The sequence below is a fragment of the Scomber japonicus genome, chromosome 17, assembly GCF_027409825.1.
Source record: "Scomber japonicus isolate fScoJap1 chromosome 17, fScoJap1.pri, whole genome shotgun sequence".
Taxonomy (NCBI): Eukaryota; Metazoa; Chordata; class Actinopteri; order Scombriformes; family Scombridae; genus Scomber; species Scomber japonicus.
In genome coordinates, this window is record NC_070594.1 from 16,769,380 (window position 1) to 16,882,920 (window position 113,541).

The window sequence follows — 113,541 nt, forward strand, 5'->3', positions numbered from 1 at the left end:
ATTTTCCAAAGCGGGCAAAAATTGAAAAAAATGACAGGGTCGGTAGTGTCGAAAAAGTCAAAAATGGGAAGGGTGGGGGATTGTCCCAAAACTTGCTACAAGGGGCCAGAGGGTCGGCCTGAATGAAAAATGTGTAAAATCAAGCACCGTGAAGGCATTGTGTGAAAATTGTCAAGGATTTTCCTAAGCGGGCAAAAATTGAAAAAAATGACAGTGCCGGTAGTGTCGAAAAAGTCAAAAATGGGAAGGGTGGGGGATTGTCCCAAAACTTGCTACAAGGGGCCAGAGGGGCGGCCTGAATGAAAAATGTGTAAAATCAAGCACCGTGAAGGCATTGTGTGAAAATTGTGAAGGATTTTCCATAGGGGGCAAAAATTGAAAAAAATGACAGGGTCGGTAGTGTCGAAAAAGTCAAAAATGGGAAGGGTGGGGGATTGTCCCAAAACTTGCTACAAGGGGCCACAGGGGCGGCCTGAATGAAAAATGTGTAAAATCAAGCACCGTGAAGGCATTGTGTGAAAATTGTCAAGGATTTTCCTAAGCGGGCAAAAATTGAAAAAAATGACAGGGCCGGTAGTGTCGAAAAAGTCAAAAATGGGAAGGGTGGGGGATTGTCCCAAAACTTGCTACAAGGGGCCAGAGGGCCGACCTGAATGAAAAATGTGTAAAATCAAGCACTGTGAAGGCATTGTGTGAAAATTGTCAAGGATTTTCCAAAGCGGCCAAAAATTGAAAAAAATGACAGGGCCGGTAGTGTTGAAAAAGTCAAAAATGGGAAGGGTGGGGGATTGTCCCAAAACTTGCTACAAGGGGCCAGAGGGGCGGCCTGAATGAAAAATGTGTAAAATCAAGCACCGTGAGGGCATTGTGTGAAAATTGTGAAGGATTTTCCAAAGCGGGCAAAAATTGAAAAAAATGACAGGGTCGGTAGTGTAGAAAAAGTCAAAAATGGGAAGGGTGGGGGATTGTCCCAAAACTTGCTACAAGGGGCCAGAGGGGCGGCCTGAATTAAAGATGTGTAAAATCAAGCACTGTGAAGGCATTGTGTGAAAATTGTCAAGGATTTTCCAAAGCGGGCAAAAATTGAAAAAAATGACAGTGTCGAAAAAGTCAAAAATGGGAAGGGTGGGGGATTGTCCCAAAACTTGCTACAAGGGGCCAGAGGGGCGGCCTGAATGAAAAATGTGTAAAATCAAGCACCGTGAAGGCATTGTGTGAAAATTGTCAAGGATTTTCCTAAGCGGGCAAAAATTGAAAAAAATGACAAGACCGGTAGTGTCGAAAAAGTCAAAAATGGGAAGGGTGGGGGATTGTCCCAAAACTTGCTACAAGGGGCCAGAGGGGCGGCCTGAATGAAAAATGTGTAAAATCAAGCACCGTGAAGGCATTGTGTGAAAATTGTCAAGGATTTTCCTAAGCGGGCAAAAATTGAAAAAAATGATAGGGCCGGTAGTGTCGAAAAAGTCAAAAATGGGAAGGGTGGGGGATTGTCCCAAAACTTGCTACAAGGGGCCAGAGGGGCGGCCTGAATGAAAAATGTGTAAAATCAAGCACCGTGAAGGCATTGTGTGAAAATTGTCAAGGATTTTCCTAAGCGGGCAAAAATTGAAAAAAATGATAGGGCCGGTAGTTTTGAAAAAGTAAAAAATGGGAAGGGTGGGGGATTGTCCCAAAACTTGCTACAAGGGGCCAGAGGGGCGGCCTGAATGAAAAATGTGTAAAATCACGCACCATGAGGGCATTCTGTGAAAATTGTGAAGGATTTTCCAAAGCGGGCAAAAATTGAAAAAAATGACAGGGCCGGTAGTGTCGAAAAAGTCAAAAATGGGAAGGGTGGGGGATTGTCCCAAAACTTGCTACAAGGGGCCAGAGGGGCGGCCTGAATGAAAAATGTGTAAAATCAAGCACTGTGAAGGCATTGTGTGAAAATTGTCAAGGATTTTCCAAAGCGGCCAAAAATTGAAAAAAATGACAGGGCCGGTAGTGTCGAAAAAGTCAAAAATGGGAAGGGTGGGGGATTGTCCCAAAACTTGCTACAAGGGGCCAGAGGGGCGGCCTGAATGAAAAATGTGTAAAATCAAGCACCGTGAGGGCATTGTGTGAAAATTGTGAAGGATTTTCCAAAGCGGGCAAAAATTGAGAAAAATGACAGGGTCGGTAGTGTCGAAAAAGTCAAAAATGGGAAGGGTGGGGGATTGTCCCAAAACTTGCTACAAGGGGCCAGAGGGGCGGCCTGAATTAAAGATGTGTAAAATCAAGCACTGTGAAGGCATTGTGTGAAAATTGTCAAGGATTTTCCAAAGCGGGCAAAAATTGAAAAAAATGACAGTGTCGAAAAAGTCAAAAATGGGAAGGGTGGGGGATTGTCCCAAAACTTGCTACAAGGGGCCAGAGGGGCGGCCTGAATGAAAAATGTGTAAAATCAAGCACCGTGAAGGCATTGTGTGAAAATTGTCAAGGATTTTCCTAAGCGGGCAAAAATTGAAAAAAATGACAGGACCGGTAGTGTCGAAAAAGTAAAAAATGGGAAGGGTGGCTTCCGGTTTAGCGCATGGAGTAACCAGACGCACGGTGAGATCGCTCTCCCGGACAATCCGCAATTTACCCCCTAACTAACTTAAAACTCAGTATTGGTTGATAAAACAGATAAATGGATTGGGGAAGAACACTTAGAAGCCAAAAAGCCGACGAAAGAGAGCCTACAAAACAGAAAAACACGACGACAACCAGAGACAGCAGCGGCGGCGGCAAAGTGGACCAGGCCGCCATGGCGCCTGCAGACATAATTAAGGCGATTAATGACCTCAAAACTGATCTGAAAGGCGATAACACCATTCTGCGACAAGAAATCACCCATCTTGGACAAGAAATCAACGGTAAACTGGATACGCTCGGGGCAGAAGTACGCAACTTATCTGACCGGGTGGAAGAAGCAGAGTCCAGGGTGGAGACAGTCGAGAGATGGGCGGCTGAAACGACCGAGGCCTTGAGCTCCTGTTTGAAACAGCAAAAAGCCCTGCAACATAAACTAAACGACCTAGAGTCACGCTCCAGACGCAATAACATTCGCATCTTTGGAGTAGCAGAAGGAGAGGAGGGAGAAGACTCGGTGCTAGAGTTTGTCGAGGCGCTAATTCGGAGCAAGCTACCAATTCCGGACGCCATGGAGTTAAACATACAACGCGCACACAGAACCGGCGCACACAGACCCGCTCCAGACAAACCTCCGAGAGCGTTCATAATCAACTTTCAGGAGTTTTCAACCAAGGAACGGGTTCTAAAAGAGGCATGGAGAAAAACTAATAAGGAAAGGATCCAGCTGAATAACAAAACCCTCTACTTTGACCATGACTACAGTGCAGAGGTGGTCAAGAAACGTAAAGAATACAACGGGATCAAAAAGGCTCTGAAAGTGAAAGGAGTCCGCTTCCAAACACCGTATGTGAACATACGCATCCACTGGGAGACGGGAGCCCGACTCTATACCAGCGCGGAGGACGCGAGAGTGGAGCTGAGGAGACGTGGAATCATGGTGGAAGACGGGACGCCAGCCGAGCGGGAGGCTGACTGGGGAGCGCGCCTGGGAGAGCTGCTGGGGTCATGGCAAAAGGTAGCGGGTCCCCGCGAGGCAGAGGACGGCGTCACCCGGAGAGCGCGGTTCAAACTGCAGAGTTTCCAGAGCGATCACACTGCTCAGAAATGATCCCCAGCGCAACGGAGGTAAAATGAGGATTTAAAAATCATCACAGGCTGGTAAGATAACTGCCACTACGAGACTGAAATGCAAGAATTGAACTGGACTATATAGGCTTCATTGACAATAAATGTCTGGGAGAGACGATCTAGTTTTCATTTTTGTTGGACTTTAGGATGGCAGGGTTAGTTTTCCTAAATGGCCTAGCCACCCTATGCATAGGGCCCTATCTTAGCTATAGGATTTACCCTAGACCCACCAACAGGGTCTCAGTGAGGAGTTTTCTCCTCCCGGTTTGGAGGTCAGTTCTTTATTATGTTCAGTTGACTTTGTTCTTTCTCTGTTCTCGTTTTACTATTTTTGTTTGGGGGAAAACACTACTACAAAGCAATTTACCTTTTTCTGTGTTTGAGTAGTAATGTCGCATAATCTGAAAATAGCTTCTCTGAATGTCAACGGTTTAAGTAACCTGGTTAAGAGGAGCAGGGTGCTAGCGAAAATGAGGAAAGATAAGTCCCAAATAATATTTTTACAAGAGACGCACATGTCAAACTCTGAACATGAGAAACTAAAAAAGTTTGGTCACTCCAATACTTATTATAGTTCATGTAAAAATAACAGAAAAAGAGGGGTTGCAATAATGATTTCTAATTCATTGAACTTTGATCTGATTAAAGAAAAAAGAGATGATGAAGGTAGATATGTAATAATCAAGGGCAGGATAGACAATGTCCTGGTCTCATTTGTGAATGTTTATGCTCCTCCAGAGAGTGACAGATCTTTCTTAAAAAAATTATTCGAACTGATTGTATCTGAGAGTGAAGGAATACTGGTCTGCTCTGGAGATTGGAATACAATTTTGAACCACCGACTAGACACAACAAGCTCGAGTAGACATGGATCCCTGAAATCAAAAGACCTAAATGTTCTGATGAAAGAAGCTGGCCTATTTGATGTATGGAGAAGTACCCATACAAGAGATAGGGAATTCACCCACTACTCAGCTACACACAAGGTACACTCTAGGTTGGACTTTTTTCTGATGAATATTACAGATAGACATAGGGTTCATGAGTGTACAATCGGAACAGCAGATATATCTGATCACAACATTGTTTATCTAAAAATTAATTTAAATAACAGACCAAGGAACACACTATGGAGGCTGAATATTGGAATCTTAAACAACAAACTTATGGCGGAAGAAATTAAAAAAGAAATTGGTGAATGTATAAATGACAATAAGGATGATCAGGTCGACCCAACTATTATTTGAGATACGGTTAAAGCAGTTATGAGAGGGAAGCTAATCTCAAGAACAGCTCATTTAAGGAAAATCCAGAGATTAAAATACGACCAATTAGAGAAGGAATTGGAAAAACTTGAAAAACAACGACCCAAAAATGACAATAAAGATACAACTGGGAATCAGATTAAAGATATAAAGAAACAAATAGAAATCTTAATGAAAGACGAAATTGAAAAGAAACTGAGATTCACAAAGCAAACCTTCTATGAATCAGGCCCAAGGGCAACACGAATTTTAGCAAGGCGTCTTCGAAAGCAACAAATAACAAACTCAATTCATAAAATCAGGGACCCTTTAACGAATTCACTAAATTATGACCCAGAAGAAATCCATAAAAGCTTTAAAAACTACTATGAGACGTTATACTCACAGCCTGAGAAGGTTGACGAAGAGAAAATAAAACAATTTCTGACCTCGCTGGACCTCCCCTCTATAGGCTTAGAACAAAATAAATATTTGACCTCCCCTATTACAAAAGACGAATTGGATAAAGCCATAGGTAGACTGGCGACTAATAAAAGTCCTGGGAGCGACGGCTACCCAAATGAATGGTACAAAAAATTCAAAGAAGTCCTTGCCCCGATACTATTGGAATCATTTAACTGGACACTTGAGAAGGCTATAGCTCCACCATCTTGGAGGGATGCTGTGATATCTGTTATCCCCAAAGAGGGGAAAAATAAAGAGTTCTGCGAGTCATATCGCCCAATTTCGATACTAAATGTAGATTATAAATTGTTCACGTCCATTATTACTAAAAGATTAGAGCGTTTCCTGCCTGACCTGATACACGAAGATCAGACAGGTTTCGTAAAGGGACGCCAAACACAGGATAACATCAGGCGCACCCTTCATATTATAGACCATGTTAATAAACACCACACAAGCGCTGCCCTGATCAGCTTAGATGCTGAAAAAGCGTTTGACAGGGTCAGCTGGGACTTTCTGTATAGAGTACTAGAGCGGATGGGCTTCAACGATAAATTCATTAATTGTATAAAGGCATTGTATACAAACCCATCAGCCAGAGTTAAAATTAATGGCCACCTGTCAGACACCTTTAAACTGTATAGAGGGACGCGACAAGGTTGCTGTGCTAGTCCTGCCCTTTTTGCGATTTTCATAGAGCCACTGGCTCAAATGATTAGACAAGAGGATGGGCTGATAGGAATAACAATTGCAAGTGATGAACACAGGATAGGTCTATTTGCTGACGATTAGGGATGTCCCGATATGACTTTTTCACTTCCGATACAATACCGATATTGTAGCCTTGAGTATTGGCCGATACCGATATCAATACGATACGATATAGGCACGAATCATACATATATTTATTCCTTATTTTGTTGTGTGGAATGTTAGAAAAGGCTTGATAAAGTGATGTTACTGTTACTGTTACTGATGTTGTAGTGATATAACAGAAAACAATAGTCAGCAACAGTAGGTATAGGAAAAACTGACCCATTTATTATTAACCAATTGGTTACATAAATTTTAACCTTCAACATAAATAAAAGAGTATTACCTCAACAAATCCAATAAAAACAAAATGTTATATTTAAAGTGCAAAATAAACACTGGTTACCAACATCATTATACAATTGAATAGAATAAATTAAATTTTAAAGTGCAAACAATTCAAGTTCACTCCAGTTATTTTTTTTACTGTCAGCATATGTTGGAAACAACTGTGGGCAGGGACAAAAACAACAACAACAACACAATATTGTCCACTGTCCAACTGCTCTAAGTTAAGAGTTCACACAGCTCCAGTTTCACTGACTGACTGTGCCCAAAACAATGTAGTAATTACTCTTAGTCTTCACTGAAGAATAGAGAGTAAACATAATAAACATATCACTCTAATAACAAGAGCATAAAACAAATAATAATCAGTCAGTGCTGACTACCCTTACTCCTCCTCCTCCTCCTCCTCCACTTTCTGCAGTCCGAGCATAATGTGGAGATTTTTTTTTTAGAAGATAAGCATTTCAGCATGCTGTGCTGTCAGCCTGCTCCTGTGCTCCTCAATGATAATTGACGCTGTGCTGAAGAGTCTTTCACTCTCCACACTCGTGCAGGGAGCATATACATGTATTGAACCTTCCCGGTTCTGTCCCTCCACGGGACACTTGCGCCTGACAAATGTTGCATTTAGCTGCAACGTCTTTGTCCGAGTTTACAGTAAAATACTTCCACACAGCCGACATCACTACACCTTGCTGCAGGCACACACGTTGTCGTTGTGATCACGTGAGCTGTGCATGCTGGATCAGAGACGCTCTTCTTCCGCGGCCGGCACCAACGTTAATTAAGGGGCATTACCGCTACCTACTGTGTTGGAGTGTGATCAAACCAGAGTCACCTATTATTATAGAAGTGCTGGAGCGGTAAATGGACAGCTTATATCGGAGCGTTTATATCGGAGTTTTTAGATTCAGTCCGATAAAATCCGATATTCACTTTTTTGGCTGATATCGGACTGATTTCCGATATCAATATCGGATCGGGACATCCCTACTGACGATATAATCACCTTCCTTCAAAACCCAAATATAACGTTCATTAAATTAGTAAAAATAATGGAAGAATTTGGATTACTGTCAGGTTACAAATTAAATATGTCTAAAACTCAGGTTTTAACCTTTAACTACAAGCCAAACAAAGAAATCAGGAAGAGATATAAATTAAATTGGAATGCTAAGTCGATAAAATATCTAGGAGTGATAATAACTCAGGAATTCGACAGAATTTACAAAACAAACTACGAACTAATGAACGATAAAATTCAAAAAGATGTGGCACAGTGGTCGACTTTAATAATGGATTTCAGCTCAAGAATAGAGGTAGTCAAGATGAATCTCTTGCCTAGGTTGCTATATCTGTTTTTATCGCTACCAATTAGAGTACCAGTTTCACAATTCTCAGCATGGGACAAGCTAATATCCAGGTTCATCTGGGCAGGGGCCAGGCCTAGGATAAGACTCAAGACCCTTCAGCTAGACAAAGAAAATGGAGGATTGGCTTTGCCAAACTTGAGAGAATACTACTATGCTGCACAGTTAAGATACATAGTATATTGGTGCTCTCCAAACTATCAAGCCAGATGGAAGGACATTGAGATGCGCCTGGGCCAGGCCCCTCCACAATCAAGGTTGAGTGGAAAAGAGTACACGGATCCTAAGGGTGAAAACTCGATCATGAGAGAAACGTTTGAAATATGGTATGATGTGGTTAAAAAATATAAGTTAACAGGAGACTGTAAACTGTTGATATGGCCTGCTCACACTTCTAGGTTCAGACCAGGAATTTTAGACAAGACCTTTGAAAAGTGGAGAGACAAAGGAATAACAGCTACCTGTACGCTGGTGGATAAGCAACATTTCAAATCATTTGGACAACTTAAAAATGAGTTTGGTCTGGAAAATGGAGACTTGTACAGATATCTCCAATTAAGACACTTTTATGAGACAGAAATTAAGAACGAGATCTCACTAGAAGGGAATGATGTGATTGAGGTGTTGACGGGTGCATTTAAGAAAACTCCCTCAAAAATTGTCTCTAAACTATATAAAGGTTTATTGAAACAACAGGGAAGAAATACAGTATATATAAAAGTGAAATGGGAAAGAGAATTCAATGTGGAGTTATCTGAGAGTGATTGGCAGTCCATGTTTAAGACCCAACACACATCAACAAGCTCTAGAACATGGAGAGAGTTTGGTTGGAAAAATTTAACACGTTTTTTTATTACACCTAAAATCAAAAATAAACAATTAGGCCAACAACAATATTGCTGGAGAAATTGTGGGCAACTGAACGCCAACCATTCTCACATATTTTGGTCATGTGTGCAAATACAGTCATTTTGGGAGGGGGTTTTAAGAACCATGGGTGAAATCTTTGGATATAATATTCCCAATGATCCTCGGTATGTATATTTAGGACTAATACCTGAAGATGTAGTAGGTAAAGAAGACAAATATCTGTTCAAGATCCTATTACTTGCAGCTAAGAAATCCATTACAAGGAGTTGGTTGAGAACTGACCCACCTGGACTGAGCCACTGGCTGGACATCGTAGGAGAAATTCGAACAATGGAACAATTGACCTACAGCCTCAGACTCAATACAGAGCTGTGTGCTCTAAGATGGACAAAATGGCATCTTTATGTGACTAAGTAGTGCTCATTCCCCCTTGTCTTTTTGTTTTTGTATTTCTGTATTGATTGGAAAAAAATAAAGTTTAAAAAAAAAAAAAAAAAAAAAATGGGAAGGGTGGGGGATTGTCCCAAAACTTGCTACAAGGGGCCAGAGGGGCGGCCTGAATTAAAGATGTGTAAAATCAAGCACTGTGAAGGCATTGTGTGAAAATTGTCAAGGATTTTCCAAAGCGGGCAAAAATTGAAAAAAATGACAGGGCCAGTAGTGTCGAAAAAGTCAAAAATGGGAAGGGTGGGGGATTGTCCCAAAACTTGCTACAAGGGGCCAGAGGGGCGGCCTGAATGAAAAATGTGTAAAATCAAGTACCGTGAGGGCATTGTGTGAAAATTGTCAAGGATTTTCCAAAGCGGCCAAAAATTGAAAAAAATGACAGGACCGGTAGTGTCGAAAAAGTAAAAAATGGGAAGGGTGGGGGATTGTCCCAAAACTTGCTACAAGGGGCCAGAGGGGCGGCCTGAATGAAAAATGTGTAAAATCAAGCACCGTGAAGGCATTGTGTGAAAATTGTCAAGGATTTTCCAAAGCGGGCAAAAATTGAAAAAAATGACAGGGTCGGTAGTGGCAAAAAAGTAAAAAATGGGAAGGGTGGGGGATTGTCCCAAAACTTGCTACAAGGGGCCAGAGGGGCGGCCTGAATGAAAAATGTGTAAAATCAAGTACCGTGAGGGCATTGTGTGAAAATTGTCAAGGATTTTCCAAAGCGGCCAAAACTTGAAAAAAATGACAGGACCGGTAGTGTCGAAAAAGTAAAAAATGGGAAGGGTGGGGGATTGTCCCAAAACTTGCTACAAGGGGCCAGAGGGGCGGCCTGAATGAAAAATGTGTAAAATCAAGCACCGTGAAGGCATTGTGTGAAAATTGTCAAGGATTTTCCAAAGCGGCCAAAAATTGAAAAAAATGACAGGACCGGTAGTGTCGAAAAAGTAAAAAATGGGAAGGGTGGGGGATTGTCCCAAAACTTGCTACAAGGGGCCAGAGGGGCGGCCTGAATGAAAAATGTGTAAAATCAAGCACTGTGAAGGCATTGTGTGAAAATTGTCAAGGATTTTCCAAAGCGGGCAAAAATTGAAAAAAATGACAGGGTCGGTAGTGGCGAAAAAGTAAAAAATGGGAAGGGTGGGGGATTGTCCCAAAACTTGCTACAAGGGGCCAGAGGGGCGGCCTGAATGAAAAATGTGTAAAATCAAGTACCGTGAGGGCATTGTGTGAAAATTGTCAAGGATTTTCCAAAGCGGCCAAAAATTGAAAAAAATGACAGGACCGGTAGTGTCGAAAAAGTAAAAAATGGGAAGGGTGGGGGATTGTCCCAAAACTTGTTACAAGGGGCCAGAGGGGCGGCCTGAATGAAAAATGTGTAAAATCAAGCACCGTGAAGGCATTGTGTGAAAATTGTCAAGGATTTTCCAAAGCGGCCAAAAATTGAAAAAAATGACAGGGCCGGTAGTGTCGAAAAAGTCAAAAATGGGAAGGGTGGGGGATTGTCCCAAAACTTGCTACAAGGGGCCAGAGGGGCGGCCTGAATGAAAAATGTGTAAAATCAAGCACCGTGAGGGCATTGTGTGAAAATTGTGAAGGATTTTCCAAAGCGGGCAAAAATTGAAAAAAATGACAGGGTCGGTAGTGTCGAAAAAGTCAAAAATGGGAAGGGTGGGGGATTGTCCCAAAACTTGCTACAAGGGGCCAGAGGGGCGGCCTGAATTAAAGATGTGTAAAATCAAGCACTGTGAAGGCATTGTGTGAAAATTGTCAAGGATTTTCCAAAGCGGGCAAAAATTGAAAAAAATGACAGGGCCAGTAGTGTCGAAAAAGTAAAAAATGGGAAGGGTGGGGGATTGTCCCAAAACTTGCTACAAGGGGCCAGAGGGGCGGCCTGAATGAAAAATGTGTAAAATCAAGTACCGTGAGGGCATTGTGTGAAAATTGTCAAGGATTTTCCAAAGCGGCCAAAAATTGAAAAAAATGACAGGACCGGTAGTGTCGAAAAAGTAAAAAATGGGAAGGGTGGGGGATTGTCCCAAAACTTGCTACAAGGGGCCAGAGGGGCGGCCTGAATGAAAAATGTGTAAAATCAAGCACCGTGAAGGCATTGTGTGAAAATTGTCAAGGATTTTCCAAAGCGGGCAAAAATTGAAAAAAATGACAGGGTCGGTAGTGGCGAAAAAGTAAAAAATGGGAAGGGTGGGGGATTGTCCCAAAACTTGCTACAAGGGGGGGCCAGAGGGGCGGGCTGAATGAAAAATGTGTAAAATCAAGCACCGTGAAGGCATTGTGTGAAAATTGTGAAGGATTTTCCAAAGCGGGCAAAAATTGAAAAAAATGACAGGACCGGTAGTGTCGAAAAAGTCAAAAATGGGAAGGGTGGGGGATTGTCCCAAATCTTGCTACAAGGAGCCAGAGGGTCAGCCTGAATGAAAAATGTGTAAAATCAAGCACCGTGAAGGCATTGTGTGAAAATTGTCAAGGATTTTCCAAAGCGGCCAAAAATTGAAAAAAATGACAGGGCCGGTAGTGTCGAAAAAGTCAAAAATGGGAAGGGTGGGGGATTGTCCCAAAACTTGCTACAAGGGGCCACAGGGGCGGCCTGAATGAAAAATGTGTAAAATCAGGCACCGTGAGGGCATTGTGTGAAAATTGTGAAGGATTTTCCAAAGCGGGCAAAAATTGAAAAAAATGACAGGGCGGGTAGTGTTGAAAAAGTAAAAAATGGGAAGGGTGGGGGATTGTCCCAAAACTTGCTACAAGGGGCCAGAGGGGCGGCCTGAATGAAAAATGTGTAAAATCACGCACCGTGAGGGCATTCTGTGAAAATTGTGAAGGATTTTCCAAAGCGGGCAAAAATTGAAAAAAATGACAGGGCCGGTAGTGTCGAAAAAGTCAAAAATGCGAAGGGTGGGGGATTGTCCCAAAACTTGCTACAAGGGGCCAGAGGGGCGGCCTGAATGAAAAATGTGTAAAATCAAGCACCGTGAAGGCATTGTGTGAAAATTGTCAAGGATTTTCCAAAGCGGGCAAAAATTGAAAAAAATGACAGGGCCGGTAGTGTCGAAAAAGTCAAAAATGGGAAGGGTGGGGGATTGTCCCAAAACTTGCTACAAGGGGCCAGAGGGGCGGCCTGAATGAAAAATGTGTAAAATATAGTACCGTGAGGGCATTGTGTGAAAATTGTGAAGGATTTTCCAAAGCGGGCAAAAATTGAAAAAAATGACAGGGTCGGTAGTGTCGAAAAAGTCAAAAATGGGAAGGGTGGGGGATTGTCCCAAAACTTGCTACAAGGGGCCAGAGGGGCGGCCTGAATTAAAGATGTGTAAAATCAAGCACTGTGAAGGCATTGTGTGAAAATTGTCAAGGATTTTCCAAAGCGGGCAAAAATTGAAAAAAATGACAGGGTCGGTAGTGGCGAAAAAGTAAAAAATGGGAAGAGTGGGGGATTGTCCCAAAACTTGCTACAAGGGGCCAGAGGGGCGGCCTGAATGAAAAATGTGTAAAATCAAGTACCGTGAGGGCATTGTGTGAAAATTGTCAAGGATTTTCCAAAGCGGCCAAAAATTGAAAAAAATGACAGGACCGGTAGTGTCGAAAAAGTAAAAAATGGGAAGGGTGGGGGATTGTCCCAAAACTTGTTACAAGGGGCCAGAGGGGCGGCCTGAATGAAAAATGTGTAAAATCAAGCACCGTGAAGGCATTGTGTGAAAATTGTCAAGGATTTTCCAAAGCGGCCAAAAATTGAAAAAAATGACAGGGCCGGTAGTGTCGAAAAAGTCAAAAATGGGAAGGGCGGGGGATTGTCCCAAAACTTGCTACAAGGGGCCAGAGGGGCGGCCTGAATGAAAAATGTGTAAATCAAGTACCGTGAGGGCATTGTGTGAAAATTGTCAAGGATTTTCCAAAGCGGCCAAAAATTGAAAAAAATGACAGGACCGGTAGTGTCGAAAAAGTAAAAAATGGGAAGGGTGGGGGATTGTCCCAAAACTTGCTACAAGGGGCCAGAGGGGCGGCCTGAATGAAAAATGTGTAAAATCAAGCACCGTGAAGGCATTGTGTGAAAATTGTCAAGGATTTTCCAAAGCGGGCAAAAATTGAAAAAAATGACAGGGTCGGTAGTGGCGAAAAAGTAAAAAATGGGAAGGGTGGGGGATTGTCCCAAAACTTGCTACAAGGGGCCAGAGGGGCGGCCTGAATGAAAAATGTGTAAAATCAAGTACCGTGAGGGCATTGTGTGAAAATTGTCAAGGATTTTCCAAAGCGGCCAAAAATTGAAAAAAATGACAGGGCCGGTAGTGTCGAAAAAGTCAAAAATGGGAAGGGTGGGGGATTGTCCCAAAACTTGCTACAAGGGGCCAGAGGGGCGGCCTGAATGAAAAATGTGTAAAATCAAGCACCGTGAAGGCATTGTGTGAAAATTGTCAAGGATTTTCCAAAGCGGCCAAAAATTGAAAAAAAATGACAGGGCCGGTAGTGTCGAAAAAGTCAAAAATGGGAAGGGTGGGGGATTGTCCCAAAACTTGCTACAAGGGGCCACAGGGGCGGCCTGAATGAAAAATGTGTAAAATCAGGCACCGTGAGGGCATTGTGTGAAAATTGTGAAGGATTTTCCAAAGCGGGCAAAAATTGAAAAAAATGACAGGGCGGGTAGTGTTGAAAAAGTAAAAAATGGGAAGGGTGGGGGATTGTCCCAAAACTTGCTACAAGGGGCCAGAGGGGCGGCCTGAATGAAAAATGTGTAAAATCACGCACCGTGAGGGCATTCTGTGAAAATTGTGAAGGATTTTCCAAAGCGGGCAAAATTGAAAAAAATGACAGGGCCGGTAGTGTCGAAAAAGTCAAAAATGCGAAGGGTGGGGGATTGTCCCAAACTTGCTACAAGGGGCCAGAGGGGCGGCCTGAATGAAAAATGTGTAAAATCAAGCACCGTGAAGGCATTGTGTGAAAATTGTCAAGGATTTTCCAAAGCGGGCAAAAATTGAAAAAAATGACAGGGCCGGTAGTGTCGAAAAAGTCAAAAATGGGAAGGGTGGGGGATTGTCCCAAAACTTGCTACAAGGGGCCAGAGGGGCGGCCTGAATGAAAAATGTGTAAAATATAGTACCGTGAGGGCATTGTGTGAAAATTGTGAAGGATTTTCCAAAGCGGGCAAAAATTGAAAAAAATGACAGGGTCGGTAGTGTCGAAAAAGTCAAAAATGGGAAGGGTGGGGGATTGTCCCAAAACTTGCTACAAGGGGCCAGAGGGGCGGCCTGAATTAAAGATGTGTAAAATCAAGCACTGTGAAGGCATTGTGTGAAAATTGTCAAGGATTTTCCAAAGCGGGCAAAAATTGAAAAAAATGACAGGGTCGGTAGTGGCGAAAAAGTAAAAAATGGGAAGAGTGGGGGATTGTCCCAAAACTTGCTACAAGGGGCCAGAGGGGCGGCCTGAATGAAAAATGTGTAAAATCAAGTACCGTGAGGGCATTGTGTGAAAATTGTCAAGGATTTTCCAAAGCGGCCAAAAATTGAAAAAAATGACAGGACCGGTAGTGTCGAAAAAGTAAAAAATGGGAAGGGTGGGGGATTGTCCCAAAACTTGTTACAAGGGGCCAGAGGGGCGGCCTGAATGAAAAATGTGTAAAATCAAGCACCGTGAAGGCATTGTGTGAAAATTGTCAAGGATTTTCCAAAGCGGCCAAAAATTGAAAAAAATGACAGGGCCGGTAGTGTCGAAAAAGTCAAAAATGGGAAGGGTGGGGGATTGTCCCAAAACTTGCTACAAGGGGCCAGAGGGGCGGCCTGAATGAAAAATGTGTAAAATCAAGTACCGTGAGGGCATTGTGTGAAAATTGTCAAGGATTTTCCAAAGCGGCCAAAAATTGAAAAAAATGACAGGACCGGTAGTGTCGAAAAAGTAAAAAATGGGAAGGGTGGGGGATTGTCCCAAAACTTGCTACAAGGGGCCAGAGGGGCGGCCTGAATGAAAAATGTGTAAAATCAAGCACCGTGAAGGCATTGTGTGAAAATTGTCAAGGATTTTCCAAAGCGGGCAAAAATTGAAAAAAATGACAGGGTCGGTAGTGGCGAAAAAGTAAAAAATGGGAAGGGTGGGGGATTGTCCCAAAACTTGCTACAAGGGGCCAGAGGGGCGGCCTGAATGAAAAATGTGTAAAATCAAGTACCGTGAGGGCATTGTGTGAAAATTGTCAAGGATTTTCCAAAGCGGCCAAAAATTGAAAAAAATGACAGGGCCGGTAGTGTCGAAAAAGTCAAAAATGGGAAGGGTGGGGGATTGTCCCAAAACTTGCTACAAGGGGCCAGAGGGGCGGCCTGAATGAAAAATGTGTAAAATCAAGCACCGTGAAGGCATTGTGTGAAAATTGTCAAGGATTTTCCAAAGCGGCCAAAAATTGAAAAAAAATGACAGGGCCGGTAGTGTCGAAAAAGTCAAAAATGGGAAGGGTGGGGGATTGTCCCAAAACTTGCTACAAGGGGCCACAGGGGCGGCCTGAATGAAAAATGTGTAAAATCAGGCACCGTGAGGGCATTGTGTGAAAATTGTGAAGGATTTTCCAAAGCGGGCAAAAATTGAAAAAAATGACAGGGCGGGTAGTGTTGAAAAAGTAAAAAATGGGAAGGGTGGGGGATTGTCCCAAAACTTGCTACAAGGGGCCAGAGGGGCGGCCTGAATGAAAAATGTGTAAAATCACGCACCGTGAGGGCATTCTGTGAAAATTGTGAAGGATTTTCCAAAGCGGGCAAAAATTGAAAAAAATGACAGGGCCGGTAGTGTCGAAAAAGTCAAAAATGCGAAGGGTGGGGGATTGTCCCAAAACTTGCTACAAGGGGCCAGAGGGGCGGCCTGAATGAAAAATGTGTAAAATCAAGCACCGTGAAGGCATTGTGTGAAAATTGTCAAGGATTTTCCAAAGCGGGCAAAAATTGAAAAAAATGACAGGGCCGGTAGTGTCGAAAAAGTCAAAAATGGGAAGGGTGGGGGATTGTCCCAAAACTTGCTACAAGGGGCCAGAGGGGCGGCCTGAATGAAAAATGTGTAAAATATAGTACCGTGAGGGCATTGTGTGAAAATTGTGAAGGATTTTCCAAAGCGGGCAAAAATTGAAAAAAATGACAGGGTCGGTAGTGTCGAAAAAGTCAAAAATGGGAAGGGTGGGGGATTGTCCCAAAACTTGCTACAAGGGGCCAGAGGGGCGGCCTGAATTAAAGATGTGTAAAATCAAGCACTGTGAAGGCATTGTGTGAAAATTGTCAAGGATTTTCCAAAGCGGGCAAAAATTGAAAAAAATGACAGTGTCGAAAAAGTCAAAAATGGGAAGGGTGGGGGATTGTCCCAAAACTTGCTACAAGGGGCCAGAGGGGCGGCCTGAATGAAAAATGTGTAAAATATAGTACCGTGAGGGCATTGTGTGAAAATTGTGAAGGATTTTCCAAAGCGGGCAAAAATTGAAAAAAATGACAGGGTCGGTAGTGTCGAAAAAGTCAAAAATGGGAAGGGTGGGGGATTGTCCCAAAACTTGCTACAAGGGGCCAGAGGGGCGGCCTGAATTAAAGATGTGTAAAATCAAGCACCGTGAAGGCATTGTGTGAAAATTGTCAAGGATTTTCCAAAGCGGCCAAAAATTGAAAAAAATGACAGGACCGGTAGTGTCGAAAAAGTCAAAAATGGGAAGGGTGGGGGATTGTCCCAAAACTTGCTACAAGGGGCCAGAGGGGCGGCCTGAATGAAAAATGTGTAAAATCAAGCACCGTGAAGGCATTGTGTGAAAATTGTCAAGGATTTTCCAAAGCGGGCAAAAATTGAAAAAAATGACAGGGTCGGTAGTGTCGAAAAAGTCAAAAATGGGAAGGGTGGGGGATTGTCCCAAAACTTGCTACAAGGGGCCAGAGGGCCGACCTGAATGAAAAATGTGTAAAATCAAGCACTGTGAAGGCATTGTGTGAAAATTGTCAAGGATTTTCCAAAGCGGCCAAAAATTGAAAAAAATGACAGGGCCGGTAGTGTCGAAAAAGTCAAAAATGGGAAGGGTGGGGGATTGTCCCAAAACTTGCTACAAGGGGCCAGAGGGGCGGCCTGAATTAAAGATGTGTAAAATCAAACACTGTGAAGGCATTGTGTGAAAATTGTCAAGGATTTTCCAAAGCGGGCAAAAATTGAAAAAAATGACAGGGTCGGTAGTGTCGAAAAAGTCAAAAATGGGAAGGGTGGGGGATTGTCCCAAAACTTGCTACAAGGGGCCAGAGGGGCGGCCTGAATGAAAAATGTGTAAAATCAAGCACCGTGAGGGCATTGTGTGAAAATTGTGAAGGATTTTCCAAAGCGGGCAAAAATTGAAAAAAATGACAGGGTCGGTAGTGTCGAAAAAGTAAAAAATGGGAAGGGTGGGGGATTGTCCCAAAACTTGCTACAAGGGGCCAGAGGGGCGGCCTGAATTAAAGATGTGTAAAATCAAGCACTGTGAAGGCATTGTGTGAAAATTGTCAAGGATTTTCCAAAGCGGGCAAAAATTGAAAAAAATGACAGGGCCGGTAGTGTCGAAAAAGTCAAAAATGGGAAGGGTGGGGGATTGTCCCAAAACTTGCTACAAGGGGCCAGAGGGGCGGCCTGAATGAAAAATGTGTAAAATCAAGCACCGTGAAGGCATTGTGTGAAAATTGTCAAGGATTTCCCAAAGCGGGCAAAAATTGAAAAAAATGACAGGGCCGGTAGTGTTGAAAAAGTAAAAAATGGGAAGGGTGGGGGATTGTCCCAAAACTTGCTACAAGGGGCCAGAGTGGCGGCCTGAATGAAAAATGTGTAAAATCAAGCTCCGTGAGGGCATTGTGTGAAAATTGTGAAGGATTTTCCTAAGCGGGCAAAAATTGAAAAAAATGACAGGGCCGGTAGTGTCGAAAAAGTCAAAAATGGGAAGGGTGGGGGATTGTCCCAAAACTTGCTACAAGGGGCCAGAGGGGCGGCCTGAATGAAAAATGTGTAAAATCAAGCACCGTGAGGGCATTGTGTGAAAATTGTGAAGGATTTTCCAAAGCGGGCAAAAATTGAAAAAAATGACAGGGTCGGTAGTGTCGAAAAAGTCAAAAATGGGAAGGGTGGGGGATTGTCCCAAAACTTGCTACAAGGGGCCAGAGGGGCGGCCTGAATTAAAGATGTGTAAAATCAAGCACTGTGAAGGCATTGTGTGAAAATTGTCAAGGATTTTCCAAAGCGGGCAAAAATTGAAAAAAATGACAGGGCCAGTAGTGTCGAAAAAGTCAAAAATGGGAAGGGTGGGGGATTGTCCCAAAACTTGCTACAAGGGGCCAGAGGGGCGGCCTGAATGAAAAATGTGTAAAATCAAGTACCGTGAGGGCATTGTGTGAAAATTGTCAAGGATTTTCCAAAGCGGCCAAAAATTGAAAAAAATGACAGGACCGGTAGTGTCGAAAAAGTAAAAAATGGGAAGGGTGGGGGATTGTCCCAAAACTTGCTACAAGGGGCCAGAGGGGCGGCCTGAATGAAAAATGTGTAAAATCAAGCACCGTGAAGGCATTGTGTGAAAATTGTCAAGGATTTTCCAAAGCGGGCAAAAATTGAAAAAAATGACAGGGTCGGTAGTGGCAAAAAAGTAAAAAATGGGAAGGGTGGGGGATTGTCCCAAAACTTGCTACAAGGGGCCAGAGGGGCGGCCTGAATGAAAAATGTGTAAAATCAAGTACCGTGAGGGCATTGTGTGAAAATTGTCAAGGATTTTCCAAAGCGGCCAAAAATTGAAAAAAATGACAGGACCGGTAGTGTCGAAAAAGTAAAAAATGGGAAGGGTGGGGGATTGTCCCAAAACTTGCTACAAGGGGCCAGAGGGGCGGCCTGAATGAAAAATGTGTAAAATCAAGCACCGTGAAGGCATTGTGTGAAAATTGTCAAGGATTTTCCAAAGCGGCCAAAAATTGAAAAAAATGACAGGACCGGTAGTGTCGAAAAAGTAAAAAATGGGAAGGGTGGGGGATTGTCCCAAAACTTGCTACAAGGGGCCAGAGGGGCGGCCTGAATGAAAAATGTGTAAAATCAAGCACTGTGAAGGCATTGTGTGAAAATTGTCAAGGATTTTCCAAAGCGGGCAAAAATTGAAAAAAATGACAGGGTCGGTAGTGGCGAAAAAGTAAAAAATGGGAAGGGTGGGGGATTGTCCCAAAACTTGCTACAAGGGGCCAGAGGGGCGGCCTGAATGAAAAATGTGTAAAATCAAGTACCGTGAGGGCATTGTGTGAAAATTGTCAAGGATTTTCCAAAGCGGCCAAAAATTGAAAAAAATGACAGGACCGGTAGTGTCGAAAAAGTAAAAAATGGGAAGGGTGGGGGATTGTCCCAAAACTTGTTACAAGGGGCCAGAGGGGCGGCCTGAATGAAAAATGTGTAAAATCAAGCACCGTGAAGGCATTGTGTGAAAATTGTCAAGGATTTTCCAAAGCGGCCAAAAATTGAAAAAAATGACAGGGCCGGTAGTGTCGAAAAAGTCAAAAATGGGAAGGGTGGGGGATTGTCCCAAAACTTGCTACAAGGGGCCAGAGGGGCGGCCTGAATGAAAAATGTGTAAAATCAAGCACCGTGAGGGCATTGTGTGAAAATTGTGAAGGATTTTCCAAAGCGGGCAAAAATTGAAAAAAATGACAGGGTCGGTAGTGTCGAAAAAGTCAAAAATGGGAAGGGTGGGGGATTGTCCCAAAACTTGCTACAAGGGGCCAGAGGGGCGGCCTGAATTAAAGATGTGTAAAATCAAGCACTGTGAAGGCATTGTGTGAAAATTGTCAAGGATTTTCCAAAGCGGGCAAAAATTGAAAAAAATGACAGGGCCAGTAGTGTCGAAAAAGTCAAAAATGGGAAGGGTGGGGGATTGTCCCAAAACTTGCTACAAGGGGCCAGAGGGGCGGCCTGAATGAAAAATGTGTAAAATCAAGTACCGTGAGGGCATTGTGTGAAAATTGTCAAGGATTTTCCAAAGCGGCCAAAAATTGAAAAAAATGACAGGACCGGTAGTGTCGAAAAAGTAAAAAATGGGAAGGGTGGGGGATTGTCCCAAAACTTGCTACAAGGGGCCAGAGGGGCGGCCTGAATGAAAAATGTGTAAAATCAAGCACCGTGAAGGCATTGTGTGAAAATTGTCAAGGATTTTCCAAAGCGGGCAAAAATTGAAAAAAATGACAGGGTCGGTAGTGGCGAAAAAGTAAAAAATGGGAAGGGTGGGGGATTGTCCCAAAACTTGCTACAAGGGGCCAGAGGGGCGGCCTGAATGAAAAATGTGTAAAATCAAGTACCGTGAGGGCATTGTGTGAAAATTGTCAAGGATTTTCCAAAGCGGCCAAAAATTGAAAAAAATGACAGGGCCGGTAGTGTCGAAAAAGTCAAAAATGGGAAGGGTGGGGGATTGTCCCAAAACTTGCTACAAGGGGCCACAGGGGCGGCCTGAATGAAAAATGTGTAAAATCAGGCACCGTGAGGGCATTGTGTGAAAATTGTGAAGGATTTTCCAAAGCGGGCAAAAATTGAAAAAAATGACAGGGCGGGTAGTGTTGAAAAAGTAAAAAATGGGAAGGGTGGGGGATTGTCCCAAAACTTGCTACAAGGGGCCAGAGGGGCGGCCTGAATGAAAAATGTGTAAAATCACGCACCGTGAGGGCATTCTGTGAAAATTGTGAAGGATTTTCCAAAGCGGGCAAAAATTGAAAAAAATGACAGGGCCGGTAGTGTCGAAAAAGTCAAAAATGCGAAGGGTGGGGGATTGTCCCAAAACTTGCTACAAGGGGCCAGAGGGGCGGCCTGAATGAAAAATGTGTAAAATCAAGCACCGTGAAGGCATTGTGTGAAAATTGTCAAGGATTTTCCAAAGCGGGCAAAAATTGAAAAAAATGACAGGGCCGGTAGTGTCGAAAAAGTCAAAAATGGGAAGGGTGGGGGATTGTCCCAAAACTTGCTACAAGGGGCCAGAGGGGCGGCCTGAATGAAAAATGTGTAAAATATAGTACCGTGAGGGCATTGTGTGAAAATTGTGAAGGATTTTCCAAAGCGGGCAAAAATTGAAAAAAATGACAGGGTCGGTAGTGTCGAAAAAGTCAAAAATGGGAAGGGTGGGGGATTGTCCCAAAACTTGCTACAAGGGGCCAGAGGGGCGGCCTGAATTAAAGATGTGTAAAATCAAGCACTGTGAAGGCATTGTGTGAAAATTGTCAAGGATTTTCCAAAGCGGGCAAAAATTGAAAAAAATGACAGTGTCGAAAAAGTCAAAAATGGGAAGGGTGGGGGATTGTCCCAAAACTTGCTACAAGGGGCCAGAGGGGCGGCCTGAATGAAAAATGTGTAAAATATAGTACCGTGAGGGCATTGTGTGAAAATTGTGAAGGATTTTCCAAAGCGGGCAAAAATTGAAAAAAATGACAGGGTCGGTAGTGTCGAAAAAGTCAAAAATGGGAAGGGTGGGGGATTGTCCCAAAACTTGCTACAAGGGGCCAGAGGGGCGGCCTGAATTAAAGATGTGTAAAATCAAGCACCGTGAAGGCATTGTGTGAAAATTGTCAAGGATTTTCCAAAGCGGCCAAAAATTGAAAAAAATGACAGGACCGGTAGTGTCGAAAAAGTCAAAAATGGGAAGGGTGGGGGATTGTCCCAAAACTTGCTACAAGGGGCCAGAGGGGCGGCCTGAATGAAAAATGTGTAAAATCAAGCACCGTGAAGGCATTGTGTGAAAATTGTCAAGGATTTTCCAAAGCGGGCAAAAATTGAAAAAAATGACAGGGTCGGTAGTGTCGAAAAAGTCAAAAATGGGAAGGGTGGGGGATTGTCCCAAAACTTGCTACAAGGGGCCAGAGGGCCGACCTGAATGAAAAATGTGTAAAATCAAGCACTGTGAAGGCATTGTGTGAAAATTGTCAAGGATTTTCCAAAGCGGCCAAAAATTGAAAAAAATGACAGGGCCGGTAGTGTCGAAAAAGTCAAAAATGGGAAGGGTGGGGGATTGTCCCAAAACTTGCTACAAGGGGCCAGAGGGGCGGCCTGAATTAAAGATGTGTAAAATCAAACACTGTGAAGGCATTGTGTGAAAATTGTCAAGGATTTTCCAAAGCGGGCAAAAATTGAAAAAAATGACAGGGTCGGTAGTGTCGAAAAAGTCAAAAATGGGAAGGGTGGGGGATTGTCCCAAAACTTGCTACAAGGGGCCAGAGGGGCGGCCTGAATGAAAAATGTGTAAAATCAAGCACCGTGAGGGCATTGTGTGAAAATTGTGAAGGATTTTCCAAAGCGGGCAAAAATTGAAAAAAATGACAGGGTCGGTAGTGTCGAAAAAGTAAAAAATGGGAATGGTGGGGGATTGTCCCAAAACTTGCTACAAGGGGCCAGAGGGGCGGCCTGAATTAAAGATGTGTAAAATCAAGCACTGTGAAGGCATTGTGTGAAAATTGTCAAGGATTTTCCAAAGCGGGCAAAAATTGAAAAAAATGACAGGGCCGGTAGTGTCGAAAAAGTCAAAAATGGGAAGGGTGGGGGATTGTCCCAAAACTTGCTACAAGGGGCCAGAGGGGCGGCCTGAATGAAAAATGTGTAAAATCAAGCACCGTGAAGGCATTGTGTGAAAATTGTCAAGGATTTTCCAAAGCGGGCAAAAATTGAAAAAAATGACAGGGCGGGTAGTGTTGAAAAAGTCAAAAATGGGAAGGGTGGGGGATTGTCCCAAAACTTGCTACAAGGGGCCAGAGGGGCGGCCTGAATGAAAAATGTGTAAAATCACGCACCGTGAGGGCATTCTGTGAAAATTGTGAAGGATTTTCCAAAGCGGGCAAAAATTGAAAAAAATGACAGGGTCGGTAGTGTCGAAAAAGTCAAAAATGGGAAGGGTGGGGGATTGTCCCAAAACTTGCTACAAGGGGCCAGAGGGGCGGCCTGAATGAAAAATGTGTAAAATCAAGCACCGTGAAGACATTGTGTGAAAATTGTGAAGGATTTTCCATAGGGGGCAAAAATTGAAAAAAATGACAGGGTCGGTAGTGTCGAAAAAGTCAAAAATGGGAAGGGTGGGGGATTGTCCCAAAACTTGCTACAAGGGGCCAGAGGGGCGGCCTGAATGAAAAATGTGTAAAATCAAGCACCGTGAGGGCATTGTGTGAAAATTGTGAAGGATTTTCCAAAGCGGGCAAAAATTGAAAAAAATGACAGGGTCGGTAGTGTCGAAAAAGTCAAAAATGGGAAGGGTGGGGGATTGTCCCAAAACTTGCTACAAGGGGCCAGAGGAGCGGCCTGAATGAAAAATGTGTAAAATCACGCACCGTGAGGGCATTCTGTGAAAATTGTGAAGGATTTTCCAAAGCGGCCAAAATTGAAAAAAATGACAGGGCCGGTAGTGTCGAAAAAGTCAAAAATGGGAAGGGTGGGGGATTGTCCCAAAACTTGCTACAAGGGGCCAGAGGGGCGGCCTGAATGAAAAATGTGTAAAATCAAGCACCGTGAAGGCATTGTGTGAAAATTGTCAAGGATTTTCCAAAGCGGGCAAAAATTGAAAAAAATGACAGGGCGGGTAGTGTTGAAAAAGTAAAAAATGGGAAGGGTGGGGGATTGTCCCAAAACTTGCTACAAGGGGCCAGAGGGGCGGCCTGAATGAAAAATGTGTAAAATCACGCACCGTGAGGGCATTCTGTGAAAATTGTCAAGGATTTTCCAAAGCGGGCAAAAATTGAAAAAAATGACAGGGCCGGTAGTGTCGAAAAAGTCAAAAATGGGAAGGGTGGGGGATTGTCCCAAAACTTGCTACAAGGGGCCAGAGGGGCGGCCTGAATGAAAAATGTGTAAAATCAAGCACCGTGAAGACATTGTGTGAAAATTGTGAAGGATTTTCCATAGGGGGCAAAAATTGAAAAAAATGACAGGGTCGGTAGTGTCGAAAAAGTCAAAAATGGGAAGGGTGGGGGATTGTCCCAAAACTTGCTACAAGGGGCCAGAGGGGCGGCCTGAATGAAAAATGTGTAAAATCAAGTACCGTGAGGGTATTGTGTGAAAATTGTCAAGGATTTTCCAAAGCGGCCAAAAATTGAAAAAAATGACAGGACCGGTAGTGTCGAAAAAGTAAAAAATGGGAAGGGTGGGGGATTGTCCCAAAACTTGCTACAAGGGGCCAGAGGGGCGGCCTGAATGAAAAATGTGTAAAATCAAGCACCGTGAAGGCATTGTGTGAAAATTGTCAAGGATTTTCCTAAGCGGGCAAAGATTGAAAAAAATGACAGGGCCGGTAGTGTTGAAAAAGTAAAAAATGGGAAGGGTGGGGGATTGTCCCAAAACTTGCTACAAGGGGCCAGAGGGGCGGCCTGAATTAAAAATGTGTAAAATCAAGCACCGTGAAGGCATTGTGTGAAAATTGTCAAGGATTTTCCAAAGCGGGCAAAAATTGAAAAAAATGACAGGGCCGGTAGTGTCGAAAAAGTCAAAAATGGGAAGGGTGGGGGATTGTCCCAAAACTTGCTACAAGGGGCCAGAGGGGCGGCCTGAATGAAAAATGTGTAAAATCAAGCACCGTGAAGGCATTGTGTGAAACTTGTCAAGGATTTTCCAAAGCGGGCAAAAATTGAAAAAAATGACAGGGCCGGTAGTGTTGAAAAAGTCAAAAATGGGAAGGGTGGGGGATTGTCCCAAAAATTGCTACAAGGGGCCAGAGGGGCGGCCTGAATGAAAAATGTGTAAAATCACGCACCGTGAGGGCATTCTGTGAAAATTGTGAAGGATTTTCCAAAGCGGGCAAAAATTGAAAAAAATGACAGGGTCGGTAGTGTCGAAAAAGTCAAAAATGGGAAGGGTGGGGGATTGTCCCAAAACTTGCTACAAGGGGCCAGAGGGGCGGCCTGAATGAAAAATGTGTAAAATCAAGCACCTTGAAGGCATTGTGTGAAAATTGTCAAGGATTTTCCAAAGCGGGCAAAAATTGAAAAAAATGACAGGGCCGGTAGTGTCGAAAAAGTCAAAAATGGGAAGGGTGGGGGATTGTCCCAAAACTTGCTACAAGGGGCCAGAGGGGCGGCCTGAATGAAAAATGTGTAAAATCAAGCTCCGTGAGGGCATTGTGTGAAAATTGTGAAGGATTTTCCAAAGCGGGCAAAAATTGAAAAAAATGACAGGGCCGGTAGTGTCGAAAAAGTCAAAAATGGGAAGGGTGGGGGATTGTCCCAAAACTTGCTACAAGGGGCCAGAGGGGCGGCCTGAATGAAAAATGTGTAAAATCAAGCACCGTGAAGACATTGTGTGAAAATTGTCAAGGATTTTCCATAGGGGGCAAAAATTGAAAAAAATGACAGGGTCGGTAGTGTCGAAAAAGTCAAAAATGGGAAGGGTGGGGGATTGTCCCAAAACTTGCTACAAGGGGCCAGAGGGGCGGCCTGAATGAAAAATGTGTAAAATCAAGCACCGTGAAGGCATTGTGTTCCGCCTACGGAACGGGTCGGAGGTTGGGAGGTAGCGACAAGTTCTTCTGAATTGTTTAAACACCAACCCTTAAACATATATATTGTTGTATACATTGTTAGAAAGCTTAGATTGCCCTGATTCATTCAAGACCACTCACGACTTATATGGTTGCTCACAGCCGTAATAGTATTAGCGATTAGCTCGGCTAGCCACTCAGCTAAAGTAAGAAAAGCTATAATGCTACATACCTTCAATGTCTTCCCTTTATCCACAACGATCATCTTATGACTCAGGACTTTCTGTACAGCTCGCCAAGTATCCATTCTGGTGAAATATGAAATCCGTTTCCGTTTCCGTTTCTTTTTCTTTTTCTCCTTGTCACTACCCGATGTGAGTCGCCTACCCGATGTGAGTCTGACATGCGCAGTAGCGTTTTCGATCGTCCGCCATCTTGAACGGTCATGTACGGCAACTCCGCTTGGAAAAAACGCCCCCAGACTCAAAACGCGATACGCGAAATAAATCAGTTGTATAAACATACAAATATAAATAAAATAAATCAATCGTATGAATGTATAAATATGAATAAATATAAATAGTTTGGTTGTAAATAGTTGTCAGAGGTTAAGAGTAAGTATACATATCATGGAAATATCTGGAAATCAGACATGTATAAATATAAATAAAATAAATCAATAGTATAAATACATAAATATGAATGAATATAAATAGTTTGTTTATAAATAGTTGTCAGAGGTTAAGAGTAAGTATACATATCATGGAACTATCTGGAAATCAGACATGGAAATAAAATAATACAAAGTAATAGTAATAATAATTATATCTATCTATCCACTATCTTATCTATATTTTTATTGATATATTTATATTGTATTATTATTTTATTATATACATATATAAAATAGATAGATAAGATAGTATATATATACATATATAATTATATATAGATATATACACACTATCTTATGTATCTTTCTTTTTATTTATATAATATTATTTTATTATATATATGTACATATAGATGTATTGTACTATAAACATTATATATTTTATATTTTTTCAATTGAGAATGGTATAAACTAACTGAAGTTTTTAACATTACATTACATCCATTTTACATTCATAGAGCTTTGATTTTGGAACAGTTTTGTTAACAAAAAAGAGGCCAAGATTTATCTGATGTGTGATGTGCACTCTTTTATACTTTGTTATAGACACAGGTACCACCCTCTCTAGTTCTGTCACAGCTCCTCCACTCACCTGATGGACTTCCGCAGCTGTTGTTTTGATGCAGACAGATATTTAAACTGTGGTATGCATGCCTCTGTTTGACACACTATTAGAAGACCATTTCAAATGAATGAATGCTCAAGCCAATACTGAAAGTTTGTTAACTTTTAGTTTATAACTTTGAAGGACCAAAGGATTCCATTTTGAACATGAACCAAACATTTTAATCTAAAGATACAAAAATGTGTTTCCATCAAATTGATGTCAGAGATGGAAAAACAAAAGACAGAGCTTAAACAGTATTGTCAAAGAATTTAAATCTTGAATTTTAACCACATGCTTTAAAAATTTAATATAAACAATGGAAGAAACAAAAGACACATGTATGTACATAGCTATATGAAAGATTGTGCATATATTCAAGTAAAGACAATTTTATGTAATCACATAAGAAGTTCCAGATGAGGTGGTTCGGGCATCTAATCAGGATGCCTCCCGGACGCCTCCCTGGTGAGGCGTTCAGGGCATGTCCCACCGGTAGGAGACCCCGGGGAAGACCCAGGACACGCTGGAGAGACTATGTCTCTCGGCTGGCGTGGGAACACCTCGGGATCCCCCGGGAAGAGCTGGACGAAGTGGCTGGGGAGAGGGAAGTCTGGGCTTCCCTGCTTAGGCTGCTGCCCCCGCGACCCGACCCCGGATAAGCGGAAGAAGATGGATGGATGGACATAAGTTATGACTGTACTCTTTAATTTAAAGAGACCCAACATTCCCCCCATGAGCAAGCACTTGGCGACTCCGTAACGGGAAGAAACCTCAGGCAGAACCAGGCTCTAGGTGGGCGGCCATCTGCCTTGACCGGTTGGGGTTGATAGAGAAAGAGAGAGAGAAAGACTGAAGCAATCTGAATCTGGAGCATACAGGTATGTAGGTGCTTAAGGCAGAAGGATGATTGTCAACAGTGCAGTCTCCCGATCATCTTCATCTTTTCCTGAAATTGCACAAAAATAAAGATATTAGTACAACAGATATTATAGTAAACTTGAAACTATATGGCACTGTCTTTTAAACATGTGTCCACACACTCAGTAGATATTACAGTTAATAAAACAAATTAAGCAGCAGTTCTACCTCATACTAGTTAACTTTACCTCAGTGTCTTGTGTTGGGATGCTGCACTCTCCTCTCAAGAGCTTCCTTCCCTGGAACTGCACCTCTTGTCATTGATGCCGTCAGTGTTGAAAGAAAAGAAATGTTAGAAAAATGGTTGTTGAATACAAGGTGAAATGTTACTTCAAGCTTTGTGTTCAAATGTTAATTCTTGTATCATTCTCACTTGGGTAGTTGTTATTTGTTGGAAGTAGTAGAAGTTTTTTGAAGAAATTGAAGTTAGGCATTGATCCCACAGACAAAGTACAAACTACCAAATCAGCTTCTTACCGAGAGTGGAGACTGGAACGATGTCATTTAAACACAATTGACGTAGATGTCCAGCTCAGATTTGATCACTCTCTCCTACACAGTCCTTTAGACTGTTAATCTGAAATAAGACAACAAGAAATTGAAAATAAGATAAGTTAGGCATTGATCCCACAGAGAAAGTACAAACTACCTAATCAGCTTCTTACCGAGAACAGGTGTCATTTAAACACAATTGGCTTTATTGTGTTTGCCATAGATGTCCAGCTCAGACTTGATCACTCTCTCCTAGTCTTTTAGACTGTCAATCTGAATTAAGACAACAAGAAGATGGAAATAAGTGAAGTATTGTGTTGATCCTACAGACAAAGTACAAACTACTGACATCAGGCTCTTACCGAGAGTGGAGACTGAAAGGGTGTCGTAGATGGGGAGGCAGGTACTTGAGGAGGATGATGAGGATGACTTTACTGTATTTGGCGTAGATGTCCAGCTCAGATTTGATCACTCTCTCCTAGACAGTCCTCTAGACTGTCAATCTGAAGTAAGACAAGAAATTGAAGTTGGGCATTGATCCCATAGACAAAGTACAAACTACCAAATCAGGTTGTTACCAAGAGTGGAGAATGGAACAATGGCCACACCAACAGTTTAGCAGTATACTGAAAACACTTACGTTTCTGTCTGTAGTACGGCCTCAGGCGATTGATATTCACCTTCTGCAAGGACCCAGTGTTCTTTTGGATGGTGGCCACGCCATTTTCTGACATATCAAGGACTTTGTAGGGGCCTTGATGCATATGTTTCAGGCCATGCCTGAAAAGGAGAATGTCATCACCTGTGTTAATTTCTACTGTTTTGCAGCGCTTCCTTTTGCGTGCTACGTAACAGCTCTTTTGCTTCTCCTGGGCCTTTTCTATGTTGGCAAGAAGCTATTGGCCAAAGCCACAAATAAAGTAAATAACATGAAACACAAAAATACAACAACTTCAATACATGAGCTTTGTGCCTCACTACCTTTTCATTGAGGTCTGTGATTGTCCTCATCCTCGCTTCCAGGTCGTTCCAGCCGAGAGACATAGTCTCTCCAGCGTGTCCGGGGTCTTCCTCGGGGTCTCCTACCGGTGGACGTCCGGGAGGCATCCTGATTAGATGCCCGAGCCTCCTCATCTGGCTCCTCTCAACACAGAGGAGCAGCGGGTCTACTCCGAGCTCCCTCCGGATAACTGAGCTTCTCACCCTATCTCTAAGGGAGAGCCCAGCCAGCCTACGGAGGAAGCTCATTTCAGCCGCTTGTACCTGCGATCTTGTTCTTTCAGTCACTACCCAAAGCTCATGACCAGAGGTGAGGGTAGGAACCAAGACCGACTGGTAAATCCAGAGCTTTGCCTTTCGACTCAGCTCTCTCTTCACCACGACGGATCTGTGCAGAGTCCACATTACTGCAGACGCCGCACCGATCCGCCTGTCGATCTCACGCTCCATCCTTCCCTCACTGTGAACAAGACCCCGAGGTACTTGAACTCCTCCACTTGGGGCAGGATCTCATCCCTGACCCGGAGAGTGCACTCCACCCTTTTCTGGTTGAGGACCATGGACTCAGATTTGGAGGTGCTGATTCCCATCCCGGCCGCTTCACACTTGGCTGCGAACCGAGGAGGTCACGGTCTGATGAAGCCAACAGGACCACATCATCATGTTTAGCAGTGTGAAGATCTCTTTGTTGAGCTGTAAATATGTATACAAGAGCAATACAACAAAGTCTGTAAGCATCGACTGAATAGAAAAACAATACATGAATGATCTGCAGCTATGAAGATGATCACGGTTTATCTAATATTGTATTTATCATACCTCATTCACAAACTCCCTCCCCTGGTCAGTTATGATTTTGCTGACCATGCCAAACATGTAAAACTTGGCAGTTACTGCAGCGGAAATCTCCACAGCTGACTTTGACTGTAGCGGTTCAGCAACAACAAACTTGCTGAATAAATCAGTCATTGTCAGAATGTATTTGTTCTTGCGTGCAGTCTCCTTTAATGGGCCAATTAGATCCATTCCAAGCACACTCCAATTTTCTTTCACCTGCAAATATAAATGTCGATAGTTTATCACAGAGTCATCTGACACATGTTGAAAAGAACATTATATATTGGTGTTCAACACTACCTTGATGGAGTGTAGCACTGGTGCCACTGTTTTTATTGGATCATTTAACTGGCATTGGTGACAGCGCGTGACCTGAAACAGAGGTCAATGTACTTGAATAGATATCTCATGTTAGTTAGTTTTTCTTGAAATAAAAATATAGTTGGAAGTTCTATCGTCCAGATAACAAACTTTGCCTTACCCAGTCAGTAACATCCTCCGTGATGGTGGGCCAGTAGTATCCTGCCACCAAACGGTTTCTGGTGCCTCTGACACCATTGTGGTTGCCTGTGCCTTGCTGGTTGTGGCACTCTTTGAGAGCAGCGCTCTTTTCCTCCTCAGACATAACCACCAGCCGCATGTACAGTTTGTTTGGGCCAGTGTAGAACAGTCTGCCATCTGTGTAGAAAACAATTCTTTAATTACAATTGTGTGTGTGTCTGTCTCTGTGTGTGTCTGTCTGTCTCTCTCTGTGTGTGTCTGTCTGTCTCTCTGTCTGTCTGTCTCTCTCTGCGTGTGCCTGTCTGTGTGTGTGTCTCTGTGTGTGTCTGTGTCTATCTGTGTGTGTCTGTCTGTATGTCTCTCTGTGTGTCTGTCTGTCTCTCTGTGTGTGTGTCTGTCTCTGTGTGTGTGTGTGTGTGTCTGTCTGTCTCTCTCTCTGTGTCTGTCTCTGTGTGTGTGTGTGTGTGTCTGTCTCTCTCTGTGTGTGTCTGTCTGTGTCTTCTATCTGTCTTGCAATATATATTCATGTTTTTCATTAAAATGTTGATTACAAAATGTATTGATTTATGACAACCTCTTGAAACAGACATATTTTGTCACTAATGAGCCATGTGTAACACTTTTTAAAACATTTTTTCGTGAAGAGATTAAAAATAAAATTTATGATTAATATGAAAAAAAAATATTGGAAAATAGGAAATGTTGTGCTAAAATATTTTCATTATTTTATTATTATAATTCAAATGATTACCATGATTATCATTATCAAATTACCATGCTAGCTAGCCAAATTACCTTTCAAGATGTAATTACTCTGAGAACGAGTAATCTTCCACTTCACAGCTTTTCCACAACTGGGATTAAACTGTCCCGATTGCAGGTAAGCATGGAGTTGACTGAAATATTCAAAATCGCTCATTTTAATCAATCCGCTGAAATTGACGGTGCAAGATTGAAAAGTGGCGCATGCGCGACTCACATCGGGTAACAGCGCGGATAGATACAAAGCGCATGCGCTACAGACTCACATCGGGTAACCAGACTCACATCGGGTAACACAACGCGCATGCGCGGTAGACTGACGTCAGGTAGCGTCATGGCGCATGCGCGAGAAACGCAACGCACAAAAAAACAGTCTTACCTATGGTAGCAGTAGTTTGTCCAAGCGGTGTTGCCGTAGATATCCGTCCAAGATGGCGGACGATCGAGAACGCTACTGCGCATGTCAGACTCACATCGTTAGCATTAGCGTAGCTCGCTAAGATAGCTTATCTTTTTAACTGTATGAGGACAATGTTATCTAGGATCAGCGATCGAGGATACATACAGTCCATATTATCGCTCAATTTAAAAGCAATATGACCAATTTGCAGCCATTTTGTTAATTACAGAGATATTAGAAAAGATAAGTTCACTTTTCTTCTGAAGTTAGCATATACACTGTGTGTTTCCATGGTCACAAAAACACTTGCTGTAGAGTTATCAGGACTGTGGTTGGTTGTTAATGTTAAATTGCTGTTTACTTAACCTTTTTTGTCCTTTTTACAGATCATTGATCCACATCATTTATCAAGTAAGCAAGTCTTTAAAGTACTTTATGCCTTATTTTTGTTTCTTTTTAATATCTGAATCTGCACACCGCTTGCACAATGGCATGTACCATAATAGCTATTTAACTGACAGTTTGTGTTTTGCTTGTGTTTTCTGTTTTAGATGCCCTGACACTACAAATGGGGACTGCAAACGAATTAACCTTTTCTCAGGCAGATCAGAAGAGGCTGCATTACACCCCAGACCAGTCAGGAGGGATTGGACGCCCTTAGAAGCTGTGAAATTTATTGATTAAATAAATGACTGTTTAAAAAAAAATGTGTGGATTGTCATTTGCTATTAGAGAAAAACCTGTTTAATAAGGCCCATCATATTTAGGCCTATGTCCATAACACCCTGACTGTAGATAAAGCAGGATTTGTATTATTAGCCTATTTTTATAAAGGCATATTTAGTAATTATTATAGTTTAATATTATTATATTAAATATTGAAATATCATTGAAAGCACGTTGATCTATAGTTAGGTTGAAATTTCAACGTTTCAACGTTTGTGTTGGTTGAAATACCATTGAAATTCTGTTGATCTTCAGTTAGAAAATCAACGTTGTTTCAATATTAATTGAGGGTGCAAAAATGATGAATCAACATCAGAGTTCAACGTTGTTTCAGTGACTTAACATTGACAAAACAATGTTGATTTAACATTGTTTCAATGACTCTGCTATCTGGGACTAATTCAATGATGATAGCAATATAATTATAATGATAATGAAAATATGATAATAGCAATATAATTATAATAGTGATGATAATAATAATAATAATATAATGATAATAGCAACACAATTATAATAATAGTGATGATAATAGTAATAATAATAATATAATGATAATAGCAACATAATAATAAAAATAATAATCAAATGAAATATAACCCTACAAGCACTTCTGTAAATAAAGACTTGAACACACCTAAACGTTTTCTGGGTTCCTTTTGTTCTACTTATGTCTTTATCTGTCTGTCTGTCTGTCTTGACAATTGAGCAATTTTATTTATTTATTTTTATTACCATTCAGCGATGTATGAGCACTTTTTAATAGTGCAAACCATGGTGCAAACAGTCATTCCTCTATAGACGTAATGCGCTGCAGGAGCGAGTGGCCCCGTACCAAGATGGCCGCCGTGTAGGCACGTCACTCCAATCGGCAGCAGCAGTGAATGCGGCGTCTACGTATATATGTCTATGGGCGACTCACATCGGGTAGTGACAAGGCCCGCTATTCGTCCCCTTCTCCTTCAGTTCCTGTCTTTCTTCTACTGTTTCCTCCTTATCCAATGTTAACAAGTACCGCCCCCTGCTGGATACATGATTATACGCAGTTGTCTCTCTTCAAACCAACAATCCCAGCAGCCTTGATAATCTCTTTGCCAGCTTTATTGATGTTAAATGTTGGCTGTCCCCAAAACTTTAAAAAATTCAACGACAACAAGTCCGAGGTCACAGTCTTTGGTCCCACAAATTCTACCAGCCGGCTTCACTGTAGGCTCGGTCCCTAGTCTAATGTTTTTGGTCTAGGATCCCTAGAACAAAAACATTAAGCAATCTGCTTGAAATTATTGAGTAATTTTTGTGCTGGTGCTCAAGTGAAAAGTTCAGTCCAACTAAAAGACCTTAATTATCAGATCAGGTCATTCATACAGATTTACATAAGGTCCTACATGCATTTATTTTCTTCTGTCTTTACTGTAATGCACAGCATCAGTCAGAGCTCCTTCACTGACTCCACCTAGCACAGAGTGTTGCTGGAACTAATATATTACTCCAGTACTTGCCAACTTACACTGTGGCATCCACATTGATTTTAAACGTACATATCACTTTTAGACCATTAAATGGTCTTGCTTACATTACATAAATTACATCAAGGACTTATTGACCCCCTGTGTGCCGGGGCGTTTACGTTGGTAAGGCTCTGCTGATTATTCCTATGTCTTGACTAGTGACCAAAAGTGACCGGACATTTGCTGTTAGGGCATCTAAACTGTGGAGCAGTCTGCTTATCGAGATCAGACAGACAACATCTTTAGCTTTTTAAAAATCTCTTCCTAAAACAATATTTTATTGGAAAGATTTTCTGAATGTTGGATATGTAGCTGGGTTTTTTAAAATCCCACTTTGGACACTTCTTAATATTTTTGTGTGACTTAATTTTATTCCCCTCTCTGTTTTGTTTTTCTTTTGTTATTCATTACAGTTTTTTTAATTTGAACTTTTTTAGAAGAAAAGTGCTATATAAATAGAGTCCATTATTATATCATTATTTATCTCTTTTTATGCTGAGGACAGCATAGATATGTGGAATAGAATATTAATTAAAATGTTAAATTTGGGAAGATTGATACATGTTCTGTATATTAACTAATTAATGTAGGCTACATCTTAAAACAGTTGTGCCACACTGGACATAGTTATTAGTTTTGCATAGTGGAGAAACAACAGGGCATTTATAGTCCTGGATAATATTTATAAATACATTTCCATTTATGTCTTATCATAAACTGTATAACGGGTATATCAAATAAATGCAGACAGATTCATGAAGCCAGAGACAATAATACCAAAAACACAGAAGGCTTTCCTTCAGAGTAAAACTAACCAGTTTAATATCTTCTGAGCCTTACCTAATATATGTGTGTATGTATATATATATATATATATATGTGTATACCAGCTACATCAGTGAAAAGAGATTGTCATTAAAGTAAGCAAAGATTATCCCAAGTTATCTGTTACATATATTTTGACTAAAATGATCCTGTTTAAAGCTCAGGCTTAGACTTCTTGTGTTGGTCAATGTGGCTGAAAATGTAGTATATACTGTGAAAGCTGCAGTTAATTAAAGTATCTATCATTCACTTCATAATTCACATTAAATGGTTCAATTCATACACTCAAAAGAGAACAATAAGCCACCTTCCACCATGAGTCCTTTATTTGTGAAACCATAAAGCGGATATAAGCGCATTTATTCTGCTTAACTTGACACTGGTGGTTCATTCATTCCTGTCTGGCAGACCATCGAGGGGGGTAGACAGCATCAGCACGAGCACCGAGCAGCACTGAATCTCTGTCCTGAATCCTCCATAATGCATGGGGGCAAGAGAGGACTGGTAGCTCCGCAAAACACTTTTTTGGAAAATATTGTTCGGCGCTCCAGCGGTGAGTTTTATTTTAAAAAGGGGGAAACAAGAATGAATGGATGTTGATTTGTCATGTAAGTCAAGTAACTCAACAGGAATAGGATGCTTAAATAAACCTGCAATTGTATTTCTATTTTATTTAATGGGAAGCTTAATCATTTAACTTTTTGTATTTAAATTTCAACAACAATGCAATATAAAATCACATTAATAATGCAATAAGTAAGTATCAAACTCCCTCACTTGATACATTTTGTGTAATGTCCTATTCTTGTAATAATCCTAAAGGAGTGACAGATTTTTTCAGTTATATGATATTTTATCAAAAGTGCTTAAATGCCTCTTCACTGCATTTTCCTGATAGATTGTTTGAGATTTGAATAAATAATGATGTCAATAATAATAATAACAACAATAATAATAATGACAATGAAAATAATAATAACAATAAAATAACACCAATAATGAGACATTGTGAAAAAAATGCGTTTTCATTCTTATAGATTAGATTTGCATTTTCAGGGAGGTAATCTGCAAAATGGTCAATAGTTGGAACACTTATTCAAAATGTGTGAAAAGTCTCTGTGGCATTCGGATAGTTAAAGTGAGATTTAAGTGCATTTGAGATTACAAATGTAGTATATGTCAGAGAATTGCAGTAGGCAAGGAAAGTGTGTTTGTATGGCACATTTCAACAACAAGGTAATTCAAAGTGCTGTACATAAAACATTTAAAGCATTAAGAAACACATAGAAGAATATTTAAATACAATTTAAGAGTTATAGAGAGTGAAATAGAAAAGAAATACAAGAATAAAAGTTACAGTGCAGCACAAGAATTGAATCAAATGTCTTAAATTTGATTTAATAAAAGGCAGCAGCAAACACAAAGATCTTCAGCCGTCATTTAAAAGAGATGAAGTTGCAGCAGATCTGTAGTTTTCTGTGAGTTTGTTCAGATAACTGGAGCATAAAAACTGAATTCTGCCACTCCATGTTTAGTTTAGACTCTGGGAACAGAAATCAGACCTGTCCCAGACGATCTCAGAGGTCTGGATGGTACATAATGTCTTGGTCTTAGTGAGGACTCAAGCAGCAGAGTTCTGAATAAGCTCCAGCTGTCTGATTGATTTTTTAGTGAGACCTGTAAAGACACTGTCACAGTAGTCGAGCCTGCTGAAGATAAATGCATGGATAAGATTTTCCAAACCCTGCTGAGACATAAGTCCTTTAATCCCTGATATATTCTTAAGGTGATCGTAGGCTGACTGTAGAAACAAAAACAACATGGATCAAGTGCTTGTAAAGATATTGTTCACCTTACCCGAGTCAATATTATCTGAATTTTTCCAGACTGGTGTACAACAAAAAGTGCACAGAATGGATTCATAAACCCATTCAACACTCAAGTATTTAATTTGATGATAAACATGATAATTCTTTAAAGTTTGACAGCTTTAATTGCAGCTGTGCAGTGTAAATTAGAGAAGATTTCCTTTCACTTTGTCCCTCGTGACTACAGCTCCTCCAAACTGCTGAACAGCTGCAGAACTTTGCAGCTCCCCATCAATTTTTAATTCACATTAAGGTTAGAACATCAACATTTTATCAAATATTTCTGCCCAGTGACTTGCCTTATTACCCCTGTTTACTTTTGCTTTAAATATTAATGTTTTTTTCTTTTTGTTTAGTTATATATGTTTATTATTGGGATGATAATAGTGGTAGCATTTGTATAATTGCATTGAATATGTGAAGTAAAGATTTGGCTAATTTACAACACTAGACACTAGCCATGAAATATCAGATTTGACTTAATATTTGCAAAAATGCTTCAATTGCGCACTGCAGCATTAAAAAAAAAAAGCATAACACCAGCTGCGATGACAATTAGGATCCTTCCGCTTTCACAGACAAAACTCCCAAAGGTTGAATAACAGGTGTATTATTTCTCTGGGTTGCAGGTTTGTTGTTAGTGATGACAGTTTTTTTTCACACTGTTTTGTCTCAGAAACCAGTTTCCTGTTGGGCAATGCACAGATAGTGGAGTGGCCGGTTGTATACAGCAATGATGGATTCTGCAAGCTGTCTGGCTACCACAGAGCTGAGGTCATGCACAGGAGTAGCACGTGCAAGTAAGATGTTTTTTGTCGTATAATGTGAATGTGAAGGTACAATGTGTGGTTTATATTTTAAGAAATATATGTTGGTTGGTTTTGGCATGATCCAATGTATCAGGAATCGGGAAGTCATTGTCAGTATCTGTATTCTTTCTCAGTCACTTCATTAATGTTGATGCATGGAGAAGGTCTCTGACAGGAAGCTTGTCTCCGTAAATTAATATAGCACATGCCAGAGTGTGCAAATTCTTTTCCTAATTTGTTTATATTGAATCTCAGCTACAGCACCTCCAATAACTTTATTTGGTAAGCAGTGTAAGAAATTCACTTATATATTTGAAATGTGAAGGGTGAGGTAATTCAGAAAACTGACAAATGAAAGTCCAGAAATAAAATAGAAACTTGATCTGAACTCTTCTGTTGTTGTTTCTAGAAAATATGACCGCCGATTTGCAACAACTACAAGTATGCAGAATATGTCTGTCTTTAATCATCTGTCTTTGTTTCTCCATGACCATCCAACAATGACAAGCTCCCTCTCACTTTCTTTCTTTCTCTTTATGAAGTTTCATGTATGGTGACCTGACTGACAAGAAGACAATAGACAATATCAGACAAACCTTTGACAACTATGAGTCCAATTTCTATGAGGTGCTGCTCTATGCAAAGAATAGTAAGTGTCACTATTGAGTGCTATGTTTTTACTAAAATAGATTCTCCAATGCGTAATTAATAGTGACATAGTTAATCATTTTTATTTAGCAATCACTCAGTTCCTCTTTGGTAACAACATTATCTGTTTGTGCTCTCTCACAACGTTCATGCTGATTGTTTCCTGCAGGAACACCGATATGGCTTTACATGCAGGTCGCACCGATCAGGAACGAAAATGACAAGGTGGTGCTTTTCCTCTGTACCTTCAGAGACATTACACTTTTCAAACAACCGATTGAAGATGAAACAGCTCGAGGTGAGAGAGTTCATATTCTAAACCAAATGGTTTCAACTTGAATGTATTCAGTATTTCATTGTAGACAAGATTCTAGGTAGTGCTGGGCAATATATCGATATTATGTCGATATCGTGATATGAGACTAGATATTGTCTTAGATGTTGGATATCATAATATGGCATACTTTTTGACTTTTCTTAGTTTTAAACACTGCTTTACAGTACAGAGATGTAAAGTGATCTTCCAGCTGTTCTATTATTCGCCTTTACCCACTTAGTCATTATATCCACATTGCTGATGATTATTTATCAAAAATCTCATTGTGCAAATATTTTGTGAAAGCACTAATAGTCACATTACAATAATTAACATTGAGGTGAATGTAAAAATAGTGTGTGTGTGTGCATGAATAGACGAAACTTGTATTCTTTTATGTATGGCAGTTTTATTTCTTCTTCCACTTACTGAAGAGTATGTGGTCCTAATATCAAATTCATGATTTTTGATCGTGTGCATGTCTTTATTGAAATGCAACCCTTGTTTCTGCTGCTCAGTTTTACTTGAAAAAGCATGGTGGTTACAGTGTAGCCGAAAGCAGCGGCTGTGACTTAACACACATTTGTTTCCTGGTATGTAACACATAAATGTCCAGGTGTTCTGTGTGCGGGTCAGTAAGCACGAGTCTCTGTGGGTCTACACGGTGCTGTGTCCCTGGGTACCACTGAGACTTTTTACATATGTAAAGCAGAAACACAGAACACACATGAGGATTGTGACTGTTTGAAAATACTGCTGATTTGCACACACAAGCATTTGTCAACTGACAGTGAAACTGTAGGTGACAAAATGTGACTGGTTTTACTGCAAAAATGGAAAAAACAGTCTTGTTAACATTCTAAGCGCCATGTACACTGATCTTTATCTTTGGGTTGTTGAATCATTTTTACTTTTAGAGACACATACTTCAGTATTAACTGTACACAGAATTTATTGTGGTGATCTACTACAGTACCATTAAGGAAAATTATAAGTGCACAAAGATCTGGATTCATGGGAAGCTGTGCCACAGTGATGCATTCATGTACATTCTTATCAAATTGGATTACTTTCCTAAAGTAGTTTTTTCAATGTAATGTTGTTGAAGCCTCCCATCAGCACCCCACCTGCCTCCTTCCTCCATCGGTCAACAACTACAAATAAATTGTTAACTGTTTTTAAGATTAGTAATATGGTAAGAGATTAAAAGGCTAAAAGCTGTATATTTCCTTTGCAATATTAGTAAAAATCCTTGGAAATTTTGTCATGCCATGTTGTATATCTTTGTAGAATGATTAATTGTCTTTTTGTCTATGGTCAGGATGGACAAAATTTGCCAAACTAACGCGGGCACTGACCAACAATCGCAACGTGGTGCCGCAGTTAGCACCACTGAGCAAGACTGAGGTCACCCATAAACCCTCCAGACTGGCTGAGGTGAGCAGCTCCATGGTTGAAATGAAGAAGTAGTTTTCAGATGATCTGTATCTATCAAGTTCAACCAAGAAGAACGTAAAACAGTCAATGTGGAGTTTATAAAGAGAATAGTAGCTGGTAAGAGCTTTACCAATTTAAAAGACTAATCCATCTGAAAATCCAGTAGGATGGTGAGAAAACACAGAAACAGTTACATGTGCAAGCAAAAAAGAGAAGATCATTTCTACTAGTTGTAATAGACCAGAGAGCAGATTGTGTTATTAGGTGTATAGATGTGATCAGAGACATGCCCCAGTGTTTGTAAACTAGTTAGTTTTTTCATAGTGATACGCCCAAATGTAGTTTTGAATAAAGGGCCCCTGTTTTATAACCATCGTCCCATGATGTCAAATGGAGAATGTGCGATGTGTATTTGGGAAATGTAAGACATTAATAATTAAAGTAGAAGTGGAAAAAGCAGGTTGAGTGAATACAATTATTCTAGAACATGTATTTCTACACTTTCTTACACTGTCAGTTTGCCAGTGACATCAGGAAAGCACTGAAGTGAAGTGATGATACTGTAGATACTACTGCAAACATTTCCACAGGTCCATCTGTTCTTTAACTGTATTTAGAATTGTTATCATGTTTTTTAATGGAAATGGTGTTATTGCAGCTTTGAACAATAAGACAATTCAAATATACTTTAGAAATGTTCTCTTGATAACCCTAACCCAACTGACATCCTGAAATATTAAATGCCAAAACTGGAGGAATTACTGGTCTTACTTTACATGATCACATGATAATGTTCTCATTATGTTTACTTTCAATGAAAAGGCTCTCCAGCTGGGATCAGACATCCTCCCTCAGTACAAGCAAGAAGCCCCTAAGACCCCTCCACACATCATCCTCCACTACTGCACTTTCAAGACCACCTGGGACTGGGTCATCCTCATCCTCACCTTCTACACTGCTATCATGGTGCCCTATAATGTCTCATTTAAGACCAAGCAAAACAACTTGGCGTGGTTGGTGCTGGACAGCATTGTGGATGTCGTCTTTCTGATTGACATTGTGCTCAACTTCCACACTACCTTCGTGGGTCCCGCAGGAGAGGTCATTTCAGACGCAAAGCTGATACGAATGAATTACATGAAAACGTGGTTTGTCATTGATCTGCTGTCCTGTCTGCCCTACGACATAATTAATGCCTTTGAAAATGTGGATGAGGTAAGTCAATTTCATAACTTCTTCCTTAAATGGAGATTTTTTGACAATTCTTTTGATTTGTGATTGATTTATTGCTAAAACAGCTCAGGCATTAGTACGTCTAACATTCTGCTTGGCTGTTTCTATGAAGGATGTCATCGTATCTGCCTCTCCAGTGAGTCATCTCCGGGATGTCTCCCATTTCCATAGGAACAGCACAAGGATGGAGGACTCTGTACTCCCAGTAAGAAAAGTCATGTTTTTCTTTTTAAGCTGCCATTAGCATTGTTTTGTTCAATGAATGAACAATACATCTAAAGTGTATGTGGAAGGTATCGCTGGTTGTGACACACTCAGAGTGTTAATCCCAGCACCAGACAGCAGACAATCTCAGTCATATTTACTGAATCCATGGAAGTAAGAAAGAAAACCTTCTGAAATATCAATTCAGCAAAGCTGCAACTAATTGTCATTTTCAATACATAATAATCTGTTGATTGTTTCCTTGATTGATTGATTAATAATTTATCCCCATAATCTCCCAAATCGAAGTTGTCTGTTTCTCCAACACAGCCTAAAATACGAAGATTCTCATAGAAGACAAATAACACTGGCAAATATTCATGTTTGAAAAGCTGGAACAAGTTCCTCTTTTGGCATTTTTGTTGCTTATATCTTTTTTTTTTTATTGTTGCAGATTAATCTTCAAGTAACTGTTTCACCTCTCCAATACAGTATGTCTTATTCACCTCCTTCACCTTTCTTGCTCTATAGGGTCTCAGCAGCCTCTTCAGCTCTTTAAAAGTCATCCGCCTGCTCCGTTTAGGACGAGTGGCCCGGAAGTTGGACCACTATCTGGAGTATGGAGCAGCCGTCCTGGTTCTGCTAGTATGTGTCTTTGGCCTGGTGGCCCATTGGCTGGCCTGCATCTGGTACAGCATCGGGGACTACGAGGTCATCGACGAGACCACGAACACCATCAAGACAGACAGTTGGCTCTATCAGCTGGCCATGAGTATCGGTACTCCCTACCGTTACAACACCAGTGGTACCGGCCAGTGGGAGGGCGGCCCCAACAAGGACACACTGTACATTTCCTCTCTTTACTTCACCATGACGAGTCTCACCACCATCGGATTTGGCAACATTGCTCCAACCACAGACGGTGAAAAGATTTTCTCCGTTGCTATGATGATGGTGGGCTGTAAGTATACAATTATTTTCAACAATTATCTTGATTATATTAATTACTCCAAAGGTTTGATAAGATCTACAAAAAGTATTTAAAATGTAATTTTGCTTTCTTTTTTGTGAAGTGAAACAATCTAACCGGTCTGATATTACACAACAAATACTATCATTACCTTACTTGATATGAGTGATGGTCAAGGGACACACTAATCCAATGCAGGTACACACAAGCTCTCTTTATCACACATAACATATTGCAATAAGCACAAGTCCTCAAATCTCTCCTACATTCTCCTGAGCCTCTGAAAAAACATCTAAATTCTATATTTATCAGCTAGCAGAGGACAGTTTGTCAAGTGAAATTCAAGTGAAATTATTTTCAAGCTTTTCAAGACAGCTTAAATCAATGTGACCGCTGTTTTTCTTCCTCAGTGGACACGCAGAACAACCTTGACAGTGCAAACCAATTGGATTAGAGGACAAAGGCACATCAGCTCCACTGCGTTTCAGGAGCATATGAAAGGATTATCTAGGTTCCAAAATGCTGATTTATACAATTAACAAAGAAACGATTGCATCAGAATGATCCTCCAATGTCACAATAGATGTTCGTTTTCCCTCACAGATACTGCTTCCCACACATTTGGATACAGGTATCTTTATGGCTATTGGCATTCATTTTAAACCATGGATGTATTATAAGAACTGGATACCGGACTCAAGGATGGCGCACATTCATTCAAATGAAAATTGCTCGCCGGGCACAAAGGTTTAGAAAAATCGAGCTTCCACATTTGCTTCTGCATTGTGCAGCCCACTGCAGTAGTGTTCGACTTTACACTGTGAAGTCACAAACTTTATAATACAGTTTGTAGATGTGCCTTTTATAATGCTGGTCTATAGTTTACGGTTAGTGCCATCTTTTCCGTTTGGAGCCAGCACCTTCCAAATAAGGACAGAGGGTCTTTCCTTTCACGCTCTAGAAACACCCCCGCTACCTCAGACCAAAGCTACAGCTAGCTTACCAGGAACATTGAGCAGTGCTAACATTAGCTAACTAACACAGCAAGGTATCATTATCAAGTAACATTAAACTTACCAAAATATTGCAACAATAATAGTTTGGACTGTCAATCAACACAGACACATCAGACATCAAAGCTACTATTCATCTTAATAACAAGGCAATCGTTTCCAAAATGACCACCAGAACACTTAAAGAGGCCCAAATTCAGAGATTGAGACTATAATGGCTTGTTGAAAGAGAGAGAATTTGATGCTTTTTGAATGGAACTAGTCAATTACTAGTCACCAGAGTTCATTCAAAATAATTCAATATTCACATAAAGTAGAATTTAATTGTTTATTGGTTTTATCACTCAAGCTTTGTGTGAGTTGTACAGTATGTCATGCAACTGCTACAGACTGATAGTGTAGCAGTGACAGTTGACTGCCAGGAGTGGTTATTATCTGCCAGTAAATGAGATAAACTACCAGTTTCAGACAGCAGTTGCAAGTGGACAGTGAAATCTGTCAGTGAGTAGTAACATGCCATTGATAAGTGGAATATTCCAGTCCTCTACCAATAGCTGTCACTCCAAAATAAATCCACTGCACACCAAACGAAGCATATTATCATTTTATTCACGCATTAATTCATTCTTGCCAGCAGTTCTTTGCAGGAGCCGAAACAATCTGGACACATTTACTTGCATGCTAGACATGATTATATGCTCCATGACCCTGCTGGCTCTGTAACAGCTGCATATGGTGTAATTGTTGTACAGGTCCAGGAGGATCCTCACAGATATGAAGTCAAATTCAAATATGATCAACAAATAGCTGTTTTTTACCATAGACGGTATAAAACAAATAAGTTAAGTAAGATAAGCGTTGAGTGTAGCAAAGATCAACATAATTGTATGATTGTATATTAATTTAGATAATTTAGTTCAATTCAATTCAATTCAAAACACTGTATTTGTCCCAGAGGAGCAGTTTGCAGAGGTATGAAGAATAACACAGTCAACAATCCACATAAAGGAACATTTTAAAAAACATGTAAAAAACAAAAATAAACGGTGCACATTATGATAATGATAATGATAATGATATGAATTTTACTTGACGCAATGTTACTCATTTTTAATCAATAAAGCACACAAACACACAAAGCAGTACAAACACTAAACACTAAAAAAGTAATCATGTTAAATTAAAAACAAAACCACAATGAAGCAGTGACAACCCTTTATTTCTCTCAGCACTTCGAGCTCCTGTGTAGTTCTTTGAGCTGCAGATCCTGCATGACAGATGAAGTAATAGTATGTTTCACTCGGCACGGACAAGAAAAATTGGAGGCTCAGCATGTTTTCTGTGCTTTGTTTTCTCCTCCTTTTGTTGCAGCATGCAGGAAATTGCCAGAGACAATCCTCCCTTGTTTTAGATTTATGTCAGTTTGGAAACATCAGGTTTAGGTTATGAAGTAGTCAGGGCTGACATATAATCCATGTACTGTATCTTCCATATTACAACCTGGATGAAGATTTTTACTTTTCATCAGGAACTATGCATACATTTTTTCCATTATGATACAAATGTGCAATTCAGTGTAGTTGTTTAAATTCCTAAATCTCAGAATTTTTTTTTTTATACATACATATTTCTTTACTCTTGGCAGTAGCTATTAGGTAACCTAGAGATAACATTTTGTACTCTTGACTCTGGTCATGTACTAATTCACATTTAGCTGCAGTCACGGTGCTTGAGTTAAGGCTCGGCTTTGTCGATAATAAAAAGTGACATGTTCAGCGCCCATCACAGCCTGCTCTATGAGGCTCTGACTGGAGGTGGGTCATCACTACCCACTAACAAAAGAGAATTGCTTTTGTGTTCATTCATAAGCCCCTTCTCATTTTAAAATACTTTCATTTCCAGAACTACAGCATTAAATATCTTTGCATTTCATAATTTACATTATCATATTGCTCATTGCCTTGACACTTTATACAAAACGTTAAGGACATAGCTGTTTAAATGGAGACAACTGAACAAACTAAGAGAATCCAGGTAAAAGCTAGTAACTATTTTTGATTCCTCTTTCAGATGTAAGACAACTGCAGTGTTTTTTTCGCATTACTTTCAGACCATGACGCAAAACTGTATATTAGATTAAACTTGTTATGTAGATTCTTCTAACTTAACTCAGCAGTGATGCACTTTTGTAGACCTCAGCATGTTGTGTAACACTACTGTCTTACAAACACTGTATACACTGCCTTAACAGTTCTTTTAGATCATATATCTAACTTAACAGTGTTATGAACATCAAATTAACCCAAGCACAACTCATGCAAATATTTAATTCACAAAAATGAGTTCATCCACTTGATAGATGACTGCTTTTGTGATGTGAAGTTATTACCTAAACTGATAAATCGCATTAACTTCATTTGAATTATTTCAACCTCTTCACAGAAATAGAAATTTCTATTTTTACACCGCTGTCTATATTATTCCCATCATGCACTGCAGTTACAGTAATAGCTTCACCTTTAGTGTCACTGCTTCCACTGTCAGCCTTGGCTTACAGTTCCTCTGTCACGACTTGGCCTCGTGTACTAACCTTTGGCCCACTCCTCTAAAACAGCATGTAACGTGATGCAATAAAAACTGTGAGGAAAACACAAACTGACTGACTGCGCTTTAAGGTTTGTACTTCCAAAAGTAAATACCCATTATTCTGGTGGCGTTTTGATCACGAAGATCACTCAGTCACACTGAGGAGTCAGATTCAATTACGGCCAATAAATCTCCTGCTATGGATACACTAATTATGTGAGTGAAGAGAGGAGTAGAAGGAAGGGAGAGTTTGCCCAAAGGCTTCAGTGTAGTAAACGGACAATGAGCCATCACGTTATGTATCCCAACATTCTCTGTGATCCTGCTGTGGAGACTGAAGGCGACTCTTTCCCCTTGAGTGGGTAAAACCTCACGATAAGAGATACTGACTGACTCTTTGAGGTCACGGCAGCACTGCAGCACAGCATTCTTCGAGGAAATGTGCATTAGCTATGAATTACATTATAGAGGCTCAATCCACCACTCGTTGTGTGCACACATGTATTAACTTTTTAATCATAACCATTTTTTCAACCTCAGTGAATTATTCTGCATATTATAGAATACATGTACAGTAGAGATGCTGATACACTGATGTAAGATACCAGTTAGTAAAGCAATGGTAATATCAAATCTGATGTTGCCTTACACATAAAAAAAATGATCACAGTCTCTTCCACACAGTGAGGCATGCAAGGAAAGTGGAACTTGTAATGTTATTTGTGTGATGGACTCATGGGTTTAGGACTGTGTTTTTGGTGTTCTGGGTCCCTGTGTTCACTCTGTTTATTCTGTTTAATCCCAGTTCATCTTTATGATTATTGAGATTATTATTCTGTCACAGACTGGCTCCGTGTTGCTTGGTTCCTTTTCTTCTTGTTATGTTAAGACTGGAAAGTGTTGACAACTGATTTTAGTTGTTTCTCTAAAAGGCTATCATGATATTAAGTTGCCTTTGTTAGTTTTATTATAAATTATTCAGAGGATAGTGCTTTCAGTTTGCTCTGTGTTCCCTTTTATGTTTCTACACGCCTTCCTGACCGCCACACCTGTCCTGTATCAGTCCCATCGGCCCTGCACTGCTCTCACTGTTTCCCCCAGCCAATCAGCTCCCTGTCTGTTGTCCTGTTTCGTCACCTCACTCCCCTCGCCTGAGCTTCTCCGCCCATCTCCTCAACTGCACCTCATCTCCTTGTTCGTTCAGTTAGCGTTTCATTTTCAGTTCAGTTTGCTCAGTTTGTCTTGTGCCTGTGTCACAGTTTCTTTAGATTTCCTTCAATAAATGTTTTGCTTTACCCTTTGCCTGCTGTCTGTTGCATTTGGGTCCAACTGTTCTCCTTTTATTGTGATAATTTCTTAAATTTTAAGGGGTTTTTACTCAAATGTGAGGTGTACATACCTGAATACTGCTTAGAAAATAGATACCCTAAGTATAATTTATTTTCACCTAAAAGTGGTTCAGACCTTCACGTAAACTAAAATCCTAATAATCCCAATTATTTCCTAATATGAAATGTCATATCATCTGATGTTGAATAAATCAGCCCTGCATATCAGCATGTTTGTAAGGTAGCCTTTTGTTTCTCAGTGGGAGACTTTGCTCTACATTTTTGGTTTCAGCACTGCTCTATGCGACCATCTTTGGAAATGTCACCACCATCTTCCAGCAGATGTACACCAACACAAACCGCTACCATGAGATGCTCAACAATGTGCGTGACTTCCTCAAACTTTATCAGGTCCCCAAAGGTCTTAGTGAGAGGGTCATGGACTTCATCGTCTCCACCTGGGCCATGTCTAAGGGCATCGACACAGATAAGGTATTAGTCTGATCAAAATGTTTCAGTCTTGGTGATACACTAACATGTTCATGATCCAAATGTATTTAATGATATACTAGGAGCAATCCACTTAATATATCCTCTTCAATATATTAGGTGGAAACTGTAGGTAGTTCACTGCTGTTATATAATTTTGATTATATATATACATACACACACATACATATACATATATACATATGTGTATATAGTTACATACAGAGGTTTGTAGTGTTGTAGTGCACATATGTGTTTCATGTGTAATAGTCCAAAGTTGAACTAATTGAGGTTAGGACCAACAGCAGTGTCGCTGACTGTCAAAAAAGTAAGAATGCTATCATTTTTAACCCTGTCATAAAAATATATGTTCACGTCTGACTGGGGTACGTGGCAAGTTGAACAGTAACGAGCCTCAAAGGTCACAACAGAAGACTGAATACACTCAATGACTTTTAAGGGTTCATTGAAACTTTGCTGATATTTCATGAAATACTGCCTGTGCAGTAGGAACTTAAATGGAAAATTCTTACTTTCAATGTCAAAGTTCTATAGTAAAGTATACTTGTGGCGCAGTTAATCAATCAATTCAACTCACAAGAGACAGATGAATAAATCTTTTTTTTTTAATGGTCAGAATCAAAGCAGCAGAAGTCGAGACATCCTTACTGTAATAGTAGGAGTTAAGCTCAAAAACTACAATTCCCATAATTCAACTCAGTAGTGTCTTTTGTTCAATCTTCCCTGTTAACTATAAATGCCCATGCCCACATTTCAATGTTTTTTTTATAAATTTGTCTCAATCATCAGGGTAAGTTAAGACATTATATGCATGTTTCCACAGACTGAGTTAAACTCTTGATGTAAACTGTGTAAAAATGAGTGCTAGTTTAATACTGTAAAATCTCATCTCAATCTCATCTCTCTCACTCTCTCTCTCTCTCAGGTTCTCTCAATTTGTCCTAAAGACATGCGAGCAGACATTTGCGTCCACCTGAACAGACAGGTGTTCAACGACCACCCAGCGTTTCGTCTGGCCAGTGACGGCTGCTTGCGCTCTCTAGCTGTGGAGTTTCAGACCACACACTGTGCACCTGGAGACTTAATCTTCCATATCGGTGAAAGTGTTGACACCCTCTGCTTTGTAGTCTCTGGTTCACTTGAAGTAATCCAGGATGATGAGGTCATTGCAATACTAGGTAATCCTATGCAATACTATGAAACAGACTGTGCCAAGTTTTATCTATAGGCCTGCTGGCACAGATAAAAGTGGAGCAAAGGTTGTGTTGGTGCAGAGTTGCATTCATGATCAATATTTTCACCAGCCATTTTAAAAAGTCTTAAAATATATAGTTTATAGCTTAGAAATGATTAAAGGACAAGTTCACAATTTTTCAAGTTTGTCTTGAAAACCAAACTACAGTCAGGTGCCCAAATGAACACTAAAATATTTTTTTCTTGACATAATCATTCCTAATGTTCATACTGGCCATTAGAGGATCCTTTCAATTTAATTGATGGGGTCTAAAATCCACAAGCCTCGTTCTCAGCAAAAATGTGTTTAAAAGTTTATCTGAAGCTAATATGAGGCTTCAGTGGTCCAAATCAAGTAGTTATCTTTGAGTGTTAATCTTTTTGGTTCCAAGGTCCCTCTTTTTCTTACTTACTTCCACTGCAGAACAAGGAGACATTATCTGAGGAAGCACAAACAGGGAATGTATTGTAAAAAGACTGTAAATGTGTGAGATATCCACTTTATATGATTATCTCAGACTGCTGATGCCTCATATTAGTTTTAGATAAACTTCAGATAAAACTTTAACATGTATCTATTCTGCATTAAAATGTGTAAAAACAAAAGAAACAAAAAAAGCAAAACTAGACCTATTTTGTTGAGCTGTGTAGTTACATTATCCCAACTGTTTTCAAAAATTTTCAAACCTCAGCTGGAAGCCCCTCTTTGCGTCCTTTGCCAAACAGCATGGCGAAACACAGATTTTTATTTTTTTTTTACGTGAAACTGCTTTATTCAGTGTTTTTACCGGTTTTAAACCCCATGTACGTTTGTCTTGGAGAGGAGGAGACCTCTGCAGATAATTCAGCTCCTGGTAAATCTTCCTGAACAATGAACACTGAAGGAATCCTAACCGGGAAAAGCTGACTGGAAAAGTGGTTGATTAACAATGAAGAAAACAACTCCAATGATCCCACGCTAATTCACAACGTCATCAAACTAGTCTTTTGTTATTGTTTTGATTGAGAGACGCCTAGTGGCAGGAAATACCAACTATGCATTTAAATGCTGAGGATTTTGACCACTATCACTTACATTGTACACACATTGGAGGAGACCCTTTCATAGCCAGTATAAACAGGAGGAATAATAACTTGTTTTAAATCAGACTTGAAAAACTGTGAACCTATCCTTAACTGTAACATGATGATACTCACTACCAGAATATAGCCACTTCTATTCCTGTTATTGATTTGTCTTTTTCACAGAAACATCTTTGTACAGCTTGCTAGTTTTTCACATGTTGTGATCTCCCCTTAAAAACAAAATTGTACTTTTATCTCAGATGTGTATGTCTAAGATACTTAGATCAATGTCTTGCACCATACAGGTAAAGGTGATGTGTTTGGAGACGTGTTCTGGAAAGAGACCACGCAGGCCCGTGCTTGTGCAAACGTCCGAGCTCTGACTTACTGCGATCTGCACGTCATCAGGAGAGAGGCTCTAATGAGGGTGCTGGACTTTTACACAGCATTTGCCAACTCATTTTCTCGCAACCTCATCCTCACCTGCAATCTACGAAAAAGGGTAAAAATGACTCACTCTCTTAAAAGTGCACCTGTTTTTTTTTCTGTCTCTCATTTTTATATCTGATCCCAGTTAGACATTAGCGTGAAATGGGGTTAAGCAAGGCAACTAAACAGTGTGGTTATTTCAGTCAGTGTGGAATAACTTGAGTTTAACAATCTTAAAGCTATTTAACAAAGGGGAACAACTGAATGTTGAGGATTTTTATCTCAATTATATCACCTATCACATATTTTTCACTCAAACATTACATATAATTTGAAAATTGCTGAAAATAATTGCACATGCACACTGTTTACAAAATTTCAAAATCAGAAGTTATTATTGAAACAAAGACTAATTAATATTTGATAGAGCTTCTCGAGGTTATAAATATTAATCCCATTAATGCACTGTATTGCTTTCCAGCCTTGAGATTAAGGTGCTCATATACAGTATCGACGTAATTTTATCCTATGGGATCAGCGTTACATACATAAGTAAATCTTAATGGATATTCCCTTTAAAGCCCCTCTGGTGGGTTTGTTGAGCTTTTTGTTCTGTAGTGGCCTATGTGAAATAATTCAGATGTGGATTTCAAACATGAAATATGATACATGATTAAATATGCACTTACATGAAGTAAGTATAAACAGACTTACATTTACTTAATATGATTTCTTCATCAATTCTTTACAAGTTAAAAACACGGCATCCTACAAAACAGTGTTTAGCAAAAGATGCTAATTCATAATAATGTTTTATTACATCTCTGACTTTTCTAGGTTGTGGTATTGCTTCATTATAAGAGGTCTTATGCAATCGTATTCACTGTATTCACACAGCAAAGCAGCGCTAAACCAGAACAGTTTCAAAGCAAATTGTGTCTATGTGTTGAAAAATTCATGGCTTTCACTAAAATGTATTCAATGAAAAATAAAGCCATCTATTATTAATATGAACAGCATTTAGAAATTCCTCATGCCTGCATCTCCACCTACTTTACCGTGAAGCAGGTTTCAACCTCACATGACCACTGACAAAAGGTTGCTGCAATATGCACGGTTATATTGGATGTTGTGTTTTCCTTTATGTTTTGCCTATTGGTCTATGATAACATATATATTCATAGGAGAATCTTTTGTTTTCATAGAGCAGAGTTTTGATTATTTTCTTCCTGGTTTCAGCATGTGTTTGCTTTGTGCAGCTTATGTGATTACATGCATTTCCTCTTGACCATAAAAGTGCCCTAAAGCTTGAGGTGGTGTCCGAGAACAAGGTAAGACAAGATGATAAAAGCCATTCAGTTAGAGATAAGTAAAGCCTTGAAAAAACTTTGGCTGAAACTTAAATCTCCACTGGTTTTTAAAGGGGGATTTATTCATTACAAGAAGTAACATGTAAATGCTTTGTAGTTTTGAGAAGAAAATCCTCACAGTTGCGATGAAGGTTCACCATAAATTTGGGGTGTGTATGCTTTAATATGTGATAGTACTTTGGTGAAAAATGTAATATTTGGAGTGGCTCCCACCGCAGGTTATTTCATTGATAGATACTGCCAGAATTTCTTCAACAACATAGAATGTACAACCCAGTGAAATATGTAATTGGAGATGCTCAGAACTTTTTCCCTTCTTTGTCCTCAGAGGGGGTTCAGAAACTCTCAGGGCCTAGATATTGCTCCATTATTGCATTACTGCTCAATTAACGGTTTCCCTTGTGCATTGCTGCTCTCAAGTCTTTAATATTTTAGCATTCATAGCAGCTCCAGATGGCTATCCTTGCTTTAAAGCTGCGTTATATATTTACATTCTATTTCATTGAAGTGGAGCACAATGTGGAGTATGTGTTGCCCTGCTATTGTAATTTAAATGTTGCTTGAGTGAGTATGTCTCCCACATTGCTGTCCTCATGCGCAGATCATCCCTCTTGCAGATAGTCTTCAGAAAGATTGCTGACATCAAGAAGGAGCAGGAGCACCAGAGGAACGAGGTGACTCTCTCCATTCCTGATGACCACCCAGTTCGCAAGCTGTTCCAAAGGTTCAGGCAGCAGAGAGACGGTCCAACACCAGAAGAGTCTCAGGTTTATTTTGATCAAAACTTTGTGCAGGTGGAGCCGCAGCACCACAAACACACAGACTCAAAGTCTTACACACAGTGTCAGCCTGTATCTCCTCAGCAGCAGGAATACATCTCCACAGTGCAGAATAGTGCACCGTGCTCAGGAGGAGGAGGTGCAGCCAGTAAAGGTAGCATAGCCGCTCCTCCACAGGGTTTACAAGCTTTGGTCCACACTAAGAAGTCGGAGCAAGAGGTTGGGGAGTCTAGATCAAGGCCTTGTGGAGAGAATCAGTTGTGTCTGACAGTCAACAGCACTGTACAGAGAAGTGGTGCAGGTGGAGAGGGAGCTGGAGGTGGTGCTACCAGTCGAGGAGGTGCTCGAGGTTGGGGAAAGTTTAAAAAAGCCACTTGTGCTGCACCACCACCTCCTGTTGTTGAGCATGAGAAGCAGCCACAGAAGCCAGAGGACTGGCCTAAAGGATCCCAGTCCTCAGAACAGTTAGTAGCTGTCAACAAGAACCAGGACTCAGAAGAGAGTGGAGAGGTGGGGAGCTCAGAAGGCAGCAAGAGTGCAGGAGAAGCAAGTGAAGAAACAAGCCTGCACAAAACAGACTCCTGCGACAGTGGAATTACAAAGAGTGATCTGCGTATCGACCGAGCCGGAGATTCAAGAAGCTCCTTTGAGCGAAGTCCGATGGAAAAAAGCCCTATGGAGAGAAATCCATTCGAGCACAGTCTTGGGGTTGACAGCCTCAAACACACCCTTGTGCAGCCGGTGTCGGAGCAAGCTCTCCTTCAAGCAACGCTGCATGAAGCCAAACTAGAGCTGAAGGCGGACATTCAGATGATGAGCGGTCGACTGTCGGTCCTTGAATCTCATGTGAGTGAGATCCTCAGGTTGCTGTCATTAAAAAGAAGACTCTCACTGCCGCCAACTTCGTCCCCAAAGGCAAGAGTCAAAAGTCACGACTCAGTCACTGCCTCAGCCGCCTCACCAAAACCAGATGATGGTCCATTTTGATTTCATTCACTGATTTAAAAAAACAGTTTGCATGTCCTGCTGGACTCTGGCCTGCCAAAGAAATGTCTTGCATTAAAGGGCAGTGTGTAGAATTTAGTGGCATCTAGCAGAACAGACTTGGTTAAAATTTAATATAATATTCATAAGTAAATTTAATTGGTAATCACCTGAAAAAGAGAACCATTGTGTTTTCGTTACCCAAGAAGGAGCCCTGCCTTGGGAGCGGGTCTTTTTCCTCAGAGGTCACCATGTTGTACCTCAATGTTTCTACAGTAGCCCAGAATGGACAAACCAAACACGGGCTCTAGAGAGGGACATTTTTTCGCAAGCTTTGCAGCCTGCATGCTTAGATGGGGAGGGTGAGGGGTACTCAATTTGTTTCAATCTGCAGCTTCACCAGTAAATCCTACACACTGGTCCTTTATCAACTTGGTTGCATGTTGAAATCCCTTTCATTATAGCACTACAAAAACCCAGGGATTTTTCTGATAGTCTTAAATTTAACAGGCACTTTTACATTTAAGAATGCCAAGAAAGAACGGTAACTGTTACTGAACCATTAAAGTAATTATTGTAAGGAAATTTTATGTATGTGATGTTTGATACTCTGATGAAGGCTTTTGTTGACACATGTTAGCCTGATGGGACTCTCAGTGAAAATACAAGAAGAGCTGAGGTCCATTTTTGTACACTTTTTGAGCTCAAGTCTTTTTGGACAATCTGTCTTTATTCCAGTTTACAGTTTTAATGGTTAAGCATGTAGGTCACCTGCAATAACTATATTCTCATCCATTTATCCTCGACGAAGCAGGAGCAGTTCAGACTATTTTGGACACATTGTAGCTATGGGATATTTCTATATGCACTCTTTGTATTTTAAACTATCTCTCTGTATAATTTAAGACTCTGCATTTTCTCATTTATTGTCCCCCTCACTGAAGTAATAAACCTTCAGGTAATTAAATGTGTGCCTTACATTATAAAAGCCTCATTCTGAATTGTTTTGATGAGGTGGCATCAACTCTTTATGCTTGTTAAACTGATGTTTTATAATGTAAATCTTAAACCTGTTGGTGTTTTACACCCCTTTCCAAATCACTTATTCACTGTGAAAATAACAGGAGCTGGTGATTATAAAAATATCATCCCTGCACTTCACTATGCATCCCCTTTCTCAGCTGGTGAAACTGTTTGTTCCTATGTAAAATAGGAATATGAATGCAATAATGGCAGTTTAATTATATTTATTATGTTATTCATTAGCACCATTCTTTATTTCATCATATCGGCATTTCCCTTTAACAATATGTGACTATGTTAACCTCAGCTTTTTACTACTGGACACTATTTCAATGCAGGCAACTTTATTTTTGTGACTTCTTGCTCAGGTATATTTTGTTCTAATATTGAATTCCAACACATGTGATTCTATATTTGTCTACTGTGAGATTAAAAAGTAATATATCACATATCAGGTTCATATCAGGATCATAATAGATACTGCACATTGCTATGCAAATCTGAACAAACTTGCACTCTGTGATACAAAGATTTCTCTTTTATTATATTGTGTGGTTGAAGATGATGAACACACAGCATCGGGACAGTTTTAGTTGATTGTGTTGTTTCTCAGTTTTTCTGTATGGCTGCGAATCACTTCTGTATGAACTGTAAGGACGTAAGCATGTGACTCTTAGCTGATTCAATGCATCTATTTTATACAGGTGTATAAATGAACTTGCATGCAACCAGGGAACCTGTCAACAGTGAGATAAATAATGAAAAATTATGCCTGCTCAAATCTGTTATTCGGTCTCCTCTGTTATGCAACACAAAGTCAGTTTTTATGTAAATCAGCAGGAAGATTTTATGTTCTCAAGACTAAAAAGACTTGAAAACTGAGGAATGCAGACATGGTTTAATCTTCCACGTGTTTATTTTTCTTGGTCCAGGTGAGTCAAAATAATATGAACATGGAGTGGCTTTGTTGGGATCAGGTAAAATTGTGGAGCTGCCTCAGTGAAGGGAAGGCGTCTAATGTACCAAAATTGGATTTAAAGCAAATAAAGTAGAATTACCGATACAAATAAGTAAAGTCAGAAGCCATCGTTTTCATAACAAAATTCACGATGTATGCATTATGGTATAAAGATATTAGAGAGAGGGAAGGTCACTGAGAAAAAGAAGGAAAGGATTAGCAGGATTAGACTGGGACACACTAAATTATCTCTACACCTCATTGGGCAGCATTCAAGCAGAAAATGTGATGCAATCAAATGGAGACTGTGGTTCATGTTTTTCTCCTCTGTCCTAAATATGCAAATAAAAGACAGTTATTAATGCATACAGTGGGACTTAAAAGGATTAAAGACATTGTCCTAAAAAAATAGTATTGGCAAATAGCTCTGGAAATGTGGTTTTAAAAGCATATTTTAATTAATCTACGAAACACATGACTGATAAAAAGGGATTTAAAAACAACTGAACATAGACACACGGTGGCGCTAATGCTCTTCAGGTTGCAATTCAGCATTAAAGAAGAAGACGAGGAAGCAGCAGAAGAAGAGTCCAAAGTTTAAACTCTGCATTTTCAGGTAATTCAGCACCTTTTCGAGTTGTTTTCGAGCTTTTTTAAAAAGAAGGAGAGTGAATGAAGACAGTTAAAGAGATGTCGGGTCCGTTTTTCATGAATATTCATTGATTCATTTAACCGCAGCTGATATGTGAGCCTGAATCTAACAGACAGCCATGAAACTGATTTTTCTCTCAGTGAATGGGAGAAGAAAAATAGATAAATGGAAGATTTACTTAGAAGCATCGGTAAAATATAATCTAGATACAACTAGAGCATGTTCCTCACTTGTTTAAACTAGATTTAAATGTGTTTTCTTTGGAGGAGGAGCTTCCACATGATAAATAATCACCTCACCTTTTTTCTTTTTTTCATAATATTAAATGAGCTGGAATTGATTCAACTCACAGTAATTTGTCTTGAAGTTGATAAAACACATCTGTGTGATGACCTGCTTCAAGCAGCATGAAGTCTGTACAATGACAACTAGAATCTATAGGCCTAAGTCTCCAAAAACATTTACCATCATTTACAAATAATAAACCCAGTTCACTCCTGCAGTGCCTTGTTCAATTTAAGAAAACCCCTCATGTCAAGGTACCAAAGTGCACAGACACCAACATCTTAGAACGGCTTTAAAATCAGTATAAAACCTTTCATAGCGTATTGCGTGAAGATTTGTACACATTTACAAGCCTTCCAAAGATTGATTGTAATGTTTGGCCTATTTTTGTGTCACTCTTAACAGGGAGACAGTCCCTCAGACCAATATTATTTAGGGTTGGGTAACTCGAAATAGTTGTAATAATAGTGCAGAATAGCATGGGCCGGTATGAGATTCTGGCGGTATGATAACCATAAGCAAAAATATCAAGGTTTCACGGTATTGCGATTTAACCTGAATCTGTAATGACAGTGGTAGGGGTCGTGATACTCTACGCTGCAGCTGCACCACCTGAGGGATTTCTGACCAGCACTTTCTGTCTTTGACCAGACAAAAAACGGCTCATACCTTAGGAACGGTATGACAGAAAATTTGGCGGTTTCGGTTATCGTGACTTTTCAAATCGCGGTATACCTTGAACATGGTTATCGTCCCATGCCTAGTGCAGATACAAAGTTCAAAGTCTAGGAACCAAAACCAGCATTTCTTTCTGAATGAAAACCAGATTTTCTACAGTTCTCTTTATAGTGTTGTAAATGAAGCAGCATTTCTCAAAGGTTAAATGCAGCTGTGCAAAAACTTCAATACATCAATAAAACTGTCTAAAATGTTAAATAAGAGCTATCTGATCAAAGATTTCGTAAATAAGATGACAGATCTGACCAGACATTTAATGCCACCTTTCTGTATTATGGACACATCTCTGAAGGTACCAGAAAACTATTGAGGTTCACTGCTAGTTAATGTGTTTAATCTCCATTTGTTTTTCAATTAGCACAAAAATGGAAATGCAGCTTCCCCCCCATGAAGGAGATGAGCTCTCTGTGGTTGACATGCACACAGGTGGAGAGCCTTTACGGATCATCGTCAGCGGATACCCAGAGGTCAAAGGTGACAGTGTGTTATCCAGGCGGCGTTATGTCCGGGAACATCTGGATCACCTCAGGAGGGTGCTGATGTTCGAGCCACGGGGACACTATGACATGTATGGCGCCCTCATCGTGGATAGCGAGATACCTGAGGCTGATCTGGGGGTCCTCTTCATGCACAATGAGGGGTACAGCACCATGTGTGGACACGCCGTCATCGCACTCGGGCGCTTCGCCGTGGACTACAAACTGGTGAAGGAACCACAGTCACCAGAGACACAGGTGAACATCCACTGTCCTTGTGGTCTGGTGAAGGCTTTTGTTGAGTATTCAAACGGTAAAACAGGAGGAGTGAGGTTTCTCAGTGTACCAGCGTTCGCATTTGCTACAGGTGAGCTGCTCATCTTGATTCTCTTCTGCTTTCAGATGTTGAATTTATTTCACCAAACTAACATGACTAATAATTTGCTCCAGATGTGACGGTGACAGTGGAAGGATTTGGTGACGTTATGGTTGACATCAGCTACGGAGGAGCCTTCTATGCCTTTGTAGACGCACAGAGGTTTGGTCTGGATGTGACCAAGTCCAGGACTCGAGATCTGGTAGATGCAGCCACAGCAGTGACTAAAGCTGTCAAATCTCAGGTAAGGAAGCCCTTATTATCCCAACTGACAGGTGATAAGAAGAAACTGAATGACTTCACCCAGTATTCACAGCACAGATATAGAACAACTGTGACGCAGTCATCTTAGGACTTTATGGCTGTAGCTGTGAACAAAACCAAATATGTTCGTTTGATATTCTTGCCTTTTTTTTCCCTTTTTGCATTAATCTCTCCCAGGTGAAGTTGCACCATCCAACCAGTGATGATCTGGCCTTCCTCTATGGCACCATCCTCACAGACGGCAAAGATGATTATTCCTCTGAACCCACCGCCAACATCTGTGTGTTTGCAGAAGCTCAGGTATTTTACGGACTGTGCTCCATGTTTAAAAAGAGTTATCTGAAGGAGTAGGGAAGTATTTGTCAATTTCTATTTAACCATTTTTTCCAAGATCTTACAATAGTGTCACTGATACTACTATTAATTGACCAGTGGAATGACTTAGTGTTACCTCGTTTGAGTTAAAATATTCAGCAAAAAGCAGCAGCAGCACCACATGTTGCCTGGTTTATCTCAGGTTTAATTAGTAAAAGAGTGTCAAACATGTTGACAATGTTTAAACATTTTGTTGTCAGGTGGACCGAAGCCCCACTGGGTCTGGTGTTACAGCCCGGGTGGCTCTTCAGTATCACAAAGGTCTCATCCAGCTGGACCAGGTCAGGACGTTTCAAAGCGGAGCCACTGGATCTCAGTTCACGGGGAAAGCTGTGGAGGTATCAGCACTTTATTTTTCCTTCAGTGTCATCAAGGATGCCGCTCAGATGTACTGTTAAAACATCCACATTCAGACCATAATTTGGACCTCTCGTACTGATAAGATGGCAGCAGTCCTCTTCTTTCTGGCTTGACTGTTATAGTGAAAAACGTGTCATTAACCAAAGGTCAGGAGCAGTTATAGATAACTTTACTCTGTCCATGTCCTGCTGAGTTCAACAGATAAGATCCTGTGAAGAATTTGTTCTGAAGCACAGCAGAAAAACTGTATTATCAAGATCACTGAACAGATTTTTTTTTTAATTTACTGAATACTAATGTTTGGAAGATGTTGGATGGAAATTCCCTATCCCCTTTGTGCTATTCCAGTTTTTTGGAAGGAATTTATAACTGTGAATACTTTCAAATCATGCTGTCTTAAATCAGATCATTTAGATGGGTCCATTGACATTGAATCATACAATATATTTTTTATATTTAATCTAAAGGAGCTCTCAGGGTGAAGTAGTTGTAATTTCTAATTTAAGTGAACATTTCCTTCATCTAAGCAATCTTTATATTTTGATAGCGCTGATTTTGCAAAACCAGAAGCCTCATTCAAAAGAAGAGAAGCTCACACTGGGAATGAATGATTCTTGCATTTCTTTTGTACATGGACCCCCCTTTTTTAATTTGACCCTTCCCATCCTCCTAGTTGTATTTGCTGTGTAGATTTATCTCATTGCACTTAATTTTGTGTACGTTGCTAAACTTTATATTTGTGAACCAACTTCATACACTTCTGTTCACTGAGGATTGTTTTTGTGTCTATATTCAGGAGACAAAGTGTGGAGACTTCAAGGCGGTGGTGGTGGAGGTCGCTGGCAGAGCGTTTTACACCGGAGTCTCAGGCTTCGTTCAGGAGCCGGAGGATAAACTGACACACGGGTTTCTACTGAAGTGAGCCTCAGTTATACATGATCAAAGATACTTTACAGTTATAGAATGATTTCATAGCTTAACAAGACTAGGAGTCTTCAGTCTTGTGAATGGCACAGATGCTCACAATGGCAATACTAAAATGGTTTAGCAGATATGTGTACTGCATTAGCTTACATTTACCTATTAGCACTAAACCACTGAGCGTGATGGGAATATCATCATTTTGGTCATTAATCAAAGTATTGGACAAAAGAATAGTGTACCTGGTGGTGGCGCTAGAGGACATTCATCATCCGCACAGTGAATATCTACAACATTTAAAGTCAATACATCGAGATATTTCTGTCTAGACTGACTGACTGACATCGCCTCCCTAAAGCTGCGCTGCCACAAGAAATTGAAATTTTAAACTATGTAAAAATCTCTGTTCTCTAAGAAGAACATTGATCAGCTCTATAGTGGTATTTAATTTTGTTCTGAATGACCCAAGCAGTAGAATAAGAGATAATGCAAAAAAGCAAATAGATTATTTTATGCATCACATGTTGCTTAAATGACTACAAAACACTATAATTAAAAACAATGAAACAATCCAGATGAATAAAAATATCATGTATACTGTATTGTGACAATAAATAAATAAGTTTTTTACCTTTTGGAGCAGTGTATGACTAAATATAGTTACTCATCAGGTTAGCTTTTATCTAGAATTTCAAATACATTTATTCAATCACATTTGAGGATTTGCTGACGTGTTTTGTTTCTGTCTCGTCCTCTAATAACGGGGGTTTGATCCTCTCTGTGGTACCTGTATGAGTAGCTGTGGGTGAGCTCGGCTGATTGTATAATTGAATGACTGTGACTGTGTATGTGTGTGTTGGTGGTTCCAAGGAGTTGATTGGTTCAAGCCTCTGAGCTTATGGTTTAAAGGCCTGCTTCCCTCAGGTCTCCTCTCTCCACTTCCAACATGTTTCTATGTGAAATGTTGTATAAAGATTTGCCAAATTGATATAATAACCCAGGGTTAGGAGGGGTAGTTAACATTTTTTTTAAAAATCCTTTTGTTCTCCTGTTTTTGTAGAGTTTTAGATTGTACTGGTTTCGTTTGTTTTACTGTTAACCCACCCTGAAGATGAAAGATTTTAAAATAAACCTCTAAAAGGGCTGGAAATCCTCTGTTGCTGGTGTTGGGAGCTGGGAAGAGGGGAGACTCTTCCTTCATGTTGTGCCAGGGTTTCCTCTAGACCCAGTTGTAACAGCAGGATTTGGTTGATTGAGACCACACACTGGAGTCCTCTTCAGTAGCACTTACTCACCACTAGGAGGAGCTATGACTCTAATTTCTATCAAAGCCTGTAATTTTTTTTTTACTTGACTCTTTTCTTCTTTCTCTGTGGTAATCATTGTATGTATTTTATTATTATTAAGAGTAATAACTAAATACAACAAAACAAAACGTTTTCTCCCATTTATTATCCTCAGGTCATCATACAATGGAAGGCAATATTTAAATTATAAAAGTCCAATGGAGGTACAGTATCAGACACTGGATGGATTTACACAGCTGAGTGGGAAAATTAAAATCAAAGGTGTCTCATCCACATCTGATGTTTTCTACAAGAATGAAAATATCACATGTGGATCAAAAAGAGTTAAAATCAGAGTTTTTGTTTTGTGTTTTTTTTTTCTTTGCAGTGTAAATCCAGCCAGCATGCAGGAAACATTGAATCTATTCAGTAAAAACTTAAAGCAGGGCACTCCCATCAGAGAGGGAACAAGTGTATTGCATTGATCGGGTATTTGGGGTTTTAATGGCATTTAGCATAGTAATTATGACTTTATATGTGCATGTGTAACAAGCACGCAACCTTATATATAGATATATGTAATCTATGACACGAGTGTCCACACTTGTTGAGAAATTGCAGATTAGGCCCAGGCCTGGAGAGTACCCACTCAACAATTAAAATCAACAGAGTTAAGGCCAGCTCTTAACAGGAAAATAAAACATACAGTGATCAGATATATAAATGCTGCACGTCAATAATGTTGAATAGAAAAAACAAAATGCTTTCTCAGCTGTGTCGCTCACAGTTAAAACCACTTTTATCTGGTAATGCAGTGTCTCAGTCCTGGGATAGTTCTGACTGTGAGTGAACAGCAGCATAATGATGAAGTTCAGATTCAGTCTTTCTCTCAAAAATGATCACTTGGACAATTCAGGCATGTGAAAGCAGCCCCTCTCAATCTATGAAATCAGTCCGTACAAAATGGCCCCTTGTGTTTTTCTAATGGAATCATCTCCCTGTTTAGATCGAGCATCAAGCCCGGAAGAAGTCTACTAGCTGCACATTTCACTCTGTGCATAGATTCTGACATACAAAAAAATGCACAGAAGGGATCCTAGCAAACAGTGAGCATCTCTTACACCTGGAAGGGAGCTCCTTTCAGCGGGAAAAACATCCTCCTCCTGCACGACGACGTCTTTAAAACTATCTGATTTGGCTCTTAACATCTTTTGGCTTCTGCTCCGTTTAACATCAAAAACTCAGAGGATGGAAAGTCTTAACATGTTGTGCTGTGTGTGTGTGGCTCCATGGTGATGTTGCGAGGCCATGGTTTATCAAGCCGTGCTGGGTGGGAATGGAGGAGGGTGCTGAGGAATGTGAGTGTCAGTTCAACCCAGAAAAAAACTAATGAGCAGGAGGGGCGAGGGCAGCTGAACTGGAGAAACAAAGATGATGACCTCAACCACCGCCTAGAAGTTGAGCTTTGTGACCGGTCGCTCTCTGCTGGAATCCGTCGTCTGACTGTTGATGCGCTTGCGGTTGCGCTTCATCTTGGACAAGTCCTTGTCGAAGACCTCGCCTGATCGCAGCGCTGACACTAAGTCGTCAAACTCACCGCCATCATCTTCCCCGTTTGCCTTTGCTTTCCGAGCCTTACGCTCTTTCTCCCTCTGTTCTTTAAGCTGGTGACACAGGAATAAAGATTGTTGTAAGAACAGAAACAGTAACTTTGAATTTATTAACCTTTACAGTAAAGCAAGACTATGTAATAACGACCACGGAGTGGATATTACACTATTACATTTCACCACATTCTCCAGAGTCAGTTGGTTTAAAGACAACCACAGTGGAGGGCTAGAGTGTCAGCTATGAACCATAATGTCCCTGGCATACTGTTGTAAAATGGATCTCAATATGCACATTGGTGCGATGGACTTGTCAACAAACATGGAACCACCCAGACCTTTTTTTATGTGCAGCTTAAGATAGAAGGAAGAGGTGGAGTTAGGTGACCTTTTAACTTGCTGGATGGATATTTCCATTAGTCAGTTAACATCCATCTGAAATCTAATCACATAATCCTAACCTTTTAGGATATTTAGACACAGATCACATGTTAACACCAGGCGTAAATCAGGTGATACATTTAGCAAGAGCAATATTGATCTAAAGTTTGCTGACTAAAACTAGCTAGCATTAGCTAACATATATCATACAGAACAACTACAGGCCAAATAAGGCTGGAACAGCTAAATGCCACTTTATTGAATGATCCAAGGTAGGTTGTACTTGTATTGGTTATGAATTAAACTTTAAACTTGTTCAAAAGTCATACAGTCTCCCGTGTGACTCCAGTTTCCAGAGGTCAAATAAGTCTTTTATAATGATTGTTTTTTTCTGCCAACAATCATGTGAAAACGACAACATACCTGAGCTTCCATTTTGGCCCTGCGCTCCTCCTCTTCTTTGCGTTTCCGCATGTTCTCGTTCTCCTGCTGAGCCTCGGTGAACGACTGCAGGAACTGATCAAAGATGCCAAAGAACTCATCTGGCTGCATCTTGCTGGCATCCTCACCGAAGAGTTTTACTGCCCTCAGGAACTGTGGGACAAGAGAGAAGGGGGCACACAGGATTAGATTTACAGCAGGACACAGTAGAAGAGTGTTTTATCCGTCTTTGACTGTTTTACAGGGGACTCATTAGGTCTCAGCTCTTTGAAATCAGAGCAGGGTACCAGAAGTCGGGCTTTGAAGGCCATGTTAACCTGGATTTGACCGACTACTGATTACAGCTGAGGCCGGAGACTGGAGCCAGGGTCCAAATTAAGGCAACGTGTTTGTTGGGTTAAAAGAAGAACATCCAGATGTGAGATCAAGTTGAGAACATATAGCTTCAAAGATGTGTATGTTACAAGCAGCTCCATCTGTGGCATGCAAACTATCAAGAGGTAAAAAATATTTATCAGTTAAACGAATGCTTCATTTATGTTTTGCTGCATGTGTATGGAATTGTTTGTGATGATATTGGAGATCTTTTCCTGCCTCGCATCTCTTCAAGTGACAATATGATTTCTGCATGTGACAAAAATGCAAAACCCACTTTTATGTGAATTTTTTCCAGAAGCAAAGAGCTGTTTTAAAGGGTCAGCAGGTTCTCTGGTTCCCAATCTTGAGTACAGAGGACCACTGTAAACATTCAAATATTTAACTGTGGGACACCGTAAATGATTCACAGAAACTAATGGTTGCCATGTGACAAGTTGAGCACTCAGGTCAATGTAACACACACTGAGACACTGAGTGGGGCGGGGGGGCATGCTCAAGATAAAAACTCTTCCTGCCTTGCACCATTAAATGTGGACACACACATAAATCTAACATCAGGGTGTCGAGCACTCTCCTAAAGAGGTGAACACGCTCAGGTTTCTAGTTGTAACGGTTTAATGGAGCTCATTTCTTATAAAATGACAATCTGCAGAATCCACGTTTGTTTCTTCTTGTGCATCACAATTGTGTTAAAACAATAACCGACCTTCGGGCTCTGTTCTTGGTTTCACTCTTGTTGCACACATAACCCCGAGCAGGCTGACCCATAAAGTGCCAGTGGTGCTGTAGCAGGAAGCTGAAACACTTCACTCCTGCTGTGAGCTTTCCTAGAAAGGTGACTTATGAGGTCAGTACGGCATGTAGAAACAGCTGCGCTTGGAGGAAATGGGATGCAAGCTTTCAGCGTCTGTATCTACACGTGTCAGTGGTTTTGTCCGGTCTGCAAAAACAAATAGTACAGTCACACAGGGACTTACCAGTTCTTTGGCCTCAGTCAAAGAGTCCTCCACATCGGAGAAGCTGAAGCTGGCCACAGTGATGAACTGACTCACAACAGACACAAACTTGTCGCCCAGCTCTTGCGGTCGCTTTTTCTGGTATTCGAACTCCTGAGAGTAAAGAGGACACAGGAAGAGAAACACACAGTCATGTAATGAACATTTTATAACTACATGACCAATACTAAAACATTATATCATAACTGTGACTCACATTCTCAACACTTTTCAGGCCGCTTCGTAGGTTGCCGATATCTTTTTCCAGCTCAGTCATGCTGTGAGAAAATCCAGAAAGCTGATGGTTAATAACAGAATGGAAGGATAATGTGTTTATCTGTTTCGAGCAGTTCAACTGAGATTTTCTTCTCAGATTGTGTAATTTGAATAGTTTTTAGAGGCATGAAGAGGTACAGCGATCCTCTGGTCTATTTAGAAGTGAAGATTAGATAAACGTCTGAAAGAGTAAACATAATTGAAGGAGCCGAATGTTTATTTTCTTATTTCCAATCTTGTTTATCATCTTGCATCCCCTCAATTTAATCCTGGTGCTGACCACCAGATTGTAAACCACTTCTCTAAAAGGCTCCACCTACTTGACTTTGGCTGCCTCTGGGATACTCTGCAGGTCTCCCTGGAACATCAGGACTTTGGGGTATTTCTTTTCCAGGATGGTGATCAGGTAGTGCAGGAGAGTGATGTTTCTGCAAACACACAGACGAACAACCAACCATCAACGCAATTAATATGTCAAATGTGAAATATATTGCTTTTATGATGGAGGTTGAGATATGAATAACAATGTGGAGCTTCGCTGATATCACATTCCCAGATCCACATGTGAAGTTTATATATTTCATGCAATTTTAGCAAAAGTTTGGATGGATGAATTGATATAGTGCTCTCACTTGTCGATACTGGATTTGGTGTCAGCGATCTTGTTGAGTGAAGACACTTTGAAGCCGTAAGCATTCCCCCTCTGACCCTTGTTCATGTAGTTTCCCAAGGCTAGCACCACCTCCAACAGCTGCTTCAGGTTTCTGCTGTGTAAAACCTCCTTAGACGCCTTTGTCAGAGCTGAGAAAACAAAGAGATGTCAAGTTTGTAGTGGATCCAAGGTACCTGAGTGATTTATGTTTAGTCTTTCAAAACATCTGCCTGAGCAGCTGCCACATTTCTTCTTCAGTAAATATCAAAAGCATAAAAACATGAAACATAAGGATTTTAGAGGATATCATTATGGCTGTACAGATGATTTAAAAGAAATAGTTTCCACACTTAAAATATATAGATAGATATATAGATAGATATTTTTCCTGTCACTTTTATCAAAAATGTATTGAATTGTAAAATGTATTGTAAAATGTATTTAGGTTACTATCACTAGGTGTATGACACTTTTCCCACCTTCAACTTTGGGTTTGAGCTCCGCTATCCTCTCTGCAAACTTCTTTTTGAAGTATAAAGACTGCAGCCTCTGCTGGTAGTGGTTTATTCTGGACAGGGAATGGAAAACGCATGTCAGAGAACAAACAGAAATAGACAAAAATATTAAATTATAAACCGGGAAATCCACAAATATAGACATAAATGCCACAAACACGGACATTGTGCTTGAACAACATAAAGCAAGCCGCCTGTGTGCTCGGTAAATGGCATGTACAGTACAACACTTTAGTTGTGGTAACAAAGCTTACTTTTGGCTTTTTCTTTCTTTTTTTTTTTAATTTCAGCTTATAAACCACCAACTCTGCAGCTAATGAATACCACAGTGCCATCTGTCCTCCAGCCCAATCTCTATTTGGAGTACATTTTTCATCTAAAATGAGAAAAATTGTCAAACTGCAGTCAATTATTAACGGATTTCTATCTTTCTGTTCTTTGCTTTGTTGGTTTTGCTGTGTTTCAGCATTAAAGCAGTTAGTGGCAGAGTTGTGACATGTTTCCTTTGTTCCTTTTTATCCTACATGATTTTCTTTACAAAACTGCAACATAAATACTATTATTACATTACTGACTCCATTTATTCACCAACACAATTCAGAAATAGTGATTCACAGAGACCCATTGTTCGCCGAAGTAGAAACCCACAAGTCATTTCACTTATCAGCACTGAGGAAGAAGAAACAATGGCTATTGTTTGTCACAGGCCTCATCTGCAGAGTGCTGCTCTGTCATATCTGAGATTAGTAGCTGTTGAACAGTGAATTACAAAGAAAACACTAAATGATTGAAGTACCTGCTCATCTCATAGAGGAAGCGGTCGGGTTTCGCCATTCGGTCGAGCTCATGTTTGTGCTCCTCCAGCAGGTCAACATCACTCTTTTCTGGAACAAACTTCAGCAACTGATAGAGAAGAAACACGGAGTCATTCAGCTGTATTTGTTAGTGTCCACTGGTGGGTGAAAATGCTACTGCATCTCACTGACACGTATCACTTTGAAGAAACCAGGAATTTGACATGAGAGAATGGAGTTTTGTTAATATGTTAAAAAGTTGGTTGTAATCTGCAACCTCACCACTAGATGCCACTCAATCCTACAGACTGGTCCTTTAATTTGCAACTTTTCTACAAGCTAAATGCAATTTTCCTCCAAAATAATTCACCCTGAATCCATTAAGTGTAAGAGGGGAATCAGATCACTTCCAATTAAAACACTTTTTAAAGAGAAAAAAAAAATTACATACCTGCTCCAGCATATCTTTGGGAAGGTCCTCTTGTTCGTCCATGGTTAGAATGGCTCTCTTCATCTCCTCATTTGAAAGCTTCAGGCTGCAGCACACAACAGATAAGTTGGTCATAAGTTGTCTAGTTTTAGTATTTTTATTTTCAAATTGCTGTAAAATGCTGTAAAAAAGCATACCGCGACAGAAGGATGTTGCAGTTCTGTGCTCGGCGACCGTCGATAACTGACAGCTCCTTGACTTTTTTGGAGCTCAGTGTGTCGTCCTCGGCCTCTTTCTGTGAGAGGCAGCATGGAAAAAAGACATATGTTAGGAGTGCAATGGGTGATTTGTTTTAACACTTCTGTTGCAAATGGTCACCCACAAATACACAACAGTGAAGACTGACGTATACGTTATATCCCAAACAAGAGCTGAAAATACAGTTGAAAGGCTCAGATCGGGGTCACACAGCAGGGTCGACACATGAAACGAACAAAGACAAGTAGAAAAGTCTCAAAGGTTGTTAATATTATGTTGTACACAAATGAACTAAGAACACGTAGCTGAAGGTACAACAAGACATAGAGTGTAACATTCACAAAGAAGGGAAAAAGTTAAAACTACTGTACGGTAAGTGCACTCACCTGTTTGCTGTTATTGATCATAAAGAAGTCCTAAAATGCAGGCAAGAAGCAGGGAAGATGTAAGCATTCATTAGAATAAGTAAAGCAGTTATGTGATTTGCAGCCCATAAAACAAACAGTGAATGAATCAAAGCTCAGTCGGGACTCAGACACCAATCATCAGTGATGAAGTGAGCAGCAGTGAGACATGAGTGCTTGTTGATTGTTGCGTGCGTATAGATAACATGCTGCATACTTAACAAACTGGTCTGTTGTCTGTGTCTACTTTTAAATTTGTCTTTTTTTTTTTTAAAGGAAGTAATCAGGACTACAGACTACAAACAATTATCACAGATTTTTTTTTAAATATGTATGACATGATAAAAGTAAAAAACTCATTTCAAACCCTTTCAAGTATCATCATATGTGTAGCATGTGCTAAAGCTTGGGTTTGAGAACTGACAACAATTATTTCAGGCTGGACTAGAAAAACAGACACATCAGCCTGTTGACATGTTGAACTTTTTTACCTACAGTGTGAGAAGACGTGCTCTTTCCGTGCTGTATGACTAATAAACAGACGATACTACTGATTAGGATTTTCTAGAGCTTAACTAATTGCACACTGAAGCCACAAGAAGGAAATAGCTGATTCTCAGCAGCTCATTCATGCATTTTCAATCACATATGGCAAAATGATCAAAACCACAACAGAAAAACTGCATTCCATTCAAAACGTGAGAAAAATCAAGCACAAATGTTTTGATTCAAATTAAATCAACCCCAAAATCGATCTATAGCAATTTCTCCCTTCTGCTTTATTTTTCTTACTTCACGATGACTTTTACAACATTTTTTGTAAAAAATCATCTGACCTCTCCCTTCCCCTTTCACCAGCTGTGCTTGAGAAATCAAAAGTTGCAAAATGGGAACATTTATCAAGAAAATCTAAACACAAGCCAAGTCTGAATCCAAAAAATGCAAGCCAGCTGACCCCTCTGTCACCCACCCCATCAAATCTACCCTCCAGCCCTCTCCGGCACTAGACAGTTAGTGAGATGAAGAGGAGAACAGTAACAAACGCAGTACCTGCTGCCTCTGATAGGCTGAGAAGGTCTTTTCTATGTCCTCCAGATCCAGGATTTTGAAAACTTTGGCATCATCCACCTCCATCCAAACGGTGCCCTCTAGTTTATTCTGAGCAGAAGAGAATAAATCATTTTATACAAATGTCAAGTCTCAGAAAATAAATTTAAGTTTCTACAGTTCTTGTCTATGTTTTCACCTCTGCCAACTTGGACCAGTTGAAGGACTTGAGTGCATTGGCTGGCTGGGGAATGGTCTTCTTCTTCAAAGATGGTCCCAGGGGTGCTCCTGGCGGTGGAGGAATTCCTCCGACTGGTGGGCGTCCAGGAGGAGGCGGGGGCCCACCTGGAGGAGGGGGTGGGGGCGGTGGAGGAGGCATCATGCCCCCAGGAGGCGGTGGGGGAGGTGGGCACAGACCTGCGAATGCTGGCATGGGTGGAGGAGGCACAGGTCCTCCAGGAGGACCGGGGGCGAGGGGTGGGCCGCCTGGAACAACAGCAGCAGCCTGTCTCTGCGGGGAGCAAATATAACACCAGTGAGGTTTAAAACCTTCCGCAGTTTAATAACACAGGACAGTGGTTTCCAAGGCGACGCAGTAAATGTAAAAGAAAACGTACAGTGCTGAGTTCATGCAGTCGGACAGTGAGCTCAGAAACTTGTTGTTTGACATTCTTGTGCTCAGTGCTTTCTTTCTCCAGCTTCTCTTTCATCTTGTTGAGTGTCTGCATCATGTCCTCTTTCTCCTGGGTCTTGGCGTCACATTCGCGCTCCTTCTTCTCAAACTTCTGCTGCAGCTCATGGTGCTCTGAGACAAGAAGTCAAATCAGTGAGTTGCTGCAGTTTATTCATCTTGTGTGAATTTTTCATTGCTTCATTACACTTTAAGCATTTTATAATCATACACACCTTTTCTCATTTTCTCTGCCTGCTCTTTCCACTGTTTGACTTCATTTTCATTCACCAGCCTGCATAGAAGATGATATAATAAACTCCACGCTGAATAGCAACAATTGTTTTTCTGCTCTTCAAAAAGGAAAACTATTTTTGAGCCAACAATGTTGAGCACGTCTTGTAACTTCTCATCAAACACAGCACTGTTCTACATTCCCCAATCTGTTTCATGCCCCCATTCATGTGTCGGCCTGTTCGTGTCAGTTGGAGCACTCACATCCGGACAACGTTCTTCACGTTAAAATTCTCCAGTGGTGTGACATCGGGGTCGTGACCTTTGTCATTCTGCAAGACCATCTGCTGGACGATGCGGTCCAGCAGCAGCCAGTACTGCACTGTGTTCCCACTTCTCTTGTCTGGAGAGAGAGAGAGAGAGAGAGAGAAAGTTGTTATTGTTTTCACCTCTAAGATATTGATTAACATCTCCATTAATATCTCAGACGTTGGATGCAAAGTGGTTGTTATGATATAACAGAAATAAACTATGGGTCAACACATTTTCTAAAATTACACTGATGAGCCCACAAGAGACTCCAACAGGGTGACACATGCATTTATCACAGATTGGTAACAGAACATCCGTCATGAGGGACAACATGTTTACTGTCGCTTTGCTATCTCTCCTGAAAACGCTGAAAACATACGCAAACATCGTGTTACTGGTATATTTAGAGCATCATTATATTATTTTCATACCCATTTCTAAAATCACAAACTGACAAGTTTATTAACTCTAGTGTACAATCACATGATGACTACTGGAGTTGAAGCAAGAGTTAATTACACTCCTTTTAAAAAAAGGTGAGGATTTTAACAGGGAGTCTCTTAAAAGGACATTTTTTAAAAGGGAAGGTGAGTTTTAAAGGAAATGGCTCCTGCAGCTGCTTGGTGGCTCTTTGTCAAGTGAGTTGATGTGGGAAAGCTGGCTGACAGTAATCAGGATTTATGCTAATTGTGCTTAAAAATAGTGACAAGAATAAATAAAAGCCAACAACATTCCCTGACTCTGAATATTAGGCCAGTGCAGTGTTCGGTTTGGCTGGGAATGTGCTTATACAAATTCTGCACTGACTAATCTGCACAAAGTCAATATACTTATCTTTTTGGCCACAAACCAGAAGCTTCAGTGTTTATTTTGTGGGAGCAACACCACAACTTTGTTTGGAAGCCTCATTATATTTCACTATATTTACTGTATGTCTGTGTGAACCATGTTTCAGTCAAGAATAATTCAAAGTAAGACTTACGTGGCATGAGGAGACAGTGATGCAGGACAGACATAAAGTGCGGGTATGCATCAGTGTGGTTCATCTTCTTACGGATGAGATCAAAAACTTGGGTGGCACTTTTGGTGTCTATGTGTACCTGCGGCAGAAGTAAAACATCAAACTCATCAGTACCTCCTATAAATAATGCAAGAGGAAGGGGATTGTTGTTGTTATTGTTTGTTGGTTTTTTGCTTACCGACTCGAAACGTTTTGACAAAGCCAGCTCATCCTCGTTCCGCAGCATCTCGAAGTAGTCTAAATGCCTAACAGCGTGAGAGGGAGACACTTGATTAGGGAGGCTGCACTTCTTTACTTACGCTTCAAAAATACTGATGAAATACAGTCAAATACATTCTTATACGTTATTTTGCCATATGATCTGATAGATCGTTTAAATCAGTTTCATTTGTAAATATCGAATATCACAAATTTGCCACAGGGGATTTATAATCTGTGCCCCATACATCTTTAGACCCTTTATTTCAACAAGGAAAAACTCCCCAAAAAAGCCATTTAGATTCATTCATAAGTAAAAGAATATGTGGAAAGACTGTAATACCTGAGATATTGGTGTATTTATAATAATCAACTGTTTCTGTGCATGACTTTAAGGTTTGTGTTCTTTTTCACTAAATCGATCCCAGACTGTACAAAGTATCACTTCATTGATTCCATGTTTGTTCTTCAACAAACAAACTCTGATTGGCACCACGCTGAAGCAGGAAAAGTACTCCAAAGTAGAAAGTATGCTTTGAGGTTGTTTTTTTGGTTCCATCTCACCTGTCTAATGTGGAGTTTTCATGAGAACGTAGCTTATCGATCACAGGTTGGATCCCCAGCATAAGAAACTCATATCGGAGGTGGATACGGAATTCCAAACTTGTCTAATTTTGAAAAGAAGAAAAATCACATTTAAAAAATGCCATGTGAAATGAGGACCTTCTTGTGTGAAAGTTAAAACTATATATATATACTGCAGGTCACCTCTCCAGCTCCTTGACTCAGCACTGCGTTTATAAAGGACATGATGGCTGTTTTCAGGTTGACCTCGTCTCTGTATCGCCCCGTACTCCTGTCCAGATCATTTATAAGTGTCTGTAGGAGGAACAAGTCATTACAAGCATTAAATATCTTTTCAATTTTGCTATTAAATTGCTTCATCTATCACTGTGACTTGCTGCCACCCACCTGAAAGCGAGTTCTCTCACAGGCAAAGCGTTGGTAGTGAAGCATGGACTGCAGGATTTTTTTGTGTCCTCCAGGAACCAGACAGACGGCTCCCATGATCTCCAGCACCGCCACTTTTGTCTTGATGTTTTCTGTGGCCAAGCTCTGGGCAATGATGTTGATGCTCTCAGAGTGAGAGAGCACATGTGCGCGGCCCTGCGAGTTGTTCATCAGAGCCTTGATGCAGCCGATCAGCGACGTGTGGATCTGTGACTCTGTGGTCTCATAGTCCATGTTCTTCAGAAAGTTCAGGATGCATGTGAGGCCGTCCAGGTCGATGAAGCGAGTCACAAACCTGACAGAAGAGCAGACACATGGAATTAATGACAATTTTATCTCAGTGTTTTTAATTTGAAATGTAATCATAATGCACAAATGTCCTGATATGATGCTGCAGTTTCACTGATATGATGCTGCTAAACTAAATACATTTGCTTTTCTACTGTAGCTTTAATGTAAATTCACATCAATGAAAAATCTTTAACCAGTGCTGCAGTGACCTTTGTGGGTGTGCACTTCTTAAAAGACTCATTTACATATTGTACATAGAGTGACAGACAAGGTGAGAGGAGGTTAAATGAGGAGATGTGATGACTGTTGATGTTATATAGAAAGGATGGGAGGAGATGGGGGAAAAAAGAGGATAAAGGAGGATGTTTTCATCTCTGTCCACCTCATAGGCTGCGTCCTCAGAGCCGTCTTCAAACTCTCTATGGTTTTGTTCCTCTCCTCCTCATCTTCCTTCTCCAGAGCAAGAAGTGTCTTTCTCTGTTCAACAAAAGATTGAACATCATAAAGATCCAAGTCATACAAGCAAAATAAAGCTAATTTTTACATACATGGAAATAAAAACAGAGTTCCAGAGTGCACGCCACTGGATTTAGCAAGAAAAGCAAAGAAAGCTGCTCCTTGGTTTTATTATGAGAGGATCATGTGATAATAAAAATAATAAAAACCAAACTGCCAAATGAGAAAATACGAGGTTTGCGGGTGAAATTGAACGTGACAGAAAACATGTGTGCAATTATGTTATTATTTAAGGACATTTTTGTGTCATGTTGCTATTGGAAAAGAATCTAAATATTTTTTAAAAATATCCTATTTGCTATGGTGGCTAACTTTTTTTCAATATTTTGTTGTATTTAGTTAATAGCCCAGAATCAAAGATTTGTTTGGCTTTATAATTTAAAACCTTAAACCCTAAATTTGGATGAGGAAAAACTCTGGAACAAGTAAAAAAATAAAAAAGAGAGAGAGAGCGAAACCTCAGGAAGGAATATTTCCAGGAATATTTTATAACCATTATTATTTTCTAAAAACAAAAAAAAGGTCATGTTATTACTTACAGCTGCCATTGAATTGAGCTGATCAATGTAGTACTCCGGCCAACTAGTCGCACTTTTGTTCTCTTCTTGTTCCTGAAAAACAGAGAATGACAGAGAGTGAGCAATGATGTGAAGTGACACAGGTAGGGTTTCTTTTTTAAGAATATAAAGAAAAAATATTTATTCACTTTATGGCCGGCTTGTGAATATTAACTGGCTTAATCTGGATTGGAAAATGTTACACAAGAACTTGATGCTTCAAGGAAATATTTCAGAAAGTCACATGAGGGGACAAGTTGTTATTTGGTTCATGTCACATGTCTGAAGACATCAAAGTGTAACTACAAAGCAGACGGAGATCTTCATACCATCATTTTTCACTTCATTAGCTCTGACAGACATAACATACAAACACTGACAAACACACAAGCAACAGAAGGTCCGGCTCATAAATAGCCAAAAGCCAAAAGTGGATCAAGAGCTCAAAGTAGGACGACACAGATATCAGGCCCATTTTTATCCTCCAGCATTCAAGTTTCAGTGAGAAGTGGGAAAAGAGAGCACAGCTGCTTGAGAAAATCTCAAGATTAGCAAATGAATGTTCAACTGTAGATTGAGGACAGGCCTTGACTTATGCTGAGATTAATCTCCTGACAGACTCTTTTCTTATTAACAGTAAAGAAAAATAACTGCAACAAATGTCTAAGATGATTTAATTTTCTAACTTGAGGGAAACACTGAGGAGAAAATGACTTGACCCTGAACTTGGCTTGTACATAAAAGGCCTCCCGGCCTTCGTTTTAACTCTTGCTCCATTAAGCACAAGCGAGCTGTGACCATCAGAAACTAATTGGGCGTCAGTTAATAAAGCGGCCTGCAGAGACTTGGCTGCTCTGACAGAAAATGCAGGCTTTGGCTGGTCCACGGGGATCTTACAGCGACAGGAAGGTCAGATCTTGCCAACTTGACCCGCCGGGTGCTGGAAGAAGTTCAGTCCATTAGTGGAATAGATGCAGAGGTGGGACTTCTTCCTTTTTGCATCTTAAGAAGTCTTTCAACTTTCAGCCCAGCGCTCTCTTCAAACGCTGACATGTCTACAGTTTATTTAGGGTAATGATGAGAGAGGAAAATGGGAAGTGTATTTAAGGGGGATTTATTTTTTCCACAATTGAGAAAGTGAAGATCAAAGAAGCATTAGGAAATAAAGACACAGGGGTGCAGGAATCAATCTTAGATATTTAGGGGTACGAGGACAGTTACAGCTCTGTCCTCTCAGAAGTTAAACACTTTTTTTTGTGTGTGATGATATTTGAAACTTAACTGCAAAATCTCTCCTAACAACCAGATCAGTAAATCTGCCTCTTGGCAAATGTAGAGGAGAGCTGACAAGAAGAAGATTGATTCTCTGCAGCATGATTTCATCAGCTTAGCTACCCGGCCAAACCAAACAGCTAAAGCTTTGCTGCTTTGAGTGACTTATCTCCTCCCAGTCTAGCCCAACTTCTGAGGGGCGTGTAAGCCAAAAGGCGACTGGCGAAAAAGAGGGTCCACCTCATAGTGACCCCACCTTCCTCCTTATCCTCACATACAAAAGCTGCACCAGTGGAAGTGACGTCTTCCTGTTTGCTTTGGACAAGTGAGCACTTCCTTTCCCTATTTGCTCCACACACCCAGCCTTCCTCTCTGAGCTCAGATGCTTGGTTTGTATCTGTCTGGGTCGGGGCCAGAGCATGCTGCCGAGTCAGCAGTATTGATGTGATCTGCCTCTCCTCCCTCCTGCAGGTTGATGGTGCTTGTAAAGATCTGGTCCGTATAAACCCTCCTCCACCTTCACACTAACACTGAAACATGTACCTTATGAGGCTACGCAAGGCCCGGAGACTGATCCTAATGAGGCCACTAATTAGGACACGGCAGAAACAGAAAAACAAACCGGGCTGTCTCCATATCCATCATTTTCTCACCATCGTTCGCCTTGTTGCTGCTGGCGAGTGGATGCTGTGTTCAGCCAAAGTAAGCTGCGCAGTAAGTGCATCAGTACTTAAACAAAGTGAGAGTTTTTGGTTGAAATGAGAAATACAGATATATTATAACCTGAGAGGCCATGACACAAGCCAGTATCATGGCTGGTGGTCTCTTATCATATTCAACCACTCAAAAGTAATTTATAGTTTCTTCATAAATCAAGCTGAGCTGTAGGCAACACACACACACAAGGACACACATACACACAACTTTAAAGTGGACAATTTCAGACTGAAGCCCCATATAAAGTTATACTCATGATTAGTACAACACCTACAAAAACACATGTCTACTGTCTTCTGCAGCCCTGGAGGAGCTTTTATAAAGTGAGGAAATAACCCTCATGATGTCATAATGAGGTCACGAGGCTCGGCTTGGGCCTGGAGACAACAAATTTATAACAGGAACCCTGTGTTACAAACTGGGGGCATAAAGTTTGAAAGACATGAGCATTTAATGAAAGGCTCTTTTGAGTTGCATTATGGGAAACGTAGGATCAAGTGTTTTTACAGCTTGACTCATACGAGGAATAAAAGTCAGGATAACTCAGCATCTGCTGCTTCAATTCTGACCATTGTGGGGTTTTTTGTCTGTCATGAGTCCCATAATCGCTAAAGTACTACTTTGTGCCACTCAGTCTGGTGGTCTGACGTATATAGGGACATAAAACACTGAGTCAACAAGTCTCAGAACATATGTCAAATGTCTGTAAGGCCCAGCGATTGTCATCAATGACAAGAGGAGACATGTTTTAATTTCTGCACCTAATTTGAACAATATAAAAGTCAAACAGGGACAAAACACACAGCAGATCCCATTTAAAGTTTGACTCTTTCAACTACATAAAAAACATATTACATATTATACATATATACATATTTTAACTGATTTGCCTAATCTTACCCTGTGTAATACTCACATTAAAATCAGTTTTTGTGCTGACTTTAATGCGCTGTACACCGACATGCCAACTATCCCTCCATCAGACTAAATCTCAATAAACCTTGACTTTGCAGCCGGATTTAGGAAAAGATTAACAAATCTGCATCTGCCCTGTCTGTATAATAGTCGGGGCAGGATATCCTACACACTCATACCTACGGCCTTGAGAAACACTGCAGTAAAAAAATGTGCGGACACATTCAGCGGTAGCTGGGAAGCAACTCCGGTTGATCTAAACTAGAACAGGCATCTGTGTTTTCCTGCATGCAGAGGGTGAAATAATACACAGGGAGAAGAGGAAAAGCTGACAGTGCATTTATCATGAAGACCAGACATAATGTAACATGACACTGTCACACAGCGGTCCAGTGTATTATGGCTACATGAATGCTTTAATGAGATAGGCGTATTATCTAAAACAAGCTTTTTTCTGTGTTTTAATGAGAGAAGACAACACAATGAGAAAATAATCTTATAATCTGAGTCAAAAGCATGTGTTAAATTCTCTCTTCTTTCAATATATTAATGCTTTATCATTCCTGAAACTGCTTGCCCTGTTAGTGGATTATTTAATGGAACAGGCTTTCTTTAGCCATCATCTTTCTCCCTCTACACATCATTATGTTCACATACAGCATGTGTAATACCCTCTTAAGTGAGTTAGGTATTCATGGTGCAGCTTTAATCAGCCAGAAGAGTCTTGTTACTGTGTGTAGTGAAGGTGCAGGTGACTGAGAACAGACTAGGACACAAATGTAATAAACAAACCTCTTAGTGGTACAACAGACGTATATTTATGTGTAAATGAACTAACCTGAAACAAAACAATAATTTGCATTTGCTGCATAAAGTAAATACTGTTGGTACTAAAATGTTTCTTTCTGACCTAATAAGCGGGCTGTGTGTTGTTGACACCAATAATAGCAGGTGAGAAAGGTGCAGTGCAGAAGTCTCAACATTATCATTTAAACAGTTAAAAGCACTGTCGGCAAGCACAATTCTATTTAGACAAACCTTACATATTGTAGGAATTAAATAGGAGGGGCACATTTTTATTTATCAATTTATCTGCAGATTATTTTCACAGTTAATCAATAAATGCTTTTGAAAATGAAACCTATTATGTTTTAAAGCTCAAAGCGACATCTTCAAATGTGTTATTTTGTCATATTAAACAGTCTAAAATCCAACTAATCCAAGGGTATTCACTTTACTATCATGTATGTATGACGCAGAAAAGCTGGAACCAGGGTCCGAAACGAAACACCTAGCCAACTGCCAAATGGTGGTAGAGTTTAATATCTTGGAAGGCTATCCGCCACACCGGAGGGTAAACGTTTGAACCAGAAGAATCAGGTAATAAAATATCTGGCATGATGGCTCGGAGCAAATTACAAATGTTATTCTTTATACTGTGTCTACACAGTGTCACAAAACTGTAGTACTGAGATGGTCTGAGTTGAAGGAGCAGCAGCCACAGACCGTCTCAAGGACTTCTAGTTTTACTGCACTGTTTACTCTACAGACTTCCTCTACTCAACACTGCCTGTGTGACACAGGGCCGTTCATTATTTTGGCCTGTAAAAAACATGCTTGGCTGGTGGATTTTTACATCTTCCAGCCCCTTTAGCACGCGAGTCAAAACGTTAATTTCGGATTGAATATCTAGCATTAAAGACCAAAACAATCATTCAGTTGTTGAAGTGGTTGCCAATACATTTTCGTCGATCAATTAACTAATTGCCGGTAGGTGGGCAGGTACTTTATAAATCTCCAGGAGGACATTTCTTTGTTACAGCAGCACTAGTATTAACACAGAATAAAATGACATAACAGGAATAAAAATAAGGATAACTGGGACCAAATTAAGGCAGGGATAAGAATAACTTGAAATATATAAATATGGGACTATACAAATGTTAATAAAGAGCTGTGTGTGCAAAAAAGTTGCCGTTAGTAAACAATTGTTACTGACAATAAAAAAAAATTCACAGGACTGCGATTGGCTCCTGCCTAACACTCCACTATCTTCAGCTTGGGCACCATTTAAGGTTTTACTCAACCTCTATTACAGCATAAAAAATAATTACTGCAGGTCACACCCTGTGAACCAGTTTAACTGAAAATCTGACCTCACTTTTTGGGAAAAAGTTGCTTAGAACATTACTTGCTGCGAACAAAAGCATTAACGTGTAGTATTTACTGAATTCAAACGTGTTTGTTTATTTCATTTATATACACTTAACATCACAGATGAAAAAAATGTATCATCTTCATTCCACAGATATGCAGACAACATACTCGTGCTGGGGCATGTTTGTTAGCACGAGGACGCTGACAGAGGTTTTTGTGGTGTGTGATTTAGAACACACTTCAGGTATCGAAAAATCAAACCTGGCAGCTGGGATATTTGCAGATATTAAACAAGAAAGGCGACCACGGCAGCAAGATTGTGGAGGCTGATATGGAGTTCGACACTGTGCACTGTGTGGTTGACAGACAGGAGAGACTTTTACCTTTTTTTTGCTGCAATAGATTTGCCATTTCTTCTCTGCAGGCAGGGCGAACATAGCTTCCCTGTGTTTCTCTGTGAGGTCAAGCTCATCCTGCAGAGTGGGGGGAAAAATAGAAGAAAAGGGTTAAGAACTGTTATGAAGAGGGTTAGAGAAGAAGCTCCAAATATTATGTCTTCAAAATGCTTTATTGATGACTGGACAAGATAGTATTCACTGCAGATGATCTATGCTGTATATTTAGAAATATCGACATAAATCAATTTTGTTTTTCCCACAAAACAAAATCATGTGCCAGGAATAGATGCACCAGAGCTGTTTCCAGTTCAGGATCAGTTTGCGCTAAAACCTCTTCAAGATCAGTGAGACGTTACCGGGTGCTCTCGTCATAAATTTAATGATTTGTGAATTTTTTAAAAATCAGATGTCTTCCAGGCTTTAGACGTGTGAGTAATGGGGAAAAGATAAGGCGTGGTCTGTGTGCTCGACATGTGGTAACAAACATCTGGAAACAACATGTGTCAAATCTAGAACAGATATTTCACAGAGGCACATAAAGGGTGCTGCAGGGAAGCGTTTGGCTAAATACCAAAGAGAATTTGGACATTTTGTTATACAACAGTTTTATTCTGAGCCTTCACTGCTCAATCTGGTAATTAATCAAATCAAGGAGTTTTTGACCTTCGACATATTTCTGTTTTAGTCCAATCTTGAAACAACTACACCTAAATGAGCTTCAGGAGAACAGTGGAAGAAGATTCATGAGAAGACTTTTAGGTCATTTACTTCACGCATATGATACAGTAGGAAGAACGGGCAGGTTTATTCTGTTTTAGCTGCTACTCTGGCAAAAAATGGAGGTTAAGTTAATGAGCATTACCCAACACATTGATTGTTAAATGTTTTATAGCTGCTTTTCATCCAGAGAATTTGCTTTGGTGATGCCCTTTCCTAAAGCCATCAAGCCTGGAAATCAATATGTGCAATGATCAAATGTCCTAAAATGATTGTGTGGACTATTGATTAAGCTCCTGAATTAGGTCCACATGCACAGTTACAATCGCTAAATGCAACTAAGTCAACTGTATGTTTATTGATCCGTTAGCTTATAGAGCATCAACGTGTTTTACGCAATTGACTGCAGCTCTCTGAAGAAGCTTCACTTTCCACGAACCTGTTCCAGTAAATCTCAAAAGTTCAAAGGTCAGGTTTAATTCATCTTAACGTAGCAGATGGCCCCAACTTATTCCACAACATGACTCTTTTTTTCGGAGTAAAGTGGTCCCGATTATACACGCACATGAGGCTCATACTGGGAGAAAAGAAAAAGCACGTGGCTGTTTTCTTGTGGTAAACAGAGCAACTGAAAGCCTCCTTGTCGTCACACTCAACTTACTCAATTATGTCTTCATAAAGGGTGGTAGACAAAAACAAGCAATTAGCAGATGGGGGAGGCCAAGACATCGAGAGTTCCTGAATGAGATCTATTGATGTGCAAAAATGTCATGCTTAGATTACTGTGGTAACCACAGGAGAGGAAAATGGGACAGTGGAGAGGGGAGAGCACGACAAATTAGAAGTGACAATAAGACAGAGAGAGAATGGCAGGCCCTGTTACTCACAAGTTAGTGTAAACTGGGAGGAAGTGCCAGTTCATTTATCTTTAAATGTAACACTCATGGCAAACAATGAGGTAGGGTTAAAACTTTATAATATATTTTGGGTTGTTAATAAAATGTTAAAATGTATAGATGTTGAACATACAATGTATAAACACTAATATTTGAAGATAATCAGTTACAAAATGTAAATGTTAGATGTAAAGCAGCGTTTTAGATTTCATTGGATGTTCCTGGTCAAAGACATCCACATTGTAGTCTACTATACACTGTGAGAAAAACTTTAGAGAGCTGATCAACAGAGGGATGCTAATCAACTGATTACAATTGATGTTCTAAAAATGAAATTATCTCAAATAAACATCTTTTCAAAAAACTGGACACAACTACATTAAATTGTAATTGTAATTATGTGCATAACTTTGCTTTTGAACTGTTATCTTTTCCATCACAGTTCATGGGCAGGTGAATATGGAAAACAGAAAACTCTCTCCCAAAGGATAAACGTGCGTTATTATTGTGTTATTTTATGAATGGTCAAAAAAGTTCAAAACCAGTAATGAGTTAGTCCATATCCTGGATGTGGTACTTCGAGCCCTTGATGAAGATGTAATCTTTTCAAAAAGGGTTACAAATATAGTACAAAATAAACTTTGAGTTTTTAAAAGGCAAAGTAATTTCCTTAGATAGTTTGACACTGTTTTGTTTTAACAGGAGAAAATTGTGCAGCTGTTGGGACTATTTTCAGTGGCGGATTAATACACATCTTGTACTCTAGTGAGTATTTACAGCAGTAGGTCGGTTGGATTAACTCAAACATGGCTCAGTTCATCACAAAGAGAAAACATGCCCATTTCAACAGTGTGGTTCATTCATGTGTTTCTAATAGTTTATATCAGATTTTGGCAACAAAGGGAATACTTGATATTAAAAATCTGGTTTTGGTGTATTGATTGGATTTATTTTCATATTTCAATAAGAAGAAAAGTCTGAGTTTCCTTAACGAGAAAAAGCAGCATCATTTCTTACCACCAGCTCGGAGAACATGCCATCCAGTTCATCGTATCCAGGCATCGGCAGTGACGGCTCCATGGCCTGCAGTGCGAAGTCCTCCCGCAGCCTGTAGGTGATCTCCGGGTGATCGCTGCTGTTAAAACAGCAGAAGATGAAGGAGAGGCCACCACGGCTGCCGCCACCGCGCTTGCGAGGTGCCATGGCTGTCTGATGGGTGTGGCTGGTCAGGTAGGGAGGGTGGGAGGCTCCTTCAGGGCCTCTTTACAGCCTCCTCCACCTCAGAGTTTGGCCTCCGTCAGAGAGTACTGTGGAAGGAAAAGAGACACAATAAGTCTGAGGTCAAGTTTTCACCCTCTTACTCTCTGCTTTTACAGTTTTCTTCAACTGTTTATACAATAACACCGTTACTTGAGACAGTATGACCAAAACCTGTAATTCATGTACAAACCCGTGAACCAATTCTGCCAGCATACAAGCCCATTTTTACACCACACTTATTTCAAAACACTACACACGATTCTCTACATTTGGCACAATCATACCAAATACTAGACTTTAATTTCCTACTATCCACTCCAACTCCTCACATGGGCACACACAGGTTGCACCAATGTTCAATTAACAATCAAAGCTTCAGCAATGGATGCCAAGATAGCAAGAGGAATGAGAGTACAAGGAGGAGGAGGAGGAGGAGGGTGGGGAGGAAGCCCAAGACCAATGAGAGCAATAACCTCTGATGAGATTGGGGCCACTTTGGTTGAGCATGTGGTCAACCATTATCAACCAACCATAATCAAATTACAGTACTTAATCGTAACTGTTGTACAGTATTACAGGTAGACTGCAGTAGAGTCAACAGAAGGAAGGTTTCATGTATGTCATATATGGGAACTACACAGTTTTTGACTTTCATCTTTACGTCTTCTCTCTCCTGAACAGAACACTGAAAGCATCAACATGGTTCTAGACACCTACACCATGAAGTAAATATAGGAAACTATGACATATTCTAAATATTCGCAGAGTGAGTTCATCAACACTGGACCGTGTCATTCACTGAAACCAGATGAGGATTGAACAGGTCTAAAGCCTTTTGAAAGGAACACAGTGAGAGTCAAAGATCTGCGCTATGACTGTTTGAAAATAAGTTCTATTTATTCCCATAATAGATGTACATAAAAATATTGTAATGCTCCACACCTTATAATATTGACCACTCTATTCCTATTTCTGATATTGTTGCCTAAGTTCTTGATCCAGCTGCAGCTGCAGTGGAACATGAATTAATCTTCACCGATGAGGTCGGTTTCATCCTGGAGACGGGAGGAAGGAATGTCATCGGCCAACGTGTCATTGTCCAAGTGTCTGGCCAGCGAGGACGGAACATCACAATGTGTGCAGCCTTTAACCACTACTGCGTCATCCATCACTATCCCACCCTTGGCCCCTACAACACTGCCTGTCTCATCACATTCCTGGATATACTACACAACATCCTCGTTACCCCAGACCACATAGATGGCCCAGAGAGAGCTCAGGTATGTTGTCATATGGGACAAAGCGAGTTTCCACTGGGCTGCTCTGGTCCGCAACTGGGTCACTGACCACCCATGCTTTATCTCCCACTATATTCTCCATTTCTTAATCCAACTGAGGAGTTTTTTCCTGACTGGAGGTGGAAGGTGTACAACTGGGATCCCCATACTGGTCTTCCTTTACTGCTTTGGAAGACACACGTGCAGATATACTGTAGCTGTAGAGGCTTTTCAGGGCTGGACTCCTCATGCTAGATGATACTTCCCTTGCTGCCTGGCCAGGGAGAACAGTGCCATTGATGCTGATGCGGTGCAAATTTTATTCTTACATAAACATTATATGTATCTATTATTTGTTCTTTATACATAGGTTTTCGTGTTTGTTGGGATGCATTGTGTTTTATAATTGAGTGTGAAGCATAAGTGTCCTGATGAGGCTTTTATACTGGTGTTTTCCATTCACAGTAGAGGTTTAAATTGAGCATATCAGTGTTTAATTGGTACTTAGAAATGTCTATTCGTATGATGTATGTGAGTGTTTTTTTTGTGTGTTTTTGGATGTGTGTGTCGAGCTCTGAGAACATGAGGTATGCTTTCAGAAAACGTGTGTAAGCAATTGAGAAAAATTGTAAACAGGAATTCACAAAAATGTTTTTGTTTTTTCAGAGATACACACAGATGAACAGTAGATTCAGGCCTTTAAAAATGAAATTTAATTACAGTAAGGTCTATAAATACTCATGTTTCTTAGATGAGATCCACTCAAACCCTCCAGGGACAAACTGGCTTGGTCATGCCATCATTAGTAGAACTGTTACTTATTAGCAGCCGTGAGTTTTTCATCCTCATCTTCCTTCCCCTCAGCCCCCTGCAATTGGTTAATGATGCAGTCTCATCATTTTGGGAAGAAAAGTACAACGCAGCGTATCTCGGAGGGCAACCACTGAAAGATTTAATTATATCGTTTACACAATAAGGTCCCCATGAGAGCGAGTTGTTTGAAATGGAGACCATAATTTGCCCAGATTAGTGCATTCAGACCTTGTCATCTCCCCTTCCTTCCTATTCAGCTTCAGTTTCCCTCTAAAGACCTAACAAGTAATGATTAAAGGGGTGTGTTAGTTTACAATGGCCGTGGTGAGAGTTGTGCAAAGGCCTTTTCGTTGTTTAGGAGCCCGGTTTGGTCACTGTGGGTAAAAAACAAAACAAAAACAGGATTTCCTGTAAACTCTCAGACTAGTCATCGAAAGGTGTGTAACCCGGCCTGGATGCAGCTCGAATGACAGGCAAAGGGATTTCAACTAATTAGCTGAACGCACTACTTCAATCAGCCTGATTGTCTTCATCACCATAGTTTCACTTACAAACTTAGTAGCTTGGTAGACAAGATTATACATTTGAACTGGTTTCTAGCAACTGCAATTTTGCCAGTTATGTGGGAAATGTAAATAATTCAACTCATCTTCTGTTTGGCTGTTGGCCCAACTGCCCTGCCTCAATATTGTGGATAGAAATACAGAGAGATCAGCTGTCATAAATGAACAGCATTGCTGAAGAGGGTTAAGCACATTACAGAAAGTTTTGTACTGCCAGGTGAAGGTCCAGCGGGGGCCCTAGTATGGCTGAGGGGATTTGAATTTTACAGCCCTTTTGTCATCTCCTTTAGCGTGACCTGGTATCAGATTAAACTTTATGTCCAGTGTTTGATTCTCCAGTTACAGCTATTCAAACATTAACAGTGACACTTTGTTGCAAAAGCTACAACAACATGGAATAGTTTCTTTAAAAAAATGGCAGAAAAAAGGTGAGACATTGAGACAAGACAGACCTTGAATCTCACTAAAATATCAAAAACAGGTTTGATAAGTCAGAAACTATTTATTCATGCAAGTACACATGTACAAACACAATGTGAGAGAGAAGACGGCTGCAGACCTGCTGGCTCCACTCCAAGCAGGAATAATGGAATAAAGTGCACAAGACCTCATTCGCTGGCAAATAAAGACGCGGTGTCCAGATACCCACAAGGACACTGTCTTCAGCATGTCACAAAAACAGCTCTACAGACTCTCTCCCTGCTGTGCCTAGTGTTGTGACGCCAAGTATCATAACCACAGTGGCAGCGCCGACCTGCAGGAATTTCTGGACGTCTTTTCTTGGTGACCGGCAGACCGCTGAACATAACCACAATTACTTGACCTTTCCCAGTGATTTCCTATAAGTCCGAGGCTTCGCCCGGACAGAATGCATTATAAGCGATTGGTCGCATCTCTAAATTTAACCCAGTCAGGTCACGTCCTTAGCTGTAATCAAAGATTGTGGGTCAGTATGTTTAGTGGGCTGAGGCAACAGACAGCTAAAGTCGTCTCTTCCAAACGGGAAAGAGAGGATGTTTCCTATGGCAATTTTGTCTACGTACAGTGAAATTATAAAAAGACAGTTTTGAGGTCTACTTAAATAAAGTCTGATGCCATCACTGTCCCATTTTTAGTCACTTTTTTGGTTCATCTGTTTCCTCTGTCCAACAGCTGTACTTTTCAAGTTTGGAGCCCTCTCTGGATTTTTACCAGCCGGCAGGAAATCTAAAAATCAGTCATTAAATTTTCCCTTTTCACCCTTAAAGTTTTTTTAAAATAATTGTCTTATATACCTCATGTAATGTTATGAAACAAAAGAAGCAAATCCCATAACACAAATACAATCGAAACGATATCATTAAACAATTTAATGTTCTGTCCCAAAGTAAACTGTGGAGTATACATTGTTGCAATGAACATTTAATCAGACTCTCTTGGTTTACAACAAACTTGCTCAAACTGTCAAACAATGCTAAAAATTGCCTCATATATTCCATTAGTACAATAATCCCTCTATTCTAAATAAAGACACAAAATGTACCTTTATATACAAGGCACAGTGAATGAAAAAGCTTACAGCGTACCATACAGACAAGGTGCCCGAGGCCAAAAGGCCACACGTGGGATAAAGTACACAGCAGCTCACTCTTACTAACACACTGAATAGTGTATTTATTTTGACACATCCTTGACTTTTCAAATAGACTACCAGAGGCCTCTGCAGCAGCTGCTTGGCTTCATGCTCACAATCTATTCTAGCATGAAGGGAAGAAGCGTTTCAAAGCCCTCTTTGACCATATTAGTCCACAAAACTGCCCATCTTTTCCATTAGCTAAAGCGAGCTGTAAAGTTTGTGTAAACTTTAGAGCCAGAGTGGGACAGTGTTGGTCCCCATCCAGCTGCAGGAACCGATAGATGTGCCATGGCTCGGCCAAGTGGGGAGGGTACAAAGACAAAGAACACGAAGGGGGAAAGAGAGAGGCAACACAAGGTTTGAACATGCAGACTGTGTGTTTGTGCTGTAATTGTTAACCTGTGAGACCTGAGCGCTCTGACATTAGCCCCCCGGAGGTTGTCTGTCAGGCGGTCAAGGTTCCCAAACATAACAGAGGCCTGTTTGAACAAGAGGACATTCCTCTCATAGCCAGGTGAGCTTTGTGACCCTGAACAACACCTTCCACTATCACCTGCTCTATGAAAGCTTCAATCACAATGTACAACCTAACCAGCTAAAATGACCCAAATAAGCCAGAATAAGGGCTGTCACAATAACCATAAGATTGCAGTACCGCGATATAGACAAGCCAACCACCTGCCACAACCACGCTATGTTTATGTTTTTTCTTCTTCTCAGGAATCTACGCCTGTCTCATTTTTTACACTTTAATGCATGTGCTCCTGAAGAGCACATGCATTCTGGTGGCTCCAGAAGATCCCGCCTACTAACCTGATGCCCAGTCCCCATAACAGAGCTGGACTAGGGGTGAGCTGAGCAGGGGTCACTGATGCTGATGCTCATTCGTTAAAAACACGTCTGTATGAGTATTTGGTCTCATTTTTAAATGTTTAAACTCTGCCAGGTCACCACAAGGCCGAGCAGGCTGCCATTTAAAATGTGAAGTAAAGTAGTTTTCCATGAATCATACAATCTAAAAAGGCATGTCCAGCCAAACTTCATTCATAAATCCCACGTTTAAAACCAACATGGCTGAAGGGCAACGTTATCTCCTGCCACAACAATAGGATTTAAAGCATTTCCCTTGTTCATCAGGTAGTGCAGCTCCATTCAGCCGACACGTATCGATCTAACATACTTTGATTTTCACACAAAAATGGCACAAATATAGCATAGATCACATACCATGCTGTTGAGCCAAACTGAATCACCACAGAGCAAATTCCTTCACTGTGACAGCTCTATGTCCAAAGAGAGAAAGATAGTAGAATTAATGCTTATTTCCAAGGAATAATCTTTGAAATGTTCACAGTCTGCAAAATGATGATAATGCCATGTAACAGCTGCACTTTCCATGTATCTATTCCATATCAACAAGTGTGGTGTTTATACGGACATAAATAGACTCTTGGCCTGCACTGAAGAAACATCATGCCTCTTGTAGGCTTCTGCTTACAGTACAACAGATTCTTTTAGTGCTCCTTCATTCATACACATCCAATAATTAAACCCGCCCACCCATATTCAAACAAACACTTCACTCTTTGTCTGTAGGAGATTTTTATCCTTGGATAGCCTTGTTGTTGACGTGACCATGTGGTTCGGCGGGTGACCTGGCGTGGGTCCAAACTGTAAAAAGAATCCCAGTGTTTGTAAAGAGAAGTTTGAGCGCTGTGTGCCTGCTGAAGATCTCTCTGCTAAACCTGCTGAACTGTCAGGTCCTCTGGAGAAAAGACAGAAGTAGAGAGGAGCGTCGTAAGCTAAACACGCTCACGTTACTAAACATGTGCGAAGAGGAATGGAAGAACAACGAGCAAGAATTCAAATTTGACCCGACACTTTTCATCCAGCTGTCATCCTTGTAGCTTCGCCAAAATCCTCTTTTCCCTTTTCCTTGCCTTTGATTTTGATCTGTCTCTTTCACTCATCTCCTCGAGCTCCTCGGCAATCGAGCCGCGGCGGTTAGCAAGAGCAATAAGCAGAAGAAGCCAAGTCTGACGGTTGCAGGTTCTTAAATGTGGGAATTTCCATGGTTTTAATGGTTTTGGATTATAGTTAATTGATTTTTGGGTTGTTTTTTTATGACTTATAATAAGACAAGAGATATAATGACATCATCTTGTGCTCCAGCAAATTGTGATGCCGCTTTTCTGAGGGTTTCTAGACCACAATTAAACAATGAATCATTCAATCCAAAAAACAATCAGCTGATGAACTGATAATTGAAAAAAATCAATAGTTGCAACCCTCAACAGCACACTGTGTATCAGATTTCTATTTACGGCCCTTATACAAAAGCCAATCAAACTGTGTTATTTCCTTGCCACATTGCTCCTAATAATAAGCGGTCTTATTGCATGAAATTAGAGGTGTTGGGATCCAAAGACTTCAAAATGGATAATAAGGGCAAATATAGTGCTAAACACTGCCAGACTTGAAGGAAATTGTGCAATAAATATGCTCATTTAAACCATTTTTCCCCCTACCTAAACCAAATCCACAAAAACCATCCATAGAATAAAGTAATTATGTTGTCTGTTATAAAGTAATTACCATCATAAATATATAGTTTTGTGTTATATTTTAAATGCTAACAGGTCAACTTGGAGCTGATGCTAATAGGCGAACGTGTGCTGTTGAGATAAGAATTCAACCTTGGAGAAAGAACACAGTGGACAGTAGTGTATTGAAAACATATGTGTGAAATACCTTCTTCGGCACCAGCTGCTATCTCTCTGCGGTTTCTGGCTCCAAGATGTGCTCTTAATTTCTGATATGTGCTACTACGACTGCCTAATTCATCAGCAGCATTAATGTTGTTTGGGACAAGCCACAGATGAACAGCTTCCCACCCCAGCTCAACAGCCAAAGTGAAAAGATTTGTGTATTATTATAGCAGTAATGGCAATCAATTCAAGAAACTCATGTTCGGCAGCAGGGTTGCTTCACCCCGAGTTAAGATATGCAAGGTCAACAGTACAATCTGCTTATTTATTCTCTTTTGAGCTAAAGCACTATAATTATCAATTATCTACTTTTCTGAAATGTCCTTGAGGAAGACATTGACGCCCTCCCTGCTCCAGGCACATTGCTCTGTCTGGCCATGACCTCTGACCTCTGTGTGGAGGGCAATAATGAGATAACATTTCTCACAAAAAAAATGGAGTAAATTGTTCTATTATTTTTGCCATTTCTAGCAGTAGCTCACATTTATTGATGTTTTTAATCAACCTGTCGCTCCAACAGCTAGATACAACTCAAATTATTTCATGTGTTGTTTTGCATTCAACTGCAATGAAGAAATAACAAAACCTATATTTCACTGCTGAGTACTGGGGTATCCAAAGTATGGCTGCAGCTGCTTCATGGGCGGACCAGAAAGGCATTTGGCGCACAGAAGTTTAATCTTCTTTTCTGATTTAGGATTTGGGATGGATCAGACTTGCAATTTGATGATCATCTCACCAAAGTATTTCCAATGCAAAGCAATTTGAAAATGTAGGTACATTTTATACACTGACTGCCACATTGACCCTCTCACTCACACTGATCCAAAACTGAAAACCATCTCCTATAAATGTGTATATTGAAACAAAGTTCACACTGCACTGAACTATCAGCAACAAGCTACACTTATTTTCAACACAAGAGGCTTACTGACTTTTTGGAAACCCCCTGGATTGTTGTGCGCCACATTTGGCAATTTATTCTGGATCAATTTGGACAGCTGCAAACAAAAGGCTGTGGAGTCACACAGTGAAGGCTAGTGGTAGTCCTTTCATGAAAATACACAGCCTGAGCCTGGAGCTACCCAGCAGCACAGTGTTTGGACACAGAGTGCTTGCTTAACCTGCAAAACTCAAAACAGTATGACTGGACAGCAGCAGCATTGGGTTTCAACCACAAAACGTTCAATAATGAACAACAATCAAAAGTAATTTTCAAAAAAGTCAATTTTCCAATGCAGCTATAGTACAATTACTGTTCAACTTTTCCCAGGGAAGAAAAACCCAAATCATGTTTCTGGTCAAAGTGAACAAACTGAAAGTGAACTGATTTATTGAAAGCTTGAGTAATTTCTGAACATACTGTAGGTAGTAATTTGTTGATTATTTTCATGATAAAAGTGGCGTTTTAGCGATTCAGCATCAGTAAACACAGCACAGGTGCCCGATTGTCTTGCACAGCTGGAGTTCACAGCCCTCGCTTTGCCAATTACTTAATGGCGCCCTGAGTACACAATGAGTAAACACGCGCAGACTTGGACACACATCAGAAAATAACTGGGCCATGACAGAAATGCTGACTGGCAGGTTAAGAGGAGATTAAAATCAATCACGTCTCAGTGATAACCAGTCGGACGATGGAGAGCCATCAAAACTGTTGTCAGAAAGTCTTCCAGTAGCAGATCTGCCCTGCTCTGATGAGTGTGATCGTGTGCCTTTACCTTACAGGGCTGTGTGTTGAGAAATGAACAAATGGAGCGTTAATGTCACATGGCTGGGGGAATAGTGCTGAAGTGGCTCTCAGATTACAAGATTAACATACAGAGACATAGAGAGGGCACAGAGACACACAAAGGAAGCATTTCTCCAACCAGCACACACATTTTACTGTTCCTGTAGTAACCATGACCTGTGTTGGTAGAGGCTGAAATGTAGTAGTATGCTTTTTTCCATTTGTCCTAATTTGACATATGACTGTGCACATGTTGATATACTGCATAGTTCATTTGAAATAACAGTGCTTCATCATTTTGGCTAAACCACAATGTCCAGGAAGTGCAATTAAACAATCAGTAAATAACAAACAAAAATATCTCAGGTAAATGACCTACTTTAACCTCATCAACTCTCAATTACTGGTAGTAATTAGGTGGGTATTATATGGTCAGTTCAGTGTTTTAGTAGATTTGTTAGTTAACTGGCAGAAAATTAAAATCCAACATGTCAAATGCAAGTGAATATCTTTGGGGTTTTTTACATGATGATCGACATATATAAGACATCAGTTCACTATTTTCTGACATTTTATGGATTCATATATTATTCAAAAAGTACTCAACAAACAGCCACAGGCCTAAAAGGTGCTATTGAAGGTACAATTCAACAGCAGCAGATGGTAAATGCAATTAAATACTAGTATTACTGTTGTGTACACAGAGCACACAGACGCTGCTGTATCTGCTGTAAACAAAAGCAGGGAACTCTGTTCCCCATGTTGCATGAAGGTAATCTAATAGATTACTACATCTTTTCTCATTATGGAGACCTGTGGGCTTTACAAGTTTTATCTGGAGACATTATCAGTTCATAATCAGACTCTGCATCTCAACCCACACCTGCTTTTCAAAGTTAATAATCTGATCAAAAAGAATCACCAAACAGGAAATGAAGAAAGATAAATGCTGTGTTCAAAGCAACTCAAGCAGCTTTTCGTGTTCCTTCTTCACACTATAACTGAATGCTCATTCGACCAAGAGATTATAATCTGAAGTGTTGAAATGTTTTGTCTAGGGTGAGGCACGGCATTATTTCAGGGACAAAGGGTTGTGCAAATCCAGCACAGATAGACAGATGTTCGTCAGTAAAGTTGCTTTATTGCTTTGGAAAGATTTAATCAATGGCGGATTTAAGTTGTGGTACTTCCTATCCTTTTATAAGTTTTTATTCCCTTAGAGATGCCACAATGAACTGACAGCCTGGAGATGGTCCGATTAATGACACCTACCATATGTCTGCTTTAACTTTGACAATTTAATGTGTAACAGTAGCATGTTTGGCACAGAACTATAAATTATACCACTGATAATGATCCACAGGATTCTTCTTAAATGTTTCTTGATCCTCTAATTGCCACACATGTTCACAGATTAAACAGCATTTTTAGTAAAAGATAAGACTGAATGTTATCTTCAACCACGCCTTAAAAATAAGCCTGTGGAATTCCACTTTTTACATCGATGAAAAATGGCACAGAGCAAAAATGTGCATTTTGGATTGGGGAGTGTGCGGCTGAAATGTAGGGAGGACAGAGATTAAAAAGCAGGTTAAAAGTCTGCTGCTCCTTCCACAGGCAAAGTTGTCAAACTTGTTCTGCAGACAGACTCTTCAACCCCCCACCCTGAAAATGTTAGCATTCTTCCGCAGGTCAACCCCTCAAGTGGAGGTTAGACCCGGGGCAAAGAAGGAAACCACTCAAACACACGACAATAATCTTGTCAGGGCTTCATCTTAGTCATCTGGCTTCGTTTTATTGGCTGTGCTCCAGAAAAAAAAAAAAGCTAAAAAAAGAACAGTTTCGTTTAAAAATAGCACATAAGGCAAACGCAGCCCTTCATCATGCTGCTTCCTAATTGTGAAAAAACTGGACAGAATGGGGAGTGTTTAAATGTATAGCATAGATACTGACATATGAAAAAAACTACTTTAATGGTCTGTTATTAGTCTTGCAGGTTCAAATTTGACTTACAAATTATGAGGTTGTTTTCTCTGCTATATTCACTGACAATATTTGTACCCAACATGTTTAAGTCGTGTGTCATCTTGGATCTGTTGAACCACAGCACAGTCAGTGAGCAAATGAGAAAATGCTACCTACTGTCATGAAGACTGGAGAGTGAGGAAACATCAATTGATAATGAGAGAAGGCTCTTAATTAGTAACATCCACATCACTTTCTTACCAGGAAATCACATTTTGGAAAGAGATAGTGCGTATATGTAATAAAAGCAGCAATTCCCGACCAGGCCAATGTGTGCTTTTCCACTTACCAGGAGTTTTGGGGAAAGATTGCGGAGTAGTGGAATAGAAATTATTATATATTTTTTTTTAATCGACATATTGAGTCAGCTGTTACATCTGAACACCAGATGTTGCAACGAAGAGTGTGTAAAAACTAGCTAGCGAGCAAGCGGAGAAGTTGAAACAATAGACACATGTTTGGACGGTCCAGCTTGTAGTGGTATGAATGCAAACTTCCCAAAGTGACTTAAACTATAAAAATACTAAAGCAACATTTTTACAATATTCTTAAAAGAGCTGTGTTTGTACAACTGATAAAAAAGGTCTGGGAATTAAACCATCAAACTACAAGATTGATCATCCATTGACTATCAGGAGAGAATCAGTAACATTTAGGTAACATCAATGCTTCTAACATTAAAGATTCAGCTATTAGAAGATCAGCATCAGTGTAAATCAGTGATGAATGTCAGAAAACTGGGAGAGAAATTATAGAAGAAAACCAGAAAAGACACAAACCTTCACTTCACTTATGATCTGTGGACTTTGAGCGACTGAGAAAGACATAAAGCACCAGTAGTCGTCATGATGTCCCTCTGTGCGGCAGAAGGGACCGTAAACATCATCATGCGTACTCCAGCTGGACGCAGAGCAATATTAGTCACAAATGCATCTCGGAGCAGTAAAACATGCTCAGAGAGTCAATAATGGGGGGCTGGAGAGCTTAGTAATCTCTTCTAGAGGATACCATGAGCTGCAGCCCATCTTTAAAAAAAAAAAAAAAAAAAAATCCCTACCTCTTCCTCAGTTGCTATGGCTACCAGAGCAGTGGGTGACTGGTGCAAACTGGGTGGGTGATTTAATGTAAGCCCCTTTCCACCGCACGTTATCCTCCTTTTTAATCTGCTCTGGATGTTTATAGGGAAGAAAATAGGATTGCCTCTCTAATTCAGCGGACAAAAAACAAATAACAAAACCATTAAGGATTACAGGCTGCAATCTAGATTGCCGTCACTCAGCAGTACCATGAAATCCAGATGAATTACATAGACCAGCTTTTAGTCCTTTGTAGTATGACAGCCGGCATTGTATTTACATGCTATGTGGAATATACGCGGGCTGTGGAGGGGTGATGACAGAGAGTGAGAGTGGAACCAGAGAAGGATGGGCAGTGGCAGGAAATCAGTAAGGATACCCCTCTCAGCTCAAGGTGACTTTCCTTTTCATTGACCTGATTATTTGCACTCCGCCCCCATCATGGAAAAAAGTATGCCATCCTCTCTCTCTCTGTCTCACTCACTTGACACTGATAACGGGGCTACATTTGCCAAAACCACAGAAAGGAGCTGGTGGGAGGTAGCAGCCTGTGTGAACACATATTTCTACCACCACCTCACTCCAATCTACACGCCAGCCTTGTCATTATGGGGCATTCCCCACATACAGAGGACAACTCTCTCACCGTCAAATCAGCCCCGGGGCCCGGTCGGAGCACCCTTGTCATCCTCCTACCTCCCCTCCCCCGGTTACTACGGCAACACCATTTTTTTCCGCACCGACACCTCCTAATTAGACAGACATGACACAATCACCTACGCCTTGGTGAGAGGAATCCAGTCTGTATTCTTGGGGGGGTGATGAAGGAGACCAGCAGCACCCAACTCCCCTCACATGCACACACGAACAACGCAGACAGATAGCCTCCGACTATCTGCCGGTCACATGCAGCCCACACACACAAACACACACATTCCAATCAGGAGATAGCCGGCTTCAGTCTTTCCCTTGTGCTCATTTGATTACAGGGTAGAATAGTGAGATTCATTCTTACCCGATCCAGGAGAGAGCACGCCTCTGTTCTGCTCTGTGCATTCCCTTTATATCCTCAACTCACTGCAGTATCCAGATTTTTGCACTGTCGTCAGAAATAACAAAAAAACAAAAACAACAACAATGATGCTTTTACGCACTCATTTCCTGCGCAAGGTGTGTAATCCACGCAGGAGTTTGCAGCAGCTAATAAGCACCTTGAATCCCAGAGGCTGTCAAAACCAGCTCAGAAGAAAATCCCAGCAGAGGCAGCAGTTATATGGAGGCTGTTTTCCTGTGATGGCAAGGCGAGCAAACAAGGGATAAACTCGCCATACAGCATGAGCTGCTGTTTTGAGATCTTGCAAACAGACAGCTGGCCGGCGAGAACTTGCGCTCGGCGTTATCCACTCCCTGCCTGGCCTGTGTCTTTCTCTGCAGAATGCCGTGGGGGCAGAGGGGACAAGCACAGATGTTACTGGCTCCAGGCCACACCCCTTTTCAACACTCCCAGTCCTAATAGGATGCAGCCGAGCCGTGGCCGCCGCCCAGCTCACCCCCACACTCACACTCCCATCCTCACTCCCTCCCCCTCTGCCCTTGGACAACTTATTTAGGGTTTGTTTGGAGAAGGCTTGTTTGGAGAGCTGCAGGAGGAAAACAAAGCTAGAGGTGTCGTGTGTGGTGTCAATGTGGCTGTGGGGACGCAGAGAGAGAGTGAGAAAGTGAGTTAACTACACCCTACCATCTATCTTAATCTCTTCCAGCAAAGCAATAAAACATCTTCAACACAACTGTGCAGGATTCATCCAAACAACTTACAAAATATCCAAAGGATTTTAAAGTCCATGTAAAGTAAGAATGAATATGCGTGAATATGAGTTTGTTGTTAACCACCCATCCAAATTTGAAAGATAAAAAAAAATAAAAAATCGCTAAATATATAAAATAGGCTCCTGTGAAAAATGAAGCCCTTCTCTCTGCTCCCAAAACGCTCTGTGTCTGCCAGATGTGCAAAAACCACACCCCCATCAAGTGTCACCTGTCAATCAAAATCACCACCACTACCTCAAGAATGGATGCGACATCTTCAAGCTTTCTTCTGCAAACGGGACCCTATATGTTTGAGCCACCTGAGCCAGAATCCAGCTCTGAGCCAGAGGACACTAACCCCCATGAGAGTGGACCTCAGTACTCTCAGCCTGCAACAGAGTGGTAATTTTCTTTCTCCCATTTAGACGTTAGCAATGTGTTTTACCGCGGCTGCAGCTGCAGCCACAGATCTTCAGCTTTCCAACAGTGTGGTGCTTCACAAAGTCAATCCACCTTTTCCTCAAGTCTTCACTTGTAGGAAATTTAAATAATGACACTAATGACAATAATGAGTCATTTTTTAAATTGTGGCATCCAGGGAAGATGCAAGATCTTGTAACAGGCATGGCTAGCTAGCAAAATACAGGCTGTAGTAGTAGTAACAATGCAGTAATAACTCACATCACAGGGTAGCCCTTTTTTGCATGCTCAGAAAATCAGGAAAAATGAGCGAGTGAGAAACAGTTTAAGGCTCTGTCTCCACAATTCAGTACTGCATAGTTATCAGCCTTTTCACATGTTTTCTGTAACCATTTTCCAAAATGTATAATGTGTTTAGAAGTAAATCAATGATTTGACTTTACACAGACTTTAAACAATCCCAGACACTCCCTCATGATTTACAGCAGAAACATCACTTCTGCAGCTCAGTTAATTACTTACTCACTACATCCAGCGTCCATAAACATTCCTACATTTTGACATGGTGATATTTTTTGACGCAACAAACACAGACGTAATAAAAACACAGAGGAATTTGGTTGCCTACGCAGGATGCTCATCATCATATCAGTATCTCGCTTGAAGCAAACACACACAATACTGCAGTCATTTGACCTTTACTGTAATATTTCACATGAGAGAGCCGGTAATATAATAACTCAGGTCAGGTTCTCTATTCATGTGTTTTAAGTGGAGTCACGTAAGTTTATTGTTTATTGTTAGAAAACTCTATTATGCCACTACAGCTCAAACTGGGATTCATTTTGACATCAAGAGACTGCTCCTTTTGGCAAAAATGGCAGATTTTATCCCATCTGCCTAAATGCATTGTCTTTAAACATGAACATTGTTCAACAGGAAACATCTCAGGATACTAAAGAATTGTTTGCATCATGAGATTTCTGACTTCTGATGATGGTTTTTTAGTCAGATTAGTCAATGCATGGATATGGTTTTGTGTAAAAAGAGGGCGTGGACACACTTAAAAGAAACAGCTGTACAATCAAATAAATGTCAGACTGTGGCTGAGGGAGGGTGACTCACCTCTGCATCCCTGTTCACACGAGGTGACAGAATCAGACGTGGTGTCAAAAGAGAACAGTAGCCGTCTGCATGATTCAGGTCCTGCAGGTTTCCGCACAGGTGTTGACGAGGTAAGTGTCACCTGTCACTCACTTTTTTCCCCTGGTCTTCAGAGGTGAGTCAAGTGTTACTGATGGGGTTTATGCCAAGACATCATAGAGCTTTTGTTGCAAATGTTGTTATATAACTCTGTTTTGTGCGATCTGCTTCATTACAAAGTGAAGCAGCGACAGTGAAGAGTATCATATGGCCTCTTACTGAGGCTGTAAATGATAAAGTACATCTACTCGCCCAGGAAAAATCTGATCTCGGACATTTCTCTGCCAAAAGGAATTCACAAATCAAACCTAAAATACAAACTTTTTCCTCAACATCTGTGAGCGAGCACTCAGAGCATTGGATATGTTGCCTCTCCTCGCCACTTTGTCATCAATCATCACAAACCACCCCGTTTCCTTAACATGAGTAGCTCTGTGCTGTTTGGAGGACGGTAACGTCACTTTACATGATTTTTTGGGGGGTTATTAAAAGTTCAGTCATTCAACAGCTGCTTCTTTCAGCCATTCAGATATGCCACCGTGTAAAGTTGCCTGCAGCATTAAGTATTCTGGACCGATTCCAAGTCACGTGTTACGGCTAGCTGATATCTCAGATTCCGTATTTCCATATTTGAAGCTGCGCTGTTGATTCAAGAGAAACTGGGCTCATGTGAAACAGTTTATCTCTCCAGAACTGGTGTTACAGACGTCAGTGACGAGCCGCGCCGGTGCAGTCATGAATGGATAACAACTGGAAGCTGTACAGTCCTGTGTAGCTGCCTCTGAAAAGAATGTCATGCAGCTGGAATAACAGACAGGTCCCTTTCCCATGGAGGGCTCCTGTTCTGCTGGGATCATCCGTGTCAATAAGAGCCAGGACTGATGGTGCTGTGACCTCGGGGGCACTAGGTACACATGACAGGAAATGCACGGGATGGTGGGGATGGTGACACTTTTCATAGAAAGTCATGATTTTTTGTTCCTCTTCTGAATTATTAGGACATAAGATTCCTGTTCCTTTCATGTGTCTAATGTTGTATAATGAAACACAAGCTAAAGCCAGAGAACTTCATGAAATACATTTTTATTTTCTAACCTCTCGCACAAAAAACTGACCACCAACACACAACTAGGACCTAGTTTTAGTGGCATACTATAACACAGTGACCTCTTTATTCCAGGCACTGAGAACTGGCTAAACTGTAAAACATACTCTACTACACCGCTAACAGAGGCTGAACACTAACGAAAACTGTGTGTGAACCGTTTCTCTCTTTCTTGAACTTTTCTGTTAATTATTAAGTATGCAAGGGAGGCCAAAACTCAACTAGTTTTTCTGTGGTTTTGAAGAGGAAATATTATGTTTTTTCAGTTGCTTTGATGTTGGCTTATGATTTTTTTTTTTTTGTCATGTGTTGACCTAACAGCTGCCTGGTGGCACTGGAGGGGCATAACAGTATTTAGAAAAGTTAAAAGCTGAAAGCTGCTGAATTTACATCAACAGGGAAACTAGGAAGCGTGCAAATCTGATTGGCTGCAGATTGTAGATGACCCTGAAAAGTTCAGCTGTGATTACAAGCATGTTGACCGAGTTTCTCTGGTTATATAGTGAATAAAGAGGACTTTGGTGACGTGTTTTCGCTCGAAGTGAGACGCACGGGGTCAAAAGCCGTACATGCAGAAAGTGATACAAATGGATGGAAAATAAGTTGATCCAGAGCAGCCTGGAGTTAAGAAAAGCATCTCAAAAAGAATCTCATCTCAAAACGCATTTGTGAAAAACAGACAGACAGAAAGTTATGCTGCACGCTAAAAACAACCATATTCTCGGCTGAATCATGACAGACAGCCCAAAATTTGAAAAAAATAGTGGCTCAGACAGCTGCAAAGGAATGTGTGAAGGGGGGAACGTTATATTATGGCTCGTATCATGTGGTGGAAGGCTACAGGGCCACACCGTACATATGTTTCATTCAGGGTGGGGCTATATCTATAAATTCCACCCGTGCAGCCCTTCCCTTGTAAGAGAACCTAACGATCACAAATTAAATGCCTGGATAAAAAGGGTCCTACTGGCCTCTACCCACCCTCTGAAAAAGCTTGTAATTACCCTTAAGGAATAGAAAGGTCCATCCCAGAAGAGACACACGACTTTCTGCATCCCATAATCTGTCTGAAACACAGCCAAGCAACTATAAACCTGAAAAGGAAATTCACTTGAAGTTTGAACTGCTAAATAAAAAGGGTAAATTAAGAAATCAGTTATGTTTGTAAAAGCTGGAAAATTCATTATTTGACCAAAAAAAAAAAATCATTACTCAATGTCATGGTCTTCCTCAGTAGAAAAAGTCAGCAAGTGGGCCTTTGAGTCTCAATTTTGGATGTCTCCTTTTTAGTAGTTTATTTGCTCAGTTATCTAACTAAAATAAGGCTGTTAGTGCCACATTTAAAGTGAATATGTACTTAAATGATAAATATTTAATCAGTTAGAACATCTCAAGTGTAATGATGATTTTATATAATAAACTAAGTCACTAAACTGTTAATGCTATCATCTTTTTTGACTATCAAATTGTAAACTGACCTCTTCAATCAAATGAAAACAATGAAAATTTTGATCTGCGAGAACAAAAGATCTTCCCGGAAGAGGCGGAAGGCGCGGCTGCAAAAATATCATGAAGTGAATGGCAGCAGCTGGAATGAACGTGCTTGTAACGGATTGACGGAATTTGAGGGTTAAAAGGCGGCGGCTTAACTTGTTGATCCCTCCAGATGTAGGCCAAGCTCACTACACTAAGAAATCAGCGGTTAAGGTTTTCCAGCAGGGAGATAAGGAAGAAGAGACGGCGTAATGCAGTCAGTATTACAGTAGAGTTAGCACGTAAAACAAACAAACAAATCAAATAGAGTAACGTTAAGCCAACATAATCCAATCAGTATCCAGTCTGCCCCGAGAGTGAAGACAGTTTCAAAGCACAGTGTGCCCATTAACTAATGTCACAAACGGACGCTCAGAGAATTAGTTCATCCGACTAAATCCATGTGAAAAGGTCTAAGGTCCTGGACCCATCTTTGACTGCCAACACAGACACACTGGCTTACGGCGGGCCGGACACATGACCGACTGACACAGAGTCTAAGGTGAAACCAAACCGGCATACAAAACACAGCCATCTTGCATGGCTGGATGACCGAGTCACAAGCTGCTTATCTCAAAGTGTGTCATAATCTCAGCAGAGGGAAACAATCTGAGACCAGACAAGCGGAAATAAAATATAAAAAGCTATTAAAATGAGTTGAGAAGGCCAGAGTAAGAGTTCAGCTGTACAATAAAAAAAAAAAGAAGGAAACCAAAACACAACTGGCAGAAAAGGATGTTTGGGGATGTTAACAAGGACACCTGTTGTTTAACAGGATTGACCTGACAGCTCCTGTCCTGTGGCATCTCACAGCACTGATCAGGGTAACAGTGAACTTCAACAGACTGTGCTACATGTGGGTGTTTACAACTGTATCTGGACTTTTTGTTGTTGAGTAATTTAGTAAGATCAGTTGTAATATTATCACAGTCTTGTTAAAAGAAAAGAAGACCCTAACCTTAACCCCAAAGAGCACTTTATTTTAGGAGTCAGAGCACTGAAACATGAACCAGTTGTTCCATTAGATCACCACTAAATCATAACAGTGGTCAAAGTATAACAAGTTACGTAACGGTGAGACAAGACAGAAAGATGGAGGACAATGGTTGTTACTAAAAGCTGTAACACAATCACGCCTGAGAAACATTTAGCTGTTGACGCAGCTGGTTTTGTGTAACTGCGAGGCTGTTTTGACGGCTTCTCTACAGTCATGTTGTCACACAGATATGTTATACTGTGGGAACCTGCATGTCACAGCAGCAGCAGCCTAAAACCCAGCCTGAGGAAACCAAGACATCTTCTGCTCCTGGAGCTGGCGGTGACAGCACTTCAGATACACAGGGAACATGATCACCTTGTCAGTATGAGGAAATCAGGCTGATACTCATTACTGCAGGCTTTCATGAGCGTTACTCTGTGTGGTTCAGATTAACAAAGACAAAGAAACCAGTTTTAATCCTGTCTCTAGGTGTTAATGTTAATTTATCTCTTGCTATGCGCCAAGTATGTGACACCATATTGCCATATTGGTAGAGGTGTGATCTCGCGAGACGAAAACGTGACAATTAAGGGGCGCATCTTACTTTTGTATTCATGGTTGTTATTTCCATAAATACCAAAATCTATAAAATATCTATATGGGGAAACCTTTTACAGTGCTGCATGCTGCATATGATAATTACACATTTAGAAAGTAGAACTAAAGTGATTCGTTACAAGATGAGTAGTTAAAACATTTCAATTCAATTTCCATTTTGTGAATTTCAAGAAGAACAGTCATGTATTTCCTTATTGAAGTTTTCTTAAAAATATAGTTAAACTCTTGTCTCGTCTCGATCTCGTGAGCTGAGTGTATCGTCACACCCCTACATATTGGTATCAGTACCCCTGTCTTTTCTCTTCCTGTAAAACACTTTCAAATGTTTGATGTCTCTGTCTGCACTGAGGGGCATTTCTAAAAGTTCATCCAATCAAATATGAAACCACACATCACTGTTTGTGGGTTTTAGCAGCTAACAGAGCAGCATGGAGAGAGATACAAGATGATATGAAATGTGTGTTAAAATATCAGTGGGTAAAAAAGTGAGATCTAATCTATTCATCTCTCCCTCATCCTCCTGATCTAACAACAGGTTTTGGTGTGTGTTGAGCCAACAGACTCTAGTAGCTCTGTTTCTCTCTGCAGCTTCACATCGTGCTCACATCTAAGCACCGCCCGCTTTTTTAGCAGTCCAACCAAACGCCAAGGATTTGATTTAACTCTTGTAACCGTTCACCACTAAAATATTCAGTTTTACTGAGAAAAACTTCACAGCACAGAAAATAATACGCTCTAACTTCCGTTTCGTAGCGCCTTTATCGTTAATTCAATAAGAATGTGCATGACTGACATTAGCAGCTCTAATGATGCCAACTGAGTTAACGGAAATGACATTACCACTGTAAAAAATACCAAAGCCATTTCAGTCTACGAGGTATCCAAATGACAGAGAGAAACAGATAAATCATGGCGTTATTACGTAAAGGATTATCTCAAATCAAGCTTTGCAAGGCAAGTTAACTCCATCCATGATCACGCCCTGAGAATTAAACACCACTCAGCTCTAAATCCTTCAGTGGTATTGTGAACACAAGACCAGAAAGGATTACAGGGTCATTTTCTTACCTGTTATTGATAAAACCAGCCAATTCAAGAATTTAAAAAAAAAGAGAGAAGAGATATAGCTTTAACATATTTCTCTGTCCTTGCCTGACAACTTGTCGGTACATGAGCACGCTTTCTGGAGGGTGGGGCGGCATTTTGAGAGCAGGATAAAGCATGCCGTGCTCCGACACAGTCTGCTGCTCTATCTGATATCTGTCTGCTGTTTCAAGGCCCGTTATACACGCTTCAATTTGTGACTTTTGGCATCCGATGTGTTCCTTCGAAGAAACGAAACCAGGTGCAAGATATAGTCTCTGAATCCACTTGTGATTCCTAATACGGCACAGTGGGCTTTAAATTAGAAAACTTTGATATGTGACGCCATTAACTTGGAGTTTCAGGAACTTTGTCTCACAGCAGCGTCAAAACAAGCTCTATACTTCAAATCAGATGACAAAGTCTGCAGCTAGGATGTCTTTTTAATCTTTTGAGCTGAATCGTCTTTGTAAATCTCCACTGATAAGACACTGCATAGAGGAAATGTTCAAAGCTTTTTATATTAAATATGTGAAATGCTTTTAAAAACAGGCCACGTTACAAAGCTGTAGTGGCGAGCGTGATAAGGTTTACTTTGATATGTTGAACACGTGTCAGCTTTCAGTGACTGAGCTGCTATTACCACAACTACAAGTAGCAGCCTGAATTGATGACTGCACAAAATTCTCCGTAAGACAAAACAACGGCATCCAACAAGCTGGAAACTCTTCTGCTACAACATCAAATAAATAATTAAACATGATAGACCCACAAAAAAAACTGCAAACTCATACAAAAATTCTCATTTCCAGAGTCTCCGCTTTGGGAATTAACATTAATAATGTGACCTAGACAAAGACATGCAGGCGTGCAAGACTTGAAACATGAATCCCATTTGGCCCATAAAAGCCCCCTCCCATCCTCCTAAACCAGCATCTCGATTATGGGACTCCCCCCTCGACACACACACACACACACATACAAACACACACACTAAACAGGACAAGCCCCACATTCTCCCTTTGTTCGAGTCGAAGCGAGGCTACACTCTTTCCACATCTTGTGGCTGAGGCACACAAGTGATTAATTTTGATGCTCATTGTCATGATAATCTGAGGTTTGCCTCAATACTCTCATTCTGGCAGGAGAACAGTCACTTTGTAAGTTAGTTAACTACAAGCAAACACCACTGTCGAGCAGAGAAAAAGAAATCAAGGCTATTAATTAAAGATTTTACAAGGCTGGAAAAAAATAAACGATTAAAAGACTCACTTTAATCAGAAACCAACCCGGACGAGTACAAATATAGCCTGTGTCATGTGACATACTGTAACAGCCTGAGATAATTATGGTACTAGAAATAACAGGCACTCAACCAGGAAAGGCTATTTCCCAAAACTGAAATGTTTATTAGATTGTGAATATTCATAGCGCTTTAATAACTGTACTGAACTTGAGGCAGTTAAAGGACTTAATAATTGAAGCTGTGCATAAACATTATCTTTAGTTTACAGCTCACTGCTCTGTTCTCTGATTAATAGGAGTCACTTTACGTTTAAAGTGGTTTTCTATATTTCTTGATAGAAACCATTTGTTAAAGAATATTTGCTGTTCTGTCTAGGCCAGGGGATAAAATTGTATTATTTAGTTATTATATGCTTGCATCTCAGCTGTAAGAGCCCCTGAATAGATGAGTGATATCTAACTAATTGCAACATACAAATGCATTATATACATTATCATAGCCTCATATTTGAAAGTAATATTCTGTTAATCGTGGTGCATAAAATGTTGTCTTGTAAATCTATTTTAAGACTACGCGCTGCATTTTCACAGATTGTGGACGTATGATTTAGATTGTAAAGTTTTTACCTGTTCGTACAGTCCTTGTAATCACAGCAGGCATTAGAAGTAGCACAGCTTGTACCCTGCTCTCAATGGTACAGCTGCAACAAGTTCAGATTGGCCCAAAATATAATTTCATAGGTCACCCAGTTCTCGTTATAGAACCACAAGACTGCAGATCAAGGCTTGTTTCTCATGAGGGAGGCTGCTATGAGGAGATAAGTCTGTGCGGGAACATCAGTGACTCGGCTGGACTTTGAAAGAAAGCTCAGCACACCTTATGATTACATACTAGTTTGTTAGTGATGTCCGATTTGTGCAAGCGTGTGAGGATTTACAGGGTTTATATTAAACTCTATGTCTATCTGAATATTTTGACAGTGACAATAGGCTCTTAGTTTAAAATATAGCCTCATTCATCTGGGTGTGAGATCACAGCAACCTGAAGGTAAGTAATAAAAAGGTTAAGTGCATTTAATTGGAATGACACATGAAATAAGTATTAACACGCAGTAAGAAGAAGCACTGCAGCACAGCACAGCAGGTGAGTCCACTAATAAGTCCTCTTACCTGTGCTGATTAGAGTCAGCTGGGTTTGTGCATGTGGCTGTTAGTACTTCCACTCCTTAAAAAAAGGGTTAGCTGTCTGTGAATGCAGCATTTGCTAGCAAGCCGTCATGCACCAAACATCTCATGATGGATAGAGGCAAAGAACTCTCCCAAAACCTTTGCAACAAGATTGCTGAGTAACAAAAATGGCACAGCTTACCAACTGATTTCTCAACTCCTAAATCTTCCGATGAACACCACTGAGGCTGCAAATGGAAGAGGAGTTACTCAGGCATCATCCAGCCGCACACAGGAGCTCGTCGAAATATTGCTGACCAGGCAGTAAGAAAATTAGTCAGAAGGGTACACAGAGATCTAAGAGCCACTTGAAAAGAGTTCCAGATAGGTCTGGGAAAAGCAGCTACAACTGTTACAGAGAAAACAATAGGCAGAGCACTCCACCTACACAGTCTCCAAGCACAACCAACCCAAAAGACTCCCATTACTGATGAGGAGACATGTTGAAGCTCGTTAGAAGTTTGCCACAAAACATTTGGAGAAGCTTGTAGATTACTAGAAGAATGTGGTGTGGTCAGATGAGATAAAAATTCAAATTTTTGGCAATAACATTAAGTACCATGTTTGGAGACAAATTGGCTCTGCGTATAACCCTAAAAAACCTGCAGTGAAGTTCAGAGGTGGAAGCATTGAGGTGTGGGGCACTGGCAGAATCCGTGTTTTTGAAGGGAAAATGTATGGAGCCATGTAGTGGGATACTCTTGAGAAGAATCTGTTGCCCTCCACCAGGACAATGAGGATGAGACGCAGGGTCGACCCTCGTACAGGTCAACGATCCAAAACATACTGCAAAAGGAGGCTCTCAACCGATCCCACAGAAAGAAGACAAAGGTGTTGGAATGAGCCCGTTAATCACTCGACTTGAACCCGATAGAAAACTTGGGGAAGGAAGTGAAGATAAAGATTCATCAACGGCCCCCCTCCCGGACTCTTCGACATTTAAAGCCTGTCTGCCAAGAAGAATGAGCCAATTGGGACACAGAAAGAGATTAGTTTCCTCATACAGGAAGCGTCTTGAAACTGTCATTGCAAACAAAGGTTTTTCCACCAAGTATTAACACTTCAGTTGAATCTTTCCTATTTCATTTTAATTTAATGCACATAAGTTTTTTTATTGGTTGGGCTATTATGACTTAATATTATACTAATGTCTGGTTTCAGTTGCAGGTGAATAGCTGCACTGGACATGTGTTTACTGAAAACAAAGACAAACATATTGAATGTATCTGAAGTGAGTTTGAGTGTTTCACATTGGTTTCAGTTTAAGACTGCCTTCACATCTTCTAGTGGCTGCGCTGCTTTCTTTATTGCTAATTAAAAGTGGGGAAACGGTGAATGACTTGCCATGAAGGATCCATTACTCACCAGAAGGTCTGAGAGCTCTCAGCTTAGGCTATTAATTAAAAATCTGCCACCAATGAGTGGATGGGCTGGAAACAGGGTGCACTGCCCTTTCACCTCTGAACAATCACGGGGGTCAAGAGTCAGTGGTCTTGGGAGGGGACGGGCAGCAGTGTGCAATAACTCGCTGAGTACCGACACCCATCTGCCAACATCTGGGATTAGTGAATGCTTTGTGTTTTAACTGAAAAGGTGCTGGTGGAGAAACAAGACCTTTAACTATAACATATATAAAAAAGATCAGTTTTCTGCTATATTTAAAAAGTGGATTAAATGGCTGATAATAAAAAAGATGCTACCAGTTATTTTAAAAATAACAAGACTGTAAAATGATATTATGCAATGTATTTGGGCTGCGATTATTGTTTTCAATTAATTGATTAGTTCAAACTATAAATGTCAGAAAATTGTGGAAAATGTTCCCAAAAAATCCAGAGAGATGAAATCATATTATTTGTTATGTAACAGCCGAAAGATACATTTATCGGTGAACAATCGGTGAAGACCAGGAAATACTCATTTGTATTAAATTCATTTGAGATCCTACAAAGAGAAATTGACAGAAGACTGTAGTTTTAAAAAATTACAAACTGATTAATTATCAGTAGTAAGTAGTAGTAAGCGATTCAGTTTCTGTCAATCAAATAATCAATTAATCAACTAATAATTCAGCTCTACAATAGGCTGTATGTGTTTTGTGCAAGGTGACATCTGTTGTCATGTTCTTAGATACAAGATACAACATTTCAAAAGAAAGATAACCTCATCAAGACCTACAATCCAGAGTTTCCCTCCACTGTGTCTCGTGATCAGCTTAGTTACATGGCCACATGGTTATGTAGCATTTAGTAAATATAGTACCAACTGATTCACAGAGGCTTAAAACCATTCCTGACAGTTTAGAGTAGAGATTCAGTCAGCGGGGATTCAGGCTATACAAACATTACTTTCTCAATATCCATCCAAAAACTACATCCTTTTTTTTTTTTTTTTTTGTTAAGAGGAGATTATCTGTTTTTCCAGGGAGGGTGGTCAGCCTCTGCTATAAAACACTGCAGGAAAGCCTTCAATGATAAAGGCTCTTTTCTGTTTTTGTTTATGTTTATCAAAAATAAAGGTTAGGAGGTGAGGAGCTTTTGGTTTATTTAATCAATCCTCAGAAGCAAAAACTGCAACAATCTGAGGTTTCCCATCTTGTCTTCAAATCAATAATCTTCAAAATGTGAGGTTGGGTCTTGGGTGTGGCCAACAATGGCTGCCTAACCCCAGCTGTCCTAACAGCGGGGACAAGTGCAAAGCCGGGCCAGACTGGGGGCAGGGTGTGGCATGGCAGGGGTGCCATGGTGACGGACCAGACCCCGGCAGAGAAGGGATGCTAAATGAAGCTATTGTCTGGCCCAAGTGAAGCACACCGCTCAAAGAATGGCACATTCAAACAGTCATACAGCCCTATTGTTGTGGCGGGCCAGCAGAGCGCTGCAGGTCCGCAGTTTATCCCACAGGATCCGACACACATCATACAGTGAGAGCTCCATCTATGATGAAGACCCCAGAAGATACAATACTGACACGTATCAATGCAAACATCACTGGATTAATACCACTGAAAATGGCAGATCGCATTTTTATATGGAGTTAAAGCAAAGAATAAAAACACAGAGCTCCGTCTACTCTTGTACTTTACTACTGTGTGTCATGTAGAGGTTAAAAAAACAGTCAATTCAGAGAAACACAATCAGCAACTCCTTTGATAATCAATTCATTTCTCAAGCAATAAGGCCAAACATTCTCTGGACTGAATTATGAGGCTTTTTTTTTCCTGTTATCAGCTTGTTACGCTCACTCAACTGTTTTCTGACATTTTGTAAGCCAAATAATTTTTCAAGAGAATAATTACCCAAAAATGAAAATGTAGGGGTGGTGATAAAATCCTCTATCACTGCACGTGGAATTACATCAAAATATTAATATCGTAACTTTTCTGTAAAATCTATTGCGAAACTGTTTATGGATAACAAACAATCATAGATGTCTCTGTATTATATCGCCCAACTCAACTGTGAAGGAGGAAGAGAAAGGGAATTAAGATGCAACACATACAGCGTGGGTGACCATTTAAACACAGTCTTCTGGTATGCAGACTAACAAGATGTTCAGCCCTCTTATACTATAAGCATGTTTGACTGACAGTGCCAATTGATACATACATACTTCTAGTAAGCATGCAGCCACTACTTCTAAACTAAACCAGTTACACACATTATATTATATTACATGTGTTACAAATTGTTACAGTTTTCCAAAGGACATTATTTATGGTAGTTGCATCCTTATACTCCCAATACAACCCAAGACGCTAAAAACAAAGCTGCTATAACCCTTGAGATCTAACACAGGGATGTCAGTCATCACAGAGCTGTGCTTCAACACCTGCCTCTGTACATTAATGCCACCACAACATCTATAGACCACTGTGCTGACATATGGTGGTCTCAGGGGCTCAGCTGTGTTACTGCCGCTCCTAAATGACATCCGGCGTTGAAAAAATAATTAGAGTGTACCTCCCCCCTCCTCTGTTGTCGTTTACTCTTTCACCGTGTTGTCCTTAACGTGAGCCAACCACTGAGGCTGGTCCCCGTGCTGCTGCATTGCCAGTCCTGTGAAACTTAACACTCAGTTCATTAACCCAGTTACCCAGGAGTGCTTCAGAAGTGCTTGTGCATGCTGACAGACAGAGGTGTGGGCACGATTTACCGCCACCATTTATGGACTGCTATACCTTTGATGTTGACACATGAAAGGAACCCTTCGCCACTTTTCTGATATCTTTTCATAGAGATTGCTTATCTACAGTCTTATCCATCATGAAATACTTGCTGAAGCTCTCAGAGCTGTAGATTGCCTAGTTGTCTTTTGCCATGTGGCTAGTTAAATTTTATTTTATTCAGGGTTTCTTGGGGGGGGGGGGGGGGGTCATTAAAGCCCATAATGCAAGAATTGAGAATGGCTGTTGTTCTGGTGGACTAGACGCACCACGTGATGTTGCAATGTCCCCAGCTTGAAGCCAGCTGGGGACTTTTGTTGCATGTCATCATCTCTTGCTTTGTCTCCTTTCACTCTCTATTAGAACTACTATCAATAAAAGCTAAAACGCCTGAAATGTCATTAAAAAATAGTTGAAAATGGCTGCCAAAAGCAAGGGCAAAGCATCTAATATCCCAAGGGGTACAACTGACTTTTGAGTGTTCCACTTCTCCACCAAAACAACACTGAAACTGAGTAACAATGCCACATCCAGTGTCACCGGGGACACTTTTCATCAGAATCCGTTTTCCGACAGCAGGGTGACAACAGGGAGATGATGCGAAATATCAACAATCGATCAGTGCCAACAAAAACATGTTGGTAGTAGCTGTCACCGAAGGCTGTGCTTGTGCAGAGGAAGCAACGCCAGAGTGTGTATCTTGCTGTGCTTATGATTGCCAAAACTGACTAGCAACAGGCCATTGTTCATTTGTTGTGGATTGTACAGTCACACGCAACAGCTGTAATGTTTGCTCATCAGGCAGGGAAGCGTACATGATTATGACTCAGGCTAACAGACAGGTAAACACAGTCACTTCCAAAGGCGAGCTGCTCTGAAGGTTCACCGCTGAGAACTTAATGCACAGTGTTTACATGCAGGCACTGTGGGACAGCCAGTGTAAACATGAGACCACAGAACTCAATGACAGTATGAACAGCATAAAATGAATTATAAGTCAATTAAAACTACTGTATATAAATAACAACATACTCACCAATACCAATATATCAGTGATAAATCAGCGCCTGATAGCAGCCTGCATATGTCTCAGCTGGGTGCTAATGGAAAGACTTGCAGCACAAACTACTTTGAACCACTTTGAACCACTTTGAGCAGTTCCAGCTGACTAATCATCTTCAATGTGCACCTATTCAGAAAAAACAGGACACGTAATTCATATGTCAGGGCCTGTCGACGGGTGTTCTGTAAGCAGCCAACTCCCTGTCTGAGCATTAACACTGTGGACAAAATAACAGCATGGTACATCACGTAAGGCTTCTCCCATGTTTACAGTGAAAACACGTCAACAGATCACCCCACAGTAAGCCTTCTCACAAGGCAGCAGCCCATTACAAGCACATACAGGCCCCCTCAATGATTTAGAGCATTTTAATTCTCGGGAATGCAAGCCTTTTCTGATAACCGCCTGACAGGGTGTAAGCCTACCACCAGAATGATTATACTGTGATAATCTGTGTTGTGCTCTCTGACTGACCTGTAACTTCATGGCTTGAAGACGTGACTCATGCAGAGGGAAACAAGTGAATATTAACTCAGAACAGGTGAAGTATCCTATGTCTGAAACCTCTGTAGGCGACTTTAGGTCTCTTTACAACAGCCAAGCCATTTTACAATTGTGTGGTGCTGGAGCATGTAAAGAGATACTCATATGTGTACAACTAAAACACTTGGTTTAGGTGTAAATGTGTTATTATCTTAGCATACTTCACAGCTAAATTTACAACTCAATCTACACAAAAACTTAAAAGGCAATCAAGCAACATGGCCAAATGTTTTACTTTATAAATCAGCCAGGCCAACTGTTCTGAAAGTAATTGAACATAATCTGTCCACTCCAGACCAGTGTTAAATTCATTTTTCAACTATAAAATGTCCTGCTCAGTACATATCATTGTCCCAGTTCTTTAATAACTACATTTAAGGGCTCTAAATGCAAAGATTTTCTGTTAACTCTTAAAAGTTAATATAGGTAACCACAAAATAATCAGTCAAGACTACATTGCAAGTTCTAAGATAAGCATTTCATTACTATACAGATTCTTATGAGCTCATCTGTGTCCCATCCCAACATTATATCATACTGAATCTGCTAGATACAACAGATACAGCAGATAAGACCTGCTGCTGCTTTACATAACTATCACACGTAGATTAATGAACATAATGACTTTTTAACATTTTCGTTTCTGGTTTGCATCAGCATGGCTTCAGCTAGTATGGAGGCGTTGGAAAGTGCAGCTGGGTGTGTGGACAGGTCAGATTCCCGACTGACAAACACTTTGCAAAATAGATGCAAATGTCACCCGACTCCTGTCTGGTGACTCCTGCCTGCACCAGGTTATAGTCACTGAGGTTAAAAGCTTTGTAAATTCAACAAAAGACCCGAAAACAGCTACGGTAAACTCGGTTGCCTCCGTTAATGATGGCTATTGTATTGACCCGGCCACACCGGTACGGAGGTCACCACCAACACCGCAACTAAACGGCCCTGTGTAGCTAATAACGCGTTACAGTTTTATCTAAACAAACCACAATGGCTCTTACCTCGTCACGTTGGACATTGTTCTTGTTAAGGGTGTCCACAAGTTCACCAGGTAGGCAAAGAAAGAGTACCAGCAACAAAAAGAAACCCACGGTCCACTCGACAGAGATGATTCAACAGACTGGTTGGTCCGATCTGCTCGTGATGTCATCGAGCTTCAACTACACTTGATGCGCATGCGCCGTCCTTTGTTAATCCAGCCATGAAACCAGCGCTATATGAGCGTCCTGTAGGATGTAAACTATCCCCCCTCTCACCCAAATCTGTGAAATACCAGCGTTAAATTTAAGGTTCATGCGACCAAAACATACGTGGCAATGCTTTCAAGTTGTATTTATTAGAGTTGGGACGGTTTATATTCATCTGTATGTCCTTGTAGTGTTATAAAATGCATTATATTCTAATCACCAAACACAGATTATGAGAAAATGTACACACATTATATAGTATCAGATTATAGTAGCTATATTAACATTTAAATCTGTATAAAAATTACAAGTAATCAAAACAGAATCACAGGCTACCTACTAATGTGCCATATGCCTCCTTTTCACCCCCCTCTTGGGAGGACAGAGCCTTCTCAATTGTTGTCCTCACTGTCACTCACTCCCCCAAATCTCTCAAGACCCACCTTTTTTTAAATCCAGTTTTTCTGTTTGTTTTCATTTATTCTGTATGATTTTATTGTTTTAATTTGTCTTTGATTATGTAAATTGTCTTTGAGTATTATTAGCACTCTATAAAATAAATGTATTATTATCATTATCATTATTATTTCTTCAAAGGTTTGTTACAGCCAGGTCAGTTTAGTCTACATAAAGAGAAGAATTTTAGTGCCAATATCCCGTTTTTCCATCATGAACTAATGATATATATATAATAATATAATATATTATTTTTATCCTGAGTCTGGGGTCAACAAATGCAACTGTCTATAAATAGATTTATAATAGCTCCATCCAGTGACTATACAGGTATA

At 40.5% G+C, this 113,541-nt stretch overlaps 3 protein-coding genes and 1 long non-coding RNA gene across 5 annotated transcripts; 2 read left to right on the plus strand and 2 right to left on the minus strand.

The window, feature by feature from the left end:
* Positions 1 to 27,303: 27,303 nt before the first annotated feature.
* On the minus strand, positions 27,304 to 29,392 carry LOC128377163 (uncharacterized). The gene is made up of 5 exons (XR_008323292.1): positions 29,312 to 29,392; positions 28,971 to 29,110; positions 28,316 to 28,415; positions 28,027 to 28,091; positions 27,304 to 27,866 (listed from the first exon to the last, which is right to left on the minus strand). It is a non-coding gene; the product is annotated as an uncharacterized LOC128377163 (long non-coding RNA).
* Positions 29,393 to 35,368: 5,976 nt separating this feature from the next.
* Positions 35,369 to 53,673, plus strand: kcnh5a (potassium voltage-gated channel, subfamily H (eag-related), member 5a). Its single transcript, XM_053336946.1, has 12 exons — positions 35,369 to 35,441; positions 37,433 to 37,556; positions 38,108 to 38,214; positions 38,383 to 38,511; positions 39,851 to 39,966; positions 40,789 to 41,181; positions 41,312 to 41,404; positions 41,935 to 42,364; positions 47,593 to 47,792; positions 48,736 to 48,988; positions 50,414 to 50,610; positions 52,525 to 53,673. Exons 1-12 carry the CDS (start codon positions 35,369 to 35,371, stop codon positions 53,671 to 53,673), a joined length of 3,264 nt encoding a protein of 1,087 aa, XP_053192921.1.
* A 2,545-nt stretch (positions 53,674 to 56,218) lies between these two features.
* Positions 56,219 to 60,922, plus strand: LOC128377037 (trans-L-3-hydroxyproline dehydratase). The gene is made up of 6 exons (XM_053336918.1): positions 56,219 to 56,267; positions 57,685 to 58,169; positions 58,253 to 58,422; positions 58,620 to 58,742; positions 59,018 to 59,155; positions 59,974 to 60,922. Exons 2-6 carry the CDS (start codon positions 57,692 to 57,694, stop codon positions 60,097 to 60,099), a joined length of 1,035 nt encoding a protein of 344 aa, XP_053192893.1. The 5' UTR covers positions 56,219 to 56,267; positions 57,685 to 57,691; the 3' UTR covers positions 60,100 to 60,922.
* Positions 60,923 to 61,532: 610 nt separating this feature from the next.
* LOC128377216 (disheveled-associated activator of morphogenesis 1-like) lies at positions 61,533 to 112,650 on the minus strand. 2 transcript variants are annotated; one of them, XM_053337127.1, is made up of 25 exons: positions 112,565 to 112,650; positions 82,462 to 82,751; positions 79,817 to 79,906; positions 74,355 to 74,426; positions 73,682 to 73,776; positions 72,970 to 73,303; positions 72,766 to 72,876; positions 72,562 to 72,665; positions 71,978 to 72,044; positions 71,761 to 71,878; positions 70,731 to 70,869; positions 70,469 to 70,527; positions 70,180 to 70,367; positions 69,762 to 70,073; positions 69,566 to 69,673; positions 68,051 to 68,148; positions 67,875 to 67,959; positions 67,426 to 67,532; positions 66,594 to 66,682; positions 66,095 to 66,263; positions 65,783 to 65,890; positions 65,404 to 65,464; positions 65,169 to 65,300; positions 63,796 to 63,966; positions 61,533 to 63,048 (listed from the first exon to the last, which is right to left on the minus strand). In XM_053337127.1, the coding sequence occupies exons 2-25, from the start codon at positions 82,645 to 82,647 to the stop codon at positions 62,836 to 62,838; spliced, it is 3,216 nt and encodes a 1,071-aa protein (XP_053193102.1). In that variant the 5' UTR covers positions 82,648 to 82,751; positions 112,565 to 112,650; the 3' UTR covers positions 61,533 to 62,835. The 2 variants fall into 2 exon arrangements, with proteins under 2 accessions (XP_053193102.1, XP_053193101.1); XM_053337126.1 differs by lacking the exon at positions 112,565 to 112,650 and adding an exon at positions 95,589 to 95,971.
* Between the last annotated feature and the right edge of the window lie 891 nt (positions 112,651 to 113,541).

Bases quoted from the DNA above. Each gene is read 5' to 3' on its own strand.
- kcnh5a (XM_053336946.1), top strand. From the start codon at position 35,369: ATGCATGGGGGCAAGAGAGGACTGGTAGCTCCGCAAAACACTTTTTTG. The intron at 47,793-48,735 runs GTATTAGTCTGA...TCTCTCTCTCAG, and splicing joins AGGGCATCGACACAGATAAG to GTTCTCTCAATTTGTCCTAA. The intron at 50,611-52,524 runs GTAAAAATGACT...TCCCTCTTGCAG, and splicing joins CCTGCAATCTACGAAAAAGG to ATAGTCTTCAGAAAGATTGC.
- LOC128377037 (XM_053336918.1), top strand. From the start codon at position 57,692: ATGGAAATGCAGCTTCCCCCCCATGAAGGAGATGAGCTCTCTGTGGTT. The intron at 58,743-59,017 runs GTATTTTACGGA...TTTTGTTGTCAG, and splicing joins GTGTGTTTGCAGAAGCTCAG to GTGGACCGAAGCCCCACTGG. The intron at 59,156-59,973 runs GTATCAGCACTT...GTCTATATTCAG, and splicing joins TCACGGGGAAAGCTGTGGAG to GAGACAAAGTGTGGAGACTT.
- LOC128377216 (XM_053337127.1), bottom strand. From the start codon at position 82,647: ATGGCACCTCGCAAGCGCGGTGGCGGCAGCCGTGGTGGCCTCTCCTTC. The intron at 70,074-70,179 runs GTACGTTTTCTT...TGCTCCCCGCAG, and splicing joins GACTGCATGAACTCAGCACT to AGACAGGCTGCTGCTGTTGT. The intron at 66,683-67,425 runs GTACTTCAATCA...TTCCCTGTCCAG, and splicing joins TTCCTCTATGAGATGAGCAG to AATAAACCACTACCAGCAGA.